This window comes from Felis catus, chromosome A2 (genome assembly GCF_018350175.1).
Source record: "Felis catus isolate Fca126 chromosome A2, F.catus_Fca126_mat1.0, whole genome shotgun sequence".
In the NCBI taxonomy this organism is placed as follows: Eukaryota; Metazoa; Chordata; class Mammalia; order Carnivora; family Felidae; genus Felis; species Felis catus.
Window position 1 is genome coordinate 164396615 of NC_058369.1, and position 144179 is coordinate 164540793.

Below are 144179 nucleotides of genomic sequence, written 5' to 3' on the forward strand. Positions count from 1 at the left end.
ACACGAGGAGCCGTTATAAGCCAGAGGGGCTCAGGTTCAAAGCCTGGCTGGACCCTTGACTCTGAGATTCTCTTGACTTCCTCAGTGAATTTCACTCTCAAGTGCTGTCACTTTCAGAGGACAGTTCCTGGCTGTATCACGCCTTCCCCAGAAATGAGCAGGAGGAAGACAGGGGCAGGCACCCAAACCAGGAAGTTGAAAGAAGTGACTGTTATTTAAGAGGTAAATAAATCCCTACATCCGACATCCCTCCCCGTCCTGTCCTCTCCCCCCCCACCCCACCTCCCCGCTCCCTGCCTGGTCTCACACAAAGGAACGTGAAGCGTCAGCATCATGGCCCCGTGATGGACATGACGAGAGCCCACTTTTAGTGCTGGCCGACCAGTCACCTGGCGAATGGCTCTTCCTGCAGACAGCTGTCAAGACGACAGGCCCTGGGTGACTGTGGGCGGTGAGGGAGCCATAGACAGACGAGGGGAGGTGTCTGCAGCCTTCACCCCAGCCCTGCCCACCCCCGCTCTTTTTCAGGGACTTTCTCTGCCCTCCTCCATGCCGCTCTTTATTCAGCAGGAACCCAAGGATCCCCCTCCGGAGAAAGTGGATTGTCGTGGGCTCGGCGTGCCAAGTTCGCTGCGGCCAAGGAACCCGGCACAAAGATCCTTTATGCCTCGCTGTGTGCTCTCCTTCCTGGCCCGCCTGCCCCGCGCACGGTTTTCCTCAGCCTTTCTTCACCATTTCTTTTCCAGTTGACTTAGTTATCACAGTACACGGATGGCCGGGCCTGGCACCAGAGGCTGCGTGCGAGTGGGGCTCCCAGGCCCTAACGTGATTTCCCAGGGGGAGGGGGGGGGTGGTCGGGCACTTGCCCACCAACAGGGCCGCGGACCCACCCACCGTCCTGGGCCTGCCTCCCGGTCACGGCTTCCCCGTCGCGGTCGGGGTCCCTGCCAGCCAGTGATGTCTTCGGGGCATCACTGAAGAGCACGGAGTATGGAGTGGGGGGTGAGGGAGGCCCTCGGTGCTCGGCTCCAGACGAGGTGTGAAGTTGACTGACGCGCTTAAAAAAGAAAAGCGCCCCAATTAAAGGCGAAGGATGGGCGTTGAGGGGTTCAGGGACTCGGGGCGCTTTGTCTGTGGACAAAATCTGGGTGCAGCTGGCCGTGCCTCTGCTGCCCTCGCCCTGAAGTCAGGCCAGCGGGGTGGGGGTGGGGGGGGGGCGTTCCTGCTCACAGATGTGACCTCCTCCTCCGGTCACAGTTTCAAGGGGTGACGAGGGCTTCCGAGACGCACACAACGCGGCACTGAGGCTCCATCCGCTTTGCATTAAAACACCTTTTTCTAAATTAAACTCTTCTAATTTGTAATCAGGTAACGGGAGGTTCGCTTTTGAGGTCACGCGTTTCGCGGGGGGGGGGGGGGGGGGAAGACGAAAGTTCACACGCAGCACGAAGCGCAGCCCGAGTCCCCGGCCACCTGGGCGTCCCCCCGCGTTTACACCAACCTCAGACAAGTGAACACTCGCCGGGTGCATCGGCGGCGTGGGGACCGGGAGTAGATGACCTACTCGCACTGCCGCCGGCGAGACGCAAAAGGGGTGGGGAGGAAGCGGGGCCGGCCTTTCGGGGGTGACTCCATTCCCGAACCCGTCCGGAGCGGTGGACGTGACTGCGCGTGACTGTAGGGCGACTCTGGTCTGGGTGAGGACGCAGCCGCGGCTGCTGTAGGCAGGGGCGAGCGAGGCACACGCCTTGCACGTTGAAACCCTCAAATACATCCCTACCAGTCGCGGAACGGATGCCGCTCCCCGTTTCCCCAGCCCCGCCCCCGAATCTGCTCCTCTGGCCCCCCTCTACTCCGGCACCTCCCGGGGCTTCTCAGAACCCAGCCGGTAAAGGGTTAAGTCCGGCCGAGCCGGAGGCCGGGACCCCGTTTCAGCGGTACAGCGAGTCTCCCTTGTCAAACATTTCGAGCATCACCCCCGGCTACACGGATGACTGTAATATGTGTTGGCAGAGTTATCTGGAAGAAGCTTTGCTGTGGCAATGCTTGAAGGTCTGATTCACTGCATCTGAGAGTGAGTTCTGGTACATGGGGGGGCCCGTGGCATTAAACCCGTTCCTAGACACCGAAATTTGATTTATTAACATTGGCAACAGTCACAGGCCATCTTGCCAACAAACTTTCTGAAATTGAAATCACATGAAACTTCCCTAGTTCCTGCGAGTGCCACATACGCCCTTTCCTTTCTAAAGCAGCAAATTCACTTAAAAATAATTAAGAAAAGATTGATGGGATTTTGGAATTGTAATGAAAAATATGATCTCATTAGTAAGTCATGAGTCAGGGCCAGGCACTCTGTCAGATGCATGCATTTCTGCATAATTAGAAGAAGCTGATACAAGGAGTGCTAATAGTGGCAGGAATTAAAAAATTAAAATGGTTTCCCGTTATACTTTTTGGCTGTGCTGAGACTCTTCCCCTTGCAAAAATTCAGAAAGAGATCCCTTTCAAAATGAACCCTATCGAATGGAACAGTTGGTGGAAAAGAAGACGGCAGTAAAAGAATTAAAAACACTAACTCAAAGGCTTTCTCCCCCACTGAATCTGCTACAAGTGTCATTTAGGTTATGGTCCAACATCAGAAATGCTCTCAGCCACTTATCTTCAAGAGGATAAATACGCCCCTGAGGTGCGTGTGTTTTGAAAAGAGCCGCTAGATTAATAATATAAACTCCACATAATCTCCGGCTCGAACCGTACGACACACGAAGCGATCCTCCTCCAGAAGAGACGGATAAGCTCTGGAAAGGCCACAAAGAGCTTGGAGGGAGACAAGAATGACAACGCAGCCTCATTTCTGCCACCTCCAGCTGGCGGACCCTGGACCCACTCGGTCGAAACCTTGATTTACTCGTTTATAAAATGGGGACAGGAAGACCGGCCTGTCCGTTTGACTGTGAGAGCCAAATGGCATAACACTCACAAAGCAGGCACTCATTCAAAATTATCCATCTCCCCTGTTTTCCTTCGCAACCTTTCTTAGTTGACATTCGGAAGTTAACAGCTTCCCTTTCCTAATCTTGTTGCACACCACTTACACACAGAGCAGAATGGGTTGGACGCTGCGGACGTTCAAGAACCCCGGAAGCTGCCAGAGGAGAATGATTGCGCGAGCGTGTACAAGGCACCGGTGCTCCGCTGGTATACCCTACTATGCCCATTGTTAAAATATTGAAACCCTTCTGCCCTGAGCCCCCCCCACTCCCATGCCTGGGCTCCCTCCTCTGCCTCCCCCAGTCCAGCAACAGCGGGTTGATGCCCATCATGGCAGGGACATAGAGGCCCCCCACTCTATCTATGGCCAGAGCTTTGTTGCGATTCGATGGGGCCTATGATGTGGTGGTGGTCGCATATTTTCAATATCACCCCTGGGTGTGTGAGGAATAAGGGTGAATGGGGTGACCCTGACAAGAAGAACGGGATTTTGGCCAGCAAATCGGAGACAGGGCATGCCAGGGAGGGCGAACAGCATGCATGGAACTAGGGAAGAAACAAGGTAAGACACTGCCTTGAAAACCAGGGGGTGGGAATCGGCAAGCTGGTAGGAGGCAAGGATAAAAACGTTATCAGGATATTGTAGAAGGTCTTGGCCTTTAAGTGAGGAGATTTAACTTTATTGAGTCGTGAGGCACTGAAGACTTCTGAGCAGGAAAGTGATGGAATATTACCTTTGAAGAAGTATATATAAAATCACTAGAAGGCAGGAAAAAAACCACTTTGAAGACTCTGTAGCCAGGAAAGAGGCATGGGAGCCCGAATCAGGATGTGCTTAATGGAAATTAAAGAAAAAAAATGCACATAAGAGGTAAATAGACACTCGAGAACCTATCAACCAACTAAACATACAGGTCCTCAAAAGCTCCTCAGAGAGACAAGATCTGACCCGGTGTCACTCTTCCAGACACGATTTCAGAAGTGTTTGAACCTTCTAGGAAGATAATTGCACAGTGCTTCACATCATCGACATCCTTACCTCCCAGAATGGATGCCTCCACCCAACTGTATTCTCGTTCTCCCACCGCTGAGGGCCTACCCGTCCTCCACGTTTGCAGTGTGACCCTCCTCCCTTTCCATATTGGGTCTTAGCGAACACTCACTGACCGTCTCCTGTGCCCCAGACAGTGGAGGGCGGCCTTTGTATACGTTATCTGGTGCAAAGCCTTTTACCTCCACATTCGGTGAAAGACTTCCTCTAGAGCTGTGGTAGGTGGATGCGGTCTGCTAATGCAAACCCCACGTAACAAGGACTTGAGACCAGTGTTCTCTTGATTCTTGGTTAACCAACAGCTTTTCCAACTTGTTACGCCTCTACCCTAGTATAAACCTCTCGGGCTTATCTGCAGATTTGCTGTCCGAATAGTATTATTTTTTTACCCCTCCTCCTCTATGGCATCTACTCAAAACCCTGGCCATGCTGCCATGGTCACTGAAGGCTAAGGCACAGGTTTGATCTCCCATCCCAACGCCCTGAGTGACAGAAGTGCCCGTTTGGACAGTGCAGGTTAAACTAGCCCAGGATTCCTTCACTCCCACACTCCCACAGTCTCCTTTCTCTTTCAGCCACCTGTTCCATCGGTGTGACCAAACCTCGCCATCTCTGGAACTACAGACCCTTGTCAGAAATATCACTCTCAAACTCTAACTTCTTGTCTTTCCAGTTTCCTTACATCACCATCCACCTCCAGTATAATGTTAAATACAAACAGCGATTAGGCGCATCTTTCTTCATTTTGAATTCCAAAGCGAAATCACTCAACATTTTTCTATTAAGTATATTTGCATACCTGAATTTTACCACACATTAAAAAATTTTTTTTTAATGTTTTTTTATTTTTGAGAGAGAGAGAGCATGGGCGCAAGTATGTGGGGGAGGGGCAGAGGGCGACAAAGAATCTGAAGCAGGTTCCAGGCTCTGAGCTGTCCAGGCTCACAGAGTCCCACCCTGGGCTCAAATTCAGGAATGGCAAGATCATGATCTGAGCTGAAGTCGGATGCTCAGCCAACTGAGCCATGCAGGGGCCTCTTTTATCAAACATTAAAAAAAAATTTTTTTTTCTAACGTTTATTTATTTTTGAGACAGAGAGAGACAGAGCATGATCGGGGGAGGGTCAGAGAGAAAGGGAGACACAGAATCCGAAACAGGCTCCAGGCTCTGAGCTGTCAGCACAGAGCCTGAAGCGGGGATTAAACTCACAGACTGTGAGATCATGACCTGAGCTGAAGTCGGACACTCAACCGACTGAGCCACCCAGGCGCCCCATACCAAACATTTTAATGCATCTATTAAAATGATTTTTCTCCTGGGACGCCTGGGTGACTCAGTTGGTTAGGTGTCTGACTCTTGATTTGGGCTCAGGTTATGATCTCATGGTTCATGGGATCAAGCCCCATGTCGGGCTCTGTGCTTACAGAGGAGACCCCGCTTGGGATTCTCTCTCTCCCTCTCTTTCTTCCCCTTTCCCCTCCGTGCTCTCTCTCTCTCTCTCTCTCTCTCTCTCTCTCTCTCAAAATAAGGTAATGAATTAAAATGATTTTTCTCCTTTATTTTGTTAGTGTGCTAAATTACATTCCATTTCATGTTATATACTCAAATTGGTCATGATGCCTTAGATTTTTTTATACATTTTCAGAATCAGTTTGGAAATATTTGACATTTTTGTATTTATATTTATAAATGATATTGGCCTGAAATTTTTTATTTTTTTTCATGTAATATCCTTGACAGGTTTTGATACAAAGTTATGATATCCCTGTATAATGAATTGAGGGAAGTCCTTTTTTCATATATCTGGGAAACTTTGTGTGAGGTTGGTTTTCTTTCTTTCTTACACATTGATAGAATGCACAGGAAAAGCCATCTGGGCTTGGCGTTTTCTTTGGGTAGCAGGGAAGTTTTAAAATTACAGGTTCAGCTTATTTTATAGTTATAGGACTATCCAGGCTTTCTATATCTTTTTGTGTCAGTTTTTTCATCAAACATTTTCGAATTTTTGCATAAAGTTATTTATAGTGTACTCTTATTATTTTTGAATGTCTGCAAGATCTATAGTGATATCTCTTTCTTCATTTCAAATTTACTTTGTGGTTCCTTCTCTCTTTTCTCCTTGAGCAGTCTCATCAGAGATTTATCTATCTATCTATCTATCTATCTATCTATTTATTTATTTTATTTTTAAAAATTTTAATGTTTATTTTATTTTGAGAGAGAGAGAGAGAGAGAGAGAGAGAGAGCGAGCATGAGTAGGGGAGGGGTGGAGAGAGGGAGACACAGAATCAGAATCAGGCTCCAGGCTGTCAATACACAGCCCCACCTGGGGCTCAAACTCACAAGCTGTGAGATCGTGACCTGAGCTGAAGTCAGAAGCTTAACCGACTGAGCCACCCAGGCGCCCCGAGATTTATCTATTTAACAAACCTCTTAGAAGAACCAATTTTTGGTTTTACTGATTTTTGTATTTTATGTTTGTTTACTATGCTATTCATGTACATTCTTATCTCTTTTATTTTCTTCCTTCTACTTTTAATTTGGTGTTTTCTGCTATGCCAGTTCTAACTTTTGAGATAGATGGTTAACTCATTAACTTTCAGCCTCCTCTGTGTTGTTGTTATTTTAGGATTCCTATATCTAAGTAATCTCTGCACCCAACGAAGGGCTCAAACTCACATTCCCAAGATCAAGAGTTGTGTGCTTTACTGACTGAGCCAGCCAGGTGCCCCTCAGCCTTCTTTGTTAAAACAGCATTTAAGGCTACAGATTTTCCCCCAAATAATGCTTTAGCCGCATCTCACTAGGTTTGTACAAAATATTTTTATTATCATTCAATTTGAAATATTTTATAATTTCTACTTTTTTCTTTTTGCTAATCCATGAGTTATTTTCTATTTGTTAATCCATGAGAGAGAGAGGGAAAGAGAGAATCCCAAGCAGGTTCCATGCTGTCAGCGCAGAGCCCGATGTGGGGCTCAAACTCACAAACTGTGAGATCATGACCTGAGCCGAAATCAAGAGTCTGATGCTTAACCGACTGAGCCACCCAGGTGCCCCTAACCCATGAGTTATTTAGAATTATGTTTCTTACTTTCCACCAATATAGAGATTTTAAACTTCTGTTAATGATTTCTAACATAATTACATTTTGGCCAGGGAAAGCATTGTTTATTTCAATCATCAGAAAGTTGTTAGGACCTCCTTCATGACATAGGATGTGATTAACTGTATGTAAATGTCTCCTATGCACTTGAAAAAAGTATGTATGCTGCAACTTTGGGGTGGACTGTTCTAATTATATACCCTAGGTCAGTTTCTTAACCTTGCTATTCAAATTACAGACATTCCTGCTGATTTTTTTTTATTCTAATAATTACTGAAGAGGGATATGTTAGAATGTCCTAGGATAATTCTGTCGCATTATTTACTTAATTATAGGACATGGGTCTATTTTATTAGTTTCACGTTTAGGATTCTTAGAACGTGTGCCTCTCACCTTTGAAATTTGCAGATATCTGGAACATAAGGACACTCTTCCAAACCTCTGTCCATCTTCTCTAACTGCTCCCACCAGGCTTTTTGTCTGATCAACTGCTGTTCATCCTTTAGAACTCAGTTTAACCTGCCTCATTCTCCAGGTTTGGGTTAGGTGATCCTCCTCTGCGTTACTAGAGTGTTGTGTGTGATCTTGAATCAAAACACTTACCATATTGCATTATAACTTCCTAATTTTTTAGTCTGAATCCTCCAGTGTTAAAGAGAATCCTCCAATCATCCAAGTCCTGTGATGACAGGAAAAATATAGATCTCAAACGGCACCTGCGTAGCTCAGTTGGTTAAGCGCTCAACTTTGGCTCAGGTCATGATCTCATGGCTTGTGAGTTTGAGCCCTGCGTCAGGCTCTGTGCTGACAGCTCAGAGCCTGGAGCCTGCTTCAGATTCTGTATTTCCCTCTCTCTCTGCACCACCCACACTTGCACTCTGTCTCTCTGTCTCTCAAAAATGAATAAATGTTAAAAAAAAATAAAAAAAAAAACAAAGAAATATAGGTCTCCTTCTCTTTAAATAAATAAATAAATAAATAAATAAATAAAAATAAAATCTATGTATGTATGTATGTATGTATGTGCCTGCCAGGCATATCTAGGTCTCTTTTGTCATTGGATTAATTATGCCTTGTATATAGAAGAGGCTCAGTAAATATTTATAGTATGAATAAATAAATTAATGCTCTTAAGCTTAGGTGTTCAAACTTTTTTCTTTTAAGTTTTATTTATTTAAGTAATCTCTATACCTCACGTGGGGCTCAAACTCACGACTCCAAGGTCAAGAGTCACACGCTCCTCCAACTGAGCCAGCAGGCACCCCTCAATTTCAACTTTTTTTTAAAATTTTTTTTCCAACGTTTATTTATTTTTGGGACAGAGAGAGACAGAGCATGAATGGGGGAGGGGCAGAGAGAGAGGGAGACACAGAATCCAAAACAGGCTCCAGGCTCTGAGCAGTCAGCACAGAGCCCGACGCGGGGCTCGAACTCACGGACCGTGAGATCATGACCTGAGCCGAAGTCGGATGCTTAACCGACCAAGCCACCCAGGCGCCCCTCAACTTTTATCTCTATAGCTTATTTTTTTTTTTAATTTTTTTTTCAACGTTTATTTATTTTTGGGACAGAGAGAGACAGAGCATGAACAGGGGAGGGGCAGAGAGAGAGGGAGACACAGAATCGGAAACAGGCTCCAGGCTCTGAGCTGTCAGCACAGAGCCCGACGCGGGGCTCGAACCCACGGAGTGTGAGATCATGACCTGAGCCGAAGTCAGACGCTTAACCAGCCAAGCCACCCAGGCGCCCCTCAACTTTTATCTCTATAGCTTCTAACCCACTTCTGGCTCTCGACTCTGTTTTCAGCTGGCATTCCTCTGGGCCTGTTGTTTTCCAACAGGCTGTTCAGCCTCTAGGTTCTTTTTGCTGTAGGGCTGCTCATTCCAAGTGATCTCACCAGATGTCTCACCCTTGATCTATGGAATGTTGAAGGTCTGCCCCAATTTTGCAGTCCACATACTTTCTACACCTAGATGCCATTGTGTTACTGCCTTTAATCATAGTCCTGAGGCTGGCTGAGACTTTAGATTGACCCTGACATGGCAGGAAGACTATAAGAATCATCTAGGTGGGCCTGCAATGTCCTTCGGAATCAAAATTTCTGTGGAGTTATTGTTTCTCTTTTGTTCCCACTTTAGCCTGCTTTGTTGATGGCTGACAATGCCTGTTTTCTTGTTTATCGGTTTTGCTCATACATGGCAATTCATCCTTCTGTATCTGCTACAATGTTCCTACGACTTCATGGATTTTGAGCCATCACCCAGTCAACCATAACTTCGGTCCTGGCTCTCTTTTGGCCACAGCCTCCAGGGTGCTACCTGGGTTTGACTCACTCCCATAATCTCCTTCCTAGAGGTGCACCTTGCCTTCCTACTGCTCACCTTGGTCCCTTGCCAAGTCTGTGATCCAGAGAAGCACTTGATGACTGAAGACCCCAACAAATCCATTCACCAGCACCGCTTACAACTTGTCAAAAGCCAAGGTGATAAGGAGCACCTGGCTGGCTCAGTCAGAAGAACTTATAACTTTTTTTTTTTTAGTTTATTTATTTTGAAGGAGAGAGAGAGAGAGAGAGAGAGAGAGAGAGAGAGAGAATGAACGAACTATCAGGGGAAGGGCAGAAAGAGGGAGAGAGAATCCCAAACAGGTTCTGCACTGTCAGCACAGAGCCCCAACGTATGGCTTGAACCCATGAACTGTGAGATCATGACCCAAGCCAAAATCAACAGTTGGATTCTCAACCGACTGAGCCACCCAGGTGTCCCAGAACATGTGACTCTTAATCTTGGGGTTGTGGGTTTGAGCCCTACATTGGGTATACAGATTACTTAAAAAAATAAATAAACTTAAAAGTCAACGTAATAAGTTCACGTACTGAAAAGTTAGTTACGAGTAATCTGTGTAAAGTCCTAGAAATCAAGTAGTAATTTACCATTCCAGATTTTGGTTTTTTCTTTTCTTTTTTTCCCTCCTGGTTTTTCTCTTAGAATTAAAAAAAAATTTTTTTTTTAGTGTTTATTTATTTTGGGGACAGAGAGAGACAGAGCGTGAGCGGGTGAGGGGCAGAGAGAGGGGGACACAGAATCTGAGGCAGGCTCCAGGCTCCAAGCTGTCAGCACAGAGGCCGACACGGGGTGCGAACTCACCAGCGGTGAGATCCTGACCTGAGCTGAAGTTGGACGCTTAACCGACTGGGCTACCCAGGTGCCCCCTTCTCTTAGAATTTATATTAAACTTCTCTAATCCATAAATTTTGGGTTTACCTTACCTCTATAGTCACAGATATAGTCAGTAATAATAGAAGCATAAAAAGCTTGACAAAGCATTCATGACAAGATAGTACAACTTTCTCATTTTATAGATGAAGAAACTGAGACTTAGAGAGGCCAAATAAGATTTGCCTGAGGCCGTTTACTTCTTTTCTTGTAGAAGAATGGGTTTATGGGCAACATTACAATACAAAATGCGAGGTTGTTTTTGAGTATAAGTACCTATTATATAAATGTTACCAGTGCTAGTGAAGGAAACAATCAACAAAACTGAAAGGTACCCTGTTGAACAGGATAAGATATTTGCAAATGATAAAGGGTCAGTATCTAAAACATATAAAGAACTTATACAACTCAACACCCCCAAAAACCCAAATAATCCAATTACAACATGAGAGGAAGAAATGAACAGACATTTCTCCAAAGAAGACATCCAGATGGCTGACAGACACATAAAAAGATGCTCGACATCACTCATCATCAGGAAAATGCAAATAAAAACTGCAACAAGATATCACCTCGCACCTGTCAGAATGGCTAAAATAAAAAGAACATAAGAAACAACGAGCATCGGCGAGGATGTAGAGACCATGGAACCCTCTTGCACTGTTGGTGGGAATGCAAAGTGGTGCAGCCACTGTGGAAAACAGTACGGAGGTTCATCAAAAAAATTAAAAACAGAACTACCTTATGACCCAGCAATTGCACTACTGGGTATATACCCAAAGAATACAAGAACACTGGTGTGCCGGAGTGGCTCAGTCTGGTAAGCATCTGACTTCGGCTCGGGTCATGATCTCACATTTCGTGGGTTCGAGCCCCGTGTTGGGCTCTGTGCTGACAGCTCGGAGCCTGGAGCCTGCCTCAGATTCTGTGTCTTCCTCTCTCTCTGCCCCTTCTGTGTTTGCACTGTCTCTCTCACTCTCTCTCTCTCAAAAATGAACATTAAAAAAAAAAAAAAGGAATACAAGAACACTAATTCAAAGGTATACATGTATCTCAACGTTTACTGCAGCATTATTTACAATAGCCAAGATACGGAAGCAGCCCAAGTGTCTTTCAATTGATGCATGAATACAGAATAGCTACATAATGGAATACTACTCAGCCATAAAAAAGAATGGAATCTTGCCATTTGCAACGACACGGATGGATCTAGAGAGTATAGTGCTAAGTGAAATAAGTCAGTCAGAGAAAGACAAACACCATATGAGTTCACTCATATGTGGAATTTAAGTAACAAAACAAACAAGCAAAAGGAAAAAAAGAGAGAGCGAGACAAATCAAGAAAGAGACTCTTAACTACAGAGAACAAACTGATGGTTACCAGAGGGAGGTGGGTGGGGGGATGGGTTAAATAGGTGGTGGGGATTAAGGAGTGCACTTGTGATGAGCACAGGGTGATATATGGAAGTGTTGAGTTACTATATTGCACACATGTGAAACTAACGTAACACTGCATTTTAACTAACTGGAATTAAAATAGGAACTTAAAACAAAAACAAAATAAATGTTACTGGGTGCTGCCTGGTGAAGCAGGACTTGCAAACTACTTAGACTAGTAAACAAAGTTGTTTTCGTTGTTGCTGTTTGTTGTCATTTTGTTTTGTTTACTTATTTAACTGTTACTTTTATTTGTTCCAACTACTGCTGGGCTGGATTCAGACTGCATCGTATGCTCACTTGTGGATGATAATGGTTTCCATTTGTAAGGATCTTCCGTAGAGGCGCTACTCTGAGCACTTTATATCTCATAAAATACCCCATGAAGTAGACCCTTTATCGTTCCTGTTTTGCAGATGAAGAAGCCAAGGCATGATGACACATAGTAATTTGTCTAAGGTCACACCGCGACTTAGTGTCACACCTGAGCAAGCCGGTGCCAGGGCATGGGTCTTCAGCATGGCTACCCAGCCTATTCTGAGGGCCCTTCTTCCCTCTCTTCCAATAATGACTCTCCTCTGTCTTCACTGGGACCAGCTTCTGATTCACCTAGATGCTCCCAGGAGTCATCTGTCTCCGCCAAGTGCTCAGGAAAAGACGGGACCTCTCTTCTTCCCTTTCGCTACACTTCTTTGCTCCTGTCCCCCTTACAGTGCGCACGCACCCTGTCACATTGCGGTGACTTGTTCGTGGATCGGTCTCATCCTTGGTGTGACCCTGTGAGGGCACAGTCACGGCTTGTTCGTTTGGTGTTCCCGGAAAGCAGCACGGTGCCTGGTATGCAGTCGACATAGTAAATGTGCTCTAGTCCCATTTAATCAATAGTAATTGAAAGAATCTGAAAGATAAGCAGTCTCTACAGGCATAAACTCGGTGCCATAGATCTATTGATTTTTGACGTTAATAACGGGTAATGGATTGTCTTCACTGACCCTTGATGGGCTCGAACGATTAGAAAATAGTCATATATCGAGGTAGCCCGAGCAGACCCTCAGCAAAATTGGAGGGTTGGTGACATCTGTCTTTCGTTCTTGAAATGTGTCTTGAGAACTTGCTACCCCTGCTCTCTGCGGCCCTCTCGCTAATCCTGGCACCCCGCACACCCTTTTACAGTTGAGTCTCACATTTTGACCAAGATCAAAAGATCTTGGTTCTCTGCTTGTCCTCGAGGTTGGCAAACATGAAAATGGGTGGAGTTGGGAGTTTTGAACGCTGTTTCTCTTTCTCCATTTGGCAAAAGAAGGTGACAGATAGGGACAATGATTCATATTACAGTCACTACTACTTACAGAGCCAGGCACACATGAATCATTTTACACGCATTTCTGTATTTGTAGGTCTTCACCATATTCATTTGAGATGGATACTGTCTCATTCCCGTTTCTTACAAGCTAGGAAATAAAGGCTCACATCATGTGTTTAGAGCTCTGCATCTAACAAATGGCAAAGCTGGAATACCAACTCTTTAAAAAAAAATGTTTTAACATTTTATTTATTTTCGAGAGACAGAGTGCGAGTGGGGGAGGGGCAGAGAGAGAGGGAGACCCAGAATCCGAAGCAGCTCCAGACCCCGAGCTGTCGGCACAGAGCCCGACGTGGGGCTCGAACCCATGGACATGAAATTGTGACCTGAGCTGAAGTTGGATGCTTAACCAACTGGGCCACCTGGGCGCCCCCCAACCCTTAACTGTCTAGTTCAAACCTTGTTCTGTTAATCGCTATTATAAACGTTCACACACCATGATATTCTGTGAACTGGAAGGTGTGGCCAAAACCTTCATCCAAATTATTAAAATCCTATTGTACAATTTAGTAACTGAGGGAAATAGTGAGGAAATATTTTTGGACATAACGGCCAATTTGTTGCTCCTAAAATTACATCACCTGGTCTCTTATTTATTTGGATTTGGCAAGTGTGAAGGCAAGAAAACTGGGATGGACAGGTTAGAGAGAGTCCCTTAGGCCTTCTGTAGACCAGCTCAATACTCCACTGGCCAAACCAATCATCCCGCTTCAGCTTTCACCAGGAAAAGGCCAGAAGTTTGTCAAGAATCATTCATCCTTCTGGTAGCAAAACAAACCTCCCACCATTCCCTGAAGAATAAGTACATTTCAGAAGGGAATAGATGTGAGTTCTTCTGAGCTTTCAAAGGATTTAAAGGGGAGTTAAAAAAAAAAAAAGCTTCTATAAAATGTAAGAAATATTGAAGGGAAAAACTCCCCGGATAATCTGATTATTACAGTGATTGTACCAAAGTTAAACATCTCTCAGATATTTGAACATTTCTGTTCTTGGAGCTAACAGTATTAAAAAAAATTTTTTTTACGTTTATTTATTTTGGAGAGAGAGAGAAAGAAAGAGAAAGACAGAGCATGAGGGGGAGGGGCAGAGAGAGAGAGAGGGAGACACAGAATCCGAAGCAGGCTCCAGGCTCTGAGCCATCAGCAGAGAGCCTGATGAGGGTCCTGAACTCACACTCCACAAGATCATGACCTGGGCGGAAGTCAGACGCTTAACTGAGTGAACCACCCAGGTGCCCCTTGGAGCTAATAATATTAAACGTATTTGTAACAGAATTGTTGGTATTTTCGCAGTAAGTTAACAATGGTGCCTGCATGTGGTATTTGCTTAATTGAAGAAGTTGGCTAAATATAAGGAGGATAGTATCAGCATATAGTCTAAAACAACCCAAGCTGGTTGGATTACTGGTGCAGCATTAGGTATGATTTTCAAAAGAGTAATCATAATGCACATTTATGACTATTTCAGTGTGTGATCTCGGACAAACCACTGAATTCTCTATTGGCCTCAGCTCCTTCAACTATAGATTAAGGGCTGGACGAGATGACTTCTAAGAATTCCTTGGAAGAACTCCTTTCTTAGGTGGGAGAGTCTCACACTAATGGTGATATTTATTTGTTAATTTATTCATCCTCGAAGCATTAATTACTTATTAATTCCCGCCAGCATTTATTAAGCGTGCCTACTAGGCACCGGGCACTCTGCTCCATGCTAGGAATAGATAAAAGGATGAAAAGACACAATCTCATCCCTCAAGGAGTTGACGCTCATGGAACCGAGGCAGCCTCAAAGCAGGGTTGGCTACGGGTACACGTAGTAAGGGTCACCTATCCAAAAATATATCTCCTCAATTCTAAATTTAATATTCCCGTACTACATATCCTTTGGTTTAAAGCAGCATCTCTCAGTGTGTTATTCTTTGGAAAATTCTGTTATTCATTTGACAGATGTTTACTGAGTGTCTACTCTGTACCTGGCTAAGTGCTGCCTTCACAAAAGGTTTCCCCATCGAGTAAGTTTGGGAAATACTGGATTAAACGAAGCTGAGGCTCCTTCACGTGTAAAACTTCTTGCCATGGGGAACTTATTCTGGGGGAAGAGCTCACAGGACCCGTGTTGTGCAGTTCACACTTTGACAAAGCACTGAAGGTCCCTCTGTCTCCCCAACAATGGTGTAAGCATTGGAGGGGGGGGGGTGCTCGTAAAATGGAAGGCTATCCATGCATATATCATTCAACACCTTAACTAGAATCAGAATGTGATAGCTCTATCAAAATATTCTTCCCAGAAACTCGATTTAAGGTAACCTCTTTCTTGAGATGGCATTCCTTTCAGGATAGAACCAGAATCTTAGATGAACCAAAGTTTGAAGGTCTTGGGAAAATGCAGCTGGAGCTCACCCTAAATAGCTGTGTCACCTGATTTATTAGAAATCAGGCTGTTATTTCTGTGGGTGATGTCTCTGTTCTCAGCCTGCTGGAAGAGAATGGGCCAAAATATACTAATTGGATGAAATGGAAATTACAGGAATTTGGAGATGGAGCGGATGAAAACACAACCAGCACTAATCAAAGGCTAATTATTCTCAACTGGCAAGATGGCCGCCTGGGGGTGTGAGTGACACAGGCCAGCAGAGGAGGAGCCCAGGCCCGGCCTGGATGCCACCGGCTGAGGGTGAAGTTTTCCGAGAGATTCTTGTCCTTGACTGTTTCTGGTTAGTCAAGAAACATTTCTGGGTTTGTATCCTCTTGTTTACGGAGGAAGGGCCGCCCTGGGGGGCTGGGGGCTCTGGGCTGTAGTGCTGATTGTGGTTAAGAGGATGACAATTTACATTTGTACGGTGCTCCCTGAGGACCCCGAGCTCTGGGAGGAGTGTTGTTTGCTTCGTCCCTTCCTAACTACATTTTACTGTTAGATGATCAGATTAAAATAAAGGAAAAAGAAACTTACAGAAGGGACTTGACAATATGAATGTGAAGTGGAGGAGGGGCTGCCTGGCCAGGACCTCGTGGTGGCTGTGTGTGGGAAGGTCATGAGGGCCAACGATTTTCCACCATTGCCTCCCCCACGGGCTCCTTTCCAATTCTGCATCCAGCCACCTCACCATCTGCCTCACTGTGGCTTCCAACCGAATCACCCCATTTCTTAAGCAGTTGGGATAAAAGGTCTTCCCAGGACTTGATTTTAAGGCAATTCATTCCTTGAGTTGGTGTCCATTCTTAGGGGTTTTATTTTTTACTTTATTTTTAAAGATTTATTTATTTTGTTTTAAAGTAATCTCTACACCCAACGTGGAGCTCGAACTCACAACGCTGAGATCAAGCAAGAGTCGATGGGGCGCCTGGGTGGCTCAGTCAGTTAAGCGTCCGACTTTGGGCTCAGGTCATGATCTCACAGTTTGTGGGTTCGAGCCCCATGTCGGGCTCTGTGCTGACAGCTCGGAGCCTGGAGCCTGCTTCGGATTCTGTGTCTCCCTCTCTCTCTCTGCCCCTCCCCTGCTTGCTCCCTGTCTCTCTCTCAATAAACAAACAAACAAACAAACAATTAAAAAAAAAGAGTTGCACACTCCACCAACTGAGCCAGCCAAGCGCCCCCATTTTTCGGGGTTACAGATAATTGAAGAAATAGCAAGCTACAGTTATCATGGTGTAGGCCCTGAAAGTCAGGGTGGGTTACAGTAGAACATGACCCCACCTGGAACTCACAATCGTGAGGTTTTAGGAGTGACTCCACATTTACTCTCAGGTTATCCTAATTCCACATACGTATAGAACACTATCTAGGGTCTGGGATTTCTATCAACACCTACATGGAATGTGACATGTGACCTACACAGAATGGAACTACTCCAATGAATCTTTCTGAACATTCCTGCAAATAAATTACTTGGCTTGTTATTTCTGGGCATTTTTTTTTTTTCAGGCAGATACTGAAATCACCGAGTTTCAACAGTGATAGGAAAGGAGCTCTTTGGGATAATGGGGAAAACTTTGACTTAGGGAGACCAGACTTGGATCAATGTGGCCAGGTACAAAGGGGTAAAGGAAAATCAGTGCTCCCCACTTCTCTTGGACACCCCCACTCCCTGGGAAGTTGGTGGGGAGTCTGGCAGTCTGGTGGAAAGGGGAGACCAGAGAGGGCTAATACAGCTTCTGAGCAGGCATTTAAGAGCCAGGAATATTGGTGCACAGATTGAATTGTGGGGGAAATAAGTCTTAAATTATGAGAAGACCTCTCGTTCATCTAATCCAGGCTTTTACCTCTGCTCTGTGTTCAATCTGTGCTTGAATTCATCTATTCAGGTGGATCACTGCCTCCCAGGCAGCCCATGTTGGTGGTTAAAAAGTTCTTTCTTAGATTAAGCCTAAACTTACATCCTGGTAACTTTTACCCTTTGGAATGGTAAAAGCAACTACAGTTGACCATGAACAACATGATTTTGAACTGCATGGGTCCACTTACATGCAGATTTTTTTCCTTATAAATACTATAAAATCCAGCACTATAACTGTACTTTCTCTTCCTCATGATTTTCTTACAAACATTTCTTCCTCTAGCTTACTTTCTAGTAAGAAGACAGTATATAATACAAATAACATGTAAGATATTTATGCATTATGTTATCAGTAAGACTTTTGGTCAACAGTAGGCTATTAGTAGTTGCATTCTGGTGGCCTCAAAAGCTCCACATGGATTTTCAACTGTGCGGGGTCGGGGGGTGGACCCAAACCCCCGCGTTCAGAGTCAACTTCCTTTTTCCTTCTGCACCATTGTTGAAGATAGATACCAGTCCCTGTAAGCGTCCTCTACTGTGATGAAGGAACATCATAGGAAAAGAGTAAGTGCTGTACTGAGTCTGCTTAGGGTCAGGAGCATCGCTCCCACCCCCAACTAGGAAAAAAATTCCAGATGTAAATCTTGAATTCTCCTGCCCAAATCCTTTAGGAGACACAAATATTAAACTAACAGTGATAACATTTGAAAAAAAAAAAAAGTGTCATTTTAAAGACCTTCTTCCCTATTCCCGTCTCAAAAAAAGACTTTATTATGAAAAATTCTAAAAAAAATGAAGGAAAAATATTTGCAAAGTATATCGTAAAGGTGTAGTATTGTTTTTTAATTTTTATTTTAAGTAGTCCCCATGCCCGATGTGGGGCTTGAACTCATGATCCTGAGATCGAGAGCCACTCAGGATTGGCTCAGCCAGGCACCCCAAAGGTATATTCTTTTTTATTTCTATTTTTAAAGTGTATTTATTTATTATGAGAGAGTAACAGAGAGAAGAGAGAGCGGGGGAGAGGCAGAGAGACGGGGAGAGAGAATGTCCCAAGCAGGCTCTGCACTGTTAGCCAGGAGCCCGATGCGGGGCTCAATGCGGAGCTTGAACTCACAAACTGCAAGATCGTGACGTGAGCCGAAGTCAAGAGTCTGACGCTTAACCCGCTGAGCCACCCGGGGGCCCCTCGTATATTACTCTTCTACATCTGTTTATTTCATGGGCAAACGAGAGCTAACAGAAGTGCTCATCATGAGCTGGGGGGATTTGCATTAAACTCACTGAATTCTTGCAGTGCCTCTCTGAGCTCCATGCTATCCCGTTTTGCGGACACAGAAACGGAGGTGCAGTTTCCTCGTTCGAGATCGGACAGCTGCTGAGTGAGACAGAAGTGGAGCCCAGGCGGTCCCTGACCGCTCCGTGGTGCCGCCTCTTGTGAGCAGTGATGTCGCAAAAGAAGAGAAACAGACAGAAACCGGCAGCGAGGGGAACGCAGAGCGAGGCACTGAGCTGCTATGTCTCCAGAACCTTCAAACTAAAACAGCTGGTGTTTGCGAAGTCGCAGAGAAATAACGCGTGTTCGTGCTGCTGGTGTTTGGCAGCCTTTCTGAAGACAAAGGGGAGTGTCAGGCACCCCCCAATGTGCATGTCTTTTGATTCAAAAGGGCTGTTTGTAAGAAATTATCCTGAAGAAATAAATAGGAATGTATACAAAGAGGGGCGCCTGGGTGGCTCAGTTGGTCATGCGGCCAACTCTTGGTTCCGGCTCAGGGAATGTGTGTTACGGTTCCGTAGGTTTGAGCCCCGCATGGGGTTCTGTGTGGAGCCTGCTTAGGGCTCTTTCTGCCCCTCCTGCACTTTCTCTCTCCTCTCTCTCTCTGTCTCTCAAAATAATAAATAAACTTAAAAAAAAAAAAGAATGTATACAAAGGTCTACTGACAAAGATATTCCAAGCGGTTACGGTGGAGTCACTGTGACGTAGAAAAGTTAGAAAAAAATATTAATTTTCAACCCTGGGAGATGGATTAAATGGGGCAGGACACCAAGCAACCAATAGAAAAATGTGCAGAAGCATTTTTAATACGTGGCAATCTATAGATAATGCGAGTGAAAAAAAAAAACAACCCTAGGTTTCAATAGGAGAATAAACCACTATTTTCTCCTTTTCTCCTTTACAAACAAATGTTTATAGACGCGGTGAGAAGTGAGAGTAAAAATACACCCCACGTTGTAAATAACGATTATCTCGTAAGTAATGGCAATTCTCATTCTCTTCGTGGTGTCTATTGTATTTACACTTCTTTCTAAGTTGAACACATAAAAGTCTAATCATAGAATGAAGTAACAGGCAAATAAAAGCTATTTTTAATTAAAAACGGGAAGGCAGGAGTAAGCAGAAAATTCCAACATGAAGAACCCACTGGGACTGCCCCATCCCCCGTGATTCCTTGTTGTCAGTGTCCACAGGGGTCTCTGGAAAATGAGGATTACGGTTTCGTCTCACCATTAAAACAAAAATCCCATCAGAACACAGTAATTTCCTTGTAAAGGAGAGAGGTGCTGGTGAGGGAATCACAAGTAGAATCAGTTTTTTATTTTCCTTAAATGTGTCCTTGAGGGTTTCATACCCGAGTATGAAATCCCTCGAGGGTGTGTCTAGTTTCTGTCTCGGCCAACATTTCTAAAGGGGTTAAGACACCTACCTGGAAGTTAACGTCCCTGTCGCCCCTCGGACAGCCCCCTGCAACGGCACTGAGGGTCTCCAGGCAAAGTCCACCTTGTAATGCGACGTGAGTTCCTTTATCCGATGTCCTCTATCCGATGTCCTTTATCCGATGTCCTTTGTGTGGAGGGTCCACACAAAGGCTGGGCTCCCCTCCGGCGCTCCACACCCTGGAGTGGGAGAAACGGTAAGTCAGGACTCTCCTCTTTGCCTAGGCATCCTCCTCTTTCCTCCCTGGGTCATTAACATTAGAGAGAGAGAGAGAGAGAGAGAGAGAGAGAGAGAGAGAGAGAAGGAGGGTGTTTTAAACCCAAATGTGGTAATTGAAAGGCATTCTTCAAATGGACCTGATCTTTTTACAAGTCTCAGGACTATCTCAAGTCACAATACTATCTGAATAGCCTAGAGGAGGAGAGTCCAGTCCACAGGGTATACAGTCTTCTTGGCAGATGATGTGAATGGTTCTCTTGTCTGGAGTCGCATGAGCAGAAAGGGACTTGGGGTTTGGGTTTCCCCATGGCTCCCCCAACCATCTGGTGCGGTCTCGCTTCCCTTGCTTATTCCCCCGTTTCCACCGTGGGTATCATCATCCGCACAGCCCCACAGACTAAAAACCTGGCCTCACTCCTCAACGACGCCAGCCTCCACCCCAGCGACCGAGCCTGCCGATTCTACTTCCAGCGTCCTTGGACACCTCACCTCTGACATTGCCCTGGTTCAGGCTTGCTTTCTGTCTTATCCACCCACAAAATACACATTTAAAGGCCAACTTAGAAAACAAAGAAACTGCTTCTAGTTCATCTTTGGTATGAGAGGGGGTCTGTCCTTCGAGTAGTGTGCGGGCAGAAGAGACTTCCTCTGATTACAAAGTAGCAGGGAGCAGATGGGTAACTGGGGATCAAGTAATCACTGGCGGACAGCAGTAAGAGATAAAGCAAAGCCTGGCCGCATCATTCAAAACGGACCAAACCGACGTGCTGTGTAACCCACAGGTATTTGTCTCACTGTGGCAGGGCACAGAGACAGAGACAGACACCGGGGGACCACCTGGAAAGAGTGGCTGGGGGAGGCCTTCACGAAGAGATGACATTTAAGCCAAGACCTAGAGTGTGAGGAGGGTCCCTGGTGTGAAGAGCTGGGTTGGCCAGGGTGGGAGTGGAGGCAGGGAAGTGTTCGTGTAGAGGAAGTGGTATATTTGAAGGAAAAGAGTCAGCCTTTGGGGGGGAATGAAACAAGAAGGGTAAGTGGCAGTCAGATGGTACGAGGCTTGAGAAAACTAGAGGAGCTTGGACTTTGCTTGGAAGGTCGTGGAACACAGTGAATACACGGGGAGGAATAAAACAGACATCGTTCCTTATTCCCACGGAGCTTACATTCTAGGATCCTCCAAGAATCTTCCAAGTTATAAAGGATCAAACTTGGAGCTTTGAGGCTGAGCTCCTGCAGGAATATGGGTATGTTCTTGGGAGTGTGAAAAAGCTCCATGAGAATTTTATAATTTTTTATTTTTGTTTGGAAAAACAATACATTTTCTTTTTCCTCTTTCCTTCTTTCCCCTCCCTCCCTCCCTCCCTCCCTCCCTTCCTTCCTTCCTTCCTCCCTTTCAGCATGGAGCCTGATGTGGGGCTCAAACTCAGAAACTGTGAGATCATCACCCGAGCCAAAATCTAGAGTCAGCTGCTTAGCTGACTGAACCACCCAGGTGCTCCGCCTCTGACATTTTCTAAGTCATCAGATGATCACTTTGAAACTGAGTGTCGTCACACAACATTCGGGCATACGTGTCATGCTATCAAATATCTTCTAGTTGCCCTTCTCCCTCCCTGGCACCCAGCGTCTGCTCCTTGCCCTGGAGACCTTGACCTGCATGGACTGTATCCAGAGGCTCCCTTGTCTCTTGAGTGTCTGGTCTGGTTCGGCCAACGGGGAGCCCTGGCAGAAGAGGAAGAGGACAGGGGCCGGGTTACCTCTCTCCCCTCAAGCTCTCTCCCCTCAAGCCTGTCCCTGGCCATCTGTGCCCGGAGACCAAAGGCCACATCTCCTCTCAAGGCGACTTCTCTACTTGACTCCCTCCTTCTGTCCTGGTCACTGTCCCCGTCCCTGGATTGAAATCCCTGCCCCCGCTTCTCTTGACCCCAGCAACTCCTCCGTCACTCTACCCACCACCCCCCAGGTCCCCAGGCGCCCTGCCCACACCTTTAAATAGCCTCCTTGTAATAAATCCTCCTCAGATTACCCAGGTTGAGTGTGCGCTCTACCTCCTACGGAGATCCTGACTATCAAGGCACAGAGGGGACTTGGACGTTTCCAGGCTAATTCAAAGAGAGAGGTGTACTGAACCTAGGAATGACTCATTCACAGTATGCGAAGGCTAACGTCAAGGGACCCTGTGCCTCGCCCTGTTCAAATAAAGACACTGAGCAGCTGGACCAGAGCAGCAGTGGGAGAACGACTCACAGCAGCGGCCAGGACGTGCCAGGCAGCGGCGATCTGTACCGTATTCTCCCGTGAAGAGTGATTTTGTTTCAGCAAAACAACATCAGCTATGACAATTAAAGCTGTTCGTCTGACTTACATGCTTTGTGATTGTGTTTGTGAATTATTCGCGATTTTCGTGTAGCATAAGATTTACGATCATCAGAGTTTGTGTTCGTGTTTGGCATTTTTAAGTAATACTACGATGAAATGATGCGCTTACATTGGTGATCTGTGAGACTCACAAAAGGCCAGTCTGGGCCTCCATTTCATCCACCGCAGAAATGCATCTGGGGTACAAGCAGCTCAATCTCCATTCGTCAAAAGGGTCTGACATCAAAGTGAAATTAAAAATTGTTCATCGCTCCTCCCAGTTTTACACTCTACGCGGACACTTGTGAAAAGTCCAAGCCCTTTTCTGTGTAAGCTTTTCATCCCCTCACTCCATCCGTGCTCCCCTTCAGGGCTCAGCACAAACACACTCCGCCATGAAGTCCGTCCCGGTGTCCCTTCCTGACCAAAGGTGGACTCTCCCTTTGAACCTCCCAAGCGCGTCACATCCTGCTGTGTATTCTCGTGGGCGTACGTCTCTCATCCTCCTGTTAGCTTTTGCTTTTTTTTTTTTTTTTAAATGTTTATTTATTTTTGAGACAGAGAGAGACAGAGCATGAACAGGGGAGGGGCAGAGAAAGAGGGAGACGCAGGATCTGAAACAGGCTCCAGGCTCTGAGCTGTCAGCACAGAGCCCGACATGGGGCTCGAACTCACGGACCCTGAGATCATGACCTGAGCCGAAGCTGGACGCTCAACCGACCAAGCCACCCAGGCACCCCTAGCTTTTGCTTTTTGAAAGCAGGATCTGTATTCCATTCTTTTGTATTCTCCTTAGCCTTTCCCAAGGTGTCTTAACGTGTTATAGATGTTTAATAAATATCTAGTGAATGAATCCATGAAAGATACGAGAGTGTATGAATTCTACGCATGTTGTATGATACGTGCATACATACACAGTAACACTGGAAAATAGAAAAGTTCTGTTTAATTGTGTAACACACACTTGCCTGGTGTTCTGAGTACTTGTTCCCTCTGCATCCGGGGCACAGTCCGGGCAGCCCTCCAGCAGCTCCATCAAACACTGTCTCTTAATCTGCAACCTTAAGCTTCTCCTGTGCCAAGGCTTCTGGCTTGAGATACCCTCCATTTGTATAACCCAGCATCCCCTGGGCCCCGGCCCCTTCTAGCACTTCTTCTCCTAATGGGTTCTGGCGTAATCAGCCTCTCTTTACTGAGTGTCAGTCGTCAGAGTGGCTCTGTCCTCGTGATCTTGGGGGAAGAGGGATGCAAAGAGTTCAAGCGCAGCCTGTGCCCTTCAGGACTTTGGATGATCGAGGGGAAAATGAAGTGTATCCATGCTAAGTCAAAGTGAAAACACAAGTAAGCTCACCGGCGCCTAGAATGCCTGAGAAAACATTTAAAAAGTGTGCCCACATACGACCACGTGACCAGAGTTTGCAGCCTTGCATTGCAGACTTGAAATCTGCTAATTAGCTTCACTGTGGTGACAGTTTCACAAGGTGCACATGAAATTGTCACGTTGTGCATCTTAAATCTATACAATTTTTCGTTGTCAATTATACACCAGTAAAGCGGGGGAAGTGTACCCATAAGCATAACTGGATATTCTATCAAGAAAACCGTGTAAAACTCAAAACTTCAAGGCAATACATAGGGAACCATGGATTACTCATTTAACAAAAGATTTTTTTTTTTTAACCCAGCTTCCTGAGTATATTGGAATTGTCACAGATTTTTTTTTTTTTTTTTTTTTTTTTAAAGCTGGAGGGACCCTGAAGGTTATCTATTTTCACACTTGCATTTTGCAAATGAAGAAATTAGGAACCATCTGTTTTTTTTTTTTTTTTTCCACTCTTATTCCAGGACCCCTGAGCCCTGTGAAAGAAAAATCACACAGCAGGGTGGGTGGATGTCATTGCCAAGTGGAGGGCCCAACTTCAGTTCCTTAGCACTACTGGATGGTTTAGCAACCTTTTAATTTTCCTTCGCTCACTGCCTACCTCGTTGCCCTCCAAATGCTACCCAATCCTTCTCGTGTTTCTTTCCTTTTCCACCCCTTTCCGACTCACTCAAAACAGATGATCTTGTCTTCATTCAACAAATACTGAGGAAGTACCTACTATGTCCCAGATTCAGTTCCAGATGCTGTGGTTACAGTGGTGCGTCAGGCTAAGGTTTCTGATCTTAATGAAGCTTCTATTCTTGTTGGATGCTCTTGCCAGACAACAAACAGGCAAAGAGACACACATCGAAAAAACTGACAGTGAAAAGTAATCAAGGAGAGTGATGGGCGGCCATTTTACATCGGGTGGTCTTAGAAGGCCTCTGGGAGAAGGTAACGTTTAATCTCAGCTCTGAACGCACAAAAGGTCCACTTCTTCACAGTTCAAGGGGAGGGCGTTCTAGGCGGAGGGGTGAGGGGAAAGTAGCAAGAATTAGGTCTGGAAAAGTAGGCAGGGGCTAGGTCATGTTGTTTTGTAACCCATGGTATGAAGTCTAGATTTTATTCCAAGTGGGACTGGGAGAAGCCCCTAGAATTTTTTTACAGATAGATTTTATTTACCTATTTATATTTTAAAATTTATTTTGAGGGGCGCCTGGGTGGCACAGTCGGTTAAGTGTCCGACTTCAGCCAGGTCACGATCTCGTGGTCCGTGAGTTCGAGCCCCGTGTCGGGCTCTGAGCGGATGGCTCGGAGCCTGGAGCCTGTTTCCGATTCTGTGTCTCCCTCTCTCTCTGCCCCTCCCCCGTTCATGCTCTGTCTCTCTCTGTCCCAAAAATAAATTTAAAAAAGTTGAAAAAAAAATAAAAATAAAATTTATTTTGAGAGAGAGAGAGAGGGGCAAAGAGAGAGAACCCCAAGCAGGCTCTGTGCAGTCAGCACAGAGCCCATGTGGGGCTCAAACCCACAAACTGTGACATCATGACCTGAGCCGAAATCAAGAGTTGGACCCTCAACCGACTGAGCCACTCAGGCGCCCTTGATTCATACTTCAAAAGGTAAGGTACTGCCATGTAGCCAGTGGGTTGCAGAAAGGACAGAGGAGTTAGGATGCTGCTGTAATAGTCTAGGCAAGAGATGGGGGCTTGGCCCAGGGACATATCAGAAGAGATGGAGAAGAGATCCATTAGGAATACATCCTCAAGTTGCACTGATAGGATATGTGGATGGACTGAATGTGGGAAAGACAGGAAGTGAGGGGTCATGGACAACTAGGTTGTGAGGGAACGGGAAATTGGGAATTCTGCCTTGGCTGTACTATGCTTGAACTATTCACTAGACATCCAGCAGCTAGATGTGTGAGTCTGGAGTAAGGGGGACAGTCAGGGCTCGAGCTGGATCTGACGGTCATGCACATCTGGGCTGCTTTAGCGCCGTGGCAATCCCACAGGAAGTGATCACAGGGCAGAGGGAAACAGCCGAGGGGGAGTCGACCTTGGCTGGGTGCAGGGGTGGCTCATTCAGCAGGAGGAAAGAACCAGCTTTGGAAGAGCTGGGCGTTTTGAAGGAGCAGGGAGAAGTGGTTGGGAGAGTTGGTGGGAAGCATGGAGGTCCGGCCTCTCCTCACAGAGGAGCCCGAGAGAGTGGGGTGTTGCTGCTCGGAGGTCCTCCCACCATCGACTCATGCGCATTAATTCTCCCGACTTCATCTCGGATGGAGAGCTGTCCCTTTCTCTTCCCAAAGCGAATTCCTAGACCTTCACTCACAGCTGCATCTCCACAACCTCCCGGGTGCCCTGCTCCATTATTCCTCATATCTCTTAGATCTTCACCCCACCTTCCCAGAAGCCTAGAAACATGCTCTAGCCCCTCCCTGCCCCCCCCCCCCCCCCCCCCAGAGCCCCGTCCTCTCCCTCTGGCCTTCTAGCTCCATCTCTCTTTTCTCTTCATATCCAGATGCTGGGAAGAGGATCTTCCCTTTGTTTTCTCTGGTTTCACCTTCCATTGCCTACTTAACTCACTGAAAGTCGGTTTTACTCCCCAAAATGCACTATGACTGCTTGTTAAGGGTGCCGATGGCTTGTAGCTACCCAACGCGATACTTCTTTTCAGTCCTTATCAGGCATGTTCTATCTGCATCGCTGATGTGTTGGTCACTCCCTCCTGAACCCCCTCCTTCCTTGAATTCTTCAGCGTCACATTCTGGTCTTTGAGCCAAGCCTTTCTGCCTTCTTCCTTGAATCCCCCACCGAGCGGTGGTGTGTGACCCGAGTTTGTCTCCTGTGTCCTCCTGTCACTACACATTCTCCCTGGTTGACTGACTCCATATTGAGGATTTCGATTATTATCTGTGTACCAGTGGTTCCTAAATTCCCCTCTGCCTCAGGCCCTTCTTCCCAACTGCCAGTTAGACCTTCACAGATGGGCATCCCGTAGGCACCTCAAACTCAACCTTGGTAAGTCGCAAACAGAGCTCAGCTCTCAACGTTGTTTTTCCTTCTGTTTTTTCTCAGAGAATGGCATCACCATTTGTCTTTCTGGCTGAGTCTGAAACCTGACATTTGTCATACGATCCCCCCTCCCCACTGCCTTCCCAACCAGGCTCCCAGTTTGGTTATTTGTAGAGTTTTTGGTCTGTTCAGTTTTGGGCTGTCTCTCCAGCCCCACAGGCACAGCCTTCATTCAGGCCACTGTCATTTTTTTACTTAGGCCACTGCCACAACTTCCCACTTTAGGACTTGGTGACTATCTCAAGTCCATCACCAATACCTACCAGCTGGACACTTTTCTACAAACACATAGCTGATGACTCCCTCCTCAGCTTGAAATCCTATGATGAAAAGACCCCCCCAAACCTTTGATGGACTTTGTTTCAAAAAGGTGGGGTGCACTCACACTGAAATCTCCCCTTCTTGCTTCAATACATAGAAATGATGGAAAAGATACAGATCATCAAGTATGTACACAGTCACTCTTGAAGAGAAGGGAGTATTGTGTGACAGAAAACGACGATGACCGCTGTGAAACTGAAGTGCCCACTGGCACAGGTGGTGGGGGGGGGGTGCTGCAGCCCGGAGGAACCCCTCCCATCACCAAACCCCTGAAAAACACCAACACTATGAAAGAGAAACAAGAAATAGAAGACAGAGAGCTCTGGGAAACAGAGTTAGCACGGTAAAAAGAGGACTTTAGAACAAGCACATTTAATATTGTCAGTATATGAAAGGGTGGGATCACATCCAATAAACAAAAACAGTAAGTTATTTTAAAAACTGTTATTAAAGGGGAGCCTGGGTGGCTCGGTCGGTTGAGCGTCCAACTTAGGCTCAGGTCACGATCTCATGGTTCGTGAGTTCGAGCCCCGCGTCGGGCTCCCTGCTGTCAGTGCAGAGCCCGCTTCAGATCCTCTGTCGCCCTCTCTCTGCCCCTCCCCTGCTTGCTCTCTCTCTCTGTCTCAAAAATAAACATTAAGAAAAATTTAAAAATCTGTTATTGAAAAGAGAACCAATTTTTAAAAATCTCTGAAGTAAAAAAATGCAAGTTTCATATGAAAAAGTCAGTAGTCAGGCTAAATATAAGATTGTGCAGGGCTGAAGAGGGAATTCAGGTCCTAGAAGATTTTACTGAAGCATCCTCTCACACAGCAGCCTAAGAGAAGAGCATAAGGGGACTCCATTACATGGAAGTTAAGAGTCACAGAGGAAGGATACAGAAGTTCTACCGTTCCCTTGACAGGATTTCCAGGAAGGAATGGAGAGGGGGAGATTACAGACATAAGACCAAAGAACGTCCCACCATCGGAATGTCCTACCAAAGAATGTCCACAGAACGTCCTACCGAAGCTTCCGGTCAGTCTCGAGAAGAATAAAACCAAACAAAAAACTCTAGACATGTCGTAGTTCAGATTAAAGAGAAACTCTGAAAGCCACCAAAGAAAAACAGACAGATCACCTACAAAGGAACGGGAATTGGGCTGATGGCTATCAGCCACCCTGGCCTGTGAGGAGATAATGCGATGACATCACCAAGGTGATGAAGAAATCCTCTTTGATCTCAGAAATTTATTTTCGGTCCACCTCCCATTTGATGTTAAGAGTAACATAGACATTTTGGGACTTGCCCAGCTACAACAGTTTATGACCCTACAAACTGTCCGAAAGAATGAAGGAAGGCCATCCAGGAAGAGGAGATATGGATCCTGAGAGAGGTCGGGGGCTGCAGGAAGCCAGTGTGTGCAAAGAAATCGGCGAAAGGGATTTTGTGTAATGGGCATCGCCTCTGAATTGTGCTGAGGTTTTAGAAACAGAATCTAACAAGAAGGAAAGGGGCTTAGCGAGGGAGGGTAGTCCACTCGGTGTCCAAGTTTCTAACCACTTCTCTGCAGACTCCGTTCCCCAGTGTCGCGCACGGGCCAGACACAAAAATGCTGAATGACTGCTTTGCCGCAGGAATGGGAGAAGGGATCGATGAACGGTTCCGTCCAGAATATCTGCATTTTCACAGAGCGAGACGTAGCGCCTCCCCGAGTCCGCTGAGGCCACCCCAGCCATGAGTCGGGGTCTGGGCAGCCAGGGAGGGGTTGCTGCCTGACTGTTCTAGAGACAAGCTTGGATTGTGCTCCTTCCAAGGGCTTCTGGGAAAAACGCCTCTGCTGGCAGCTCTGCCCTTAGGCCTGAGGCCAAGAACCTCTGAACAAATACTGTGCTGCTTTGCAAGCCTAGGAGAGTTGGGCAGGCTTCCTGTCTGCAGGGCGCCCGCCGGGAGGCTCCTTCCCCCTGATGCGGGATCCAGATCCCATCCAGATCCCATCCAGATCCCATCCAGAGCAGACCAGGCCTCTGTGCGGCCCTCACTTCCAGCCTCATGCAAAGAAAATGTAAGAAACGGGAAGTCTCCTGCAGGACCTCCTCACCTCCTGTGGTTCTGACACTCCGAGCCTGAGGCCTCGTAAAGAAATAATTACCCGGGACGTGGAAAGTCTGTCCCGAAACACCATCTATTTCAGGTGACCAGAAGCTTTTTGAGGCAAAAGGCACAACATGAGCAGTGGCTCACAGTCCTCGCTCTCGGGGTGCGGTAAGGCGGGGGCTCTTTCCCGGAAAGACACCGTCGTGATCGTTCAGAAGAGCGGAGAGAAGTCCTGAATATCTCCACCGACTTCTGAGACAGCTGCTGAGTTTCCCGGAGAGTTCCAATCCAAGGCAAGACAGATAAAAGCTGTGACCGGCTGGGTCGCTGGCAGTGTGGACGGGCCCCCGGCATCTTCCAAAGACTCTGTTTTTTTTTTTAAATTTTTTTTTTCAACGTTTATTTATTTTTGGGACAGAGAGAGACAGAGCATGAATGGGGGAGGGGCAGAGAGAGAGGGAGACACAGAATCGGAAACAGGCTCCAGGCTCTGAGCCATCAGCCCACAGCCCGACGCGGGGCTCGAACTCACGGACCGCGAGATGGTGACCTGGCTGAAGTCGGACGCTTAACCGACTGCGCCACCCAGGCGCCCCAAAGACTCTGTTTTTAATCCAGTTATTGAGACTGTTGCAGCTCCATCCTGAAGGTCTTTCCGATTCTAAAATGGTGTGGTTTGCCGTGTTTTGGCTGCAGTCTCTCCCTGGTTTCCCACCGCCGCTCCTGTTCGTTCACTCACTTTTAAGTACACAAGTGATACGAGAACGTCCCTTCTTGTAAGAATTCTGCACGCTCCACGGCTACTTTCCGAGTAGCTTGGACACGCGGTACAAAAAGGCCCTGGAGTGCTCCTGAAGAAAACCGTGGGATTATTCCCCACCTCGACCACATTCTCAGTTAGTACCAGCACTTCCGCTCTTGTCCCTGCTGACGACCTTCTTCCCGAAAGCCTCTTGTGCTGCCTCTTCCCTGCAGGTGCCCAGGCGGCGTCTATGGAGACAACAGAGGGAGCCACACCGCGTGGTCTCCCCTCATCTCTGGCCCCACGAGTTGTCCACATTTTCGTTCCCTATTCTGGGCTCAGAAGAAGCGGCTTAACTCCTCCTCCTCCTCCTCACTCTAGGACCCTTCCTGCCTTGGAGCTATGACATGTCCCCATCCCCTGCAGGTGTCACCACCCCCCTCCTCTGCAGGTGCCACCCTCCTCCCCCTGCAGGAGCCACCCCTCTCTCTTCTGTAGGTACCACCCTTCACTCCCTGCTTCCTTCACCTCATCTTAGGAACCTGCCCCAGTTTCTCCCAAATCAAGTCACCAACAACCACTTCCGGGGGCTGTGCCCTTCGAGCGAGCGCTCTTTCCTTCTCTCTGCACCAGCCCTCCTGAAAGCGGATCCGTCTCTCTCACCTCTCACTGGGGCTTGGTTGCATTTCTGAGGCCTTGCTTGCTATTGATCGGCAGCAACCGCCGAACAACTAGACCTGTGGGGCTCACTTCCGCTTCCGGTCTCGCCTCACTTCAGCCTTGACCAGTGAACCGCGACCCTGCGTGCATCTGGAGGCCCTGGAGCCCCTCGGGCTGTTGCCGCACAGCAGATCCTTCCCCTCCCTGGTGCGTCCGGGGTTCTGGCCCCGGTCCCTTGGTCCTCATTCCCCGGAGTCTCTGCAAGCCAGGGCTGCCCCACGGCTGAGACTTCAAAGCTGTCCACCTCCATCTCAGATCTCCGTCCCTGGCGCCCACTGTCCACCCGCTCACCCTTTCCATAAACATCGGCTGCCCGGTAGACCTCCTGACCTCCTGACCTAGACCTCCGGACGCTCAACCGACTGAGCCACCCAGGTGCCCCCAAGAAATTCCTAAATTTCTTAGCTGGAATATTAGATCCTTCACACGGCCCCTCTTTACTCTTTTAAGCTCGTCCCCCAACATTGTCCTCCAGCCTGCAACTGCCACCAACTGCGAATTCTTTGAAAATTGCCATGCTTCTTCTCTAGACTGGTCCCCTAATTTTCCAGGCCCAGTGTAGACCGAAAACGCAGAGCCTCTTGCTAAAACATCATTAAGGAGGTCAAGGCAGTGACAGCCAACCTTTAAACCGAGCGCAAGACCCTTCTGAGCACGGCACTCTGGGGGACGGCACAGGCCGTGTGTCCGCGAAGGCACGTGGCTTCTGCCCCGTGTTTGCATTTCTTGGTAAACGGCTTGCTCGGTCTGAAATGCTCTTCCTGGCAAACTTCTGGTTTTGCTACAGACAAGTGTAGGTGGTTCTTAACAATTGAGATGGTCAGTAATCCTTTTGAAACTATACTGAACACCGTGGACCCTCATCCTTCCAAACCTACATCTATCTGCGTACAACATGGAGTTTGGGATACAATTTTAGATGCTTCACACGCTCTCTGAGGCCTCTAACCTGAACTCCACCGAAGCCCATGCACTTGAGATTAAAAATCTTATTTGGCTCAGTCGGTTGAACGTCCGACTCTTGATCTCAGCTCAGGTCATGATCTCAAGGGTCATGGGTTTGAGCCCCGCATCAGGCTCCACGCTGCAGCACTGAGACTGCTTGGGATTCTCTCTCTCCTTCTTCTTCTGCCCCTCTCCTGCTTGGATGCTCTCTCTCTCTCTCTCTCTCAAAATAAATAACCAAACTTAAAAAAAAACAACAACAACAAAAAACAAAACCTTATTTGAGAGTCAGTTCAAAGGTCGCCTTCTCTACTAAGACTCTCTGGCCCCTGCAGGCACTCCTTCCCTATAAGGCCTCCTCCATTCCCTCTATCATAATAATCACTGTGAGTCATAAATTTATACCTATAATTTCTTGAAAGCCCACCGTATTCGAGACACATTTCAGAAGTCATTGTGACTTGGGGCGTCTGGGTGGCTCAGTCGGTTAAGCGTCTGACTTCAGCTCAGGTCATGATCTCGCGGTTGGTGAGTTCGAGCCCCGCGTGGGGCTCTGTGCTGGCAGCTCGGAGCCTGGAGCCTGCTTCGGGTTCTGTGTCTCCCTCTCTCTCTGTCCCACCCCTGCTTGTGCTCTCTCTCTCTGTGTCTCAAAAATAAATAAAACGTTGGGAAAAAAAAAAAACCTCACTGTGAGTTGGACAGTTAGGTATTTCAGTACCACTTTCACAGATGAGGAACCTGAAAGTTCAAAGAACTTCGCTACTGAACTTCAACAAAGAGGGGGAGGGGAGGAAATGGCTTCCGGTCTGTATCCCGAGACTGGTCCTGGAGCCTCTCCTGTCACTGACCCTCTGCTGTAGTTATTTCCCTTCCCCTTTACAGGCTGGCCTAGGACAGAGCACAGATGGTGACCTGTGCTCCCTCAGTGTCTGAGCCTCGCCCCCAGCAGGCCTCGCTGTGTAAATGGTGGCCGAGAGAACGCCTGGCCCCATCCTGCGGTTTCTGTTTGCAGGTACATCCCCCGGACGCCTAGCATCCACCAACGATAACCTGGGAGAGCCGGCACATTACTCCACAAAAAGGCCACATCCCCGTCTCCGAATGGACATGGGACCCCCCCCCCCGAATATCTGTGAAACCTACAATTTTATCCTTCTGCCCCAGGCGAAAACCAGGAGTCCCTGAGTTTTCTAGCCAGCGCGGCTGGCACACGGCTTCTCCTAGGGGGCGGGGGGCCGGGGCCTGGCCCCTGGTTTGGGACCCTGCTCTTCAGTAGGGGCTGCTCGGCCTCTGTCTCCATGTCTTCCAGGACACCCTTGCAGAGTCAGGAGGGCCGAGCCGTTGGCAGTAGAAGGTTCCATGCTTAACCCGAGGAAGCCATGTTAGCAGTAACCAGGGCTGGACAGGCACAACCTGTGCGAGTTTCTCTCTGACTGAGAGCTGATGGGAAAAAGTAGATTGGAGGCGGGTGCATTTGAGGGACATTTTTACTATTGTTACCAATATTAAGAGATCGTGGTCTCTATTAAGAGATCGAGGAGGTCTCATCTAATGTCACAAACGACACAGTAACAGTAACGGTAACGAAAAGCTCGGTTTATCGGAGGATGTGTGACATTTCAGGGACCGCACACCAGGCCCCTAGCGTGCTTACTGCCGTTCTCGCGGTGCGCCCCGGAGAGATTTGGGGGTTTCTCTGTGTTTATGAACGAGGAAGCCAAAGCACTAGGCTAAGTAATCTACTCAAGGTCACGTGATATTAGCAAAGGGAACAGCCTGGATTTGAACGAGGCTTTATTTGGTTTCCAAACCTGTCCTCCTCCTCACTCCAAGCTGTGGTCTGCTCAATCACCCTCACTCACGTGTGGCCTCTGGATCACACCTCCTGCTTCGGACGTTGCCTCTTCTCCCACTTAACCCATTCGACAGCCTGAGGAAGGTGACATCTTCCTGGGATACTGCTTCACCCGGTTCCCTGCCTACTCAAAACACTCCTGGTTGCCTGTAGGAGAGGGATAATGCTCAAACTCCTCTGACACTTGAGATTTCCTGTCAGTTATGTCCTCATTTCTACCCAGAACATCCCTTCTTCTGATCCTAACACCTGCAGACGAGGAACAGTACACTATGGAACAATAGGGAGAGGGGGCTGTAAACTTTGCAGGGACCTGCATAAAACCTGTGACCATTTTCTACCTTCATTAATATGAAACGCCAAAGGAAGCATTTTGTTTCTAGGGAGCATTTGTAAAAAAAAGAGAACATCATGACAAAGGAGACAAAAATATACAATGGGGGAAACGACAGTTTCTTCAACGAATGGTACTGGGAAAACTGGACCCCTACATGCAAAAGAATGAAATTGGACCACTTTCTTACACCACACACAAAAGTCAACTCAAAACGGATTACAGACCTAACTGTGAGACCTGAAAGCACAAAACTCCTCCAAGAAAACACGGGCAGTAATCTCTTTGAGATCAGCCTTGGCCACATTCTTCTGGATATGTCTCCTAAGGCAAGGAAAACAAAAGCAAAAACAAACTATTGGGACTACACCAACATAAAAAACTTCTGCACAGCGAAGGAAACCATCAACAAAATGAAAAGACAACGTACTGAATGGGGGAAGATATCTGCAAATGATACATCTGATAAGTTTTTTTAATGTTTATTTATTTTTGAGAGGGAGAGACAGAGTGTGAGCAGGCGAAGGGCAGAGAGAGAGGGAGACACAGGATCCAAAGCAGGCTCCAGGCTCTGAGCCGTCAGCACAGAGCCCGACGCGGAGCTCGATCCCATGAACCGTGAGATCATGACCTGAGCCGAAGTCGGACGCTTAACCAGCTGAGCCACCCAGGCGCCCCTGGTAAATTTTAACATCCAAAATATATAGAGAACTTACACAACTCAACACCAAAAAACCCACAAATAATCCAATTAAAAAGTGGTCAGAGACTAGACATTGTTCCAAAGACATCCAGATGGCCAAGAGACACATGAAAAGATGCTCAGCATCACTCGTCATCAGGAAAATGCAAATCAAAATCACAATGAGGTATCACCTCACACCTGTCAGAACGGCTAAGATAAAAAAACGCAAGAAACAAGTGTTGGTGAGGGTGTGGAAAGGGAACCCTGTGCACTGTTGGTGGAAATGTAAATTGGAGAAGCCACCGTAGAAAACAGTGTATTTACCCAAAGGAAACAAAAATACTAATTCAAAAAGATGCATGTTTATTGCAGCATTATTTACAACAGCCAAGATATGGAAGCAGCCTAAGTGTCCATCGATAGATGAATGGATGAAGAAGTACAATGAAATATTACCGAGCCATACAAAAGAATGAGATCTTGTATTTGCAACGACACGAATGGTCCTAGAGGGTGTTCTGCTAAGTGAAGTAAGTCAGACAGAGAAAGACAAATACCATGGGATTTCACGTATGCGTGGAATCTAAAAAAAAGCAGATGAACGAACAAACAGAAGCAAAACTAGACCCATGAGCACAGAGAACAAACTGGTGGCTGCCAGAGGGGAGGGGTGTGGAAGGGTGGGCCAAACGGGTGATGGGGAATGGGAAGCACGGGCTTCCAGTCTGGGAGTGGATGAGTCATGGGGATGTAGGGTACAGCACAGGGAGTATGTCAGTGGTACTGTAGTAGTGACGTGTGGTGACAGATGGGAGCTACATGTGTGGAGAGCATGGCACGAGACTTTGTCCGGTCGCTATGTTGCACACCTAAAACTAATGTAACATTGTGTTCAGCACCCCAACTATACTTCAATAAAAAAATATGAAATAAGGGCGCCTGGGTGGCTTAGTTGGTTGAGCGTCTGACTTCGGCTCAGGTCATGATCTCACAGTTCGTGAGTTCGAGCCCTGCATCAGGCCGGCTGCTGTCAGCGCAGAACCTGTTTTGGATCCCCCGCTCACGCTCTCTATCTCAAAAGAAACAAAACAAAACAAAACAAAACGAAATGAAATAAATTATAAAAGGAGAACTAAAAAAAAGAGAGACAGAGGGAGAGACAGAATATCAGTGACATTTTCCCCAACATCAATTACCAACAGAGGCTAATGTACAATTAAATTCTCCTTCCCATCTGTTGCTTGCTGAAAACTCTAGTGTCTCTGTCCAAGGAAATTTTAGTGAAGGGCTTATAAAAAAAAAAAAAAAAAACAAGTTTCCCTCCCAGACATGTATACTAAAATCTTTCCTGTTGGATTCTCCATCCAATTGTTTAGTGCTGCTTTGAAGTTACGTTTATCAGGACAGCCTCACCGTGCTATTTGCTTTAAGTTTCCTTCCTGCTGAACGAAGGTACGAGGAGGGAAGTTTGCATTTGCTGTGTTATGGCTCCACCAGTTTTCTCCGGTAGGAAATGCTCTTCCCAATAATCTATTGATTGGCTGGTGCTTACAAAGGGTCGTTTTTACGAAGCTACAGAAAAATTATGTTGAGAATAAATGCCAGGGCATATCTTAGGGTGTGGGGGTGGGAGTGGGGGTGAGAGTGTTAGTTTTTGCACTAAAAAAATTTTTTTTTAATGATTATTTAGTTTTGAGAGACAGAGAGAGAGACACACACACGGAGCATGAGTGGGGGAGGGGCAGAGAGAGAGGGAGACACAATCCCAAGCAGGCTCCAGGCTCTGAGCTGTCAGCACAGAGCCCGACATGGGGCTAGAACCCATGAACCGTGAGATCATGACCTGAGCCCAAGTTGGACGCTTAACTGACTCAGCCACCCAGATGCCCCTAGTTTTTGCATTTTTAAATTTTGCCTTAGAGTGACGTGAACATAATGGTTCCCCCTGATGGGATGCACCCGTATACACCTGCCTGGTGTCCTGGCTGTGACAGGTCAACGCTCACAACGAAAGCAGCCTGCTAGGTCCCTGCTGTGGCGGGGCATCCCTGCTTCGAGGGAAGAGGCCAATCTGAGGTTTCTCCTCACTCCGAGGTTCTGTGACTCTGGCCCTTGCCGGCCACTGTGGGCAAAAAGGACCTGGCCAGGCCACTCCCTTAGTCTCTTAGGCCTCAGTTTCCTCACCTGGAAGCTGAGGGTCAGGCCCCGGATATGCCAGGCTTTCCTAGATCTCAAAGCACACGGCTATGGAAAAACACTGAGATGCCGACACCAGCCAACTCTGGATGTGCAGAGGTCTCCTCTGTCCCTCAGGCATTCCTGCTTCAGGTGTCTTCCAGATTGGCCCTCACTTGCGCAGTGGAAAACAGCCGCGGGGCGTCCTGTTCCGCCAGGAATGACCTGGAACACTGGGGTATTCTACCCAGGGACAGCTGTGCTCAGAGTCCCTCAATCTTGGCTTTGTCCCCTCTCTGCAAACGTGCAGTGGGGTGGGTTTTGTCAGATTCCCAGAATACAGTGCGCACAGGTTCTCCCTCATTGCTTCTGTTACCCAGAGCGGCTCTCACTATTCAGAAAGCTTGTCTCCCGGCCCATCAAAAGTCTGTGCAATGCTGAACTGGGGTCTAGGCTTCCGTCCCTTGCTAACTAGCTTTGGGACCTGGGGCTAGCCCACCTCTGGGTCTCATTTCCCCCTCTGTGGAAAAAAAAAAAATCAAGAAAACAGAGGGTGACACTATCAGAGGATCTAAAATTCAGCGGTTACACGATTAACCTGAGGCCAAACAAAACCAGTCTAAGATACCTCCTCTCGGCCCTGACCCAAGGACCGTCCTTCAGACCCGGAGGCCCACCTCTGCCCTGGAGGGTTCAAACCCAGGCTCACTGGCTCTGGGGGCTTGACGGCTGAGCAGAGGCTGCCCCAAGTAAGTCTATCTTGTTCCAGACAATAGAGAGAGTAAATCCCTGCCCGCAGGTCCAGAGCAAGCCCCCTTCTGCAACCACAGAGAACCCCATAAATGTTTAATTCCTCACAATCACCTGACACAGCACCCCCCCCCCCCCGCATCTCCCTGCACAACTGCACTCTGGCAGGAACGGGGGTAAAACCACTTACTTTCAGCTGCAATTTACTCAGCAGAGTGATTAATCAATGAATTATTCCATCCACCAAGCTATTCAAAAGCAGCTCAGACTGTTTACCACGTACCTCCTCGACCGGAGGGGAGGCAGGAGGCCTACCACGAGGGGGGGCCCCCGATGCATCTGCAAGTGGCCTGGTGCCCCCCCTCGGCACGGAGGAGTCGTCTGGGGGTCCTGCCTCTCTTGCCCCCAAACACCCCGAAGCTAAACGGTCCTTGAGTCTCCGTCCCTGCTCCTCGACCAAGGACGGATGGGTCCCTCTGCCCATCATCAGGCCACCTCATTTCCTTCCGCCATCGACCAGGCGGCAGCCGGTTCATTTTTCTCGCCACTACACAGAGTGTCATTTTAATTAAAAAACATTTTTTTTTAATGTTTATTTTTGAGAGAGACAGAGAGAGCATGAGTGGGGGAGGGGCAGAGAGAGAGAGAGAGAGAGAGAGAGAGAGAAAGGGAGACACAGAGTCTGATGCATCAGAGCCCGACACGGGGCTCGAACCCACGAGCTGTGAGATCGTGACCTGAGCCCAAGTGGGACGCTTAACCTACTGAGCCACCCAGGCGCCCCCCGAGGGCCACTTTAAAGTGAAAATCTGTGTAAAGCCCTTCCTTGCTTAGTTCTCCAGGTTCCGCCCTCCCCCCCCCCCCCCCTTAGGAAAAAGCTTCTTCACAAGCACAGAAGGCCCCCACGAGCAGATCTTCCCTTCTGGAGTAAGACCCCTGCTAGCCGTTCTCTGGAACCGAAAGGCTGTTTCAGCTCTCGACCCCAGCTGCCCTTGCCAACACAGACTGAACCAACCACCGCCCCCCAACAACAAGGCCTTCCCTGTCTGGGTTGCCTGGACCTTCAGGAAGCTTGTCTGACCCCCCTGCCTCTTTACTCAGCCATGGTTTCGCAAGTCTTTGCTGACTCCTGTCTTCTCCAGTCCCTGAAAGCCCAGGGAGTGGTCCTTATCTGTAGGCCTGGTGCCTGGTTCCCGGTGTAGGGTCTGAAAGCCAGCCCTCCAGGCGTGTTGGCTAATACATTTGGGACTCGTGGATCACACCTCGGTGGTTATGTTGGCTTTCAGTTTGGAGAAGAGAGGGCAAAGTCTACACTTCTGTATCCAGGAGGTAAGCAGAGAGCAGATTTTAGAGCAGCGAGCAGCTCAAAAAGCTGAACCAGCCCAGCACCGATGGGCTTTGCATCTCACTGGGCTTTACTGTGTCAGGGTCTGAACATTTCCGTTTGCCTTTTTAAGCGCCTGCGACTTTCTCTCTCTCAAAAAGAAAAAAAAAAAGGAATATTATTGTATGTCCAGGCCAGGCTTTTCTCTGAGATCAGAGTTATAAAACCGATCCTAATCCTTCTTGTGTTTCTTGTTCTCCACGTAGAGGCCGAGCTGGAGACTCGCTTTCCGTTGATGACCACTCCACGGGGTGTTACTAGTAAAGAAAAGAATGCATTTGGAGCATTTAGCAAGCAGTGAGCGCTGAGTCAATGTGACCTTTTTGTTACTGTCCTTGTTCATCCACTGTCCTAGTAATTTTGTTGCGACTCTTCTCCAGGACAGTGCGGCTCTGAACTTGGGGATTTGCAGTTTTATAGGAAGGGACCCTGGTCATCACTGGGATATGAAGCCTGCCGGCCATGAGAGCCAGCTTGCCTGATCCCCAAAGTTCTCCATTTCTGGTGGGATCCCTGTCCTAATGGCTTCATGATGTGCCTGTATGTGCTGGGAAGCAGCTACATGAACTCAGACTGGCTTGCGGCTAATAAGAGGAAAGCGTTTCTTTGACAGTCGAATCCCCACTCTTTCTGGTGATGCCAGTTTTCAGTCTTTAAGTAACAACACTTTCTCTCTTCATTTTTACTGCATTTGGACGTTGACCTTTATCCTTGCAGATTTCTTTAAAATCTCAACTTAGACACTTGGATCTGTGTTTTCCGCGTTCTCCTGTTCATGAATGTTACAGACAAATGGAAGTGTGATTAGGCTGGTCTTTGCCTAACTTCCCAAATCCTGCATGGATGGGAGAGGGAAGAAACATAACTTCGGGGACAGATTGTGTGGTTATCCCATCATTTCCCATCTTTTCTTTTTTAAAAAATTGTTTTAATGTTTATTTATTTTTGAGAGAGAGAGAGAGAGCACAAACAGGGGAGGGGCAGAGAGAGAGAGGGAGACACAGAATCCGAAGCAGGCTCCAGGCTCTCAGCAGTCAGCACAGAGCCCGACGCGGGGCTTGAACTCACGGACCGCAAGATCGTGACCTGAGCCGAAGTCGGACGCTTAACCGACTGAGCCACCCAGGCGCCCTCCCATCTTTTCTTTTTAAAAAAATTGTTTTAATGTTTACTTATTTTTGAGAGAGAGAGAGAGAGAGCACAAGCAGGGGAGGGGCAGAGATAGAGAGGGAGACACAGAATCCGAAGCAGGCTCCAGGCTCCGAGCCATCAGCACAGAGCCCGATGCGGGGCTGGAACTCACAGACCCCGAGATCATGACCTGAGCCACAGTCAGACGCTCAACTGACTGAGCCACCCAGGCACCCTCCCATCTTTTCGTTAGAGGGAAACATGGTTAAAATGTACAAGAAAGGGGACATAATTTAAACGTGGAAAGGAAGTAGGGCTAGTGTTATCGTTTTATCTTGGTGACAGTGCAAATATAGGCTGATTTTGTATCAAAGAGGCTCAAGTTTAAGAAACAAAAATCCAGCTGAGCTCACTCTTCTGCTTTGCCAACTGGTAGCATTAGCCACCGCCTGACTTCCAAAAGCATGGGAAGGAAATAAGGAAAGTTTCGCAAGCTTGGGACCTGGGCCTCACCCCGATTCCCCACCCAAGCCCCTCTCTTCAACAATCTCCATTTGGACAACGGCGGTGGCTGCCTTGGGGAACTCTCTGGAATTAAATGATCTCCTTGGCTAGAAAAGTGTTCTCCTCTATCAGGGAAGATTGTTTTCTTCGGATGAATACTTATGAGAGTTACTGCCTGAGCAGCTAGAGTAGCTAAATATGCCTGGGGGAACAGGGTGGGAGCGGAGTTTGCGCTGAGACCATTCCTACACAGGAGCCAAAGAACTCGAGTTGTTCTGGATGATGACTCCAAGAATAGTTCATGCTTTGGGGTGGGTAGGGAGGGGGGAGTGCGACAGCATGAATCCAGTCTCAAAGGTAAGGAAATGGACATGGTGTTGGGATTTGGGGAATTTAATTCAGGTGAGAATTCCAAACTGCCATGGGTTGCAATGGTAACCTAAATGGCATGAAAAAGCAACAAAGCATTTCAAGGGTAGGTTTTATTTTAAAATAGCTTTATTAAAGTATCATCGACATACAAGAAACTATGCACGAAAGGGTACAATTTGATGTTCTGATATATACGTACACTCGTGAAACTGCCAACACAGTGAAGATAATGATCATATCCATCGCCCCGAAAGTGTTTTCACGTTCTTCCGTAACCATCCCTCTTGCCTCTCCACACCCCTCACCCCATAACACATTCCCAGTCATGTCCCAAGGTAACAACTGCTCCGTTCCTATAGATGTGTATTTTCTAGAAATTTATATAAATGTGATCATAACACTATGGATTCTCTTACATCTGGCTTCCTTCACTCAAAATAATTACTCTGAGATTCATCCATGATATTGCCTGGATTTCCTTGTACAAATGTACTAGTTTGTATCCATCCCTGTTGAAGGACATTTAGGTTATTTCTAAGTTTTTGCCATTTTGAAGAGAGTGGCTATGGCTATTGGCGTACAACTCTTCGTATGGGTAAATGCTTTCATTTCTCTTGAGTCAACGGGTAAGAGTGGAGTGGGCGGCACGGAGTCAGCATGTGTTTAACTGTTTAAAAAGCCACCCCACGAATTTCCGATGCAGTTGGAATTCCAATGCCATTCCAATGGAAATTCCAATGGAATTTCCAATGCCATTTTACCTCCTGCACAGTGTATGAGACCTCCAGCTCTTCCATATCCTCACCGGTACCTGGTATAGTCAGTCTGAAAATTTAAGCCGTTCTAATCAGTGTGCAGTCTATCTCATTGTGCTTTTACATGGCACGCCCCCAATGGCCAATGATTTGTCTTTTCACGCACTTATCTATCATCCATATACTGGTGCGGTATCTGTTCACACTTTTGCTTTTTTTTTTTTTAAGTTTATTTATTTCTTGAGAGAGAGACAGAGACAGAGAGAGAGGGAAAGAGAGAGAAGGCTCCAAGGAGGCTCTCTACTGTCAGTGTAGAGCCCGATGCATGGTTCGAGATCATGACCTGAGCAGAAATCAAGAGTCAGATGCTCAACTGACTGAACCACCCAGGTGCCCCTCTTTTTTTTTTAATTGGGTACTTTACTTTCTTATTATTGAATTTTGAGAGTTAAAATATATGTGTGTGTGTATATGTGTATATATGTGTGTGTACATATATACACACACACACATATACGTATACACACACACATATTTTCTAGATATAAGTCCTTTTTGAGATATATGCCTTACAAATATTTTCTCCCAGTCTGTGATTTGTCTTTTCATTCTCTTAATATGTCTTTTGAAGGGAAGAAATTCATCATTTTGATGAAGTCCAACTTATTCATTTTTCTTCATTTACGGATTGTGTCTTGTTTTTCCATCAAAGAAATCTTTAAGTCAAAGTTAATAGATTTTCTCCTATGTTTTCTTTTAGAAGCTTTATAGTTCCAGTATTACTTTTAGAGTTAATTTTTGTATGGTGTGAGATAAGGTTCTAAATCACAGTTTTTCCATGTGGATATCCAAATGTTCTAGCACCTGTTGGTTGAAGAGACTCTCCTTTCTTTAAATTGTCTTTGCATATTTGTTGAAAATCAATGGATGTCATTAATGTCTCTCTCTATATGTATGGGTCTATTTCCAGACTTTCATTCTGTTCTATTGATCTGTTTATCTTTTTTTTTATTAAAAATTTTTTTTAATGTTTATTTATTTTTGACAGAGAGAGACAGAGCATGAGTGGGGGAGGGGCAGAGAGAGAGGGAGACACAGAATCCGAAGCAGGCTCCAGGCTCTGAGCCATCAGCACAGAGCCTGATGAGGGGCTGGAACTCACAAACTGCAAGATCATGACTCGAGCCCAAGTCGGACGCTTAACCGACTGAGCCACCCAGGCGCCCGTTTATCTCTTTTTATACCAACATAACACTACCTTGATTTTTGTAGCTTCATAGTAAGTGTTGAAGTCAAGTAAGGCCATTCCTCAAACTTCTTCTTTAAAGTTGTCTCATGGGGCGCCTGGGTGGCGCAGTCGGTTAAGCGTCCGACTTCAGCCAGGTCACCATCTCGCGGTCCGTGAGTTCGAGCCCCGCGTCAGGCTCTGGGCTGATGGCTCCGAGCCTGGAGCCTGTTTCCGATTCTGTGTCTCCCTCTCTCTCTGCCCCTCCCCCGTTCATGCTCTGTCTCTCTCTGTCCCAAAAATAAATAAAAAACGTTGAAAAAAAATTAAAAAATAAAAAAATAAAGTTGTCTCAGCTATTCTGGGTCGTTTGCATTTACGTACGGATTTTAAAATGAGCTTGTCAATCTCCACGAAAAAGCCTGCAGTGATTCTGGTTGGGACTGTGTTGACTTTAACAATATTAAGTCTCCAGCTGACAAATACATTTCCTCATTTTTTAGTTTCTTTTTTTAAGGTTTTATTATTTTTTTAATATCTATATCCAACGTGGACCTCAAACTCAGGACCCCAAGATCAAGAGCCCCTCATTTTTTTACATCTTCTTTGATTTCTCTCAGCAGGGTTTTGTTATTTTAAACTGTGGAGTCTCTACATAACTTTCAGATATATCCCTAAGTGTTCCATCTGTTTTGATGCTTTGGTAAATATTTTTCACATTTCAAATCTCAATTGTTTATTGGTTGAACATAGAAATATGATTGATTTTCACATACTGATATTATATCCTACAATCTTGCTAAATTCTTATTAGTTCTATTAGCATTTTTGTAGATTCCATCAAATTTTCTACATAGACGATCATGTCATCTATAAATACAGTCTTATTTTTACTTTCCTTTACCACTTCCTTTCTTTTATTTATTTATTTTTTAGGCCTTGGCTGGAACATCTAGTACACTGCTGGATGGAAGTGACAAGAATAGGGGCGCCTGGGTGGCTCAGTCAGTTGAGTGTCCAACCCTTGATTTTGGCTCAGGTCATGATCCCAGGGACATGGGATCACACCCTGCATGCATTGGGCACCATGCTGAATGTGGAGCATGCTTAAGATTCTCTCTCTCTTCCTATGCCCCTCTTCCCCACTCACATTATTTCTCTCTCTCAAAAGAAGAAGAAGAAGAAGAAGAAGAAGAAGAAGAAGAAGAAGAAGAGGAGACAAGAGTAGACATCCTTGCCTTCTTCCTGATTTAGAGGGAAAGTGTTCCATCTTTCACCACAATATTAATAGTATGTTTTCATAGAAGTCTTCTTTCAGGTTAGAGAAGTATCCTTCTAATAGGTTGCTGAGAGTTTTTATTAAGAATGGGTGATGCATTTTGTCAACTGCTTTTTCTGCATCTATTGAGGAGATATTTTTTTCTTGAGTCTGCTAATATGGTAAATTACATTGATCGATTCTTGAATGTTAAGCCAGGCTTGTATTCATGGGATAAACCCCACTTGGTCATGATACATTATCTTTTTTTTATATATTGGTACATTCGATTAGTTAATATTTTTGCAATAATGTTCATGAGGAATACTGGTCAATAGTTTTTCTTCTGTAATGTCTTTGATTTTAGTTAAGAGTAATGCTGGCCTCATGGAATGAATTGGGAAGTATTCCTTTTTGATTCTCTAGAAGAGTTTGTATAGAATTACTATTGCTTATTCCTCAATATTTGGCAGTATTCAAGTGTGAATTCTTGCAAGTGTAGAGGAAAAGTTATGAAAGACTGAAATGGACCCAAAAGATTACTAGGTATATCCTGTGTCCGTCATGCTTCTAGGTTATCTACGCCTTTCTTTGTCTTTGAGCTGTCTACAACTCTGTAAACTGTAGGACACTGAAAAGAATGCATAAGATCCTTGTCCATAAAAACTCAAGTTACTTGTACCTGGTGGAATACAATTTATTATTGCGCTGAAAACAGACCTATTTTGCGTGTACTGTAAAATCATTTCGCATCATTGCCTATTCTTTGAATGGTCTTTTGAACCAGCTGTAACATCTAATGGTTCCCTCATTAGTTAATGAATTAAATAAAACCTTTGACATGTGTTCATCTTATACTTGCACAAGAAGAGCATTTTACCTTTAACATTATCTTTTATGCCAGGAACGATGAGAATTCATGGTATAGACTTTGTTCAATCCAAGTATTACCAGGTTGGTTACTTGCTAGGATGATGATATCCAGAGAAGAGCTGTTTTAAGATGAAAGAGAGGATTGGCATTTGTTTCCTCGTCTGTAAAAAAGAGGCTCTGGGATGGACAATTTCTCAAGTCCTTTCTCATTCCAACTGTCCAACTCGGACTTGGCGATTTCATGATAAACCTACTTCGATTTGCAGAGTTCGGTTTCATCAACTGTTCGAATGGAAGAGTGACACTTTCTGTACCCATCTTGGATCATCACACGAGAGAATAGATGTGAAATGTTGAAAGTGCAGTATAAATCTAGGGGGCTATTATCTGTGCCTCGGGAAAAGCAAAGATAAATGATCCCAAGTCTCATTCTCTCATTTTGGCTAATTCTTTAAAATTTGAAATCTTTGTAATCTTCTAGGAAACCTGAATGAGTTGAAATGAGTTGATCTGAACTTAACCTTTTTTTTTTCCTCACTGAAGAAGAGTCATCATCTTAAATTAATTTCATCATGGGCTTTAAATAATCTAGAATGATTAAATTCTAAAACTAGACATTCTGAAATAGATCAAATGCATCTAGGTTTGGTCTCAAATACTGGGGCAGTTGCCCAGACAGTGTTGAGAAGGGGTCAATTCTCATTTCTATGCTGTAATTAAAACGCTCCTAGAATTATTTTTAAAAAAGCTGTGAATCTCATTTCCTCGTGGCCAGTGCTGCCCATGAGCCACGGTGCTCCTCGTGAATGGTCTTCCCACACCCCGAAGCCCCGAAGCCCCTTCCGTATTCTAGTCATCTTCTAGTTGCCTCCTGTAGAGATCCTGGTGTTTCCAGTTTGGGAAGGCGCAGGATCCATGCAGAATTGTGTAGGGGCCCAGGTAGGTAGGCCCTGCACTTTTCTCCAGTGTAAAAACGCTGACTTGATGGTCTAGTTTATGTTCTGAGGTCGTGTATATATTCTCTTCACTTGTTTTCTTATCCTTAAAATGAAATTAACTTGGGTGATGCTAAGTTTCCTTCCAATCTAAGCTTAAAAGAAAAAAAACCAAAAAGCTTTCTAGGCTCAGTGGGTTGAGCATCCGACTCTTGATTTTTGGTTCAGGTCATGATCTCACAGTTTGTGGGTTTGAGCCCTGCATGGAGCTCTGCGCTGAGAGTGTACAGCCTGCTTGAGATTCTCTCTCTCTCTTCCCTTCCCTCTCTTGTGCTCTCTCTCTCAAAAACAGACATTAAAAAAAAAAAAAAGCTTTTATGATGAGAGAAAAACAAGAAAAATAGCCTATATTTTTATGTGTCTCTATCCATTCATCCATGCATCTGTCCATTTATTTGACAAGTAGTATGTGTGTACAAAGCACTATACCAAAAGAAATGTCTAGTATGTAACCCTGCTTTGAAGGAGGTTGTGAAAATCCTCCTCCCCCCTGGGGAGTGTGAGGGGAAAAGGGGAGAGCACCCTGAGGAGGTCTTTACTAGCCAGTGCTAGAGGAACTGCTATTTAATTAATTAATTAACAATCAGCAAACAGTGGGGAAGTGTGGGTCAGCTTCCAAATGCTAATTGTTGGTCCCTTTATGGTGCTGGGACGGGCGAGGGCATCCTCGCAGGATCCCAGATGAGCTCGCATACAGGCATCGCAAAGAGGCTACGATTCTGTTTCGTAGCAGCACGCGTGCCAGTTTTTACCCGGTGAGATTAATTACAACTTTTACAAGTGTAACTTAGAGCCATAAAATATTAACACCCATGTCACTGGTAATCTGCAAGTGTGCTGAAATAGCCCGGGGCCATTTTAGGGCATGTTGCTCCCACTGGTATTTGGAGGTGGACTTCTCCACCGCCTTCCGGTAAAGGGTCCTCAGTGTTGTGCTCAGTGACTCTGGACAGTCACCAACCTGACCTTTGCCCTTTAACTGGCCTTGCCTCTGCCTGCTCTGGCATTCATCTCCCCAACCCCCTTCGCGCTTCTCAGAAAACGTAATGTTACCTCGACTTGTTTGTCACACGCCTACAGCTCGAATTCTAGCTGTGACATCTCCAGGAAAACTTCTGGCTCAGTGTTCTAGGTTGTACCTCCACCACTAACGGGACCTAGGATGGCTGCTCCACTAACTGGAAAAAAACCAAGAATTTATTTCTCCTCAGCACGCAACCCCCAATCGCTACATGCTCCCTCAAGGTTATGGTGATGATGAACTGGTCGGTATCCTTGCGTCTCTACACGATGCATTCCCGACCGTTCCTGTCTAGTAATTACTGTCGATTCTTTCACACAAATTTCCAGAGAGAAAGGCCCATGTCTGCATTGAACAAACTGTGCGGTTTGGGGGACCGTGACAAGTGCCGATAAAGGCTTGATTTCCACCCCGGACACAATCACTGTATCACAGGTTTACATTAAGAGAAGTGTACGTTGTTAGAACTTGGGCTCCGTGGAGATGCTCTCATCCAGACTTACGTACCAACAGGCAGGTCATTACCTGCCTTAGAGTCCACTGTCCGTGAGAAGCAGGCCCCCGAGGCACCTGTCACCAGCACGCTGTCTTCTAAAGGACAACACGCCCCGGGCATAACGAGAGTCCAACAGTGCTGATCTGGCCTATCCTGGCTCTGTCCTGACACTGGACATTTGCCATATCTGGGGCTTCCTATCATTCTTTGTCTTTCTACAGTTGGATAAATTCCTACACTGTGAAATCTACCTCTCCCGCCCCAGCTAGAACTCGGAATCCCTAACCTCCAGGAGGGAAATACGGACCGACTTCCTAGGCTGCACCCACCAGATGCCCCTGCACTGGCCTTCGGCTGGACAGTGACCGTTTGACGGACGGGGCTCCGTGGGCCTTCCACTTTGCCGATGCAGGTGGCAGCCGTGGTTGGTGACAGTGAGTCCCAGACACCCAAGTGACCCAGTGCCAGCAGCAGTTATCCTGGGGAGGTCGAGTTGCCACCATTTGGTTCTCAGTGGAGGCTGTGGCTCTGGGCTAGCTTCAAGAGCTGCTTCTGGAAGCCCAGCGTCAAATCGGTTCCTGCGGCCCTCGCGGGAGTCTGCTACCCGACGTCTGCAGTAAACCCTCCTCTGCTTCAATTAGCCGTGGTGGATTCTGTTTTATTTTTGATTTTGGTCATTAGAACCCTGACCCTTACAGTATTGGTAGCAGGAGAGGTGCCAGGCCTTTAAGGAAATGGGGATCTTAGATTTGAGAGCATGGCTACTGTCACAGGGTGGTCACGGGGCCCCTGGCCCAGGGCCCGCCTCCGTAGTCTCCTTTGCCTGTCCCGTCTCCTCTGCACCTGCAGCTACACATGGGCATTCCTTGCTTCCTCGGCAGAAACGGGGTGTTTTCTAGGCTCCTGACACAGGGCTGCCTGCAAACACCTGGGAGGGGTTTACTTCTCTTCCCCCGAACACGCGAGTGTGTCCCTGCACCGTTTCCAGACCAGTCTGTGGAGACATCAGGGAAGGCAGACGAGAACCTCTCAACGCAGACATGAAGTCCGGGGGGCCGTGACCGTGATGGGGATGGGGACTCTCCCAGGCCCGTGGGGGCTGCCAGGCACAGGCTCAGAGACCCGCGGGTCTGCAGGATGCCCCCAGATCAGGGTCTGCTTTCAAAGCCGGCTTTCAAGATGTTTCTTGGTCTTTACTGTACATCTGAACGTTCACATAAATTCTTGCTTGAGTATTGTTTAAAATGGGAAAAATACTTGAAACCTAAATGTCGCCAACAGGAGACAGGCTGAATTTATTATGGTACATTCAGAGGAGGGGGTCCAGCTGTTAGGCAGATGGCAGAAACTCGGGGAACCGTCAGAACCAAACAGCTAAAAGACATCATTTTAAATGGTGCATAATGCTTGGTTGTAGGGATGTATTGTAACTTATTCATCCGATTTCTTATTCTTAAATTATAAAGTTGTTTTCAATTATATCTGCTATTACAAATAATAACCCATTGATCATTTTTTTAAGCTTTTACTTATTTGTTTATTTAGAGAAAGAGAGAGAGAGAGAGAGAGAGAGAGAGTGGGGAAGGGACAGAGAGAGAGGGAGAGAGCGACAATCCCAAGCAGGCTCCACACAGAGTCACACAAACTGTGAGATCATGACCTGAGCTGAAATCAAAAGGTGGACGCTTAACCCAGTGAGCCACCAGAACACCTCCATGGATTGTTTTTATATACGATTTTCTATAATTTAAAATACTTTCCTCAAAATAGACTCCTCAGAGAGGAATTTGCACATCAAAGGACACGGATGTTAAAAATCTTGACATGGATTTCCAGAGTGCTTTCCACACTGTTTGCACTGACTTCTCCTGGTCTATAGTATGTGCAAATTTAATTCCAGTCTTCCCAACATTGATTATTATCTCTCATTGGCCAAAAATGTTTCATGCTGTTTAAAAAAATTTTTTTTAATGTTTTTATTTTATTATTTTTGAGACAGAGACAGAGCATGAGCAAGGGAGGGGCAGAGAGAGAGGGAGGCACAGAATCCAAAGCAGGCTCCGGGCTCCGAGCTGTCCGCACAGAGCCCGACGTGGGGCTTGAACCCACGGACCATGAGATAGTGACCTGAGCCGAAGTCGAACGCTTAACTGACTGAGCCACCCAGGCGCCCCTATACTGTTTTAATTTGCATATCCAGATTACAGGTTAGGCTAACAATTTGTAATGATTTTCTAGGTTATTTATGTACTTTCTGAGAATTACCTATTTATATATCGGGCCCATTTTCCTACTGAGTTGTAGTGTTTTTCCTATTAAATCATATGAAGTTTTAACTAGGGCAATTTGTGCTATTGCACACTGCCCAGCTTGCCCATTTGGAAACCATTTCGTCCAATCCTAGCAAGTGATCTGCCTTATCCCAAAGAACTCTACTGCTAACCCCAAACTAAAGACCTCACACCTTGTACACGCACAAAGAACTCATGCAGACTGTGTGTAATGAGAATGTATTTTTCAAACGGTGTGAATGATCCAAATTATGACTCATGTAAAGTATGTCCCACTCGCATGGCTTGGTGTGTTGAGCCTAGAGGAATCAATAAAATAAATGCATTTTCTATGCACTGGTGTCACAAATCTGTTTTATTGACACCATGGAATTTTAAGTGATTTCTTGCTCTTGAAAAAGGAGAGTCCCAAAGCTACGGTACCTATAATTTTGTGAGATGTGACAAAACCAACAGGGCATTTTGGGGCTGTTTGTTTGTGATAAACCATCGAAAAGCAGGGCGAGAGCCGGGACTGAATATCACGGGTGATCACTGAATGGGAATGATGGCACTTCGACATAAATGGTAGGAGAGCTCTTTGACTATCTTAGCAGCTACTCCAAGGCCCTGGGATAGCACACGTTAATTATAAATGAAGGTGCTGACCTTCATGAAAAATCTTCATTACTAAGAGATGACTTTCAGAACGGAAAAAATAACGTGGCATTGTTGAGGTAAGGATTCGAAGATCTGTAGAAGGACCCATTTAAACAGGAGTTGAGGGAGGGGGATGGGCAAAATAAGTGAAGGGGATTAAGAGGTATAAACATCCAGTTATAAAATAAATTAGTCACACAGATGGAAAGCACGGCACAGGGAATCTAGTCAATAATATTGTAATTATGGGCAACGGAAACAAAAGCAAAAATGAACTACTGGGACCTCATTAAGATAAAAAGCTTCTGCACAGTGAAGGAAACAATCAACAAAACTAAGAGGCAACCCATGGAATGGGAGAAGATATTTGCAAATGACATTGCAGATAAAGTGTTAGTATCCAAAATCTATAAAGAACTTAGCAAACTCAGCACCCAGAAAACAAATAACCCAGTGAAGAAATGGGCAGGAGACATAAACAGACACTTTTCCAAAGAAGACATCCAGATGGCCAACAGACACATGAAAAGATGCTCAACATCACTCATCATCAGGGAAACACAAATCAAAACCACAATAAGACACCACCTCACACCAGTCACAATGGCTAAAATGAACGACCCAGGCAACAACAGATGTTGGTGAGGATGCAGAGAAAGAGGAACCCTTTTGCACCGCTAGTGGGAATGCAAACTGGTGCAGCCGCTGTGGAAAATAGTATGGAGTTTCCTCAAAAACGTAAAAATAGAACTGCCCTATGACTCATTAATTGCACTACTCGGTATTTATCCAAAGGATACAGGTGTGCTGTTTCGAAGGGGCACATGCACCCTAATGTTTATAGCAGCGTTATCGACAATTGCCAAAGTATGGAAAGAGGCCAAATGTCCTTTGACTGACAAATGGATAAAGAAAATGTGATATATAGATACAGATATAGGTATAGGTATAGGTATAGATATAGATATAGATATGTAGATAGTGGAATATTACTCAGTGATCAAAAGAATGAAATCTTGCCGTGTGCAACAACATGGCTAGAACTAGAGTATTATGCTAAGTGTAATAAGTCAGGGAAAGATAAGTATCATATGATTTTACTCATATGTGGAATTTCAGAAACAACAGATGAACATAGGGGAAGGGAAGGAAAAATAAGATTGAGAGTGAGGCAAACCATAGAGACTCTTAAGTACAGAGAACAAACTGAGGGTTGTTGAAGGGGAGGGAGGTGAGGGGATGAGCTAAATGGGTGATGGGCTTGTGTTGGGATGAGCACTGGGGGTTATATGTAAGTGATGAATCACCAAATTCTATTCCTGAATTCATTATTACACTATATGTTAACTAACTTGGATTTAAATAAAATTTTAAACACTAAAAAAATAATACTGAAAAAAATAATATTGTGAGGCACCTGTGTGGCTCAGTCTGGTTCTTGAGTTCAAACTCCACATTGGGCTCCCTGCTGTCAGCACAAAGCGTGCTTTGGATCCTCTGTCCCCTTCTCTCTTTGCCCTTCCCCCTCTCAAAAATAAACATTAAAAAAACTTTGAAGAATTTTTTATATGTTTATTTATTTTTGAGAGAGAGAAAGAGAGAGACAGATCATGAGTGGGGGAGGGACAGAGAGAGGGAGACAGAATCTGAAGCAGACTTCAGGCTCTGAGTTGTCAGCACACAGCCTGGCGTGGGGCTCGAACTCACACACCATGAGATCATGACCTGAGCCGAAGTCAGTCACTTAACCAACTGAGCCACCCAGGCGTCCCAACATTAAATTTTTTTTTTCAATCTTGTACTTATGTCGTTAATGTAATTATGTCGATGGCAACTACACTCATTGTGGTGAGCACCGAGTAATGCCTAGAATTGTCCAATCACTAGGTTGTGCACCTAAAACTAATATAACATTGTATGTCAACTATCCTTCAATAAAAACTTTTAGAACTAATAATTAAAAGTAAAAAGTAAAATGGAGTCAGGAGGCCAGAGGGGGAGCTGTCACGTGATACCACTAGGTGCAGCCCTTTGCAGACCCAGGAGGAGGAGGTGGACTTTGCACTCTCCAACAGGAAGAAGCTCCCTTCACTACCCTGGCAGGAGGAAGATTTTCTCCTGGCCCAGCAACAGCCCCAGCCAATGAGGAGCCGTCACTACTCAGCCAATGAGAGGCCGCCACTGTGGTCTCCGCCTACAGACTCTGGTCCAAAGCAGCCCTCCCAACTTCCCCTTTCCTCTGTATGAGCATGCTCCTCTCCTTTGTTCTTCACACTTGCCTGTGGTTCACCATAGTCTGTTTGCCCCACATTGCAGTTCCTCTGCTATTCCTGAATAAACCCATTTTGCTGGTAAAATAACCAGATGTGTTATTTCCAAGGTCTACAGAACTAAAACTGATCTTTAAGAGTCTAGGGGATAAACCACAAAGTTAGACTTGAGTAATGGCACCTCCTTTTACTGGTCAGCTCTCAGGAAGTACGAGTTGTCTGGGGTAGGTTCTCCAGTGTTCTCCACGTTTTCCTGAGTGAGCTTGCTTTTGCTGGTTGTGCACCTAACAGAAACGCAGAATACTTCTTGCTTCCTTTTCTGGATACTCTTTTCATCATCCTGTTTGGGCAGATGCATGCCATAATCATAAAAAGTTGGTTTTCATGCAGCCAACTTTTTCTTACCACTTCTTTTCCTAAGTAAACACCACCATCATTTTACTCAGGCCAAAAAGTTTGGAGTCATTTATGACTGATGTCTTCATTTTCTCCCACATTCTATATCCGGATGCTGTGCTTATGGGAACAACAGTGCAACTACCTGTTGGATCATATCACCTGTCATTTTCTGCCCTGCTGTCACCTGGCTAAGCCACCACCACTACTTATCTTGTCCATTGAATGTGCTTCCTAACTGCTCCTGTGTCCACGCATGCCTCCGGCAATCGATTATATGCAGGGAAGCTGGACCTGACCTTCTCAAATGTGAGTCACATAATGTCATTGCCCAGGACAAAACTCTCCAGTGACTTCTGATCAGAGCTAATATAAAACCCAACATCTATACCATGGCCTGCAAGACCTTCCATGCCCTAGCCCTGACTCCTCCCTGAATCCGCCTTTGACCGCCTTCCCTTCCGTTCACACAGTTCCTGCTGTAATTCTTTTTTTTTTTTAAATTATTTTTAATGTTTATTTATTTTTGAGAGAGAGCAAGAGACAGAGTGCGAGTGGGGGAGGGGCAGAGAGGGAAGGAGACACAGAATCTGAAGCAGGCTCCAGGCTCCGGGCTGTCAGCACAGAGCCTGACGCGGGGCTCAAACCCATGAACCGCAAGATCGTGACCTGAGCCAAAGTTGGACGCTCAGCTGACTGAGCCACCCAGGTACCTCCCTGCTGTAATTCTTCACATGCCAGTTCGCCTCCCACCGGAGGGCCTCTGCATTTGCCACTTCCTCTCCTTAGAATGTTCTTTCCTCAGATATTTGCAAGACCCGCCTCCACTGCATTTAGAACTCTGCCAAGACATCACCTCCTCAGAGATGCCTTCCCGCAGCACCTCTGCTAAAACAGCAACTTCTTCATTACCATCTCCTCTCCTTTACTTTTCCTCTTAGCACTTGTCACCGTCTGACATCCTATTATGTAATTATTTGTTTATGTATTTGCTATATCTGTGTACCAATCCCCCTCCCCATCTTGTTCACTGTTGTACCTACACTCCTACAACAGCATCTGGCCATATCATATGCTCAATAAGTTCAGTATTAGTTGAATGAATGCATTTTTTAAAAGTTTATTTATTTTGAGAAGGAGAGAGAGCGAGCGTGCGCGCAAGAGTGTGCATGAGTGGGGAAGGGCAGAGAGAGAAGGAGAGAGAGAATCTCAAGCAGGCTCCGTGCTGTCAGCGTAGAGCCCGGCTCGGGGTGGGGGAAGCGTGTGACGCTCGATCCCACAAACTGCAAGATCATGACCTGAGCCAAAATCAAGAGTTGGACGCTCAACCGACTGAGCCACCCAGGTGCCCCAGACGAATGCATCTTTGAAATTACTTGTGCTTATCAGTTTTAAGTCTGTGTGAATTGAGACTGTGTAAGCAGTGGAGTGACCTAGGTGATACGGTAGAAGACAGAGTTTCATTTCAAAGAGCAGCCTCCAAATGTGAAGCACCATGGGAAGTGTGTGGAAAGAGGCCTCAAGCGAGACACCAGAGTTCACGTGAGTGGGCAGAGAACCAGAAGGGGAAGGTCCATTTGAAGAACTTTAAAGTTATGAGCTTACTTTTTAATTCTACTTAGAAGATGCCAGAGAAGTGAAGCAGATTTAGAAGATTTGCATCATTTTGTTATTGTCATTGTCGCTATCATTTCGCTCAAGAGAGTTTGCCAAGCACTTACTGGTATACGATGTTTTCCGTTTCATGACAAAACACAAGCCAAAGCAGTGTTAAGTCGGTAGGACAGAAAAATGAAATGGAATTACTGAATCGGGGGGCAAGGGAATAAAGAAAATTAGATCAATGCAGCAACACGCAGGAGGGGGAAAAGCAAAACTATAAAAAGATAAATGGAAAACATGAAGATATTAAAAATTAGACCAGCCATATCAAGGATCATTAAAAATTTTAATAGATGAAATTCTATTAAAATACAGAGAATCTCAGATTGCACTTAAAAAGTTGTAAGTTTTTATAAGACGTACATCTAAATAGAAAACATGAAGATATTAAAAATCAGACCAGCCATATCAAGGATCATTAAAAATTTAAATAGACTAAGGAAAAAAATTAAATGGACTAAATCCTATTAAGATACAAAGAATCTTGCATTGCCTTTTAAAACGTTATACGCTTTATACAAGAAGTATATCCAAAACAAAATTCCACACGAGGGCTGAGAACACAGGGATGGATACAGACAAGGAAAAATAAAAAGCAAGACTTGGCAATAGTCAAGGAAAAAAGCATTACTGGGACTAAAATAGGTGTTTATATTAGTAAAAAAGACATGTGAAGAAGACACAATAATAATGATTCTTTGTGAATTGGGCAACATAGATTTAAAACTGTAAGGCAAAAATTGTTGGAAGTACTAAGATGTGAGGGGTGCCTGGCTGACTCAGTTGGTGGAATGTGTGACTCCTGGTCCAGGGTCATGAGTTCAAGCCCCACGTTGGGTGTAGAGATTACTTAAAAATAAAATCTTAAAAAAAAAAAAAAAAAGAAGAAGAAATACTAAAATTTGACAAGGCAATGATAAATAAATACTTTAAATATTTTTAAAAATTAAAAGATCAAGTAAATAAGGAAAGGAAATTTATTGCAACTTCGTCTCAATAAATTTGAAAACATAGACATGATTGGAAATGTCTTTTTAGAAAAACCTAAAACAGATTTTAGGAAAATCTGTTGCAGATAATAGGAAAAAAAAAAAAGAAAGAAAAAAAAAGGAAGAATTTCAATCTAGAAGGCTAGCATAACCTTGATCACAAGATTGGGCAGAACCAGAAAGGAAAACTATAAACATAGATGCAAAAATGCCAAATAAAACATGAGCAAATTGAATCCAGCAATCAATTAAAAGCTTAGTATACAAGGAGACATAAAATGGTGAAATCTATCACCAACGAAGTTCACAACACTAAGAGATGAACAGAAACACAGAAGTATTTCAACAGCAGCACCAGCGGGTCCTGAAACACAGCTGGTAACCTGAGAGCAAAGGTCCCCACACTGGGGGTCATGCTAAAACACTCATTCTTTTGAACTCAGGAACCAGACCAGAGCGAGGGCCTCATGACTGCTGGTCACTGTCCTGGGGGCCGTAGCCAGTGCAATGAACACGGGACAACAAATGACATCTATAAAAGGAAGTGGTAACTCACCATCATTTACAGATGGCATGACGGCTACTGACAAAATCTACAAGAAGGAACTGAAAAACTAAGACTTTTTGATAAAAAGAGCAGACTAGGATAACCAGTTATAAGTAAACACAAACATTAATAACACTAACAATAATGATACTAAATTAGAAAATTCAGGGGCGCCTGGGTAGTTCAGTCAGTTAAGCGTCTGACGTTGGCTTAGGTAATGACCACATGGGCAGTTTGTTCGAGCCCCACGTCAGGCTCTGTGCTGACAGCTCGGAGCCTGGAGCCTGCTTCAGATTCCGTGTCTTCCTCTCTCTCTGTCCCTCTCCTGCTCATTTTGTCTCTCTCAAAAAATAAACATAAAAAAAAAAAAAAAGAAGAAAATTTAATGGAAAAGAAGAATTCTGATTCAATAGCAAAAAAACTCCAAAAACACAAAAACTCAAAACACAAAGTATTTAGGAATAAACACAACAATAGATGTTATTTGTTATCTGTAAAGGAACTTTCCAAAACTTACTCAAGAACATGATGGATACTGAATAAATGGATATTGATGCTGGTTCCTGACAGAAGGACTCATTATTAAAATTCCAAATTGATCCAGAAACTCAATGATAAATAAAATCTTAAAGGGTCTTTAATTGTATATAGTATAAGCTGATTCTAAAGTTTATTTGGAACAGTGGAGTGTGGGAGAACAGCCAAATATATTTTAAAGAAGAAAAATGATGACAGGGGAAACCTGTCCTCTGAAATATCAACATTTACTAGAATAAAAGTACAGTAATTAGGGGCGCCTGGGTGGCGCAGTCGGTTAAGCGTCCGACTTCAGCCAGGTCACGATCTCGCGGTCCGTGAGTTCGAGCCCCGCGTCAGGCTCTGGGCTGATGGCTCGGAGCCTGGAGCCTGTTTCCGATTCTGTGTCTCCCTCTCTCTCTGCCCCTCCCCCGTTTATGCTCTGTCTCTCTCTGTCCCAAAAATAAATAAACATTGAAAAAAAAATAAAAAAAAAAAAGTACAGTAATTAAACTGGCATAGGAAGAAATAGAGTCAAACAGAAAAAATCAGAAACAAGTCAGCTCATAGTGCACTTGATAAGGATTAAGTTTCAAGTTAGTGGGGAAAAGAAGGCAAAACAAAGATTTTCTCCCACCTCTTTGTTTTGTTTTGTTTTGTTTTTTGTCAAGGTATAATTGACATATAATATTAGTTTCATGAAGTAAAGATTTAAATATGAAAAATAAAACTGTGGCCGCAGCAACTTCTTATTCAACACGTCTCTGGAGGCGAGGGAAACAAAAGCAAAAATGAACTACTGGGACCTCATCAAAATAAAAAGCTTCTGCACAGCAAAGGAAACCATCAGCAAAACTAAAAGGCAACTGATGGAATGAGAGAAGATATTTGCAAATGACATTGCAGATAAAGTGTTAGTATCCAAAATCTGTAAAGAACTTATCAAACTCAACACCCAAAAAACAAATAATCCAGTGAAGAAATGGGCAAAAGACATGAATAGACACTTCTCCAAAGAAGACACCCAGATGGCCAACCGACACATGAAAAAATGCTCAATATCACTCATCATCAGGGAAACACAAATCAAAACCACAATAAGACACCACCTCACACCTTTCAGAATGGCTAACATTAACAACTCAGGCAACAACAGATGTTGACAAGGATGCAGAAAGGGGGAACACTTTTGCACTGCTAGTGGGAATGCAAACTGGTGCAGCCACTCTGGAAAACAATATGGAGGTTCCTCAAAAAACTAAAAATAGAACTACCCTATGACCCAGCAATTGCACTATTAGATATTTATCCAAGGGATACAGGTGTGCTGTTTCAAAGGGGCACATGCACCCCCATGTTTATAGCAGCACTATCAACAATAGCCAAAGTATGGAAAGAGCCCAAATGTCCATCGACAGATGAATGGGTAAAGAAGATATGGTATATAGATACAATGGAGTATTACTCGGCAATCAAAAAGAATGAAATCTTGCCATTTGCAATGACGTGGATGGAACTGGAGGGTATCATGCTGAGTGAAATTAGTCAGAGAAAGACAAATATCATATGACTTCACTCATATGAGGACTTTAGATCAAAACAGATGAACATAAGGAAAAGGAAGCAAAAATAATATAAAAACAAGGAGGGAGACAAAACATAACAGACTCTTAAATATGGAGGACAAACAGAGGGTTACTAGACGGGTTGTGGGAGGCAGGACGGGCTAAATGGATAAAGGGCATTAAGGAATCTTCTCCTGAAATCACTGTTGCACTATATGCTAAGATATAAATTAAACAACAAATAAACTTAAAAAAAGGAAGAAAACTGAAAAACACCATAAGGAAATGTAAGAGGACATTTTTGTAATTTGGGTCTATGGAGAAGGCTCCTCTCAACACCATCCAGAAGCCATAAAAAGTTTCAGATTTGCCTACAGAAAAAAATTTACATTTCTGTTCAATAGGAGAGATCATAAATAAAGTTTAAAAGTGACCATCTAGAAAAAGCATAGAATGATAAAAATAACAGCCAACATAATATAGGCGTTATTATTTGCCAGGAATTATGCTAAGCATTTTACACAAATTATCTAATTACAAGTGATAGGTATTATTATTATTACTAATATTATGCCATTTTAGAGAAGGGAAAACTGAGGCTAAGCAAGGTCACATAAATACTAACTAGGTTAATATCCGTAATTGGCATTTGTTGCTTTGTGTTGTTCAAGTCTTCCCATTCTCTGGTCTCATTACTCCTTGGACATGTGAACAAAGCCAGCTAGAATCTTTTTGGCTTTGGTTTTAGAGGAGAATGGACCTTACCTTTGGGTTTAGAAAGCTTGAAGGATGTGAATTTGAAGTTTTCAGTGGCCATCGATGTTTCTAGCTACATAAAGAACATCTAACTCCAGAAGGATTGGATCACAAAAGAGATGAGCAGAGGTGAAAAGTGAATGGAAGAAAGTTTTGACCTAATTATTTGGGTCTCTCAATCCACCTGCGCCTGAATTATGGGAATCAGTAAACTCCCTCTGGAGCTAATCTGGATGGGTTATCTGACCCTTAGAGTGCAATATCCACAGTATATAAAGACTCCATCTACTACTTAAGGAGAAAAAGGACAAACAAGTTAATGGTACAATGTACAAAGGATATGATTAGAAACTCAATGAAGCAATAGCAGCAGGGGTTAATTCTGGAACTCTTATCTGGGGAATCCAAGCCTCTCTGCGGTGGAGGACCGCACACAATTTTTATCTGCGCCTCCCAGGGTCTCCCCAGTGCTAAAATTCCACATAGTTAATGTCCAGTTGGATGTGCAGACAGTTTATCTTAGGATCACTTCTGCCTTATTATATGGACCTCTTGTTTGGCTCTACGATTATAAGAAATACTATGCCTTGGATATGTAGTTAGAAAAGATGAGAAATCATTAATGGTTTATTGTTTCTGCAATATTTAAGAACTGAGAAAAGACTTCACCCATCCTGGCTTCTGTGAGCATCATGGAGGTGTGGGGCCTTAAGTGTGCTACGGAAGGGGTGTTGGTAATTAACTGGCTCTTTCTTGCAAGGTCTTTGACTGCCCTCCCCGGTGGCTTGCTACAGAGCCTATAATGAAGCTGATAGCGACTGGAGGCACGATGTTTCTCCCTTAATGCATGGCTTCTTTGGAATCAAATCAATTACAGAGTTTTATTTTATTGCATCTCTCCAAATTGGCTGTGGGATGATGCTTCTTTGGTGTTGGGAAAAAAAAAAAAAAGTCCCTGGATACGAGATTGATGTAGAGCAGAGAAAGGAATGTCACCAGCTGAGTACTGTGACACAAATTGGGCACTGTGACAACTGAATGCAAAAGTTTATTGAAAACCTACTCTGTGCACAGTGCGGAGGGCTCAAAATGAGTAGAGAACAATCTTGCTCTCAAAAAGCTTTCAGTCTAGTCTGGGAGAGAAGAAAGGGGACGGGGAAGAAACGGCAGTTGCTTCTGATTCATCAACAGAGAGGGTGAGGACAAAGCCGGAAGAGTGTGTGTGAGCAGGGAACCGAGAGAGCTCATTCTAGAAGGGGAGATATCGAAAGCCTATTTTTTTTTTTAATTAATTTATTTATTTTGAGAGAGACAGAGCACAAGCAGGGGAGGGGCAGAGAGAGGGAGAGGGAATCTATAGCAGGCTCAGCCCTGTCAGCACAGAGCCCGACTAGGGGCTTGATCCCATGAACTGTGGGATCTGGACCTGAGCCAAAGGCAAGACTTGGACGCTTAAGTGCCTGAGCCACCCAGGCGCCCCTAGGGTGACTTTTGTTTTTATCTTGATCTCATTTATATTGTAGGCTTTTTCTCAAATAGCTGCCGATTCCTGGTATCACTGCGATTTAAGAGTTAGTGCAAGAGCTTGCTATGAGACCTTGTCGTCGTTAATTAATGACAGGCTTTACTTCAGGGTGAAGCTGGTAATTCTGCTTCTGTGTTCTGACATTTAGGAGTCCACTGTTTTACCCCCAAGTGCCAGCCCCCATACTAGATCACTAGTCACTTCTCCCCAGCCCATGAAAAGACGTCTCCTTTTTTTAAGCAATAATATTCCTTTTGCTCGAAGTGTTTTCAACTGCTATTTAAATAATCTTGTATGAAAGGGAGATGAGTGTGTATAGCTGATCTGCTATTTGAACCAGAGATTTTTTTCTTTAGCTCTTAAACTGGACTAGACCAAAAACGAACAGGTATTCAGATACTTACTTATACAGTGCTTCAGAATGTGCTAGGTTGTAGAAGTATTCTAGGAGCTTGAAGTTGCATGCGAGGCTCTTTAGGAAAGAGAGTACCCACTGTGTGTGGGCTTTTTACAACATTTGGAGGATTAGGAAAGGTGTCACAAAAAACTCACGCATGTGATACACGCTGGTAAAAATACTCAGCTGCGGAGAGCATGACTTAAGTGAAAGGCCCCCTTCCCCTCTTCTTCAGCCCCATATTTCAGCGATAATTACTGGCAAGTCTCTTTTGTGTCCTCCTTGACTTCTGTGCAGATATGTTTCTCTTTGTCCATAATGTGCTCATGTTCAGTTTTACACAGTTGGATCATTCGGCGTGTATTGCTTTGTGATTTGCTTAGGTCACCGAACAGTGTAGTTTTGGACATTTTTCTGTTTTGGCATGTACACATCTCTCTCTCTCTCTCTCTCTCTCTCTCTCTCTCTCTCTCTTCAAAGGCTGCATAATATTCATCAGCCATTATGAATCAAGTGCTTGCTTTATTGCAAGGCATATTCTAGATTCTGGGGCTTCAGTAGTAAACAAGAGAGACCAAGCCCTGGCCTTCATGGACCAAAATTCAATGGTGAGAGATACAAAATAAATGCATTCCTTGTCATTAACTTCAGACAGTGGAAAAAGCTATAAAGAGAATACACTATAGTGATGGTATTGACAGTATCTGCTGATGTTGCTGGGAGAACATGAGGTGTGTTGCCGGGGGTAGTCAGGAAGGTCTCCCTGCAGTAAGGACACTGAAATAGACCCAAATGATATGGAGGCAGTTGGGCGAAAATTTAGGAAGAATAGGGTTCATTGTGAAGGCTCTTAGACGAGGAGAGTGCGTCATACTCAAGGGACCCTCCTGCCTCCTGAAGTAAAAGGCTGATGTTATGGGACAGTGAGAAGTGAACTTAGAGGAGATCACGTCTGATAGGTAAGCAGGGGTCTGGTCGTACGGTGCCCTGCATGCCGTGGTGAGGAGCAGGGTTTTGTTCTCAGTGCAGTGGAAGCCAGTGGGGGACTCTGAACGGGGGGACCAACAAGGCTGGAGCCCTACATCTGTGCTGACAGGGCGGAGCCTGCTTGGGGTTCTGTCTCCCTCCCTCTCTGCCCTTCCCCTGCCTGTGTTCTCTCTCTCTCTCTCTCTCTCTCTCAGAATAAATAAACTTAAAAAAAAGAGAGGCTTTGATATCTCCCCTTCTAGAACGAGCTCTCCCAGTTCCTGCTCACACACACTTTTTTTTTTTTTTAATGTTTATTTTTGAGACAGAGAGAGACAGAGCATGAGCAGGGAAGGGGCAGAGAGAGAGGGAGACACAGAATGTGAAGCAGGCTCCAGGCTCTGAGCTGTCAGCACAGAGCCCGACATGGGGCTCAAACTCACGAGCTGTGAGATCATGACCTGAGCCCAAGTCGGACGCCCAACCGACTGAGCCATCCAGGCACCCCTCACACACACTCTTTCATCTTTGTCCTCACCCTCTCTGTTGATGAATCAGAAGTGACCACCATACAGTTTTCCATCGAACCCACAAACTGCGAGATCATGACCTGAGCTGAAGTCAGGAGTCAGCCGCTTAACCGACTGAGCCACCCAGATGCCCCAAAAGCCTATTTTGGACATGTGTTTCTTTGGGACAGGAAGGAATAAGTTTAAGATAAGTACAGATGTATATACACCTATGTGATACTAACACCAAGCTGAATTTAATTCAGGTCCATTTTGTCTCTTTAAACATGATGCAATGGCCTGAAAGCAATGATGATCTATTAGCTTGGAATCCTATGATTCCTGGTTCTACTAAAAGGAACCTGAGCTCCTTGGAAAACCATTATTCCAGGCACGGGGCAGAAAAATTTCAAAGACTAATAAAGACAAGTCAAAATAGTATAGGACAGGGGCGCCTGGGTGGCGCAGTCGGTTAAGCGTCCGACTTCAGCCAGGTCACGATCTTGCGGTCTGTGAGTTCGAGCCCCGCGTCGGGCTCTGGGCTGATGGCTCAGAGCCTGGAGCCTGTTTCCGATTCTGTGTCTCCCTCTCTCTCTGCCCCTCGCCCGTTCATGCTCTGTCTCTCTCTGTCCCAAAAATAAATAAACGTTGAAAAAAAAAATTTAGTAACAAAATAGTATAGGACAAATCTGCAAAGGCATCACTGATTAAATCTGGGATAATTTTAGCGTCAAAAAAACCAGGAATGCAATGAATTAAAACACACCAAACATACAACAATCTACAAGTTCACACTCAGAACATTTTTTTTCACGGTTACAGTATGAGGTGGCTTAGGGGAGTCATTCATTAATCTGGTAGCAGGAAGGAATCAAGTATTTACCCTGCCTTTCCAAGCATGAGGGGAAATTCTTCTCTACGTAAGAATCGTGGCCTGGGTGGCTCAGTTGGTTGAGTGTCTGTCTGACTCTTGGGTTCGTCTCAGGTCACGGTCTCAGCATCGTGAGATTGAATCCCTATTGGGCCTCACTGGGTGTGGAGCCTGCTTGGGATTCTCTCTCTCTCTCTCTCTCTCTCTCTCTCTCTCTGTTCCTCCCCAGCTTGTACGCTCTCTATCTCTTTCTCTCTCTCTCTCTCTCAAATAAGTAAACATTAAAAAAAAAAAAAGAGGAATCATGTCACAGTAATGAAAACATTAAAATACCACCATTAGGAACCCCTAATGAAATAATCATTCTAGGCCATGATCATTCGTGTCTGCTGAAACCGTAAGGTGAAATGATGCCTGAGAGTTGGCCCAGTAAAATGTAGAGAACGCATCATGGATGTGTGGGGCCTCCTATACTCTTCTACTTTTGTGAATTGTTGAGAATTTCCGTAATAGAATTAAAAAAAAAAAAAATCCTGCTTCTGATTTCTCCTCTATGAAATATTTCCTGCCTACAGGGCAGGGTTATGCAGCTCACTATCTCCGAGGATCTTTGGAAATAAAGAGACCCACGCCTCTCAGCAGAGTTTTCCGAAATAGAGACGAGCCACCTATGCCACACGAGAAGGAATTCTGCTAGGTCGAGCATTTTCGTGGAGCCCGGGACACCGTGGGTTAACGGCTGGTCTCTGGCGGCTGGGGGGGGGGGGGGGGGCGGGGCACAGCTGCCAGCAATTAGGCTAGCTGGCAGTCCCCTTGGGAAACTCCTGCTGCCTGATTAGGACTAATTGCTAACCAGCATCTAAGTCCCCGATCGATAGAAAAGGAAATGCATTAGGGGGAGGCTGGGCAGGGAGGGCCTGCCCTCTGGTCAGTCTGCCTGTGCGCGGATATACAGTCGTGTTCGCGAGTCTTGCCCGCGTGCTCCAAATACACCCCACCCTACCAGTGTCACTGGAAAAATTACACTGTGAAACCCTCTCGGGGTGTCCTTTGGACCCTGATTTTGGTCTGCAGCCGGAAGATGCCTGTTTCTGTGGAGAACGGCATTGTGACCATTGTTTCTTGGAGATATGAACGTGTCACGGGAGTGTGGCCGAGGGCACGTCCGCCTGGGGAGCCCAGGAGAGGAAGGCTTCGTGCAGGTGTGGGCTGTTAGCCGAGTATCCGAGTTGGGGCGGTTTTTCTTTATTAAGTAGGCTCAGTTTAGACACTCCCCAGCAGCCACAGAAAAAACTTCGGATCCGTGCTGGTCTGAAATTTGTGACTGGACACCAGACAGGAGGGCGGTGTTCATGGGAACCATTTCAACCAACCGTGCCGGGTCCTGAGAGCACAAAGATGGAGAAGACCCGGTCCTTACCCTCAAGGAGCCTACGCCCTACTCCAAGTTCAAAACCAGAAGGCCCCCCGAAAGTGCTAATACAGCAGAACGAGGAGCACTTCTACTCCACCACCACCAAATTAAATGTTCTCATTTGATGAATTTCTCATTACAATGAAACACACACACACTTTTCAGTTTTAACCTATTTTGAAATTCAAGGTGTTTTTTTTTTTGATACTTTTTTTTTTTTTTTGAGAGAGAGAGAGAGAGAGAGAATACAAGCATACCTGTGCGTGGGGAGAGAGCTAGAGAATCCCAAGCAGGCCCCACACTAAGGGCAGAGCCTGATGCAGGGCTTGATCTCATGACCCTGAGATCATGACCTGAGCTGAAATCAAGGGTTGGACTCCACTGACTGAACCACCTAGACGCCCCAAATTCAAGGGTCTTATAATCAAGTATGGATTGTACTAGTTGAGAGAATACATCGTGAGCTAACTTTATTTTTTATTATTTTTTTTAAGATTTGATTTTTATGGGGTGCCTGGCTGCCTCACTCAGAAGAGTCCACAGCTCTTGATCTCAGGATTGTGAGTTCGAGCCCCACGTTACGTGTAGAGATTACTCAAATAAATAAATTAAAAAAAAAAAAGATTTTATTTTTAACTAATCTACACCCAATGTGGGGCGGCTGGGACTCACAATCCCGAGATCAAGAGTCACATGCTCTACTGAGCCAGCCAGGTGCTCCCATGAGCTTCCTTTAGGTAAGTTTCACAAATAAATCAGGAGTCCCATAAAGTAAAAGTACCTCCGTAGATTATACAAAGACTAAATTCAAGCTGTGAACTTGCTCCTCCAGAAATAACATGCCTTGGAAAACAAGACAAGGGAAGAACCATACCATTATTTGCAACTTTTTGCAGAGGCAAATTCTTGGTCCCTCTTGCACTAGAAGCATAAGAAGTCTGAAAGATATTAAAGTAAAACAATTGTAAAGAAAAAAAAAAACATGACAATATGTTCCTAACTTGTTATTTACCTCAAATGTAAGAGTTTTAAAATCAAGTTCATTACAAATAATTCATTTAATTAAAGAAAGCCAGCCATCAGCAACTTATTAAAGCCCCAGGGGACATAGGAAATAATTAAACTGCATTTCTGTCAAAATAGTCTAAGATTCAGATTTTCCCAAAGTTCCAGCGTATTGCTGTTCAGTTTAGACTTAAGATGATCGTGGATCGCGATCACGTTGCAGAGCGATCCTTCAACGCCCAAGAGGCTTTCTTTTCAGGCAAGTGCTGCAGAAAGGGATAGAAGGAAACTCAGCGGGGATGATCTGGGTTGTGTCACACAGTTTTGTCTGTAAGGTTATTGGTTATCAAATATTCAAAAGACTGTTGGGCAGAAGTAAATTCTTCCTCTTATTCTGTGTTGCTGAATTGGGACGAGGTCACGCAGGCACCCGAAAGTGGCAGATGAATTTCAGTGACTTGGCTCGGGAAACCGGCAAGAGAAGTGAACCTGTCGGTGAACAGCAAACTCACTTTAAATAAAAAAGTATCTATTTTGAGAGAGTGCGTGCATGTGTGTGCACATGTGCAGGGGAGGGGCAGAGGGAGAGGGAGAGACAGAATCCCAAGCAGGCTCCCTGCTGTCAGCCCAGAGCCCAGTGCGGAGCTCAATGTCACGAATCGTGAGATGACGGCCTAAGCTGAAATCAAGAGTCCTGACGCTTAACTGACGGAGCCAGGTGCCCCAAACTTACTTTTTTAAAGGTTTTTTTTTTTTTTTTCAGTGTTTCTTTAAAATTCCAATTATAGAGGAAGGACACTGGTTTTACAAACTACAAAGGAAAACAAACCTCGTTTTATGCTCACAACTCACTCTCTGTTATTTGATACCCCCCCCCACAAAACAAAAACAAAAACAAAAACAAAAACAAAAACAAAAACAAAAAAAACAAAACCAAAAACAAGTGTCTCTTGTTACATTGGCCAGTTCAGCAGGAGGCAGGGAAAGAACATGATTTGCCCAGGATCATATGACTTATTGGAGCAAAGCTGGGCCTGGAATCTGATTCTCTCGTTTCTAATCCAATGCTTGTGCCTTACTCTTCTTCTGACCTTGCTATTTTCCCCCCCAATGTGGTCTTTTTATTCTTCATTTCTTTTTCTTTTATTTCCTACTTAATTCCGTTTCTCAGAGGCTTTTGATTTTTTTTTCTTTTTTTTTTTTAACGTTTTATTTATTTTTGAGACAGAGAGAGACAGAGCATGAACGGGGGAGGGGCAGAGAGAGAGGGAGACACAGAATCGGAAGCAGGCTCCAGGCTCTGAGCCATCAGCCCAGAGCCCGACGCGGGGCTCGAACTCACGGACCGCGAGATCGTGACCTGAGCTGAAGTCGGACGCTTAACTGACTGAGCCACCCAGGCGCCCCAAGGCTTTTGATTTCTTCCCTCTACTGAGTTCTTCCCTTTCCAATTACATGAATTTCCTGTACTCTAGGAGTGGTTGAGCAGCCCAGAAATCTGGGTGTGAGAGGGCCCGGACAGAGCCTTCAACAAAGGTGTCAGGTATTAGAGATGGGCTATGTCACATCAGAAGGACAAACGTACTGTTTGGTAACTAGAATACCAAACTTTGTACGTGTGATCAGACACTTCAGTTGAGTGCAGTTATTAAGAACTCTAAAGTTGGTGCGCCTGGGTGGCGCAGTCGGTTAAGCGTCCGACTTCAGCCAGGTCACGATCTCGCGGTCCGTGGGTTTGAGCCCCGCGTCGGGCTCTGGGCTGATGGCTCGGAGCCTGGAGCCTGTTTCCGATTCTGTGGCTCCCTCTCTCTCTGCTCCTCCCCCGTTCATGCTCTGTCTCTCTGTCCCAAAAATAAATAAACGTTGAAAAAAAAAAAAAAAGAACTCTAAAGTAAAAATCCACATCCTCCAAGGTCTTGATTTTTCACATTCTGTTTTTACAAACTTTTAATTTTTTTAATGTTTATTTATTTTTGAAAGACAGCGAGCGAGCATGAGTGGGGGAGGGGAAGAGAGACAGGGAGACACAGAATCTGAAGCAGGCTCCAGGCTCCAAGCTGTCAGCATAGAGCCTGATATGGGGCTCGAATCCATGAACAGTGAGATCATGACCTGAGCCAAAGTCAGATGCTCAACCAAGTGAGCTCCCCAGGCACCCGTTTTTACAAACTTTTAAAGGAAGCACCGACGATCTCAGTTTCAAGTGGAGAATCTGGAGTACAGGTGATGTTTAAACTGCTCTCCCTCGGGGCGCCTGGGGAGCTCAGTAGGTTAAGCACATCCGACTTCAGCTCAGGTTTGATCTCACAGGTGGTGAGTTCGAGCCCCACGTCAGGCTCTGTGCTGACAGCTCAGAGCCTGGAGCTGCTTCGGATTCTGTGTCTCCCTCTCTCTCTGCCCCTCCCCTGCTCATGCTCTGTTTCTGTCTCAAAAATAAATAAAAACATTAAAAAAAATAAACTGCTCTCCCTCTCCGTTCACCTTCCTCAGTGGAGCAGGGCTTGCTGGCCACGTACTACTCTGCTTTGATTCCACTGTCCTTGTTCGAACTCCTGTCATTCTAAGAATCCCCAAATCTTCCTTCTGAAAGTGATGGTTTAGCTTCACGGTGCATAGATCGCTTACACATAGAAACATTCAACACACTGGATGAGGTTAAGTGACGGCAATAGATTCAAGAGTTAACGGAAAACAAGGGATTCAAGAAGGGGACTGAAGCAGCCAAGCAGAGACCTTGAGGAAGCCCCGAGGACTGGACTCTGGCCCAGGAAAGGAAGCTTCAAGATTCAAAGTCTGAAATCTTGGCAAAACACTCATATTCCACAGTTGGGTGAAGCAGAATACTGTCAAAAATTAGGTAACTACCTTCCCAATCTTCTAAAACATTCTCACGGGATATATGTATTTTATTTTAATTTTCTTTCTTTCGTAACAGCTTGATCGAGTGGCCTTATTCCTGATCTCAGAGGAAGAGCTTTCTTTCAGCCTTTCACCACTGGGGATGCTGGTCGCTGTGGGCTTGTCATGTGGCCTTGATTATGCTGAGGTATGTCCTCTCTAAAGCCATTTGTTGAGAGTTTGTTAGAAATGGACGTTGAATTGGGTCAAATGCTTTTTATGCATCTATTGAGATAACTGCACGATTTTATCCCCCATTCTGTAAATGTGGTTGTCACAGTGACTGATGTGCACACAGCCACCCCTGCACCCCTGGGATAAAACCCACTGGATCGTGGTATGTGATCCTTTTAGTGCACGGTACCTTCACTTAGCTCATACTTTGTTGAGGGTTCTTGCACCCATTTTCGTCAGGAACACTGACCTAGAATTTTCTTTTCTTGTGGTGTCCTCTTCTGGTTTTGATATCAGGTTTTGATATTTGCTGGCCTTGTAAAGTGAGTTTAGAAGGGTTCCCTCTTCTGGTTTTGTTTTTTTTATTTTGAAAGGATTGGTACTGGTTCTTCTTTAATTCCCCTTTAAAACTACTTGATTATTGTCTTAATTTGGTTATTATTATTATTATTATTATTTTTAATGATTTCTACTTCCTTGGGGTGCCTGGGTGGCTCAGTTGATTAGGTGTCTGACTTCAGCTCAGGTCATGATCTCACTGCTCATGAGTTCGAGCCTCACGTCGGGCTCTGTGCTGACAGCTCGGAGCCTGGAGCCTGCTTCGGATTCCGTGTCTGCCTCTCTCTCTCCGCCCCTAACCCACTCACGATCTGTCTCTTTCTCTCAAAAACAAACATTAAAAAAAAAAAAAGATTTCTACTTCCTTATCGATATTCTCCATTTGATTAGACAGTGTCATTATGACTTCCTTAATTCTTTAAGCGTTTTTTCAGTTCTTTGAATACATTTGTAGCTGACTTTTGCCTACTCGTGCAGCATCCGGCTCCTGTCATAGACAGTTTGCTACCTGCCCTTTCTCATGTGTATGGGCCACACTGTCCTGTTTCTTTGCAAAATTGGTCAATTTTCTTGGCATAAGTGATACTTCAGATAACATAGTAGCTCCAGTGCTGATCTCCCCTCCCCCACCCCTCAAGGCCTGTTATTTCTGCTTATTTTCTTAGTGGTTTGGCTGGACTGTCTTCCTAAAATCTATTATTCCCCTCTGCAGTGCGTGACCTCTGAAGGCGCCCATCAGAAGGCACAGCCCCAGGCGTGTGGTCACCTCTCCTGATGTCTCAGTTAAGCCTGCCTGTCACTTCTGGTATCACACCCAGCTGTTAGTTTTCACTAATTGCTGGCAAATCCTGGGCTGTTTTCAGTGAGATCCTGGGGCATACATTTCCCCACAATGGGATCCAATTAAATTCAGGCCCCTTTGCAGGAAGTGGAGTTTGAGGCCAGACTCGGAGTTTTGTTCTCATGCCAGTAGGGGCTCTTCTCAGCCGCCTCATTCCCTGGTTCCCTCTGGTAAACTTCTGGCTGATTCAGAATTTAGCTTTTCCCTCTGCCGAATCTACCAGTCTCCTCTTTTTTTTTGTTTTTTTTGTTTTTTGTTTTTAAAGTTCATTTATTTTGACAGACAGAGAGAGTGAACAGAAAGGGGCAGAGAGAGAGGGAGACAGAATCTCAAGCAGGCTCCACACTGTCAGCGCAGAGCCTAATGCAGGGCTCGAACTCACGGACTATGAGATCATGACCTGAGCCAAAGTCAGATGCTCAACCAACCGAGCCACGCGGGTGCCTCCTGGACAGCTGCTCTCTTCAAAGCAATGTTTACCAGTTACAGAGAGTTCACTCAGGAGGTCTGCACAGAGCCGTAAAACCACTATTCCAGAAGTCATCTCAATGGATTAGATTTTTTTTTTTAAGCCTCATATTCTATTTAAGACAAATTGTATCCTAAGGCTTGGAAGGGACCTCTAGTACCAGTAAGATCAACCCGTCAATTAATGAAGACATATCTAAACATTCTCGATATTCGTAGTCCCTTTATCTCTGCCTGGTGACAAGTTATTCATGACTTCCTACACAGGCAACTGGTTTGCTGCTGGACAGCTTAAATAAATAAGAAGTTCACTGTGACCTGAAATATGCCTGTAATTGATAATATTTGGAAAGCATATAAATTGTCTAATCCTTGTATTACACAATCCTTCATATATTTGAGGCCAAGCATCAAATTTTCCTTTACTCTTTTTTTTTGAAGTTTATTTTATTTATTTTTGAGAGAGAGAGGGAGAGAACATGGGGGGTGGTGTGGAGAAGAGGGAGAGAGAGAGAATCCCAAGCAGGCCCAGTGCTGTCAGCATGAAGCCTGATGCGGGGCTTGAACCCACGAACCATGAGATCACGACCTGACCCGAAATTAAGAGTCCGATGCTTAACCAACTGAGCCACCCAGGCACCCTACTCTTTTCTTAATTAAATACAAAAACCTAAACGAGATCGGAGTAATTCAGTGCATGAGACTATTATTTTCGATACAGACGGGTAGGAAGTAGATAGATACAGCATAGGTTAATATAGACAGATGATTAGAAGAAGGCCTTCCAAAAGACTTGCAGAATTGAAAGATTCCATTTAACCAGCTAACATTTGGGCACTTTGTTCCATAGTGCACTCCTACGCCTGGTGGTTCCCCAGTACCAGTGGAAACCAAAGGTGGGGGGGGCCAGGTGAGAGGTTTCCTAGGGGAGATTCCCAATCCTCATTCGGACGCATCACCCTTCCAGTCAGTGTAGGTGCCCTCACAGCCTTTTCTTTTCTCCCTCAATAAAGACAAAAAGAAAGACTGTGGTGCAAACTACTCATAACACTTTCTAGGTCTTAGGTGACCAGAGCCGCTCAAAAGGGGACATTAAATTAAGCCTGCATCTAAGCTAGAAAGTATTTAGCTGAAGACCTTGTGTTTTTCTTCACTATGTCACGTTAAAACATATTTGAAATTTACATTTGGAGCCAGAATTTTAAAGGGCGTCAGGAGGTTTTCCATTGGTACTGTGCCGTAGTAAGTTGGTATCCTCCTCCAAGTTCCATTTTTCCAAAGAATAAAACCTTATAACGGGATAGAATTTCAGCCTGGAGTTTCATCTCTATAACTACTATTGAGTTCCACTATGGGTTACAGGCAAATCCTTGTTTCTAACGTAAAAGAGCCAACATTTTTTGGTTTGAATACTCTCAAATGCAGTGGATTCACATGTGATACTTGACTTCCTAGTCTTGCCCCATTTTCCCATCACAAATAGCTTCTTATTGGGAAAAAAGGAGGCTGAGTCTTATTTTGTGTTGAAATAACAGGGATACCTGGTAGAGAGAAGGCACAATGGCTCTATGGGCTAGAAAATGGAGATAAAGAAAAAAAGTTTCAGGAATAGGGTAGATTTTAGGGTAGCACAGAGAAGTCTGAAAATCCCAAATTCTCTAAGGGCAATGATTATCAAAGTGCAATCCCAGACCAACATCAAAAGGACTACCTGGGGGCTTGTTAGAAATACAGAATCTCAGACCCTACCCCAGACTCAGAGAATTAAAACATATATTTAAAAAAAAATGGTAATTTGTATGCACATAAAAGCTTGAGAAACACTGGTAAAAACATCAAGAGTTTTATTTTTCTATGCCACATGGTCTTGCTTTATGTAGGACTCTTAAAAATATCTCTTATTTAATTTTTTTTAACGTTTATTATCAAGAGACAGAGACAGAGCATGAGCGGGTGAAGGGCACAGAGTGGGGAGACACAGAATCAGAAGCAGGCTCCAGGCTCTGAGCTGTCAGCACAGAGCCGGACGTGGGGCTCGAACTCACAAACCGCGAGATCATGACCTGAGCCAAAGTTGGCTGCTTAACTGACTGAGCCATCCACACGCCCCTATCTAGGACTCTCTGTCTCTCTTTTAAAAAAATGTTTTATTTATTTTTGAGAGAGAGAGAGAGAGAAAACCATTAGGGGAGGGTCAGAAAGAGAGGGAGACACAGAATCTGAAGCAGGCTCCAGGCTCTGAGCTGTCAGCACAGAGCCTGAAGCAGGGCTCAGACTCACAAATCAGGAGATCATGACCTCAGCCAAAGTCAACGCTTAACCAACTGAGCCACCCAGGTGCCCCTAGGGCTCTCTTAATAGACACCCTAAAGTGTAGTTGGACTTAGGAAGTATTTGGAAGAGGACTTATGATCACATAGGATAAGGTGGTGATATATGCTGTTCCTTTCTTAGTTTACAGCTTATCCTAATGACTCAGTCAAGGAATGTTTAATAAACTCCTATGAGCAAGATACCAAGACATGTGTTAGGTAAGATACGTGTATATTTTTACAAAACCTTAATTTTGCGATTGGGAGATAGGGTATTCTCAACATAGGAGGCAATCCCAACAGCATCCTGTTAGACTCTAATATTCTAAACATTTTTAGACTCCAACTAGCTGTCATGAAAAAGGGACATGTTGCTTTAATAAATGTTTCATTCAACCAAATGTAAAACACACGTTATTATATGGAATTAGATTTGTTCTTTCCCTGTGCACATCTTGCTCTTCATTAGATGAAGCAAATTTAAATGCCACATTGAAAATTCAAGAGTAATTTCAGAAGCTTTCTGTTACACAAATACTTTAAGTTTTAATCATCGTGTTGTATAAGGAAAACAATAATGGGTGTAGATAGCTGAAAACAGGCTGTACAGAAGCTGCAGTCACTACTTAGACGTCAATTCCATTATGTGCCAATGAAGCTGATTATCTTTTTTAAAAAGTCAGGCTATCCTACCTTTTTTTTTTTTTTTAATGTTTATTTATTTTTGAAAGAGAGAGAGAGACAGAGGTTGAGAGGGGAAGGGCCAGAGAGAGAGGGAGACACAGAATCTGAAACAGGCTCCAGGCTCGGAGCTGTCAGCACAGAGCCCGAAGTGGGGCTTGAACTCACGAACTGCGAGATCATGCCCTGAGCCGAAGTCAGACACTTAGCCGACTGAGCCACCCAGGCGCCCCTATATTAACTTTTCTACCGATACTGGCCAAGAGTAATCTGCTCCCCTATGAACCAACCAACAGTTACTGATTACTGAATAGCTACTATATAATAAACACTGAGATATAACAGTATAGGACACAAAACTTGTTCCCCAGGAATTAGAGTCCAGACCCAAAGAAAAAGAGACGCACGTAAAACTAATGGCCAAGATGGTAGAGAAGTCTCAACCGAGGGACACAGACGTGTGTGCAGAAGTTGACTTTGGCCTTAAAGGATCAGGGGAGCTTCACAGCGGGTAAGAGTTGAGCTGGATGTTGAAGCTCAAAATAAGTTGAACAAAATGATAGAATGAATTACCATCCTGAGTGAAAGACTCTCCCTCATCCAATGCTCTCATGGTGCTTTTCCCAAAAGAAACATTTGCGTGGGACTCTCGTATCAGAGATCCGATTCCAAGGTCCAGCTCCGTCAATCTCACTAGAGTAACCTTACTAACCATCCAGTCAAGCAAACATTCAGTTGTGGATGCTTACTTAGCTAAGCTGCAATGGAGTCTGTTCATCTGGCAAAATGCTAATGTATTAGCTTCATTTCATTATCCTTGTGAATTTCTTCCACCTTCTTGGGCCAAGCAGAGTTCCAGTTGAAAACAGTAACATGAAACCAGGCATCGACATCCCCCTTTTACTGTCTGCTCGCAGTGTCCCCCCAGGGCCATGTTCTTCACAAACAGGGCTGTAAAAATGTACTTGGCAGATGGATTAACGAAATGAACAATTCTCTCTAGCTCATCTTCTCTAGGTTACAAGCAGAGAAAAGTATCCAACAGTGCAAGAAAGAAGGGAGGCTGGGATTGGAGTCCCAGTTGCATTATTTTTATTACCAGCAATATATTTTTTTGTTTGCCAATCAACCTAATTTGCTTGGAGGCCAAAAGAGAAGGGGCCTCTAACACTATGCCAAAAACTAACTTTCAAAATATTAAAAACATGACCTCATACAAATATAAAATGAACATTCGGGTGCCTGGGTGGCTCAGGTTGGTTAAGCATCCAACTTTGGCTCAGGTCATGATCTCATAGTTCGTGGGTTTGAGCCCCATGTCGGGCTCACATGTAAGTATGTAAACGAACATGTGCCCAAAGATTTTATTCAGCTCATTAGTTAATGAGGGAAATGGCAAGAGTGGGTCCAAGTGAGAATGTGAGGAGTTAGGTATTTATAACAATTTAACAGAGGAGCGTTAGAATAAGAGTATTAGGTTATATTTAAAACTAGTTAATGTCCCACAGGGCCATAAGCCACAATCTCTGGAGTTATCTTTCCCACTAGACGGAAATTATTTGCAAAATTTCGGACAAGAATCTACAAGCTGACCTCTGGTCCTACACAGCTGTCAAACGACCCGGTCAATAGACAGTCAAAGGTGCAAGCTCGGTGGCACACCTGAAGAGCACCCAGTAACCTCTTGGGTCTGTTCCAAATTGAGTAATTCTTCTGATACTCAGAAGAGGCTCTCCAAAGGTAACGGCAGACGCCCAACATCAGAAGACAGTAGTATGCAGATCTTTTTAATGTAGATGACATTGGACCAATTATAAAAGAACATGGACGTGGGTGGTGCCTGGGTGGCTCAGTCGGTTGAGCCTCTGTCTCGGTTTCAGCTCAGGTCATGATCTCATGGTCCGTGGGTTCAAGTTCCTCGTCGGGCTCTGTGCCGACAGCTCAGAGCCCGGAGCCTGCTTTGGATTCTGTGTCTCCCTCTCTCTCTGCCCCTCCCCTGCTCGTGCTCTCTCAACAATAAATAAATATTTAAAAACATTTTTTTAAATGGGTACTATCAAATTGCTATGATATGCTTATTTCATTGCATATATTTCATAAATTTTTATTTTAAAATATTAATGTCAAAAATCAAACCTTTGGCCAATATTTTAAACTTATGAATTAAAGTTCTGAATGTCAATTCAAAAATCTCCAAATTTCATGCAGGGAGCACATGAGTGAGTTACAAAGAAGCCCAGTGATCCTAATTTGGTCGTTCTGTTTCATACATAAGCGATTAAATGATTTGCATACAGCCACAGACCCACTTGACTATAGGGCATCAGAAAGATTCTAAGACTCCTGATACCTAAGGGCTCCTTCCAATCACAGATTCCATTGTCTGTAACTTTTATACATTTTCTTCCATTTTAAACGCACTATTTGCATAATCCTTTGTATGAATATTCTTTTCTTTTTAAGTAGGCTTCATGCCCAGCATGGAGCCCAAGGTGGAGTTCGAACTCACAACCCTGAGACCAAGACCTGAGCTGAGAGCAAGAGTCAGATGCTTAACCAACTGAGCTACCTAGTTATGTGGCTTTTTAAAAAATGAATATTTATTTAAATGAATATTTAATTTAATCCAAATGAATATTCTTGTATAGTCAAGAATCCTCTGTAATAAAAAAAATACCTGGCTCTCTGGCATCATTTAGATTTTTCTACAATGAACTTGAATAGACAAACCTCTATTTGATAATGCAGTTCGAATTTTAAGTGAGACGAAGCATATCACCCTATAAATAATTCGTACACTAACATAGACTTATAGAGGTAGGAGAGACCTCAGAGGTCATCTGGTCAGAAAAAACACAAAAGAATAAACTAAGTCACGGAGAGGAAGACTTCAGGAAATTCTGGGCCATATTTGAAATGTAAAGATATGAATTATGTGACCATCTATAAGTATTTCTTAATCTTTTAAAAGAGATCCTTTAAGAAACTTTAAAATAAATGAATGGAATCTAATAATTTAAAGCTCAAGTGCTGTTATTTCTACAAGATCTTGGATTATATGTTCATTTGTTCACTGGAAGAAAAATCACATTTTCATTTCTTATATTTTATTTATATTAGAGAGAGCACTTCAATATTAATTCAAATATCTATCCATTAAATGCAAAAATATTAATGCAATATTAAAAATGAAATTTAAATGGAAGCAAGGGACTATCACATTAACGTTCCCATGGCAACTCTCACTACACTTTTCAGCTTCTGAATTGTAATATGGTCATTTATTATAGGCTCATATAAAATATAATTTTGCAAATACTTAAAGATGTATAGGTTAATTCATGTCAATTCAAGACTTTAGATACAATGGAATACAATACATCAGGCGAAGGACACTATAAATATTAACCCATATTCTTAATTTAGACATACCTACATCAAACAGATGCAAACTTCCTAATGTTGAATGATTTGTTACACTCACACAGAGGGCAGAGCATTTTGCTGTCCCCATCACAGTTGAAATTTTATCTCTATGTTACTTAACTACTCATATACGTGTGGTCAGTGCCTTCCTCTTTAGCTTAGCAAGAATTTGAAATTATAGATTACAAATTTTGCCATACTAAGGCAAAATGTTAATTCATTGGTGCACACACATTAGAAGTCCGGGAACTGAATTACGCAGGAGAGCAAGATACTGCCAAAGCCTCACCTTTGTCATCGGCTCTGCTGCTTTCCCCAGCCTTCGGCGTACATGTTAACATATTGAGAACTCAAAAAAGTAAACATCCTTTAACCGAGCAATATCTCTTTATTCATCTAAAGGAAAGAACTGGACTACTACAAAGCTGTATGTATAAGGACTTAGAAAAATATATAAACGATAAAAATGTCCCTCGATAGGAGTGGGTTCAGCAAACTATGATGCACAGGGCTTTGAAGGTGATTAGATCAATATACTGATGTGGAAAGGTGTCCACAGCACATTGTGACCAAGTATAAAACACTATGTACAGTGAGAAAACAAAACAAAACAAAAGCCAAAAACACTATCTCAAAAACAATGTGGATATATGTATAGAGAATGGTCCAGAATGATATGCTCCCAGATTCTGGATGGTGGGATTATGACCGATTTATTTCTTGTTCAAATGAATATAATTAGAAAATAAAGTATAAGATGTAAATAAGTTAAGTATCCTGTTGTTATGGAGGTGGAGATGCTAAGACCCTCTTCCACTGAAGGGATTAAATTAGTATAAACCTTCTTGAGAAATCTGATACCCTGAAAAAGTGGCAGCAAATGTATTTCTATGTTCTATTTTTGAAAAGTAATTGGGAAACTGGAAACCACTGAAACATGCAGGAATGATTAATAAACATCTATAAAAGGGAAGGCTGTATAGCCATTAATTCTCATACTGTAGACTATTTCTATGGGAAAATATTTTTTTTAATTATTTGAGATTTATTCATTTTTGAGAAAGAGAGAGAGAGAGAGAGAGAGAGAAACTCCGAGCCGGGGAGGGGCAGAGAGTGAGGGAGACACAGAATCTGAAGCAGGCTCCAGGCTCCAAGCTGTCAGCACAGAGCCCAATGCAAGGCTGGAACCCACGAACCATGAGATCATGATCTGAGCCAAAGTCAGAAGCTTAACTGACTGAGCACCCCCATGCACCCCTCTATGGGAAAGTATTATTGATAGCACGTCAGATCAGGATGGTCCTGGCTACAAGGAACAGGAAACCTCGACTCAGTTTAAAGTATAAAATTTCTGGATAACCCCAGCAGCTGAACATACCCATTTACCTCTTAATTCTCCTGAAATCTGACTCCACTGTCAGGAAAGGGGGCTGGGTTGATAAAAACCCATACAAAGGAAGGAGGAGAGAAGACAATAGCAACACAATTTTTGAGGCTAGAAAGCTGGTGGGAGGGGGTAGGTCTGTGCACCTAGTAAACAGGTGACGTGGAAGCCGAAGCAGGCAGCCCACAAACATGCCGATTTACCCACCGGAACCCAAAACACGCTCAAGAGCTGAACACATCTGAAAGTGTGAGCACAGTGGGAAGGGTTCACGTGAAAAACAAGAACCCAGGGCTCCCTAAGAAATCAAAACCTACTTGCAGATTTCAGAGGCCAGCGGCCCTCCCACATTCCATCATCCAACTTTTACAAAATGTGGAGGCCAAAGCACCTGTGTCTGTGTGTCTGTGTTACGATTACCGTCACGTATGTTAGGATTACCATAACACACAATAATGAGTTGAGCTATATTAGAAATGAACCTTCATGAACGGATTAGAACATCCCCAAATCTCATTCGGCCGTCTCCTGCCTTTCTTTCTATTTGTGGATTGACTGATTGATTTCATCCAAGTTAGTTAGCATGTAGTGCAATGATGATTTCAGTAGATTCCAGGGATTCATCCCCTATGTATAACATCCCGTACTCATCCCAAGTGTCTTTCTTAATGCCCCTTACCCATTTAGCCCATCCCTCCAGGAACCCACAACCCCTCCAGGAACGCTGTTTGTTCTCTGTTTAAGAGACTCCTATGTTTTGTCCCCCTCCTTATTTTTGTATTATTTTTGCTTCCCTTTCCTGCCTTTTCTAATTTTAGCACACAGTTTATGCTTATCTTTGAACCTTATTTTATTAAAAAAATTTTTTAATGTTTATTTTTTTCTGAAAGGAAGAGACAGAGTGCGAGAGGGGGAGGGGAAGAAAGTGGGGGGACACAGAATCCGAAGCAGGCTCCAGGCTCCGAGCTGTCCAGACAGAGCCCAACGCGAGGCCCGAACCCACAAACTGTGAGACCGTGACCTGAGCCAGAGTCGGACGCTTAACTGACTGAGCAGCTGCCCAGGCACCCTTGAACCTCATTCTAGAAAGGAAGTCCACGTTAAAACTTATGAGTGTCCACAGCAGCATCATTCATAATAGCCCCAAACTGGGAACAATCCAAATGTCCATAAATGATAAAGACTTTTTAAGTAGTATATTCTCACAATGGAATATTATACAGTAATACAAAGAGACTAAGTACTGACATGTTGCAACATGCATGAGTCTTGAAAACATGATGCTAAGTGAAAGAAGTCTCACAAAAGGCCACATATTGTGTGATTCCACTTATGTGAGACACCCAGAACAGGGAAATGTGTGGAGACACAAAGTAGATTGGTGGTCACTAGGGGCTGAGGAGAGAGGGGTATGGGGTTTTTTGGGGGGTGATGAAAATTTTCTAAAATTAAATAGCTGCACAACTCTGAACATACTAAAACCACAAAAATGTATACCTTAAATGGGTGAATTTTACGGTATGTGAATTATATTTCAAGCTATCAAAGAACAGGTATTATACTGAATGTATTCGCTGGCAATATTTTAAGAAAGTTCAACATTATGTTTAAAGATTTATCTCATGTTTGTGCACTCCACAGTAGTGCATTCAATTTGAACTATGCTGAGTGCTTTTTTTTTTTTTTAATTTTTAATGTTTATTTGCTTTGAGAGAGACAGAGTATGAGCAGGGGAGGGGCAGAGAGACAGAGAGGGAGACACAAACTCCAAAGCAGGCTCCAGGCTCTGAGCTGTCAGCACAGAGCCCAACGCGGGGCTCAAACTCACAAACTGTGAGATCATGACCTGAGCTGAAGTCAGATGCTTAACCGACTAAGCCACCCAGATGTCCCGCTGAGTGCTTCTTAGTAGGAATATTGTCTGTTTTATCCATGCTATGGTGAGTGGATGTTTTAGCGGGTTCTGACTTCTGCTGTTACGCACAATGCTAAGATATTTAGACATCTCTCCCGATGCACAGAAACCACAACTTCTCCAGGACATATACCAAAGCAATGGGGTGTGTGCGCTTAACTTGGTAAAAATAATGGTAAGTTGGTTCCCAAGGGCTGTACCACCAGGATTTCACATCTCCACCAGCACTGAACTGCAGCAAGCCATCACTGCGTGGGACTGTCTGCCTTTAAGTTTCTGCCCTCCAACTATGTACGAAATGACATCTCACTGAGTTAATTTGTTTCAAATTACCAAAGAGATTGAACCTCATTTTATGTTTTTTGGTCACTCCTGTTTCTTCTATGAAATGCCTCCAAAGTTTTGCCCATTTTCCTATTCGTTAATTTTTCCTCATTGCTTTGTGTATATATCATATGTTCACACAGCGTTATGTACATAAAATGAATGAGAAAAGTTAAATTATTGGGGCACCTGGGTGGCTCAGTCAGTTAAGTGTCTGACTCTTGATTTCAGCCTGAGTCATGGTTTCACAGTTCACGAGACCGGGCCCCACATCCAGCTCTGCTCTGAAAGCACAGAGCCTGCTTGGGATTCTCTCTCAAAAACAAAAACAAAAACTTAAAAAAAAAAAAAAAAAGCTAATGAAGAGAAAAAAACATATACATGTATATATGTATATTCATATGTGTGTGTATATAATTTGTTTGGGATATTGAGTGTGCTCACATGAACTGCAAATATACTGTTTGTAGCTTTTCGCTTTATCTTTTTTAGAGAAAAATTGAATTTATCTCCTTTACAATTAGTTTTTATGTGTGAAGTACTTCTGTACAATATCACAAATATATTCCCATATATAGTCTCCTCTGGCTTTTAATTTTTTGCCTTTACATCTACGTCTTTAATCATTGGAATGAATTTTTTTCAAATTTTATATAAGGATCCAGCTTTTTTTCCCATGTGTATCATCTATTCTTGCTACAACTTGACCAGTCTATTTTTTCCACAATGGTTTGCTACTTTTGACATTTATCAAACTCCACAGAGGGGTGGATTTGCTCCCGAGCGCTCTTTGGTTTACTTGTTTATCCTCGTACACAACTTTAATTACTTTAGCTACAGAAGCGCCTGAGTGGCTCAGTCAGTTGAGTGTCCAATTGTTGACTTCAGCTCAGGTCATGATCTCACAGTTCGGGAGTTCAAGCCCCACATCGGGCTCTGTGCTGACCGTGTGGAGCCTGCTTCAGACTCCCTCTGTCTCTCTCTCTCCTCTCTCTCTCAAAATAAATAAACTTTAAAGTATGATTACTTTGGCTGTTTAACATCTTTCCGTACAATAGGGTAAATCTTGCTACCTCTGTCTTCTTTGAGAACACAGTCTCAGAAGTGACCGCTCAGACCTCCCTTGGAGAGGGGATATGCCAGAGTGAGCTGACAGCCTCAGCTAACTCAGCTAAAGCACCTTCTGGGTCTGCAGCAGCATTTGAGCTGAGATCATGCTCTTCCAAGGCAAGTAGCCACGGCGGGGCCATTTTGGCCTGACGTGGGACTCTGCACCGGAGCTCCGCGTCGGTCGGGCCAAGACGTTCTCGGAGCTGTGCTGCCGGTCTGAGGTTCATTCTGCCCATCCTCTTCCTCTGCTCACCTGTGTCAGACCTGCATCTCCACCTGGAGGCCTCTCCTCTTCCACATTTTACACTTCCAACCACATCTCGGCCTCGTGTCTCCCGGAAGACCTGATCTGAGGGTCTTGGCTATTTTTGACGCCTTGCTGTGTTAAATTTAAGAATCAGATTGCCAAATTCCAAAATGAAAACAAAACCAAATACTTTGTTGGGGATTTTGACAGAAATAACGCTGGATGGATTTATCCATCGCAGAACTGACATCTGTAAATTACTGTCTCTCAATCTATGAACACACTCTCCCCACTTATTTAGGTTTTCTTTAAAGGTTCTTCTGGGGCACCTGGGTGGCTCAGTCGGTTGAGATTCCAACTCTTGGTTTCAGCTCCAGTCATGACCCCAGGGTTGTAGGATGGAGCCCCGTGTCAGGCAAGGAGTCTACTTAAGATCCTCTGTGCCCCCCACCCCTCCCCATAATGAGCACGTGTGCACTCTCTTAAATAAAAAATAAATAAATAATGTTGTTCAGTAGCAAAGAAAGAACCAATTTAAAAACAAAAAACACTTTTTTTAAAATTTATTTTTATTTTTTACTTTAGAGAGAGACAGAGAGAGTGTGTGAGCAGAAGAGAGGGGCAGAGAGACGGGAAGAGAACCTTAATCAGGCTCCATGGCCAGCAAGGAGCCTGATGTGAGACTCGATCCCACAACCCAGGGATCATGACCTAAGCTAAAATCAAGAGTTGGATGCTCGACGCAGCCACCCAGGCACCCACCAAAAATCTTTCAATACAGCATTATAATTTTACCCAGTGTCTTGCAGATTTTTGTGAGATTTCTAGGAATCTCATATTTCTAGTTATGGTTGAAATTGTATATTTTTTAAACTCTATTTTTCTAATTCTGCTGGTATTTAGAAAAATTTAAATGTTGATCCTTTAGCAAATTTGCTAATAGCTTTATAGACGATTTTAAGTTTCCATGTTGTACAATTGTACCATCTTGTGAGATTTGTTTCTTATGTCTTTTATTCATTTTCCTTGCCTTACTGTGCTGCTGACACTTTCAGTGCAATGTTGAATACATGTGACAGATTTTAAACATTTTTTAATGTTTATTTTTGACGGAGAGACAGCATGCAAGTGTGAGCGGGGGGGGGGGGGGGGGGGGGGGGGGGGCCGAGAGACGATAGAGAGAAAATCCCAAGCAGGCTTTATGCTGTCAGCACAGAGCCTGACTTGGGGCTCGAACTCAGGAACCCCGTGAGATCGTGACCTGAGCCGTAATCAAGCTGACTGAGCCCCTTGTTTTGTTGATTTTAAAGGGAATGCTTTTATTTCACTATTAGTAATGTTTACTATGGGATTTTTTGTAGACACCTTTATCAGCTCAAGGAAAATTATCTTCTATGGTATCAATATGATGAAAAGATACGTTAAAAGCTTCTGTGTCTACTGATATACTATTTTTTATATCTGTGTGAAATTGACATTGATTTATCATGAAGATACTGAATCCTATCAAATACTTCTTCTACATTGTTTGATATGATCTTATTTTTTCCCATTAATCCAGTTTATATGGTGAATTATACTGATTTTCAAATGCTAAACCCATCTTGTGTTCTTGGGATAAATCCAACTTGGTCATGTAGTATCCTATTTATATCTCATTGGATTGTTGATTGTGTTCAGTATTTTTGCATATATGTCCATCAGTAAGAAGGGCTTGTAATTTCCCTCTCATACGTCTCTGTCCAGTTTTGCATCAAAGTGTTGGTAGCCTGATTAAATGAACTGGAATCTGACCCTCTTTTTTCTATTATTCTCTGTAAGAGTTCAAATAAAATTGACACCATTCTTCCTTCAAATGCTTGATAAAACTCATTGGAGAAACTATCAAAGCCTGGAGTTTCCTTACATCTTAAATTTCTGATCCAATGGTTTAATAGTGATAGACTCTTGAGGCTTTTAAAATGTCTCCTTATGCAGACTTTAATAAGCTGTATTTTTCTACTAATTTGCCCATTTTACCACTTTTCAAAAAGCTTGAGCATGAAATAATTCCTAATAACTTATCTTTTGAAGGTCAGTAGAATCTGCAGCAGTGTCCCGTTTTCATAAAAGGTAATTAGTTGAGGGACACAATGTGAATTTAACTTAAGTTGAAAAAAAAATCCCTTAGGGGCTCCTGGGTGGCTCAGTCCGTTGAGTGCGAAACTCTTAGTTTCAGCTCAGGTCATGATCTCACGGTGCAAATGAACCTTGCATGGAGCTCCACACTGGGCCTGGAGACTGCTTGGGATTCTCTCCCTGTGCCCCTCCCCTGCTCAAGCTCTCACCCTTGAAAAAAAAGAAAAAGAAAAAGAAAAAAAAAATCCTCAAAACATAAAATAATACCAGGTATTTAGACTGATACAATTTCAATTACCTACTTTACATGCATTACACTAAACAGGATACCCCGACATTTGACTTTACATAGTTCCCTTCCCCCACAAATGACATTGTTCACACTATCAGTATTTATTTAGATTTGCTCAAGTGCTTGCTATTTTCTCTGCTGTTACTCTTTACATCTCAGACCTGTGATAATATTTCCCTTCCTTAAAGTTTGTCTTTTAGAAATTCCTTTAGGGGGCAGGTGGGTGACTAAGTTGGTAAAGCGCCCGACTTTGGTTCAAGTCATGATCTCGTGGTTCGTGAATTCGAGCCCCAAGTCAGGCTCCGTGCTGACAGCTCAGAGCCTGGAGCCTGCTTTAGATTCTGTGTCTCCCTCTGTCTCTGTCCCTCCCCTGCTCACATTCTGTCTCTCTCAGTCTCTCAAAAATAAATAAATGTTAAAAAAATATTTTTTTAATTCCTTTAGTGAATTCCTTTAGTGTAGTGGTAAATTCTCAGTTTTTGTTTTACATCTGAAAGTGTCTATTTCACTTCATTCTTGGATAATCCATACAGCAGAGAAGTCTGCCTAAAATGTTTTGGAATGGTATTAATAACACAACATTTAGGGGCGCCTGGGTGGCTCAGTCGGTTGAGCATCAGGTTCAGCTCAGGTCACGATCTCACGGTCCGTGAGTTCGAGCCCCGTGTCGGGCTCTGGGCTGATGGCTCAGAGCCTGGAGCCTGCTTCCGGTTCTGTGACTCCCTCTCTCTCTGCCCCTCCCCCGTTCATGCTGTCTGTCTCAAAAATAAACGTTAAAAAAAAAAAAATACAACATTTAATACCTAAACGCTGAAAACCTTACACAAGGGAAGCGTGAAGGTAAACACTACCTTAATTTTGTGTAGCATTTATCAGATGAAAGTCTGCAATACCTTTCATATGCAGTTTTCTTTTACTAGAGTCTCACAAAGATCCTGAGAAGTTCACCCTTGTTTTTACCGGCAAATGGAATAAATACTCTAGGATTTGTTATCCTTCACTACCATTATTCTTTTGGTTCTGACCAGCATCCCAGTATCTGCTATCTGTGTAACTTCTTCCCCTGTCAGCCTCATTCTTTTTATAAGTATTAAATTTTCTGTACTGTTCAAGAAATCCCATTGGTATAACTTTTAGTTTAAAAGAATTTTTTATTAACCAGGGTTCTTAATTCCTTCCAACATGTCAGATAACAAATCTTTTTAAGATAACTAAGTCTTTGGTCTGACACATTAATATATAATTGATAATTTAAGTTAATATAAAAGTTCATTATTTTTTAATCATGTTCCCGAAGAATAAGTTATAAATCTGTGAATAACAGTCCATTAAGTTAATACTTCATTTATATAGAGGAGAAATGGAAACTATCATATTCTAAGGATAGAATTCTGCTAAGAATTGCTAAGTTTTTTTGTATACGCATGTAACGCATACACCCAGAGCTTGACAGGGAAGGTAACAGAATTTTCCTATCTTTTCCTAACAGCTAAAAAGAGAAGTACTGTAGAGCAAGAGATCTTCAATCCTACTGATCACACACTTATCTAAGGGAAAAGTAAGCATATTCCTCCAACATACAAATATTTATAAATTACTTATGTGTAACGTGTATTGCATGTAATAAAAAACACAAAAATATGAAGTGAAAAAGGATGAAACTAGGGATCAAATATGTCATATTTTAAAACGTTTGGAAGTTCACTAGTAGTCAAATAAAATTTATTGCAGGCGTATGGGTGTGGGGGTGTGAATGGCAGGAATGGGGACCAGTGTAATTAACCAGATTACCAATTAGACTGCCATCGTTTTAAATTTCACCATGTGGCTGGAGAGCAAATACTGGGCCTAGACGTGCTGTTGGTCTGACAACTTTTTATTGTCTGCTGATGGCTTGGTTTCCCCTCGACCCACAATAGAAGTAGCTCCCGGACCAGGATTTGTCGTTGATTAGGGAGACCATCCCAGGAGGCCCCATGAGAGTGCAGTGCCAGGGAAGCACGCACGGATGGCTGCTGTAGGCAACTGGGAACCAATCCTGCTGGGGCCACTCTCAGAAGCCTTCGTGTGCTCTCAGCTGAAGGCCAAGGAAGTTGGGCGTTCACTGGTTCAGGACTGCCCGGCCCAGCCCGCACGCAGCCCAACAGGCTCTGGTAGCCAGGAGACACCTCCAGAGTCCCTTGGGTTCCGGAAAGTGCAGGGACACCAGCGGAAGCCCAGGCACATGGGCAGGGCTCAGGCAGCGTATGCTAATGTCTGCCACCCCTGTGTTAGGAAGAATGTGCGCTCTAATCTGCTTCTTTGCAAGGTTCTTTTTAAACCCTTAAAAAGAATCTTTGTTAGGTAAGTTAATTCACACTTAGTTTCTAACTAAGGAGGTAACACCTAAATGAACACACACACAAAAACACCACGTCAATTCTTTCCACTCTTCCCACAGGATACCTCAGAGACGTATATGACAGACACCCTGACATACAGACTGATGAGTCTGAGTATCAACTACTGACATAATTTAATCTTTTCTTAGCTTAAACTGCAGAAGTAGAGGTTCTAAGATTTTCTTCCTCTCCACAATACACTGTGTACCCCTGAGACACAGGCCCCCCATTCTGGCCCCATTCTGGCCATTCCTTGATCAAAGTATAGACAGCCCTGTCCAGCTCTCCGCTGGAAATAGCTAGACTATCCTAAATGGGTAAGAACATACTCGTAACACACAGTGCTAAAATCGTCTTAGCATTTGTCAATCTCTTAACAAGGAGGAGATGAAAATTTCAAAACCACCTTTACACAGAATTCCTTGAATGGGTAGATTATTTCCCTGTAGTTAAAAAACTAGACAGGGGCGCCTACGTGGCTCAGTCAGTCATCTGCGCATCTGACTCTTGATTTCGGCTCAGGTCATGGTCTCACCGTTCCTGGGGTGGAGCCCCGAGTCAGACTCTGCGCTGACAGGGTGGAGCCTGCTTGGGACACACTCTCGCTCTCTCTCAAAATAAATAAATAAAACTTAGGGAATAAAATTTTTTAAAATTATATAAAAACCCAAGCAGAATGCCACTCCATCTTGGACTCAGTCTAAGTCAGATGAAAACGCTCTGACTTTCCAGTTGTTGGTGTGACGGGCAGGTGTGCAGGCTCCTGTGGCTCCTTGCCCCATCCCCTTTGCAGAAATAGCAGCTCTACAGAAACATTTTCCAAAGTCACAGCTTCCTAAAGGAGTTATGTAGGAGAAATCAGAAATGCAGTTAAACCTTCCTAAACAAATTAAGTACTTAACTAAGTTCCAGAAAGTGTGACACAAAGGTATGGAAGTTCATTTTATTTAGGCTGCAATGTGTAGACTACTTATTTAGTTTTAAAACAAGTTTAATATACACTTTTAATTATTACCAGCACTTGATTTTTCTTCAACAACCTAAGAACGGAATAGTGTAAGGTTTTACTGTACTAGTGTAAGAAATCCATTCTGGGGGCACCTGGGTGGCTCAGTAGGTTGAGCATCCGACTTTTGGTTTTGTCTCAGGTCATGATCTCACGGTCGTGGGACCGAGCCCTGCGTAGGGCTCCATGCTGATGGTGCAGAGCCTGCTTGGGATTCTCCCTCTCCTCTCTCTCTCTCTCTCTCTCTCTCTCTCAAAATAAGTAAATAAAGCATTAAAAAAAGAAAAGAAAGAAATCTATTCTGGAACAAAAAAATCCATTCTGTATAGAAACATTTATATTAATTCTCCCAGAGTTTTATACCTTATAATCAAATCATTTTAGCCCATTAAGACTTTTTCAATTTTGTATATCCCGGAAAACACCATTTTGTGATACGTATCAACAAAACTCAATGCCACTTTCTCCAATAATAAAAACATGCTTTTTAAAACTGTTACTTTTTAAATTATGTGAAACTAAAGAAAACCGGTTGCTGGTTTTCAAATCCTCTGGTCTGGAGAAAAACAGTCTGTGCTTTACCACCCGCTGCCACGCCTTACAGAGATAGGGCCTGTAGTCCGCTTCGGCCGAGGAAGGCCCTTCGGTCCAGGCGGAGGCTTTCTGCATTAGGCTTTGTGTGGTTGCAAAAACAACTAAGCGATACTCGTGTGCAAGTTTCTCTAAGAACTGAGAACACTTCTTCAGAGCGGACTCCTGGGAGTTAACGCTCTCCCCTCCGTTGGCGCGGTCTATCCAGTAAAAGGCGGACAGGCTATCCAAGATCAGAAGGCAGAGGGAAGGGTGGCCACAGACGGTGCTTTCTAGGGAGTGCAGGGTGAGGAGCAGGTGCGTGCTGCTGCCACAGCTGACCACAAAGAGCCTTCCGAGGCACCGCTTCACCGCGTCTTCAGACCCGCCGGACCCGCCGGACAGTCTGCGCTCCAGAATCGTAACGAGCCGGAGCATGTCAAAGCGATAATCTGTATCAATAAACAAGACTTCTACTTCCAGCCCGCCTTCCGATTTTGGAAGCACACACCGCGCTGTCAAGTGATAAAGCATTTCTGTTTTTCCGGTTCCCTCTGGACCATGAAATTCAAGAATGTCACCTGTGTAAAATTTAAAAACGCCAGTCAAAAAAAAGGCAGCAGCACAAAAGGCTACAAGATCAAAATCTGCACCAATGTTTAAAAAGACGTTTATCGGAATGTGAAAGAAAATCTAAATCCACGTGCCCAAATGGATCCATATGAGCAAACACGCATCAGTAAGGAAATTAATCATTACATTTCGCCTCTGAGAAAGCAGCTGGCTACTAATTAGCATCAAGGAAACGTGAAAACCAGAAAGACAAGGCTGACAGGCGCCGAAGGAGACCTCCTGGGCATGGGTCCCCATTCACGCGAGGGTCTTTCAAAAATCTATCGAATACTACAGCACACGCCATTTCCGGTAGCTGATTACCCAATATCCGTGGGCTCCTCTCCCGTAAGCATAAAACCTCGGTTTACGGGGCGGAGAAAGGCAGCATGCCCAATTTAGAAACGACTTTTCTCAGCATCGCCGGCAAAGGGGTCAGCAGGTATCGCGGTTGTGGCCGCTGAGACCCGAGTAGATTTCTGTTGGGTTCCTAAGCTCCGCTTGGCTCATGCAGGTGCCTGCCACCTCTGTCCTGCTGCTCCCTCCGCTGGAGGCGAGGCAGTGAGGGTGAAGGGGGTACCCCGAGCTTGGCAGGCAGGAGGACAGGAGGTGCCCAAGGCCCTGAGGACAATACGGAGCCCACGCCAGCTACGCCGGGCCTGCCTCCATACCACTTGTGATGTGAGGACACAGAGTCTCCATCAGGTCACGTGCAGCTGGAACAGTCCCGGCGTCACGGGAGAACAGTTCCCGCGTGCGGTTCTGTGCATGTGGAGCTAGAAGGGTCCACGGCCCTCAGGCCTAAATGCCAATAGCCTCCCCCAACTGAAAACGCCCCTCCACATTCCCAAATGCCATCAGTTATTCTTTGCTACATGAATTTCTTGAAACGGTATCGGCTGGCATGACATCTGCACTGTAAATTATTTTCCTAGCATTCTGAATTAAGTAAACTACTCTGGACTTTAAAGACTCCAAATCTTTTTCTACATAGGTTCCAATAACTCTCTTTCAGTGAGGAAATTAAACACTCAGGGAAACGGTCCTGCCCTCCAGAGCTTTTCGAAATCCACTCTGAACAATGGCCTTCCAATTCTGGCTAGTTTGTTTCCGTGTAATTTACGGTTGAACCACATAATTGGAAACACTGTGTTAAAAATGTAGATTCCTGGGGCATCTGGGTGGCTCAGTCGGTTGAGCGACCGACTTGGGCTTCGGTCATGATCTCGCGGTTTGTGAGTTCCAGCCCCGCATCGGGCTCTGTGCTGATGGCTCAGAGCCTGGAGCCTGCTTTGGATTCTGTGTCTCCCTCTCTCTCTGCCCCTCCCCTGCTCATGCTCTGTCTCTTTCTGTCAAAAATAAACAAACATTAAAAAAAAAAAAAAAGCTTAAAGTGTAGTCAGAGGTGCCTGGGTGGCTCAACCTTTAAGCAGAATCTGGAGCCTGCTTTGGATTCTGGTCTCCCTCGCTCTCTGCCCCTCACCCGCTCATGCTCTATCTCTGTCTCTCACAGACGAATAAACATTAAAAAAAATAAAAAGTAGATTCTTAAGCCCCAAGCAAACTACACAGTCTGAGAATCTGGTTACTTTATTTCCTATTGTTACTACCAACTATTGTAAATTGGAACATTCACAAAAAGTGTGTAAAAAAATCTAGCATGTTACCAGTATGCCATATTTAAGGTAGCATAAAACTTCAGCCAGTTTGTACTATAAACTTACATGCAACTTGCAATTCAAAATTTAAATTAAAAAGATTCCCCCTCACCCATCCACCCTGCCAAGATTCCAGACTCAAGGAACACAACTATTTTCACAACAACAATCGTTCACCAATGCTCTCGCTGAACGTTAACACAGTGACTAAAATCCTATTCAATACTCTCTCCTACTATGACTTAGGAGCTAAGCTGAAATCCTGCCCTTACTCCCAAATAAAGCTTTTTACTGCCCTACATTACAGACAGAGAACAGACTACAGCCACTAGACGAAACATTAACACGGAATAGATCTCAACGGTAGTGAAGGAACGTCGAGAACACAGTTAAGCAAGATTCACCCGAAACGGCTTGTAGGATACAACGAACCACAGAGAAACACGGTGGGGAAACCAAGCACCAGACTGCGCTGAACCTTCCCTTGTCCTTTCCCCAGAAGAGAAGGTGGAAGAGGCCGCCCGACGGCCACCAACCTTTCTGCCGCACTTCACAGATTAAAAAGGGACAATTCGTGATATTTCGTTTGATCCTAACAGCAATTCTGTGAGGTAAGAAAGCGAACTTTATAACCCTCCATCACCACGGTTATCACGCTATCCAAGTTTTGACTATTTACGTCACCGTATTTCCTGTACGCTACTTTAAGGTTGGGACTTGTCTATTCTATCTCCGGCACAAAACACAGTACCTTTTAAATGCATTTCATCAGATTACTTTCTTTTGGAGAACTTCTTGAGAGACACCTAAAAAATGAAAATGGAAGTCCCGATCTGGTGAGGGTTAAAGGCCCAAATGTCAACCTTGGAAGATGGCATTTGGAAAGGAAGCAAGTCTGGTAGGGAGACACTGGTCACCAGAACCCGGCAGGTGTAAAGGCCCAGGCCCAAGGCTTGACACAAGAGACGAACACAGGAGACAAGCAAGAACAGGAACAGAGCGTCCAGTGCTAGTCCAGCCTCCTGCCGACTGTCCCTGGCCCAGGCACGGCTGCCACTCAGCCTCCTTCACTTACTCAGAAGGCAAGAGCAAGGCTAAGGTAGCGATTTACAGGTTCTTCTCAGAGACAGGCCTGGAAGCACCCACACAAGCAAAGCAGGGTTTTTAATTCACGCAATCACATAAATATCCTAACAGAATTCAGCTTTCAAAATGCTACGTTCACTAGGTGTCACAAAATAAAAAGGTCTTACAACCACTAGGATTTAAGATTTAAGACAGTAATAAGAGGCTGACATACCAATCTGAGTAAGCCACAGAGACATAGAGAACAAAAAGCTCTCTCTCCTTGTAGATGAGAGTGAACCAAAAGAAAAGAGGCCAAAAACCCAATTACTGGGATACATCCACGGTTAGAGGAGTTGGCATGAAGACATATAAAACAGAAAGTTAATAGAAAAATTAGGAGGAGAATGACACAGAGCACAAAAGGTTTCAAGAAAATGAAACAGTACTAAATCCTAGTAAATGCAGCACAAAAGTTCTAAAAGTAAAAAAGTAGCAGAGGGGAGTTCAGAACAGGTCGCTGAATTGGTCCTGGACAATTACCTGACAGCAGTAAAGGTGTAGTTTGCAAAAGCACGTTTAATATAAATATTACATTATGAACCCAACTTCAAAACCAGACAGTTGCAAGACAGACAGCAGGGTGCTCCAGGCTGCAGGAAGGCAGGGACCGGCGAGGAATTAGGGGAAAAATACGACAGTTTACATTCATTTAAAAAGTAAAAATATTTGGGGCACCTGGGTGGCTCAGTCGGTGAAGTGTCCGACTTCAGCACAGGTCGTGATCTCACAATCTGTGGGTTCGAGCCCCAAGTCAGGCTCTGTGCTGGCAGCTCAGAGCCTGGAGCCGGCTTTGGATTCTGTGTCTCCCTCTCTCTCTCTGCCCCTCCCCTGCTCACGCTGTGTCTCTCAAAAATGAATAAACATTAAAAAAAATTTTTTTTTTTCTTTAAAAAGTAAAAATATTCAGCAGCAGTTTCATGAGACCGGAGAGTCAAATGAAAACAACGGAAGTTAAGAGAGAAAGGCAACATATTCCAAAGCAAAAGGAAAGAGACCCCGGGGCGCTCAGTCAGCTAAGCATCCCCGACTTTGGCTCAGGTCTGATCTCACTGTTTGTGAGCTCGAGCCCTGCGTCGGGCTCAGAGCCTGGAGTCTGCTTCAGATTCTGTGTCTCCCTCTCTCTACCCCTCCCCTACTCATACTGTGTGTGTGTGTGTCTCTCTCTCTCAAAAATAAATAAACATTTTTTAAAAATTTTTTTAAAAGGTGGGGGAAAGAGACCCCACAGGGGACAGGAATACAGGACACTGGCAGAGAGTAACTGTGAACTGTCTCTGCATAGTTCTGGAATTCTCAGAATAGAAAACCTTGCCAAATATTTTCTTGGACAGCAGCTGGTGCTCAGAAACCTCTTTCAGCATAACTCAAAGGAGTAAGTCTTTGAGGACACTTACTTACACGGTTTAACAAGGTTTGCTAAATGCACACATTACTAGGAAATACAAGACGTGGAATACGGACTCCTTAGATCCTTGGTTCGGCATGACTGAAATGAGACAAAGCTTAAGGTGAAATCCTTGCTTAGGAGATTATTAACTGGTATATAAAAACACTCTCCTCCTTTTACAGATTAATAGCAAAGCAAATAAAAAGGTCATTTATAACAACTAAGGAAATAAAACTTGCACACTTGCAAATTACACATAAATATTATCATTAAGGCTGTAGATTCCCTACAAATATATTTAATGATCAACTGATGTCAATTTCCCTGGTTTTATAAACATTTACTGTCTAATCACATCAAAAATAATATTCAAGCATTATCTTTTTTTTTTTAACAATGCCAAACTTTTTTTGAAAATTCATTTTTATTTTTGAGAGGGAAAGACGGAGAGATGGAGAGGGAGGGAGGGAGGGAGGGAGGGAGGGAGGGAGGGAGCACACAAGTGGCGGAGAGGCAAAGAGAGAGGAGGACAGAGGATCCAAAGTGGGCTCTGTACTGACAGCCGAGAGCCCGAGGTGGGGTTTGAACTCATAAACCATGAGATCGTGACCTGAGCCGAAGTAAGATTCTTAACCAACTGCGCCACGCAGGCACCCCTCATCATCCCCAGGTGCTCCCCAAAATTATGTTCTACACAGGGGACATAGTCCTTTTAGCTATATTTGAAGTCACTATCTCAAATATTCCTGAGAGCTGTTACAAAAGAAATCATAACCTTGTCCACTCCCAGTATTGGGAATGACAACTTGCAGTAAAACACCAAAAAACCAAAACCCCCCAAAACACATACACACACCAAAAAACATCTCTACCATTTGGCACTTGACAAATTAAACGAAATCAGAAAATCTGGATGGTTTGGCCTTGATAGTTGCTCTCACAAATAGAACGCTGTAAAGGATCTCGGTAACAGATTGTCGGAGTGAGTTTATGAATCTAAAGATCCTTCAAAATAAGGATAAAAAAGAAAAGCCAAAAAAATACATCGTCTTGGTACCAATCTACTAATTGTATAACAAATATGTTGAATTTGCAGATTACAATCATTACAGTACTGAAGAGGTAATGAGTTGGTATATAGCACTAAGTTACTACAAAAAAACATTTAAAAATGTTTCCAACAGCATTGGAGATTTCTATAATCCCTAAATCTCTTACTGCTTCGACTTGAGCTTCCCTGTACAGTTTCTGATAAACTACTGTTATTGATAAATGACCCTTATGATACCAGGCCTGAGTGTGCCAATGCTCCAGGGAGTGTTCATCTAACTAGTTTACAGCTATCACATCCATGGCGGTTTTAAGTAAGCTCTTCTGTCAGTGACTGAACATGACAGTGTTTCTAAAGTTTCTACAAACCTAGGGGCGCCTGCGTGGCTCAACTGGTTGAGCATCTGACTCTTAGTTGCAGCTCAGGTCATGATTCCAGGGTCATGGGATCGAGCCCCACATCGGGCTCTGCACCGGGTACGGAGCCTGCTTAAGATTCTACCTTCTCTCTCTCTGCCCTTCTCCCCTGCTCACGCTCTCTAAAATAAAACAAAAATTTTTTTTAATTTAAAAATTGAAAAACAAAAAAAAGTTTCTACAAATGTAATATTCAAATGCCTAAGTGGTGCTGAGAACCCATGTTTTAATGTCAATTTCGTGAGGTCCAACTTAATAACATCTTTCCTGATAGAAGAGAAAGTCCCATTTTCTAACATGTTTGATCAAAATTTGTCTTTTAATATTGATAGTTTAGAAAATTGTTTGCTAACAGATCTGTTCTACAAGGAACAGTAAAGGGAGCCTTCTAGTCTGAACGAAAGGACAGTAGACAACTTGAATCCAAATGGATTAATTCAAAACAGGTCAATGCACCTACATAGGTAAATATGAAAGACTGTATAAATATGTTTTAGAATTGTAACTTATTTTCTCTTATCTAAGAAACAATTACATTAAGTAATAAATTTACTTATTTATTTGTTATAATGCATTTTAATTTCTTTGCTGTAATGGTTTTTTAATTTATTGCAATAAGTAATAATTTTAATTAAATAAGTTTAGATGTGTTTATGGACATACAATGTATAAATATGTAATTTGTAACAGCACAAAGGAAGGGGAGGAAATGGAGCTACACATCAAAGTATTTATAAAATACTGAAATTAAGGTGGTATTAATTTAAATTAAATTATTTTAAATTAAGATATTAAGGATTAATGGTAATCCTCAGAGCAGCCATTAGGAAAATAACTCAAAAAAATAAAAGTAATGACTGGGAATAACAATGGTATGCTAGAAAATATTTTATTTTTAATTTTTTTAACGTTTATTTATTTTTGAGAGAGAGAGAGAGAGAAAGACAGAGAGCGAGCAGGGGAGGGGCAGAAAAAGAAGGAGACACAGAATCCGAAGCAGGGTCCAGGCTCCGAGCTATCGGCACAGAACGGGACGCGGGGCTTGAACTCACAAACCGTGAGAGCATGACCTGAGCTGAAGTCGGACGCTTAACTGACTGAGCCACCCAGGTGCCCCTAGAAAATATTTAACACAAAAGAAGACAGGAAAGGTCGAAGAGAAGCAAAAAAGACACACTTTACCAAGTCACAAATAGACAATTAAAGGATAGAAAAAGATATACCATATAAAGTTAACTAGTAGCTAATGTGGCTACACTATTATCAGACAAAACACACTTTAATAATTGTTATTAGAGACAAGCAGCATTTTTGTTTTCCATTGTGTTAAAAGACAGCATAAAATTTACTCTCTTAACCATTTTTTTAACGTTTATTTTTTACAGAGAGAAAGAGAGAGAGATCGAGTGGGGTAAGGACAGAGAGAGAGGGAGACACAGAATCCGAAGTAGGTTCCAGGCTCTGAGCTGTCCGCACAGAGCCTGATGCTGGGCTCGAACCCACAAACCATGAGATCATGACCTGAACCAAAGTCAGATGCTTAACCGACTGAGTCACCCAGGCGACCGGAGCATCTCAACAGTTTTTAAGTGTTTCACATTGTTGTGAAACATCTCCAGAACTTTTCCATGGTGCAAAACTGAAACTATGTACCCGTTAAACAACTCCATATTTCCTCCTTTCTCCCCAGCCCCCCGGTAACTACCATTCTACTTTTTGTTTCTATGGATTTGCCTGCTTTAGATACCTCATATACGTGATGTCACGCAGCGTTTTTCTTTTTGTGATTGGTTTATTTGACTTGGCACGTCCTCCTGGTTTCTCCATGCAGCAGCATGTGACAGGACGTCCCTCCTTTTTCAGGCTGAATAATATTCTGTGATTTGCGCAGACTACATTGTGCTTATCCGTTCACCTGTCAGTGAGCACCTGGGTCTCTTCTACCTCTTAGCCACTGGGAACGGTATTGCTATGAACACAGGTATGCAAATATCTTCGACACTCGGCTTTCAATTCTCTTGGAGATATACCCACAAGTGGAATTGGTGGATCGTATGGCAGTTCTATTTTTGATCTTTTGAGCAAACTCCATACTGTTTTCCACAGTGGTTGCACCATTTTACAATTTCATCAATGGTGCACAAGGGTTCTAATTTCTCCACATCCTCATCAACACTTATTTATTTATTTATTTATTTATTTATTTATTTTATTTATTTACGTACTTACTTATTTACTTATTTATTTTTTACAGTAGCCACCCTAACGGGGGTGAGGTGACAAAGAACATTTTATAATGATAAATGAATCAATCCATCAATAGGGTATAATAACAAACATACAAGTGCCCAAGAGTACATGAAGCCCCCGAATATATGAAGCAACACTGAGAAATAAAGGCAGAAATAAACAGGTCAACAGTAATAGTTCGAAACGTCAATACACACTTTCAATAATGGATAGAAAATTAGGCAGAAGATCAGCAAGGAAACAGAAGACTTAAACAGCACTAAAAACCAACCAGCACTCCAAAACATCATGAAAACAATCCAACCACAGCAGAATATACACAAGTGCACATCTAACATTCTTCAAGATAAACCAAATTTCTTCTGCAATAAAACAAATCTCAAATCAATTAAAAAACTGAATCACAGACGCATGTTCTCCGATCAGAAAAGAATGAAAACAGAAATAAGTAACAAAAAAGCTGTAAATCTTCTTGACCTTGGATTAGCCAATGACTTCCTAGCTACGGTACCAAAAGCATGAGCAAGAAAAGATAAAATAAATAAACTGGACTTCACCAAAATTAATAACTTTGTGCTTCAATGGACAACATCAAGATCAACTTTTTATATAAGTCAATAATAAAAACACAACCCATTGTTTTAATGGGCAAAAGATATGACATTTCTCCAAATTACACATACAAATTGCCAATTAGCACATGCAAAGAGGCTTAATGTCACTAGCTGTCAGGGAATGTAAATCAAAACCACAACGAGATATCATTTCATACTCACTAGGAAGGTTATAACTAAAAACACAGAGAATAATAACCTTTGTTTGCAGGATGTGGGAAAACTTCACCACCGGTGGCAGCTGCTTTGGGAGACAGCCTGGCAGTTCCACAAAAAGTTGCCACATGAACCTAACAGTCCCTCCAGTAGGTATTATCCATGAGAACTGAAAACATATCTACAGAAAAACCTGTACACAAATAATCACAGCAGCATTATGCATAAGAGCAAAAAGCAGAAACGACCCAAATGTCCATCAGCTGATGAACGGATACACAAAACGGGGCATACCCCACACAACAGGATATTACTCAACAGTAAACAGAACTGCTGACACATGCCACACTATGACACAACCTGGAAAGATGATGCCAAGTGACAGAGCCATTCACAAAAGAACACATACTGTATAATTCCATTATATGAAATATACAGAAAGGGCCAACCTAGAGTCCAAAAGGAGTCCAAAAATGTTGCCTAGGGCTGAGGGACGTGGGAGGAGGTGGGCAGTGACTGCTCAATAGGCATGGGTTTCTTTCTGGGGTGATGAAAATAATCTAAAATCAAGTGTGGTCACAGGTACATAATTGAATACTAGACTACAACAAATCATTAAGTTCTACACTTAAACGGGTGAATTATAGCTCTACAAAGCTCGTACATTAAAAGAGAAAAACGACCCAAGCACAGAACCTCTTTTCTAAGTGTCCCTAGTGTAGACGTGCTGTGGGAACAGTGGGTACGTCTTTTCCCTCCTGTAGAAATATCACCAGACATTGGGGTACCGAAGGACTTTCCTGTGATTCTCAAAGTTCTAAAGAATTAAAAAATACAATAATAACAAAACTCCCACAAATAATGTGTGTCGGGATAAGAGAGCTCAATACTGATTCTCAAGATTTACCAAAGATGAGTCAAACTCTATCTCTGACACAGAAAACAAAGACTTGAAAGTGTTCTGTCGTGATCTAATTCTCACTTTTTAATTTTACGGTTTAATCCATATATCCACTTGCTAGGGGTATGTATGCACAAATGAACATATGTGGGGAAAATACACGTTTTAGAAGACAATTTATGCCACTATTTTGGTTTGAGATTGTTTTTACCATGGACAGATGAATCTTCATCAGCAAATAGATACGGTTCTATTTCTTTCAAGGAACTTCTACCTTCAAGTCGGGCAAGGAGCTTGCAAAAGAAAAAAAAGAGAAAGAAAACTCATTATCTAAAAATATAAAATCCTAGAAATCTACATTATATAATTTTCCAAAAGTCTATAAAAAAACTCACTTAATTTTGAGGATTTAAAGGAAATTATGAAATAGCAAATACAGGGGCGCCTGGGTGGCTCAGTCGGTTAAGTGGCCGACTTCAGCTCAGGTCATGATCTCGCGGTCCGTGAGTTCGAGCCCCGCGCCGGGCTCTGTGCTGACAGCTCAGAGCCTGGAGCCTGTTTCGGATTCTGTGTCTCCCTCTCTCTGACCCTCCCCCCGTTCATGCTCTGTCTCTCTCTGTCTCAAAAATAAATAAACGTTAAAAACAAAAATTAAAAAAAAAAAAAAAGAAATAGCAAATACAATTTAGGAGAAAAATTGTGTCATTTACTCAGAAAATAATTCATTTTTTAACTTTATTTATTTATTTTGGGAAAGAGAGAGAGAGCAAGCGTGCGTGCACAAGTAAGGGGCAGGGGTGGTGCGTGCGTGCACCAGTAAGGGAGAGATGGGGGAGACAGAAAATCCCAAGGAGGCTCAGGGCTCCATCCCAGGAACCGTGAGATCATGACCTGGGCCGAAATCAAGAGCTGGACACTTAACTGACTGGGCCACTCAGGTGCTCCGAGAACACTTCATTTTTTATGTACCAAATATCGGATGGTATAAAACGAGGCCCTGTCTTCAAAGGAGCCGCCAGTATAATTTGGGATATAGGACCAACTGCTAACTGCCAAGTATTTACCTTTTTTACGTGTCATGATTTCCTTTCTCAGTGAACTTACCACACGCGTTAGACAGATACCAGCTTTTAATGTGTCTGCCCAAGATACTACCAATTCCTCGTCTAGTGGAGGAGGGGGCAAAGGCGAAAGTGAGAAAAAACGCACTTGAGGAGCTCCCGCCTGAATTCATTAGGTGAAGAGAGCTCGGGCAGGTACGGAGCGCAAGTGCATCAGCCAGGGTGCAGAGGCGCGGAGGCGATAAGGAACACTCTGCTGGTAGGTGAACTGTACACAGATGTGGGACCGCTACAGCTTGTAGCTGGTAACATGAAACAGACAGGAGATTAATAAAGTCCTAAAGGAGCAAAAGTCAGATCACAGAAGGCCGCAGATGCCATGTTTAGGAGCCTGTTCTCTGGTTTTGAGACAAGAGCAAGAGATTTTAAGCTGCGAAGTGAGAAGCATTCTAGAACAGTTGGGACTTCAGAACCAGACCTGTTGGCCCCTTTCTCTGGGCCGGGGCCTTCTCATCAGGAAAGTGGTAACAGCTATCTCCCAGCCAAGGTTGTTGAGGAGTCAGGGTGTTACCAAAAAAAAAAAAAAAAAAAAGTGCTTGGCACAGAGGAAGCACCGTGTGGGTCCCAGCTATCATCATCTGCTTATCATATCATCAGATTATCCTGGTGGCTCCAAAGGATGGATTTGAGAGTAAAAGCAGCTCTGGAGAAGGCTGGAGTCTGTCACACTCATCTGGAGGAGGTGTGTCCACACCAAGTAGTGAGGAAGACGGCAAGCGGAACTGTGACTGGGTTACATGCCAAAGAGGGAAATGTAATCAAAGTGGATTCTCAAGTTTCTAAGGAATCAGCACAGATTTGACGAATCTTCCATACAACAAAAGACAAAAAAGAGCAGATCACAAATGGGAACAAAAGCATTCACTCTTCACCAAGCAAAGGGTTCTCTATGTTAATTTGGCAGCCACTTCCTGAGTTTCTCTTACATACCCTGCACCACAGCAGGTAAGATGCAGACTACAGGGATGGAGAAGACAGCCTGGCCGCTGAGACTCTGCTGTCCAACCACTCACAGGAAAAACCCTCAAAACAAGCAACACTAGTTTTACATGAGAATGCCTTTGATGAGGCGGCAAGAAGTGTTAGTTCCATTAAATCATGACCCCTGGGTACTTTAAAAATTGTGATGACAGGGGCGGCACACTAGCAGTAAAGAACTTAACCTTGACCAAAGAGAGGTCTGGCCTTTGCCCTTGGCTCCTGGGAGGTCATCCCTAAGCCTCTAGGAATATCCTTCCAGATAGAAGCGTCTTTACCTCAGGCCTTATGCCCCATCAGATAGTCTCAAAGTGTGACTTAGGGTGGGGCTTTGGGTCAACTTGACTCTGGTATCAGCGGGGCTGGAGAGTGAGGTCAGCTGCTCGCCTGCATCTAGGGAGAGAGCCCCAGACCGTCACACATGTTGCTGGGAGGACTAGGCACTGGCCGCAAGCGCACGAGGAGAGGACAACCGGGAGGGTGTGCATCAGGAATTCCCCTAGACTTTGATCCGTGACATCTCCCTGGGCTGCTTTCAAATCTGCATCCTTTCCCTGCAGTAATCCATAACCATGAATGTAACAGCTCTCAGTGAGTTCTGAGTCCTTCCAGCGAGCTGCTACACCTAAAGGTGGTCTTGGGGAACCCCAAACCTGCAAGTCATGTCAGGGCGGGCGCAGTCTCAGGGGCCCGAGACTTTGTGGTTTGTGTCTGCAGCAAAGGCCCAGCTTCACACACAGATAAAGGACTTCTGCTCCAAACTGAAATACAATCGTTTTTTTCTCTAGAAAAATCACTTACTTGTGTGGATTATTTGAGTTGGATGCTTTTTTCATAGACTACCCTTGTATTTGAAAGGAAGAAAAGACAAACTATGATTATACAGACTTCGGTACTTGGCAGACATTAGAAAGGAAGCCAGTCGCCTTAAGAAAGCTGACAGTATTTGTTGCCAATGATAAAATTTAAATTTTGGAAAACTTATCCACCACCATGACCGTGACAGCTGGCTTCCCAACACTTATGGTCCTTTTTGAAGTCACCAGTGTTTCAATGTGGTTTTTAAAACAATCATTCAACACATCAGTCCTTGAAAGGTCCGTGTAGGGGCGCCTGGGTGGCGCAGTCGGTTAAGCGTCCGACTTCACCCAGGTCACGATCTCGCGGTCCGTGAGTTCGAGCCCCGCGTCGGGCTCTGGGCTGATGGCTCAGAGCCTGGAGCCTGTTTCGGATTCTGTGTCTCCCTCTCTCTGCCCCTCCCCCGTTCATGCTCTGTCTCTCTCTGTCCCAAAAATAAATAAACGTTGAAAAAAAAAATTAAAAAAAAAAAAAAAAAAAAAAAAAAAAAAAAAAAAAGAAAGGTCCGTGTAATCCACTGAAGCGGTTATTTCCAAATGGCCAAGACATGATGTCAAATCATTTCAGGGTAAAAGATTCACTCTGAGTATAAGGCCAATCAATGGTTTTAATGTATGAAGAATTCCCTAATACACATTTTATATTCTATGTTGCAGTGAACTTTTAGGAAACTACTACTGGTCAAGTTTTGGTACTTTGGCATCAAAGAAGAAAATCCATAATTATCTGGAAAGACTTTCAAATACTCCTCCTTTTTCCAACTATGAACCTGTGAGAGCCCAGTCATCATGTACTTTAACCGAACACACAGTAATAGACTGGATGCAGAAGAGATGAAAATCCGTTTAACTTTCATTAAGCCGGACATTAAAGAGATTTACAGACACATAAAATACCATCACTCCTCACCACATTTCAGGCTCCTTGCTGACAGCAGAGACAGACTCAGGACTTGAACTCATGAACCGTGAGATCATGACCTGGGTGGAAGTCAGACATGTTAACTGAGCAACCCAGGGACCCCAATCCTTGGTGATTTTTAAATGTGCAGTGCACTCCTAAAACCAAAAAGTACGAGAACCACTGAGTTAGAAAACTGAGAGTCCTGCCTGAAGAGTAAGACAGAAATGGGGCAACTGGGTGGCTCAGTGGGTTAAGCATCCGACTTCGGCTCAGATCATGATCTCGCAGTTCTTGAGTTGGAGCCCTGCATAAGGCTCTGTGCTCACAGCTCAGAGCCTGGAACCTGCTTGGGTTTCTGTGTCTCCCTCTGTCTCTCTGTCCCTGCCCTGCTCACGCTTTCTCTCAAGAATAAACATTAAAAAAAAAATAGAATAAGAGAAACTTTCATGGACAATATGGAACACATAAAACAACTGTATGTATACAAATGACTAACATGCTCATCAGAACGATTAACTTAGGAAGTTATGCAGAGAATATTTACTTATTATCATTGCTTAAAATATTTCAGAGTTCTCCCCTCTGAGAATTCCTTGTAAGAAAGTATTCAAGAAAGCTTTATATTGGCATGACTCATGGGCAAAGATGGTATTACCCCTCTTACCAAATTGGCTACATTAGCCAGTTTGCATCTGATTTCCACTGTTATTAAAAAATAAAATTCATTTTTTCGGGGCGCCTGGGTGGCTCAGTCGGTTAAGTGGCTGACTCCAGCTCAGGTCATGATCTCACCGGTTTGAGTTCAAGCCCCGCCTCGGGCTCTTTGCTGCTCAATTGGGAGCCCGAAGCCTGCTTCTGATTCTGTGTCTCCCTTTCTCTCTGCCTCTCTGCCTCTCTCTCTCTCTCTCTCTCTCCCTCTCTCTCTCTCTCAAAAATAAATAGACATTAAAAATTTTTTAAAAATCAAATTCATGTTCAAAGATGAAAACTTTCCACTATCGAAAATATTCAAAATAATGTTTTACAATGCCAAAGCAGAGTATAGGGAAATTACCGCTCAGAACTTGGAAATAGATTTACCCTTATAAATGCAATACAAATACAAATAATATTAACAATTTATAGAAGCCATTTTATGGGACGAGACATCATCCAAACCTAGGCAGAAAACACCCTACAAACTGACATAAATCCATTATAAAATCAAAATTAACGATGTCCGGAGTTAAGGAGTTAGAAAAAGGTATTCAGAAGGGCAAAAAAGAGTGTAAGTGTCCAGGGTAAAGGGAACGCAAGTAAGTCCTGCTAGAAATGACACTTCAATCCTTTCAGGGAAGATTAACACACTGGGCAATCAGAGCGTGGTGATAGGAGCCATGAAGGTAATTCAACTATTTCTCTTGATTCCCTCAGCAACCTTACCGAGGCCTAATTTCCTATTTGGGAAAGAATGCACGGTGGACACAACAATTTGAGTCTATCTGGCAGTTTGACTAATATTGTTAATTGACAGATTTGACATTTGGTTTGTAAATCAATATACGCCAGGTTTTATTATCGTAACAACAGTTAACCAATAATAGCTACTATCTGTGCTTACTGTGGTATCAGTACATAATTTATGTACATTATCTCTTTTGTTACATTACCTCTGTTTGTTATCATTCTATTTTTCAGATGAGAAAACTAGTATTTGCCAGAGCCAAGATTTAAGAGACTTTTTGGCTCCCAAAGCCTGGAATTGTGTGCTACAGCGCCTCAGAGTCAGTATCGCAGAGTCTAATAAAATCTGAGTACAGAGATGAAATACTTTTTGGACCTACTAGGCAGATCAAACCAGTCGGAGACCCCGTCTAGGCAATCACCTGGCCTCTTTAAGCCATCTCCGTCCATACTCCCTCCGACGCTAACAAGGAGCCCTAAACGCTTTCAACAGCAGCATTATTACCATAAGAAGTACAGAGCCTGCAAGGGGCACAGTACTCAATTGTACCCATTAGTAAACATCTCAGCCAAGTCAAGTGTGTCCCAGGAACTGAGTAAGGTGTTGGGGACACAAAGCCGTAGCAGACACAGTTCCTGTCTTCAAAGAACTTAATAGGAGAAAGTCAAAAGGTTACAAAAGTGCCATAAAGTACTGTAGGTGCTACAAGAGAAATTCAGGGCGCCGCGAAGGTGTTTGACCCAGACTAACCAGCCATCCTGGAGAAATCACCCTGAGGACCAGTCAGCGACCTGGAACCTCCCCTCCCGGAGCACAGCACCCTCCCAACATTCTTTCCTTTTGCTTAACCACACCCTTAAGTACACCCTTGGGGCATAACTTCCTCCATCTGCCCTGGAGATCTATAACACATACATTAAACATTCTCCTCTTGGGTGGTCCCTCAGCAGGACTCCCAACCTCTAGGGCTAGAAAAGCAAGTCTTAAGGGAGGTGACTTTGCCGGAGAGTCACTCCTCTTGTGCCCGAGAAGGGCGTTGAGAAGGGCGTCGTCAGTAAGTCCCCTAAACAAGCCATTTCACAACAAGCTGGACTTGTCAGCCTTTTTCTTCAGTCTTCTGGCCGGTTTTCTTGTGTGGGAGGCAACTTTAATGTTGAATGAGAGATTTATTTATAGTTCTCTTAAATGCAAAATGTACATTGATACAGAAATGGTTTGGTTTTTTTTTTTTGTCTTTCTGCATGGAATGTCCTTGCCCTATTCTCCCAATTAAATTTCTAAAGCCTAGACTACTGAACAGGCGAAAATAATACACATTCTTCAAGGCCGCTTCCTTCTATGAAACATTACCAGCCTGTCTCCCTTATCTGGATATAAAAGCTCAAGAGGAAAAGAATCTATTTCGGCTCACCACGTAGTCCAAATGCTTTATGTTCGGCAGAAACTCAGTAGTTGCCTATTAAATTAAAGGTGAAAAAGGTATAGGTAGGCAGGCTTGGGAAGGATGGAGTGTAAATAACCTCAAACTATTTTTTTTTAATTGTTTAATGTTTATTTTTAAAGACACAGAACACGAGAGCACATGCTGGAAGGCTGAAGAGAGAGAGGGAGAGAGAATCCTAAGCCCAGTGAAGCCCTACGTGGGGCTTCTGAGATCATGACCTGAGCCAAAGAAATCTAGAGTCAGATGCTTAACTGACTGAGACACCCAAGGCGCCCGTAAGCCTCATAAACTATTTCCATTTTTGTATTAGGACTATCTATAAACTTCTACCAAAGTCCATGAGTATTCTATGCCTATCATCAAAGCTCTTCATACTAACCAAAGTCCATTTCAGACACACTCATCGGAACCTAGAATCTTCAATACCTGATAAGCAGAATACCTACCATATAGATGTTTTTATTTTATTTCTTTAAAGTTTTTATTTATTTTAGACAGAGAGAGAGAGCGCGCGAGAGAGCGAGCAGGGAGGAGCAGAGAGGGAGGGACAGTGAGAGAATCCCAAGCAGGCTCTGCACTGTCAGGGCAGGGCCCAATGCGGGGCTCAAACTCACGAGCCGTGAGATCATGATCTGAGCTGAAACTAAGAGCTGGATGCTTAACCGAGTCACCCAGGTGCCCCCCATACAGATGTGTTTAAAGAGCAGAAAGAATTGGGGTGCCTGGGTGCCTCAGTTGGCTGAGTGGGTTTGGCTCCTTCAGGTCATGACCTCACAGTTCCCGACTTTGAGCCCAGCATCAGGCTCTGTGCTAACAGCTCAGAGCCTGGAACCTGCTTGGAATTGTCTCTCTCTCTGACTGTTCCTTGCTTGCACTCTTATCTCTCTCTTTAAAATAAACAAACATTAAAAAAATAATAAAGAGCTGAAAGAACTCAAGCTCAAAGTAACCAGAAATGAATGACGTGAAGGTAAATCCATACATGTAAGAAGCATTTAGATAAAGGCTCATTTCCCCTGACCTTTTCTAATTAAATGTCTGCAGTAGGGTTTCAAACCAGTTAAGTATAAAAGGCTACTGAAAGGGCGCCTGGGTGGCTCAGTCAGTTAAGCGTCCTTGGCAGGTCATGATCTCACAGTTCCTGGATTCGAGCCCTGCGCTGACAGCTCGGAGCCCGGAGCCTGCTTCAGATTCTGTCTCCCTCTCTCTGCCCCTCCCCCACTCATGTTCCGTGTCTCTCTCTCTCTCTCTCTCTCTCTCTCTCAAAATGAATAAACATCAGAAAAATTTTTTTAAAAAGGCTACCTAAAGAAGTAATCATTCTAAACCAAATATTCCAAATATTTGGTTCCAAATATTCCCACCCGTGCTCCATAACAGGCCTAGACTTCTACCTAAAAACTGAATACAATCCTTAGTTTTACTACTTACACGTAGAGGAAATTCAGGCAAAAATGTTTATAACATAGCGAAAGTAAGAGAGGAGTTGGAATAAGGAAGCAACGGAAAGCAGCAACGTGAACATGCATGTGATGGATGCAAAACTGGGCCATTACGCCATCCCACAAATTAGAGGACCAATTTCTTCTCCCAGGTGAAACGAGACTCCGTCGCCACTTTGAAAATTCAACGGTCCTTCAGGGCAGAGTACGAGGCCTGGCTCTTTAATCAAGCTTTTGTCTAAATTATACGGCAAAGACAACTGCTGAATAATTTACTATATTGTTAAGTCCCATCGTTTCTAAGTATATTCCATGAAGAGCTGGTGCTGTTCTAATTGATATTTTTTAAAAGCAATTATCCTATAAGAAAAGGAAAACTAAAGTCAAGCAAAATTTTCTACATATACGCCTGAGAATTTAAGCTTTTTTTTTCTTTTTAAATATATATTTTTTTAATGTTTCTTTTGGGGCGGAGCAGAGAGTGCAGGGACAGAGGATCCGAAAGGGGCTCTATGCTGACAGCTCAAACTCATGAACCACAAGATCATGACCTGAGCCAGAGTCAAACGCTTAACCGACTGAGCCACCCAAGCGCCCTCTTTTTTCTTCCTAAGTTTTTAATTCCAGTTAGTTAACACACAGCATCATACTAGTTTCAGGTGTACAATATAGTAATTCAACACTTCTATACATCACCCTGTGCTCACCAGGACAAGTGCACTCCCTGATCCCCCCATCACCTGTGTCACACCCCCCCCCCCCTCTGGTAACCGGAAATTTGTTGTCTGCAGTTAAGAGTCTGTTTCTTGGTTTGTCTCTAGTTTTCCTTTGTTCATTTGTTTTGCTTCTTAAATTGCACATGTGAGTGAAATCACACAGTATTTCTTTCTCTTATTTAGCTTAGCGTTATACTCTCAAGCTCCATCCAAGTTGTTGCAAATGGCAAGATTCCGTTCTTTATGGCTGAATAACATGCCATTATGTGCACACACATTCTTTATCCACTCCTCAGTCAGTGCACACCTGGGGTGCTTCGGTCTTGGGCATCGTAAACAATGCTGCTGTAAACATAGGGGTGCATGTATCTCTTTGAATTAGCGTTCTTGTATTCTTTGGGAAAATACCCAGTAGTGCTACTGCTAGATCATAAGGTAGTTACATTTTTAAGTTTTTGAGGAACCTCCATACTGTTTCCCACAGTTCGCATTCCCCATCCACAGTGCACGAGGGTCCCCCTTTCTCCACACCCTCGCCAGCCCCCTTTATTTCCTGTGTTGTTGACTTTAGCCATTCTGACAGTTGTGTAAGCAGCATTAACCTCTAGCTGATTTGTAAGAACTAAATTTTAAATTTATGACATTCCACAAATTAGTAATTCCATTAAGTGCATTCTTCAGACCTCATCAGGAAGTTATGCCAAACTGCTTCAAATTGTCATTTAGATAAAAAAAAACAAATATATGCAAGGTCCCAGAAAGAAAACAGAATCAAAATTATGGCAGCTTAATGTTGGCAGAATACTATCCTCCCCTTGCATGTGAGGAACTCTGCTGGAGAAACGCTTCTGGCATATTCTCCCACCTCCTCGTTCTCTTCCCCAAGGAAGGAGAGATTTCCTAATGGGTTAAGAGCAGGTACTAGAAAGGCATGGATCATCTCCTTCATCCCTCCCGACAGTTTGTCGATTGGTAGTACCCATTCTGCTGTGTTCCTATACTTTAGTCTAAAAGGAGAGAGCACTCAGAAATGAGCATTTGCCAAAACAGTTGGCCTGATAACCTTCAGTGGTACACTGGGAGACAGAAGCCTGATCGGTGGGCTAAAGAGTGAATGGGAGATAAGGAAGTACAGACACAGAGCACAAACTCTTTGCTGTGCTGAGGGGGCTGGGGCGGGATGGGGCTGGCTGGGGCTGGATGGGGCATGAACATCTAGGGAGGTTTTCTGCTTTGTTGTTAATGTTTTATGTTAGGATGCTGATGGAAATGATTGGTGGAGAAGAAGATTAAAAATCCAGAAGACAGAAAAACCACCACAAGAGTGGGAACCTCTGCAGCAGTGAGGTCCCTGAGGAGGAATGGGATGGAGGGAATCTGTAACCTAAGTGCAGAAGTTGCACTTTCTTAGAAGCAGAAATATTTTTTATTTTAAGGAGGGAATTCAGAGAAATAGTACATAGATTATCAAGACAGACTTCATGAATAAGCAGGGATTGCTACATTAATAACTGATAAATAGACTTCAGAATGAAGAAAATTATTAGAGATAGAGGTAAATTGCAGGATGAATAGAAGGCTTGATCGCCCAGGAAGACATATGATCCTAAATGTGTACATGTCTACCAGAATCTCAAAATACACGAAACAAAGCTAATGCAGATGAAAAGAGAAACTGACAAACCCACAATTACAGTTGGGGCTTCAACAGTCCCCTCTCAGCAACTGATAAACTTAGAAAATCAGCACGGATAGAAGATCTGAACAATACAAGATCTAACTCATATAAATAGAACGTTCCACCCAACAACAGCAGAACATACATTTTTTTTTCAAGGGCCCATGGAACATTCACCAAGACAGATCACAGCCTGGACCATAAAACAAACCTCAACCAATTTAAAAGAACTGAAATCATACAGAGTATGTCCGCTGACAATGATGGAAGGAAACTAGAAATCAGTAACGAAAAGACAACAGGAAAGAATAAGGGAGCTCCTGTGAAATTTTTTTTCTCAATGACACATGAAGAAACAAGGCAGAAAGACGGGAGAGGGAAGAGGAGAAAGATAGGAAATTTATCCACCGAAGCAACAACTGCTGAGTGCCTACTCTGGGCTAAATATGGTTTCAAACACTGTGACTAAAGGAGTAAACTCAACAGACAACAAAGTCTGTTCTCATGACCCTTAAATCAATATAAAATGTCAGGTGTGTAAGTGTTAAGAAGAATAAACAGGGTAGGGGGCGCCTGGGTGGCTCAGTCGGTTGACCCTTGATTGAGTTGGTTGAGACTCTTGATTCTGGCTCAGGTCATGACTTCAAGGTTGCTCGCTCACATATGCGCACTCTTTCTCTCCAAAAAAAAAAACAAAACAAACAAAAAAAAACCAACCATTAAAAAAAAAAAAGAATAAACAGGGTAAAAGAATAAAGACTAACAGTAGGCAAGGTAAAAAATGAATTATTTTCTTTTACATTGTAGTCAAATGCTTTGTCCTTAAATCAAGGGTTCAGTGGGGCGCCTGGTTGGCTCATTCAGAAGAGCATGCAACTGTTGAACTCAGGTGCTTGAATATGAGCCCCACGTTAGGTGCAGAGATTACTTAAATAAATAAAACCGAACAAAAAATAAATCAAGGGTTCATTATAAGTTTTCCATTCACACCATCTGGCCCACTAGTAATTCCATCTCTAGAATCTGTTAAAATATTTTTTGCAACTTTATTTTCTTGGAAGACCCTGTATGAAACGTCTTTTCCCTACTACTCACAAAATGTGGGAATGGTTGGCTATTTTTTAAAGTTGTAATTGTAGTGAATTAAAATTTTAAAGTATGGGACGCCCGGTGGCTCAGTCTGACTCTTGATTTTGGCTCAGGTCATGATTTCACAGTTTGAGATCAAGCCCCACGTTGGGTTCTGTGCTGACAACGTGGAGCCTGCTTGGGATTCTCTCTCTCTCTCTCTCTCTCTCTCTCTCTCTCTCTGTCCTTCCCCCACTTGTGTGCGCGCTCTCTCAAAGTAAATCAATAAACATCTTAAGCAAAAAAATAAATGAATAAATAAATAAATAAAATTTTAAAGTAGTGCTTCAGTTTCTTGGGATGGCTTGTGACTTCAGAGATCTTCCTCAACGCAATGCCTGTGAGTAGAATCCATAAAGTACTGCAGACTAAAGTGCAAAGGGAGAAAACAGTGCTCAAATAAATTAAGCACTGGCCACAGAGTGCCCAAAAATGCTTAAAGGAAAAGAGACTCACTTAGCTGGTGTTGTGAACAAAAAGGAAAAAGAATCAAGTAGCACCTGCTGCCTAGCTCCCCACTCTCCCCTCTACCCCTTCCTACTCCACAAAGTAACAGGTGCCAGGCAACCTGGCTCACGACCTCCATACAGACATGGCAGGCCTCCCATTTTTTGGATACTAGGCTTGTTCTCATGGCAAAAGTCATCTGAGTTCAACCCTGGTTTCAAATGGATCATTTAAAATAAGTAAGGTTTGGGGGCACCTGGGTGGCTCGGTCAGTTAAGCGTCTGACTCTTGATTTCGGGTCAGGTCATGATCTCAGTTCCTGAGATGGAACCCCATTTCGGGCTTCGTGCTGGCAGCACGGAGTCTGCTTGGGAGTCTCTCTCTTCCTGCCCCTCCTCTGCTCAGGCTTGCTGTCTCTCTCTCTCTATCTCTCTCTCTCTCTCTCTCTCTCAAACAGATAACATTTTTTTTAAATTTCTTTTTTTTAACGTTTATTTATTTTTGAGACAGGGGGAGACAGCATGAACGGGGGAGGGTCAGAGAGAGAGGGAGACACAGAATCCGAAACAGGCTCCGGGCTCTGAGCTGTCAGCACGGAGCCCGACGCGGGGCTCGAACTCACGGACCGCGAGATCATGACCTGAGCCACCCAGGCGCCCCAACATTTTTAAAAAATAGGCTCTAACGGTAGTGGTTCTTATACAAGCAGCGGCTCCACTCTTTCGCAGCGGGGATCAGCAAAGTAGGGCCCAGCAGGCCAATCCGAAAGTTTACAAGTAAGTTTTATTGGAACACAGCCAAGCAAATGTGTGTACGTCTCCATGGAAACCTTCACATGACAACTGCAGGGCGGAGTAGTTGCAACAGCGAACCCCCACTGGCCTGAAAAGCCTAAATACTATGGGGCCCTTCACCTGAGGGTACTGCTTCTCTCCCTAACCTGTGATCCACCTGTCTCCGTCTCAGGGCTTACTTTCCAACCCTGTTCTCCCGCAGCAGCGATACAACTACACGCCACTACCCGCAGTCCCCCCAGATGAGCCGTGCGCTTGCTTAACTTAACGCACAACCCACGTCACAGCTAGTCTCTGCTCTGAATGCCACCCCCTCTTGCCAAACCGACTTCACATGGTTCATAAAACCCCAGTCATCTCCTCCTCCTGGACTGGTCTTCCGCGATGCCTGCCCTTCTATTAGCACGCTTTACTGCACATACTGCAATTGTTTTTTTTTTTAAGCCGGCCTCTCTCGCTAGTTCAACGGCAGAAGTGGTTTCTTTTGTTTCTTACTCGGATGCCCTGACCAGCGGTTGACACACAGTAAGCACCTGATACTTTTCGGTGCAATTCCTGAGGCCATTCTTGCAGGGCATCAAATGGCTGGCGCGGGTGCGGAGGTACTCAGGCTGGAACTGCAAAATGGGGCAGCGAGGGATGGAAGCCAGAGGCAGAGACTAGGGGGCGAGGTGAAGCAACCTCCAGAAAAAGCCGCCTGTCCTAGAGAAACTTCCATAAATGCTCCAGGCGCCAAGCCCTCCTAGCCTCCCCCGCCCGGCTCGCCACCTCCCAGAGCAGCGAACGTGCGACAGGTGCGGACCGTCAAGCTGCCGGGCGGAGACCAAGCATTCACACCTATCCGTGCACGCGGGGCGGGGGTGCCCTCCTCCGGGTCCGCTCGCGGGACTCCCAGGCCCTGGGGCCCGGCTCCAAGGGCAAGGGTGGGCGGGGGCGGCCCCAGGGCCAGAGTGTAGCGCGGCTCTCCCTCCCCGCCACCCCCACCCCGGGCCAGGACGCCCGCGCCGCCTCCCTCGCCCGCCCGCGGCCCTGGTTCACGGCTCTCTCGTTTCCCATCCCGGTGCCTCTCACCTGCGTCCCAGACTCAGCCCTGTGGAAGTCGCTACACATCGCCCCGAAAGCTCTGCGCACCCGACACTCAACTTTCGCGCCACCAGCGCCATTTACCGCGAGTCCCCGCGGCCCCGCAGCCAGTCAGACGCGCTGACCCGCTGACCCGGACGCGGGCATGCGCACTGCACCCGCCCTCCACCGGGAAGGCGGTGGGCATGCGCAGTAAGGCTTACGGGCGTCCCCCGCTCAGGTGGTTTCAGACCGCGTCTCCAAGGAGACCGGGAGGCGGCTGGCGGTTTTTTCTTCTCATCAACTTCAGTTCCTCTTTAGTGGGTAAAACTGGCAGCATGTTCTTTCTTTGTCTTTCTTTTCTTTCTTTCTTTCTTTCTTTCTTTCTTTCTTTCTTTCTTTCTTTCTTTCTTTCTTTCTTTCTTTCTTTCTTTCTTTCTTTCTTTCCTTTCTTTCTTTCTCCTTTCTTTCTTTCCTTTTTTCTTTCTCTTTACTTTCTTCTTCCTTCTCTCTCGCTCTCTCTTTCCCATAAACAAAGCAGTAACTGAGCAGGCAGGGCTTTTTGTCCATTTGTGGGTTAAAAGCCTCTGGCTGGCTGTACATGTGATTCATGGTTAATTCTGAAAAAAAAGTACACTAACTTTGAGAGAATCTTTGTAATTAAATAATTATAATAATAGTAATTACAGTTAACAGTTAACAATGCTTAGTATGTGTCCTAAGTGCTTTATATTTAATAATTAGTTAAATCCACACAGTCCAATGAGGTAGTTACTATTATCCCCGTGTAATACAGATGAGGAAACTGAGGCACAATTTTGGCCCACATTACTTTGGTGAACAGATTGTGCTGAGTCAACAAATTAATGAGGACTAGGAAAGGAAGAGCATGAATGCAAACTGTTCTTCAAAGAAACTTGGTTGCGGGGCACCTGGGTGGCTCAGGTGGTTAAGCGTTTGACTTCCGCTCAGGTCGTGATCTCCTAGTCCATGAGTTCCAGCCCTAGTCAGGTTCCGTGCTGACAGCTCAGAGCCTGGAGCCCACTTCGGATTCTGTGTCTCCCTCTCTCTCCGCCCCTCCCCTGCTTGCACTCTGTCTCTCAAAAATAAAATAAAAACATTAAAAAAAATTTTTTTAATAAATAAGACTGGGGCACCTGGGTGGCTCAGTCGACTGGGCGTCCGACTTCGGCTCAGTCCATGATCTCACGGTCTGTGAGTTCGAGACTCTGCATCAGGCTCTGTGCTGACAACTTGGAGCCTGGAGCCTGCTTCGGATTCTCTCTCTCTCTCTCTCTCTCTCTCTCTCTCTCTCCGCCCCTCCCCTGCTTATGCTCTGTTTCTGACTCTATCTCAAAAATAAATAAAAATTTTAAAAAATAATAAATAAAAAAACGTGGTTGTGAAGGAAGGAGATACATAGTAACAAGAAGAAATCGAGGAAGAGTCGTTAGGAAGGCAAAGCCTGGGGCACATTTAAATGGTGACAGGAAATGGGGTGTCTGCGTGGCTCACTTGGTTAAGTGCCGGACTCTAGACTCCAGCTCAGGTCATTATCCCAGGGTGGTGGGATTGACCCCCACATCAGGCTCTGTGCTAAGCAAGGAGCCTGCTTGGGATTCTCTCCTTCTCTCTCTCTCTCTCTCTCTCTCTCTGCCCCTCTTCCACTCTCTCTCTAAAATAAAAATTAAAAATTAAAAAAAAATTTATGTGATAGGAAAGAGCTGTAGAAACATACTGGTTAAAGACGCCATCGGAGAAAGAATGCTCTTTCACTGTGAGCAGAGACTGGACTCAGAAATGGGTGCAGATGCAGCTATATTCTGGGGTAGGAAGCTCAAAGAGGTTGAGGAAGGTCAAGGCTCAGGGGTTTTGTTTTTCTCTGAAGTAGAAAGCAAGGTAGTACGAATCCAGCCTCCAGTTGAATTCCTCTTGTGAAAAGCAAAGCGTGCACCTAAGTTGACTGCCTGAATTAATGTTACCATCTACAGGCTCTCCCAAAAGCCTTCCTCCAAAACCCATTCTCAGTTCATGCCGAACACGGAGCACTGGTGATTGACCAAAGTACTGTACCACCGTGGACTATGGTGGTAATTACCTTAACCGGGAGAATTTTCCACTGACACTTACTGTCTATAGTCACATTTAATGCACGACCTATATTAGTATGATTCTTTTGTTGCACAGAGCTCTTCTCCCTGAGTTACAATTGTCTTGGATTCCAAGATAAATTTTCTAAAATCATCATGGATTTTGATATCAGATACACCTAGAATTTTAAATCTGGTTTTGTCACTCATTACCATGATACACACTCCTTATCACTCTGGACCGTAGTTATCGCTGTGTTGTGATGATGAAAAACTGTACCGAAAACGGCTAGTACAGCATCTAACACAAAACAGCGATTCCCTCCCTACCTCCCTATCTTTCTTAGATCCTCACTTAACACAGTGCCAAAGGTACGATACTCAATATGCATCCCTTGTTTACCGTGATGGTGGTGATTAGGGCCAGACTAAGAGATGAGCCTGTCCGGCGGACGTCCAGAGTGGCACATCGTGAAGGCTGCTGAACCTTCTCTATGTACTAAAATATCACAAGAATACGAGACGGAAGAAAAACCATTTTTAACTGCAATCTTTTCAACTGGGATCCTGTATGTGGTTGGGAAGAAAAAACACTTGGAAAGACAGTGAAACAGGCTCCATAAAAGACACGCTTGGGTAACAGAACAGTTACCATGTGTAGGTTTAGTTAATGTGATAACTGCCTTCTCCCCACCCACTCCCACACAAAGAAACAAGATAGTGAATTTCTAAAAATATGTAGACATATATTGAAAACGCATCCTTTTAGAAGATGTGCCGACTTATTTGCTCCCCAGGGCAAGTCCGCAAATCTTAATACAATTCCGATCATATTGATGATAGTGATGCCTTAAGCTATAATCCCTTTTGAATTGGGGTCCTGGATTTCCTGTTTTAGAAAGGCAAAGTCTAATTTTTCTAAGTCTGCAAGAAATCCAAGGCATCCGTGTAATGAACAGCTACAGAAGATAGATACAATGTCTCCCTCAAGAGCAAAGTGCTGCTTCCTGCCCATTATAAAATATTTGGGTTCCCTGAGCTGAAATTTCCTCTCCTATAATGCAACCTACTCCATGTGTACACGTTACCCTACCCTCTGCACAATTCCTGTGCTTTACTGGGGCTTCTGTAACCAGTGTAAGGAGATGCTGGTGTTCTGGCTGCTGGCTTGGACTCTTTCGTCTTTTATCGGCATCCATGAAATTGTGGTAAGCTAACTCATGAGCTTGCTGGAAAAGTAAAATCTCAGGCTCTTGCAGTTCTCGGGACCCACACTAAACAATCTGTAACAGGATATATGAAAGGTTTTGAGCGATAAAGCAAAAGCTCAGAAAAGCAGGAATATAATTGTAATCGAGAAAGGCAGGAAGACGGTAATTCAAAATAGAGGCATGATTCAGCCAAAATAGATGAACATGGCTTTCATTCTGACCTACAAGATTTTATGCCTTGTTAAACTTTCTTGATACAGTTTTTTTTTTAATTTTTTTTTTTAACGTTTATTTATTTTTGAGACAGAGAATGAACAGGGGAGGGGCAGAGAGCGAGGGAGACACAGAATCGGAAACAGGCTCCAGGCTCTGAGCGGTCAACACAGAGGCCGACGCGGGGCTCGAACTCACGGACCGCGAGATCATGACCTGAGCCGAAGTCGGACGCTTAACCGACCGAGCCACCCAGGCGCCCCTTTCTTGATAAAGTTTTGGACCTAACCTCTAGGACGTGAGGAACTAGAAATTTAGTCCTGATAATAGTAATGCCCACTTTTGCATTCTAAGAGGCAAAAATCTAGACCTAGTAACATTGGGCATTAACATCAAGATGAAAAACTGTTTCCTGGAATGAAAAAGTGTCATGCAAAGATATTTTTTTTCACCCATCTCTTATTTGAAAAGCCTAGGGAATATATTCTTATGAGATATTTCTTGGGATAATAATAATAAAGTTGCTCGTGGTATAAATTAGAATGTTTTTGGTTGCAAGTCACAGAACACCCAACTCTTAATTGATTTAAATAATGAATGAGATCTCTTGGGTCACACAGACCATGAAATTTCCTCAGTTTTTGTTTTTGTTTTTATTTTGGAGATCGAGCGCATGCACACACACAAGCTGGGGAGGGGCAGAGGGACAGAAGGAGAGAATCCCAAGCAGGCTCCACACTCCACACTCCTGATGCAGGGCTCAATCCCACGACCGTGACATCCTGACGTGAGCCAAAAGCAGGAGTCAGACGCCCAAACCAACTAAGCCACCCAGGTGCCCAAAATTACCTCAGTTCTAATGTTCTAGAGATATCACTTCGCTTTTAAAAGAATGTTCAAGATGCTCTCATAACTTACTGTTAGAAATGCAAATATGTACAGCCTTTTTGGAGGGGAATTTTCCAGTATGTAACAAAACTTTTTATTAACTTTTTGACACAGCAATCCTTCTTCTAGGAATTTTTCCTAAAGTCATAACTCCAGTTCCACTCCTAGGTATATACCCCTTATATCCATTCGAATAGATTTTAAATATGGAGATTCAAGATCCATAATCAACTCTGTCCTGTGTCTGTGATTCTGGGGTATGCCTCTAACTTCGATGAGATGGTACCCTCCACTTCTTTCCCTGGAAGGTGAGGGATTTGGATCAGATGATAGCTCCCACTTATCAAAAGTCGACTCTGTTGCAGACACTATGTTTATTATTCCGTTGTATGATTCCCAATCCTTTCTTGCAAGGTACGTATGTATGTATGTGTTTAATTTTTGAGGTAGGGTTCACACCCAGCACGGAGCCCAAGGCAGAGCTTGAACTCATGGCCCTGAGATCAAGACCTGAGCTGAGATCAAGAGTCGGATGCTTAACTGAGCCACCCCGGCACCCCACAAGGTATTTATTATACCCCCATTTCATAGGCAAGGACGTTGAGGCTCAGAGAAGTTTAATCATCATACAGTCCTCCGGTCAGTAAGCCCAGGTTTATCTGACTATAAAGCCTACAGTCTTCCTAACGCATTAAGTTGCTTCAGAAGATGCAAAGGATTTAAGGCCTTTCACAACTCCATGTTCTGTGATTCTCTACAATTAAGGGAATCAACATGTCCACCAAAGTGCTAATAGTCCATAACCTAAGCATTCATTCCTTTCTCCACGGGAATTAACCAGCAGTCAACCGAGTATCATGTTCACTTACCCTAAAGTCATCGTCACCTCAACCTCTTCTTGCCTTGTGTACCTCAAGGTAGTTCATTGTCCTTGCCTCTTCCTCTTTATCTCACCCCTGCCTAGGCAGTTACTCCGTGCTCTATCTGTGTACTTGAGTTTGTAGGCTCCTTACCAGATAAGTGGTTTTGTTGGAGCGTGGATGTACTTGTAATTCACATAGATAACTGTGCTCATTCTTTGTCCTGGCTGGGATCTGAGATTCTCAAATCCATCTCTGTTCTTTCCCCGCTCTGTTTTGCAAAGTAAAAGCACCGGGGGGAGATAGGAGGATGGAAGAGAGGAGAAGGGAGAAGCTGGTGTGTGCGCCTTCTCTGTCTTTTTTAGGATCTCCTACAGCAAGTGTGTCTTCTCCAGAGCTCCAGTCTCCGCTGAACAACCCTGCCGTAGTTCCAGCTTATGCAGAGTGACCTCAGCCCCTGGACTTAGGTCACATCACTTTCTCCCCTTGTCCCTCTCACCTCCCTGGGTGGAGAAGACTTCCTGTCATTAAAAAGCCTGAGCCTCACCTATCCCGTTTGTTTTCTTAACTGTTTCATCACCTGTGCAACGAATTCCTCATATTAAATTCTCTCGGGGTGCCTGGGTGGCCCAGCTGGTAAAGCATCCAACTCTTGGCTTTGGCTCAGGTCATGATCCCAGGGTCATGGGATTGAGCCCGGAGCTGGGCTGTGCTCTAACAGCGTGGAGCCTGCTTAAGACTCTCTCTCCCTCTGCCTCTCTCCCCCATTCGTGCTCTTTCTCTCTAAAATAAATTTTTAAAAAATCTCCCTGTTTTAAACTACTTAACGTGTTATCTCTTTTCCTAGTTAATTCTCAGCGGATACACTCAGTTTTTCCCTTTTTTAAAGGTCTGTCTCTATTCCTATTTGTCTGTGATACTGTCTAACTGCTGCAAGGTGGTCTACACTGTGTACCCAACACCTTGTGCTTGTCCGTGTCCTCCATAAGTGTCTCCAATTCTTGCCCCCACACACAGCACTTTGACGAATATTCTCTGTGTATGTCCCCTCATAGATCTTTTATGAGAGTTTTTCTGCAATATATCCTTGGAATGGGGTGACTGGGTCACGAACACATTAACTCGCCTAAATTCTGTTAGGTTGGCGGACGAAATTTCTTTCTCCATTTCCTCCACTCCTGACATCATTCAACTTTCCAAGTTTTGCCTTACCTTATTAAATTTCACAATAGTATCATTCAACAGAAGGACTGACTAACAATTGTTGAATGTTCTACGGTATGCCAGCCACTTTACATAGTTTCTCCTTTAGTCCTCACTCCAGTTCTATGGGTAAGTGCCAGGTGAAGGAACAAAGGATCAGAGAGGTTAAGCAACTTGCCCAAGGCCACGTAGCTAAGAAATTGCAGGACTGTATCCCAATCCAGGCCGATCTGCTCTAAAGCTTGTGTCTCTGACCCTTACGGCATATTGCTTTTACATCAATGGGGACGTCCCTGCTTTATACTTGAACAACTGAGACTGGAGAGATGACATCAATTACATAATAGTGTTTGCATAGCTGGGAAGAATTGGGGATCATCTTGGCCTTGGGTCTCACCTAAAGCCGGTGCTCTTGACTTTGCACAGCACCGCCCACCAGACACCACGTCTGGGACAACAGAGAGCCCAGGGCGGTGACCTTGTGACTGCCAGTGACGTCTGTGAATTCTCTAAGCCACGCTGACAGATAGTCGGGTTCACCAGAAGACCTACGGAGATAAAATTGCCCCAAATTTAATTTAATTGCTTTAGGAGGTGAAAAGATTGGGGTCAGCATCCACGTTAGAATAAGCACTTTGAGGGGCGCCTGGGTGGCGCAGTCGGTTAAGCGTCCGACTTCAGCCAGGTCACGATCTCGCGGTCCGTGAGTTCGAGCCCCGCATCAGGCTCTGGGCTGATGGCTCGGAGCCTGGAGCCTGTTTCCGATTCTGTGTCTCCCTCTCTCTCTGCCCCTCCCCCGTTCATACTCTGTCTCTCTCTGTCCCAAAAGTAAAATAAAAAAAAACGTTGAAAAAAAAATTAAAAAAAAAAAAAAAAGAATAAGCACTTTGAGGAGTCTGGCCATCTAAAGCCCAAGGTACTAGAACTCACCAGTTGACAACATTCATTTCCCAATTAAAAGACTTCCCGCAAATCAAACCATAATGAGATGCCACTTCACACCCACCAGGATGGCTAGAAAAATATAAACAAATAAATAAATAACAAGCGTTGGTAAAGACATAGAGAAATTGGATTATTCGTGTATAGCTGAGGGAATGTAAAATGTCTCAGCCCCCGTGGAAAACATTCTGGCCATCCTCAAAATCTTTTTTTTTTTAATTTTTAATTTTTTTTTTTTAACGTTTATTTTTGGGACAGAGAGACACAGAGCATGAAGGGGGGAGGGGCAGAGAGAGAAGGAGACACAGAATCGGAAACAGGCTCCAGGCTCCGAGCCATCAGCCCAGAGCCCGACGCGGGGCTCGAACTCACGGACCGCGAGATCGTGACCTGGCTGAAGTCGGACGCTTAACCGACTGCGCCACCCAGGCGCCCCCATCCTCAAAATCTTAAATGGAGAGTTACCCTATGACCCAGCACACCCACTCCTGGGTCTATACCCCCGAGAAGCAAAAACCATCGTACACACAAACGCTTGTACGTACATGTTCATAGCAACATTTTTCATGATAGCCATGAAAGAGAAACCACCCAAATACCCATCGACTGATGGATGAATAACTAAAATGTGGTCTACCCACATAACGAAACGTTACTTGGCAAGAAAAAGAAATGAAGTGCTGACTTGTGCTATGACCTGTACGAACCTCAAAAACATGATGTTAAGTGGAAGGAGCCAGTCACAAAGGACACATACTGCATGATTCCACGTGCATGAAACGTCCAGGATAGGAGAACGTAGAGACAGAAAGCAGATTCGTGGTCGCCTAGGACTGGAGGGTGTGTGTGTGGGGGGGGTGTTGGCTGGGGAGGGCTAATGGGTACAGGGTTTCTTTCAGGAACAATGAAAATGCTCTAAAACCGATGGTGTGATGGACGCACAACTCGTGAATAAGCTAAAAGCTGTTTAACGACCCACTTTAATAGGTGACCTGTATGCATGTGGAGTTTTTCAGGAAAGCTGTAGAAAAAGGCTATGAGGTTAAGACTTTTGGAGAAATGGATGCTGGGAATGGACAAGGATGACATTAGCTTCTTTATTTTATTATTTTTACACACAGTTATAATTGTGTAATTATACACAATTACACTCAGCTTGTGCCAGAAGAAATTTTTACTTCTCAGAGACTGCTTTTTTTTTTTAGCCATCTGTATGTTTCTTTTGGGTCTTAAGAGATAGGGTTTCCAATTCCTTTTTTCTTTTTCCTTTTTATTTATATTTATAGACATATATGAGGAGAGTTGTTAGAATAAAAACCTGCTATATAGTTGAGGATGGAAATAGTAGATAGAATTCTCCCACCGTTTCAGGTAAAAAAAAAAAAATTCAAAGGAAGTTCCAAGAAAACTATGCAGACTGAATTTAAATAATCATTTTTGAACAACTCTCAGAATTTTGGGACTCAGGAGCACTTTCCACTCTTAAAAATTACTAAGGACCCCAAAGAACTTTTGTTTATGTAGGTTATATCGAATATTATTTACTATGTTACAAATTAAATTGAGGAATTAAAAACATATATCTTTATTCAATCTATTACATGTCAACATATTTTAAAAAGGATTTTCTAAAATAAAAAATGGGTGGGGTGCCTGGGTGGTGCAGTCAGTGAAGTGTCTGACTCTTGATCTCAGCTCAGGTCATAATCTCACATTATGTTTGAGCCCTACATCAGGCTCTATGCTGATGGTGTGAACCTACTTGGGACTCTGTCTCTTCTTCTCGCTGCCTCTTCCCTGCTTGTGCTCTCTCTCAAAATAAATGAATAAACTTAAAATATAAAAAAGATGGAACTGGAGGGTATTATGCTAAGTGAAATTAGTCAGTCAGAGAAAGACAATTATCATATGACTTCACTCATATGAGGACATTAAGAGACAAAACAGATGAGCATAAGGGAAGGGAAACAAAAATAATATAAAAACAGGGAGGGGGACAAAGCATAAGAGACTCGTAAATATGGAGAACAAACAGAGGGTTTCTGGAGGGGTTGTGGGGGGGATGGGCTAAAGGGGTAAGGGGCATTAAGGAATCTACATCGTTGCACTATTTGCTAACTAATTTGGATGTAAATTGAAAATAACATTTAAGAAAACTAAAATAAATAAAGAAAAAAGGAATAAAAGAAATAAAAGAAATAAAAAATTGGTGAGGGGCTCCTGGCTGGCTCAGTTGGTAGAGCATGAGACTCTTAGCTTCAGAGTTCTAAGTTCAAACCCCAAGTTGGGTGTGGAGATTACCGAAAAAAATAAAATCTTTAATTAAATTAAAACTTGGTGAAAGGAATAGCATTGTTTTACTTTTTTTTCACAAATTTCTTTTATGGTTGACTTAATCAAACGACTGCTAGGATCTCCTATCCACTTCTGAATTTAATCTGCTGTAATGTGAGCACGGTGTGAATACCAACATAAAGAGAAAGGAAAATAACATCTTAGTATTTTTTATGAACATAGTTTTGATTTCATGAACCCCCTGAAAGGTCTTGGCCATCCCCAGGAGTCTTAGATCGCGGTGTGCCAACCACTGGTTTAGTGTTTGCTAAAATTCCTGATAAGAGTTCCGTTGACTACATTTCACATTTCATTTTAATTCAATCATTATTTAATAATTACATTTCAAAATATGTGCATGTGGGGCACCTGGGTGGCTCAGTCGGTTAAGCAACTCTTAGTTGCGGCTTGGGTCATGAGCTCACGCTTCCGGAGTTGAGCCCCCCTGTCAGAGGCGCCTGCTTCGGATTCTCTCTCTCTCTGAAAATAAATAAATAAAGACTTTAAACAACAACAACACAATATGTGCACAGATGTCTAGGTATATGTACAAAAATTACATAATAAATTATTGAGTGTGCCTCAACAACTAAACATTTACTTTTGCTCCATGAAAACATGGAAACCATCTTAATACCGGAAGAGGAATGGTGAGCAGTAAAAGGAAATCCCTCACAGTGAAGTAATGGGGCCACGGTTGACGATGTCAAACGCAGAGTGTGTTGCTCTTCTCCTCAACTTTAGGTGCACTTTTTGGTAATCACAATTACTGGAAAGCCCAAAAGGAAGCTAAGGAGGTATCACCAGTGGTTTTGAAGCCTTGTGTGAGGAACTGACAGGACAGCAGAAAAGAAGCAAGTTTCAGGCCCGCCCAGCTCAGATGTCGATAATACAGGAGCAACAACAGCGGTAACAGGGGTCCCAGTAATCGTGGGGGTGATACAACAGGGTCTCAACAAATCCGTTTTGCTACAATAGTTCCCATGACCCCGAACAGAGCCTGGACACTAAACAAAGTGAACTCTGAAATGGGGGACATGGAGGTTGACCTTATTATAAAAGCCACTGAGAATCAGGGAAATAAAACTTGGGGTACGAATAAGGAAATACAGGCATACGCTCTGCTTCAAGGACCCACATACAGTAAAACCTTGGTTTGGAAGCATAAATCATCCCCGAAACATGTTTGTAATCCAAAGCACTTGTATATCAAAGCTCGAATTTCCCCATAAGAAATAATGGAAATTCAGACGATTTGTTCCACAACCCCAAACATTCATATAAGAATGATCACAATCCTGTAATATAATATAAAAGAAAAAGCAAATACAAAATATAAAGAACAATAAACAAATTAACCTGCACTTACCTTTGAAAGCCTTCGTGGCTGGTGTGAGAGAGACGAGAGAGGGGAGGGTTATTGTGTAGGACGACTTTCAGCATCACTAAAAGATGTTGACTACCGTGCAGTGTTAAACTCTTGTCAGAGATCGTATTTAATGTAAGTGGCAATAAGGCAGCAGAGGAATGGGTCTCTATCTGCAGGCGGCCTGACCTAGAATGAAGCAAAGGACCGTCCATAGGTGCTTGGAAGTGACAAAAAATACTTTAGTGCCAGTTGTGGGCACCTTCCAACATTCTGAGAAATCACTGATTTCTGCCAAACACCACGGCCTGAGACTGAGCATCCGAGCATGGGAGACGATCACCCACAATCCTGCAGGGAGCGAGAATGAGAGCGAGAGCAAGAGAGAGAGAGGGAGGGAGGGAGGGAGAGAAGAACCATTGGTTCAGTTGTGATCATGTGGCTTTTGGAATCACGTACTACTCGTATTGCAAGACATCGCTCGTTTTATCAAGCTAAAATTTATTAGCAATGCTTGCTCGTCTTGCGGAACACTCGCAGAACAAGTCACTTGCAATCCAAGGGTGTACTGCCTAAAAACAGAGAAGTGAACTGGAACTCTCTCCAAAACGTGCACGCCTACTGTGGAAATACCCACAGCAGCGGGGGAAGACAGCGGGAAGCATTCGGCAAAGCAGAAACGGGGGAAGGGCGATGGAGGTTTGTTGGAGGGACGGCAGACCACAGACCGCCAGGCCACACTGAGAAAATGAGTCATGTTTTCCCAAAACGAGATGCAAACCCGCACAGGAAACATAGAGAGGTTTGGACTGTCTGTTCGCTGATGGAAGCCTCCTTCTGTTGAAAGCAGAGCTTCAGATATGTCCTTTACCTCCTCTGGTGGAGATTAAAGTGCTCAAATTTAGATATTTAATGAGAGGAACTGCTGCATAAAATTTAACTCTGACCATGTGAAAAGGCAGTAGCAGAAAATGACCGCGTTATCTTAGAGGAAACATGGGTGCAGTCAGATATGTCTTAGACCTAAGAATAGTAGAATTTCAGAGCAGGAAAAAAAAAAAAGATATAACCCTGTGGGTAGACAATTTAAAAGTGAATAGGGCTGAAGGAGGGTGTCTATAAAAATGAGTAAGTCTCTTAAAGCATGGAATTATCATAAATATGATACATATTTTTAAAAATTTGTTTAATGTTTATTTATATTTGAGAGAGAGAGAGAGAGAGAGAAAGCGGGGGAGGGCCAGAAAGAGAGGGAAACAGACGATCTGCACAGAGCCCAACATGGGGCTCAAACTCACAAACCGCGAGATCATGACCTGAGCTGAAGTTGGATGCTTAACCGGCTGAGCCCCCCGGGCGCCCCATAAATATGATATCTTTTGATTAAGCCAAGCGTTTAATAGTTTGTGAATAAGATGGGAAAACGAGTGGACCGATAAAACACTCACTACTGTGAAATCCTGATTTCTAAAAGGTCTAAAAGGGCACAGCCCATACCCTTGGACCCACCGATTCCCCTCTGAGGATCCATCCCTCGGAAATACCAGCCCAGGTACAGAAAGAAATACGTGGCAAGATTAAGTACTGCAGCTTTGTTTGGAGAATAATACAAATGACTGGGATTGGCTTAATAATTACGGTACTCCACGTCATGGGATATCTCACAGCACTCCTCGCAGGAGGGAGCTGCCTACAGGGTTATGGAGGAGACGGGAGCCCAGCGTTGTTTGGGTGAAAAGCAAGAGGTGTGGTCAGAGGCTCCGGCAAGCACAGAGTGCCACGGGGAGGGCCACGGGTGTGGAGCCCGAGGCAGAACCCGGCACCACGGAAGGCAGAGAGAGGAGGGTAAGAAAGCAAATGACAAATGGAAAACAAACAAGAGGCGAGTGATAACATTGGCTAGTTAAGTGTAACAAATACACCATAGCAATGGAAGATGCTAATCGTTGCTAAACCCGGGGCCAGGTACCTTTAGCTTGTCAATTTTCCTGTAACTGTGACAGCATTTTCAAAAAAATAAAGCCTATTTAAAACTCTACGCGCACAAGGATGAGACGTTTCCGGACAAAAAGATGGCAATTTAGTGTGTGTGTTTTTTTTTAAATCACCTTTTGTAGTAAAACCAAAATGAAGGGTAAAGGGTGACAAATATCACAATATGTTTACTAGTTACATCAGAAAAATCCCAGTAACTCGAAGACTGCAACATTTCGTGTAAATTACAAGTTCCTCAGAATTTACGAATTAATTTTTAACTACTGGCAACAAAGGAATATTCTTTGCCTTGTTGTAGACAAAGTATAACTGAATCGGGAAACTCATTTTTACCCACTGTGGACTCAAAAGTGTTTTGTCCCTGCCGGTCTCCCAAAACCTCCTGTCAAGCTTGGGTACATAGCTTTTCTTCATATTTGATCTTAGCATTTGTAAGGGATAAATAATTGATCAGCACAGGAATTCTGGGAATATATTCAGCTTACGCTCAGCACTAAACTCTTTCTAAATGTCCTTAGGCGGCAGCCCAAAATGTGCATCACCGAGATGTCAGTCGGAACGGGAAGCGCAGTGACACCATGGATTAGAGTCAAGAAATGTGAAATGCAAACAGGGGACTAGGAGACGTCAGTTTCACTGCTGGTTAAGTAGTCGGTGTACCTGGCTACTTAAAAAAAAAAAAACAAAAACCCTTTAATGTCTCTCGAGTAAGACTATAACCTCTTTGAGGTTAGAATCTCCGCCCTTCTAATTTTAATAAAACATGGTTGCAAGTAGAAACTTCAAAATGCGCCGAAGAAAAAGTATAATTTAAACGTTTTTTTATTGTATTACGATAACACAACATGAGGTCTACTCTCTGAAATGGCTAAGTGTACAATGTTGTACAGCCTAGCTCTAGAATTTACCCATCTTGCATAACTGACCCCTGATACCATTAACAACTCACCTTTCCCCCCTCCCTCTAGCCTCTGGCAACCCCCGTTCTCTCTGTTTTTATGAGTTTGGCTATTTTAGGTACCTCCTATAAATGGAATCATGCAGTATTTGCTTTTCTGTGACTGGCTTTTTTCACTCAGCATAATATGTCCTCAAGTTTCACCCATGTCGTCACGTAGGCAGAATTTCCTTCTTTTTTAAGGCGGAATAATAAAAATCCCGTTGTGTGGCGGCGCCTGGCTGGCTCAGTCAGTAGAGCATGCGACTCTTTTATTTTTTTAAGTTTATTTTTTTAGTAATCTCTATACCCAACATGGGGCTCGAACTCACAACCTCAAGACCAAGAGTCACATGCATGCAGCTCTTGATCTCACAGTTGTGAATTTGAGCCCCACTTGGATGTAGAAATTACTTAAAAATAAAGTCCTAAAAAAAATATTCCACCGTGTGTACGTACCACATCTCTTTATCCATTCACCCATCTCTGGGCATTTAGGTTGTTTCCACATCTTGACTATTGTGAATAATGCTTCAGTGAACATTGGAGGCCTAATACCTGTTTGAACTCCTGATTTCATTTCTTTCATATAAATACCCAGAAGTGGGGGCACCTGGTGGCTCAGTCGGTTAAGCATCTGACTTGGGCTCAAGTCAGGATCTTGCAGTTCGTGAGTTCGCGCCCCGCATTGGGCTCTGTTGACAGGTCAAAGCCTGGAGCCTGCTTTGGATTCTGTGTCTCCTTCTCTCTCTGCCCCTCCTCTGCTCATGCTCTGTCTGTCTCTTTCAAAAATAAATAAACATTAAAAACCATTAGATACCCAGAAGTGGGATTGCCGGATCAGATGGTGGTTCCATTTCTAATTTTTTTGAGGAAACTTCACGCTGTTTTCCATAGTGGCTGCGCTGTTTTGCATTCCCACCACCAATGTATAAGAGTTCCCTTTCCCCCCATCCCTGCCAACATTTATTATCTTTTGGGTTTGGTTGTTGCTGTGGTGTTTTTTTTTTTTTTAAGTTTATTTATTTATTTTGAGAGAGAGCTTGAGCATGGGGGTGGGGAGGAGCAGAGAGAGCAGAGAGAGAGAGAGAATCCTAAGCTGACTCTGTGCTGTGAGTGCAGAGCCTGATGCCGGGGCTCAATCTCATGAACCGTGAGATCATGACCTGAGTGGAAATCAAGAGTGGGACACTTAACCAACTGAGCCACCAAGGCACCCCTATTTTTTTTTTTTTTGATAATAGATGCTCTGACAGGTGTGGAGTAATGTCTCATTGTGATTTTGATTTGCATTTCCCTGATGATTAGTGATGCTGATCTTTTTGTGAACCTATTGGCCTTTTGTGTGTCTTTGAAGAAATGTCTATTCAAGTCTTTAGCCCATTGTTTTATTTATTTTATTTATTTATTTTTCAATATATGAAATTTATTGTCAAATTGGTTTCCATACAACACCCAGTGCTCATCCCAAAAGGTGCCCTCCTCAATACCCATCACCCACCCTCCCCTCCCTCCCACCCCCCAACAACCCTGTTTGTTCTCAGTTTAGCCCATTGTTTTAAAAGCTTCATGACATTGGTCTTGGCAGTGATTTCTTGGATATGACACCAAAAACATAGGAAACAAAACCAAAAATAGACAAGTGATGGGGCGCCTGGGTGGCGCAGTCGGTTAAGCGTCCGACTTCAGCCAGGTCACGATCTCGCGGTCCGTGAGTTCGAGCCCCGCGTCAGGCTCTGGGCTGATGGCTCGGAGCCTGGAGCCTGTTTCCGATTCTGTGTCTCCCTCTCTCTCTGCCCCTCCCCCGTTCATGCTCTGTCTCTCTCTGTCCCAAAAATAAATAAACGTTGAAAAAAAAATTAAAAAAAAAAATAGACAAGTGGGATTACCTCTAACTAAAAATTTTCTGCACAACAAAGAAAGCAATGAAATGAAAAGTCAACCTAAAGAATGGAAGAAAATATTTGCAAACCATCAAGCAACTGGTAAATTTCCCAAATGCATTTTAAAAACTCATAAAATCAAGAGCAAAAAAGTTAATAACCCAATTAAAAGGGGTACTTTTTTTACACTTGATGTTGTATATGTGTGTAAAAGAGTAACCTTTGTCTGAAACATTTTCATTCCAAAAAATTATTATTTTTAATGTCGTGCCAAAGTTCCCAGGCTCCACTCAGGGTGTAACTGAGGAACACTATGAATGCCATAATAGGATGAGCTTCCATTTTCACATGCTCAGAAAATCCCTGCCCCCCTTTTTCCCCTCCTCCCCACCGTTTTTCCCCAAGGCATTTCTGGGATCCACTAGTGTGTGTCATATCGTCAGAAATGGGTCCAGTTAGGCTCTTCCCGCCCAGATTTCTCGTGGAGGATCTTGCCCTGGCCTGCTACTTGTGTCCTCATTGCACGACAACGTGACTGGATCCACCTGTCCTCTGCAGGGGGCCACACCAAACCCTCGCAGGGCAAAAGTGCAGACTGGTGGATGGACCTCTCACCAGTATTGTGTTGTAGTCTCTCACCTGGCCCTCAGAGCCCCATAGCTGTCAGCCAGACTTCCACCAGCCAGAGCCTTTGGGGAGTACATCTCTGCCACATTGAGACCTTACCCCTCAGTCAACAGCGGCTGGGAACGTATGCCTGGCCATCCTCCTTTTGTATCTTATTTCACCCATTCTCTCCAGGTATCTGTGCACGTTGCACCGTATCCCCCTACCAGCCCCAAGACCTCTGTTCATACCAACTCATGCCTATAGGGCATCTGGAGGAATTCTCCAGACGACCAGCCCCTATACTTTAAATTCTAGTTTGAGCTTATCAGAGGTCTGTTATGTACTCCTAAAGCAAAGTCTTACTTTCCAGATGTGCTGGGGAAAGGGAAGCTTGACTAGCTCATATCATTGACCTGCATTCATCCATTACTAAGAATATGCTAAGCCTACCATAGGCAGGATTTAATTGAAGGCATAGGAAAGAACATGAAAAAGACTATATTATTATTTTTATCCAATCATGTTTCTATTACCTGGCTTCATCTCTTGCCCCAAATGAATCATGTCATACATGAGTGTCTGTCTCAATCAGGACTTTTAGAAGTGGCATCTGTAAGACTGTCACTTAGTCCCTGTGTATGGCTGGACCACAAACCATACATTCAGGAACTAAGGGGCAGCCACAGTTGGACTTGTTATTGGAAAAAAGAAATCCAGGTTTTAGAAGGATAGCTGAAAGAATGAGGAATGTAGAGAGAAAAGAGGAGAGATAGTGAGTAATTTTGTGAGTTTCTAATAATTTTCTTCACTCCATTTGGGTCCTTTGCTGTGGTCTTATTGTCCTTAAGTTCCTTGATACATGCCTGTGTCTTTATAAAAATCCCGACTTTTTTTTGCTTAATTGACATAAATTTGGGTTCTGGCCCTTTTAATCAAATAGCCAACATTTATTAGACAGTTACTCAATATGCCAACCACTGTATGGTACTAAATGTTTTCCATATATTCCCTTTATCTTTACAGCAAGATTGTGAGACAGAGAGGGGTTATACAGTCTGATTTCAGAGATCACACTCCCTCTATTCTGCCTCCCAAAGAATATTAAACCATAAACACTGTATTGTAATTACTGATTTCTCTTGGCTGTCTCTCCCATTGACTACAAGCATCTTGAGGTCAAAAAATAGAGGACTTACTTATCTTTGCACTCATAGCACGACATTAAACAAATGGGTAAGTTGATTGATTATGGCTTTACTATATTACAGTGCAGATGTTTGCACCTTGTCTCCAATGCATCAGTAATTCTTGAGCCCTTCGGGGGATTAGGGGAGGGAGTATATCGTTTGGAAGCTTCTTTTAAAATGACACAACCTTCAAGTTCTGATGTGTACCCTTGAATCCCACCTTCTTCAGGTTACTCCATAAGGAAACCACTCTTACTGATGGGAGCATGTCATACAGCTTGAGTCAGGTAGGCCTTTGAGTAAAGGGTTGAGTACCATTACTGATTTTCTTGAGGCAACCACTGTACCTTTACATTGCTGTACGCCCACGGTCTAACAGTGCCTGGCACACAATCCAGGCACAATACGTACCTGCTGAGTGAATTAATAAATGTTGATTTTTATCAGGTGGTTTCTAATTCTTTTTTTTTTTTTTTTTTTTTTACCACTTCAAAGGTCTTTCATGTCTTCTGGATTCCATTGTTTCTGTTGAGAATTCTGCTGCCAGTCTTAGTGCTGTCCTTTCGAAAGTTTTTTTCCTCTGACTGCGCTTAATATTTTTCCCTTTGGTTTTGGTTTCCAGATGTTCTACTGTGATGGACCTAAGCGGGAAGGTTTCTTTGTATTCATCTTGCTTGGGGCTCACGGGGATGGTTCTATCTGTAGCTTGATATCTTTTATCAGTTTTGGGAAATTCTCTACCATTATCTCTTCAAACATTGCTTCATCTTCATTCCCATTCTCTATTTTCTCTCCCTCATCCTCCAAATAACATATATTCTAGTCCTTCTGCCTCTACCTCTTACTTTCTCTTCTATGGTTTCTATCCTTTTGTCCTTCAGTGCTTCACGCTAGACATTTTTTCCTGACCTAACTTCTGATTTATTAATTCATTAGCTGTGTCTAATATGAGGTTACACCTATATATTGAGTTATTAACTTTGGTTACTGATTTTTAAATGTTTATTTATTTATTTTGAGAGAGAGAGAGAGAGAGAGAGAGAGAGGAGAGTGAGAGAAAGCAGGGGGAGGGCAGAGAGAGAGAGAGAATCCCAAGCAGACTCCGTGTTCTCCATGAAGAACCCGATGCAGGACTTGATCTCACAAACCGTGAGATTATGACCTGATCCGAAACCAAGAGTCAGATGCTCAACCAACTGAACCACCCAGGTGCCCCAGTTACTATTTTTTTAATTCTATGATTTTCAGTTGGTTCAGACTTACAGTTTCCAATTATCTTCTGAGCTGTCTTTTAATCAGAACGCATTCAGCATAGTTATGTTAACACCTTAGAGTAAGAAGAACTCCATTGTTTTGATCCCTTATGGGTATCTTTCTATTGCCTTTTGTTTCTTTAGGTTTCAACTGACCTCACTCCTCCTAAACCTATTTACTTTTTATTGTGTGCAAGACACTGTATATTAATTATCACAGAAATAATTTGAATCTAATCTAACATTATCTTTTTTTAAAAAAAAATTTTTTTTCAATGTTTTTTATTTATTTTTGGGACAGAGAGAGACAGAGCATGAACGGGGGAGGGGCAGAGAGAGAGGGAGACACAGAATCGGAAACAGGCTCCAGGCTCCGAGCCATCAGCCCAGAGCCCGACGCGGGGCTTGAACTCACGGACGGTGAGACCGTGACCTGAGCTGAAGTTGGATGCTCAACCGACTGAGCCACCCAGGCGCCCCAGGAATTCTTTTTTAAAGCATTCTTGTCAACTGGTTGACAAGATTCTGCTCAGGCTCTATCGAGATCAGAAAAATGACTAAGGCGTTTCCCTTATTTTCATTGTGGTGTATATGAAAACACAGGCAGAACAAAAAAAGTATGCTGAGCGGGTTAATTCTCCATCCATTCAGTGCCCCTCCCTGTGACAACGGTTACAAAGTTTCTAGGTATTGTACCTGGAGGGTTTTGTATACATGTATATTTTTTAAGTTCATGCATTTATTTTGAGAGAAAGGGAGAGAGAGAGTGGGGGGGGGGGGCAGAGGGAGAGGCAGGGAGAGGATCCCAAGCAGGCTCAGCACTGTCAGCACAGAGCCCAACACGGTGCTCGAACCCACAAACCGTGAGACGTGATGAAACCAAGAGTCAGACGCTTCACCGCCGGAGCCACCGAAGGCGCCCCACGTACACATATTCATACGATTGTAGTACCCTTCCTTCAACCAGGACCACACACATGCTTTTTATTTAATACAAATGACAACATAATTTCATATCAAATCCATTTTGAGCACTCTAATTGACAGAAAGTTGTACCTAAAATTGAACTGGAATTTCTGTCATTTCAGAAGTGGTTAAGTCTTGGTTTCGGCTTCTAGAACTTCACAGAATGCGCGAAACTCTTCCCTGCAGGGACGGTTGTGTGAAGGTTTGTAACAGCGGTCTTTCTACTTATTTTCTTCCACCCTCTCTGTCCCCCACCACCCACCCCTCTGCCCAAGGTGCATTCCCAGACAACATGTTTTGAGTTTCTTTATTCCTCCTGTGGTGTTGTAGAACCAAAAGAATTATACGTATTTCTTGCCAAAGAAAAATATTCAGAGTCGTAAGCTTGCTTTGAGTTAAATAAAACAAGTTCATCACTGCTGGTGGAAGGTTGGTTGGTTTGCTCTTGCCCTCCTAGCATTATTATGCCATTATATAGCATGTATTATTGCCATCATAGCATTGGCTTATACATGGTTAGCTCCTGAAGACTTTATGTAACTCGATTATCTGAATTTCACTTGCGTAAATAAGATCTTCGTGTGATTTTTTTTGTAGCTGCCAAAGTAAACTTTAAAAATCAAGATAGCTTTAAATATATATATATATACATATATATGTGCATATATATATGTGCATATATACATATATATATATGCACATATATATATATGTATATATATATAGACTGTGTCTCCCAAAGTGGAAAAAAATTTAAATACATTTTATTGTGTTGCATATGTACAGATACTATCAAATTTACTTATTGAAAAGAAAATAATGGGTTCAACTGAAAGGCAGTTGAAATCCCAGCTAAATAAAACCTTTTTAAAAAATTTTATTATAATTGTTTTAATGTTTATTCATTTTGAGAGAGAGAGAGAGAGAGGCAGGGGCAGAGGGAGAGAAGGAGAGAGAGAATCCCAAGCAGGCAGCATTCTGTCAGCGGGGAGCCTGACGCAGGGCTCCGTCCCAGGAACCATGAGATCACGACCTGAGCCGCAACCAAGAGTCAGTCACTTAGCCGCCTGAGCCACTCAGGTGCCCCTAAAATCTTTATTATTTGGAAATTGGTTAACTATTTTCATGACTCTGAAAACGGAGTTACTGTATTTCCGAACGAACTCGTGCTTTAACATAAAGTTCAAAATACAAAGATTGCAGGAAATATTTTAGGACTTCAAATGTTTACAGGGTATGCGCAAGAGGGAAGAACCCCAGGTCGGAGCCAGGAGACCAGGCGGCTCATTCAGATTGGCCCCTGGTTGGTTTTTGATCTGCGTGGGCTACCACTTCTTCACAACGCCCTCGCCTTCACCAGTGACTGGTAAGTAGTTCGGCCCCCGTACAAGTGCCTTCTAGAGATGATCTGTGTAATCTGTATATTAACCCTGCGTTACAGATGAACAACAGGCTCCCCAGGGTTAACTAGCTGGTCCAAGGTCACACAGCCCAGAGCGAGGGAGGGGGAATTCACAGGCAGACCGCGCTTCGTCTTCTGTATTTCTGGGCTACTTTCTCCCAAAGTGCTTCCTTGCTTCTGTTTTGTTAATTCTCTTCTACAGACCTTCCCACAAGACACTTCTCAGTTCTTTTAGAAACATCGTGACTGGCTTGCCACCTGGCACGTTAACCTCCACATCTCGTAACCCACTCATCTTTCTAGACGCATCCTCTAGACACGTACCCACTGCTCTTGAGCCCGAACTGCACTTTTCTCTCCCTGTTCTGAGAAAGGCCTCTCCCAAGTGCCACCCTTTTGTGAAGCCAGATTGCCCCTGTCTGAAGGCATCTCTCCCTGCCCCAGCTGGAAAGCCTTTGTCGTGGACTGTCCTGTGCATATCATTTCCTCGAATACAGCATCACACGTAGTTATTTCTGCATAGGAGTTATCTTCTTCAAGAGCCTATAAGAAGAGAGAAACTAACATAGAGCTCTAAGCCCATCCTGGGGACTCAATGAGCATTTCTAGAAGATTTGGACTGTGGGCTTCTTCTGGAAGTAGGATTGGAGGGATCTGTGGCCTTGGAGAGGGTGGAATCGTCCAAGGCCTGTGTCAAGTGTCTGTGAACCGCTGGGCCATTGCATAGCTTCTGTGGTATCGCTTGGACTTTGTTTTGCCAACCAAGGAAAGCTGGTGAGCCTCAGGCCGTAGGAATCAAATGGAAAATTCCCTCTGGCCAAACCCAGTGCCTGGGGCTTTACTGCATAGCAAGCTTACCTGGAGAAAAACATCCGAGCTCCTCTCTAGTTCCAGGACGGTTATTCACCGTCATCTCTTTCAGATTCTCTCTCTTTCAGATTCTCGAAACCAGAATTTGACCCGGTGGGTTGACATTGAACGGTTTCTGTAATCCAGGTAAAAAACGGCACCCTGCTGTGAAAACAACCTTTACTTTTTTTCTTTTGCGGTCCCCCTCCCCCCCAAAACTAATACATTTCAATTGCTGTGAAGTGTACAATTAAGGGCGTCCCTTCACTTCTGGAAGATAAAAGTTCAAAGTCCTCCGGCAAGTGAACTGAGATAGGGGGAAAAAAAAAAAAAAAAAAGTCCTCGTATTGTGGTCTCACGAACAGCCAACTAGACAACGCCGCCTCCTAGTGGCGAGTATAGACACTGCCCAGCGTGTGGACACGGGGTCGGTCATGGTCAGTTTGGAGAGGTGGCTTTCTGAGTAGGGGTGTGTGTTTACTGTTCAGCATAAACACTGTGGATGTAAAAGCTTAGTCACAAAATGGATCCCGAGCAGGGGACTTTGGGCTTTTCACGATCAGGATTCAAACCAAGTCCACAAACTCACGCGCCGTCCTGAGCCCGGCAGGTAAGACTCGTGATCACAGCAGCCGTGGCCAAGGCACGTCCCTTATAAAGGAATTCTCTGTCCTCGATTTTTAACACGTCGTGGGAGCCCCCGGACACTCCTGAGGACCCCTTCAGGCTCCAAGCCACCAGTTTGCATTTCCAGGATCCCAACCGGGGCGTCCCTGGGACGTTGCCAGAGCTGTGAACTGAGCCGCAAAGTCTGCAAATACAGGCCGCTTGTTTTCCCAGGGTGAGGGTACCAGGGTGCGACGGTGCTAACCCGGCTGGCTCCACCGGTGGGTGACCTGGGCAAACAGGGCCCCGTGACGACGGTGGGCCCACTCTCGGAGCGTCACTGCTGACACCCGCTCGGCATTCTTCATACATTTCCATTCTGCACGGGGACCTGCAAATTCTGTTAGCTGGTCCTGCCTTTGAGAGAACGGACTGCCTTTGCCTCTTTTTCTCTTCCCCCCATTTCCTGCCCATGCTGTGCTCCTGGGGCCAGGCGGTGCCCCATAGCTTGCCCGAGAAACGGGGAAGGGTCTCTGGACCCATCTTTTGTCTCCCAGCCCCAGCCTCCGAGGCCAGGAGCCTGCGTCTTCTGAGGAGGGTCTGTAGTGGTCACGAGGGCCCAGGACCCGGATGGCAAGGCTCATGCATCACCGGGGTTCGTTTGATCACCACACGCTGGATCCCGTCCAGCCACTATGTTTATTCTCGCTCCTCGGCCGTCTCTTGAGACAGTTACCCCGCTGGCAAAGCGAGGCACCAGGTACAAAAGCACCTGTTTGCTGGTCACTCTTCGGACTGGGGAACTACTCTGCCCCATCTCCTTTGGATCCCAACTTTCCTCGTGCTCCTTGTCATTTCTTCTCTCCCTGCCCACGCCTGGCAGGTTTCTGCTCGCCCACGTGACCGCCTATCCGCCTGCCTGTCATCCTACTGACCCACCGTCCAGTCTTCTTCCTACGGACCCGACTGCGGGATCCTACACCGAACACCAGCTACGAGCCAGACGCTCTTAGGAGACTCGGTACACACACGCCCTTTACTCTCCCAGATAAGCAGTTTTTTCCTTCATTTTCCACTGGAGAAAACTGAAGCTTTCAGAGATGCTAGGGGATGTGACTGAGCTGGAAACTGGTCTCATGTCTTTTTTTTTTTTTTAATCTTTTTTTTTTAACGTTTATTTATTTTTGAGACAGAGAGACAGAGCATGAACAGGGGAGGGGCAGAGAGAGAGGGAGACACAGAATCGGAAACAGGCTCCAGGCTCTGAGCTGTCAGCACAGAGCCCGACGCAGGGCTCGAACTCACGGACCGTGAGATCATGACCTGAGCCAAAGTCGGACGCTTAACCGACTAAGCCACCCAGGCGCCCCCTTTTTTTTTTTTTAATGTTTATTCATTTTTGAGAGACAGAGTGTGTGTGCATGTGTGAGTGGTGGAGGGGCAGAGAGAGAGAGAGAGAGGGACAGAGGATCCGAAGTCGGCTCTGTGCTGACAGCAGTGAGTCCGACGTGGGGTTGGAACCCATGAGCTGTGAGATCACGACCTGAGCCGAAACTGGACTCTCAACCAACTGAGCCACCCAGGCAACCCCGGTCTCGTGTCTTTCTGGATCCAAAACCTACGCTGCCTTCTATACACCAGTGGTTTTCAAAGTGTGGGCCCCAGGCCGGCACCTTAGAACCGATTAGAAGTGCAACTTTTAGGCCCGGGTCCAGACCCACGGAATCAGAGATTCTGAGGCGGAGCCCAGTCCTCTCTGCGGATCAGCCCTTCCTGGGACATGCTCCTGCTTGGGTGAGACCTGCTGTTCCATACCGCCGTCACCCCATCCCGGGCCACCTTCCCTGCTCTCTACATCCTGAAATTGGCAACCCAGACTTGGGACCCTTCCACGGTCCCTTGTTGAATCATGGGCTCTTTACTCCTCCCCCGTCGGGATGTGCCCAGTGGTCCAGGTCACGGTCCCTGCCTTTTCGTCTTCTCTCTACCTGGGAACTGTGCCACTTCAGGGGGGCACATCCCAAACCCCAGTCATCTTTTCCCACCTCAGACATGCCCTTCTCCTCACTCCTTCATTTGGGCGAATTATTTCCCTTCTCTCCTGCACACTCAAACTGGGAGCCAAAGTTTTAAGTCCCTTTGCTGTGCAGAAGCTCTCTTTCACCCATCCCTGCTCTCCCGGCTCCAACACCAGCCTTCTCAGATTCTCACCACTTCCAGCCCTCAACCCCCTTCCCTTCGAGCTGCCCTCCAAGTAGCTGGAAGAATCATCTTTCCAAAGGGCGGTTCCTTGAGCCCACCAATCAGGTATACGAAATGTCCTTTCGTCTTCCCCTCCCCCACAGCCCTTTATGCTCCTTTTATGGTCCCTTCTTTGAATTGTAATAATTCGTGTGCTTGTCTGACGTGATGGCCCAGTTAAGAGAAGGAGACTGGTTTCCAGAAGCCATTCAATATAATCAGCTTTAGTTTAGTTTTTTTTTTTTTTTTTTTTTTATAGTCACATCAACCGGCCGAGCAGACACTTGCCATTGGAAGAGAATTTGATGGGCATTACCATCATGTTTGCAGACCAATAATGAACATTCCCAATGACCCAGAACACACTCTCAGTAACCCAGAAACCACTTTTCAGTGACTGCTATAAGAAGAGCTCTACAAGTTGAAAGCTGAAAGCCTTTTAATGACCATAGGATCACCTTTGGAAAAGTTGCCTTCGGGCCAACATAAGAAGTAGACAGATTCTCAGTATTAAGGCCTTAATGACACAATTACCACCGCCCTCCTTGTTTAGTCTGATTCATTAAGCCTTTGGTTTCCATTAACTAAACCCAGTCCTTTTGTTTCTGGTTGAGGTCATAAATAGTGAATGGCACCTTTCTGCAGCCACCCATTTGATTACTTACAATGACCTCATACTAGTTTTACATACCAGCATGACTCAGACTGATGTCATATAATCCCGCTAAATGACTGTTGATTCCCCACGGCAATCAGCACCTTCCCAAAAGCTTCCATGGAGAAGATTCTTAAAAGCCTGCTGTTCCAACTTTTTTTTTTTTGGATGTCGTACAATAGGCTTTAGCCTTGAGTTGATTGTCTCTGTTGACATATTAAGTCTTCAATTTATGGTGTCTTACGTGCAAACAACTTGTTGAGAATGAGCCACCCCTCCACCTCCAGTTTTAGTAAAAACTATGGCCGCATACGAATAAATGGCATAAAAACAAATTCCAAGCACCAATTTGCTCTCTGGTTAGGGAGTCTATAAGTCAGCGTTCCAGTTCGTGAATTATTAATAATAACACCTGCTGTTTCTATCGCTGTGCTCAATTCACCAGAGCACTTGCACGTCTATTATCTCACCTGCCCTTCCAATAATCCTTTTAGGTGGAGAAGAGAGGCATTGCTAGCTAGCTACTCCTGTTGGCAGCGAGGATGTGTGAGTTGATCAGGGTCCATCAGCTAATGAGTGGCAGAAAAGTTCCAGTCTTCGGGTCTGCTTGACAAAGAAGTGGACGCTGAGAAGTCTTGCTGATTATCAGTATGTTTTAACACGTTAAAACCTTCTGTAAGTGGACTGGTGACTGCAGGAAACAGAAGAGGTGAGAGGACGATGGGTGAGGGAAGGAGAGAAAGGAAAGGGAGAGAACAATTTCTATTAACGGGCATCAAATATCAGCTGTGCAAACCTGTGCAAAGCGAAATATATTAGTTTTACAAAAGCAATGGGCATCCGTGTTTCAAATTTATACCCTCCTCTTGTGATAGTCAGCTTCTAGATTTTTTTGAATTTTATTAAAACATCTTTTTTCAGATATATTTATTTTGAGAGCGAGTGTGTGAGTGGGAGAGAGGGGCAGAGAGAGAGACAGAAAATCTTTTTTTTTTTTGAGAGAGAGAGAGAGAGGGCACAAGTGAGCGATGGGTGGAGAGAGAGGGAGAGAGGGAGAGAGAAGAGAAGCAGGCTCAAGCAAGGCTCAAGTTCACCCCTTTGGGGCTCAAATTCATGAACCTTGAGATCATGACCTGAGCTGTCCAGTGTTTAACCAACTGAGCCACCCAGGTGCCCGAGAGAGAGAGAGAGAGAGAGAGAGAGAGAATCTTAAGCAGACTCCATGCTCAGTGGAGGTCAGCGTGGATTCTGATGCAGGGCTAGATCCCGTGGTCCTGGGATCATGTCCTCAGTTGAAATCAAGAGTCGGAAGCTTAACTGACTGAGCCACCCAGGTGCCCCTAAGATTTTTTAATTTTTTTTTTAATTTTTTTTAACGTTTATTTATTTTCGAGACAGAGAGAGACAGAGCATGAATGGGGGAGGGTCAGAGAGAGAGAGGGAGACACAGAATCTGAAACAGGCTCCAGGCTCTGAGCTGTCAGCACAGAGCCCGACGCGGGGCTCAAACTCACAGACCGCGAGATCATGACCTGAGCCGAAGTCGACCGCTTAACCGACTGGGCCACCCAGGCGCCCCAGATTTTTTAATTTTTAAGTAATCTCTGCACCCAACATGGGGCTTGAACTCACAACCCTGAAATCAAGAGTTGCATGCTCTTTCTTCACAGAGCTAGTACAGACAATCCTAAAATGTGTATGGAACCAGAAAAGACCCCAAATAGCCAAAGCAATCCTGAAAAAGAAAACCAAAGCTGGAGGCATCACAATTCCAGATTTCAAGCTGTATTACAAAGCTGTCATCATCAACAATATGGTATGGCACAAAAACAGACAGATAGATCAATGGAACAGAATAGAGAATCCAGAAGTGGACACACAAATGTATGGCCAACGAATCTTTGACAAAGCGGAAAAGAATATCCAGTGGAATAAAGACAGTCTCTTCAGCAAATGGTGTTGGGAAAACTGGACAGCAACATGCAGAAGAATGAACCTGGACCACTTTCTTACACCATACACAAAAATAAAGTCAAATGGATGAAAGACCTAAACATAAGACAGGAAGCCATCAAAATCCTAGAGGAGAAAGCAGGCAAAAACCTCTTTGACCTCTGCCGCAGCAACTTCTTACTCAACACGTCTCCGGAGGCAAGGGACACAAAAGCAAAAATGAACTACTGGGGCCTCATTAAGATAAAAATCTTCTGCACGGCGAAGGAAACATCAGCAAAACTAAAAGGCAACAGACAGAATGGGAGAAGATATTTGCAAATGACATATCAGATAAAGGGTTAGGATCCAGAATCTATAGAGAACTTATCAGACTCAACACCTCCCCCCACAACACCCCAAATAATCCAGTGAAGAAATGGGCAAAAGACACTTTCCAAAGAAGACACCCAGATGGTGAACAGACACATGAGAAAATGCTCAACATCACTCATCATCAGGGAAATACAAATTAAAACCACAATGTGATACCACCTCACATCCTTCAGAATGGCTAACATTAACAACTCAGGCAACAGATGTTGGCGAGGATGCAGAAAGGGGAACCCTCTTGCACTGCTGGTGGGAATGCAAACAGGAGCAACCGCTCTGGAAAACAGTGTGGAGGTTCCTCAAAAAACTAAAAATAGAACTACCCTACGACCCAGCAACTGCACTACTAGGTATTTATCCAAGGGATACAGGTGTGCTGTTTCAAAGGGGCACCCGCATCCCAATGTTAATAGCAGTGCTATAGACAATAGCCAAAGTATGGAAAGAGCCCAAATGTCCATTGACTGATGAATGGATAAAGAAGATGTGGATTACATAGATAGATGTGTTACACACACACACACACACACACACACACACACACACACACACACAATGGAATATTACTTGGCAATCAAAAAGAATGAAATCTTGCCATTTGCAACAACATGGGTGGAACTAGAGGGTATTATGCTAAGAGAAATTAGTCAGAGAGAGACAAATATCATATGACTTCACTCATATGTGGGATTTAAGATACAAAACAAATGAACATAGGGAAGGGAAGCAAAAATAATATAAAAACAAGGAGGGAGACAAACCATAAGAGACTCTTAAATACAGAGAATGACTTGAGGGTTACCAGAGGGGTTTGGCGTGGGGAGATTGGCTAATTGGGCAAGGGGCATTAAGGAGGACCCTTGTTGGGATGAGCACTGGGTGTTACACGTAGGGGATGAATCACTGGAGTCTACTCCTGAGATCATTACTGCACTATATGCTAAATTCAAAAAAAATTAATGAAAGAGTTGCATGCTCTTCCAACTGAGCCAGCTAGGTGCCCCTCAACCTCTAGATTTTTTAATATTACCATAGAGAACAACTAGAATTTCAATGGTGGGGGTATTTTTGACATTAAGAACTGTGACCTCAAAGAGACAAAAGCATGCACGTGGGAAAAGAGTATCTCTGTGCAGCAGCCAAAGTTGAGCCAACTTTAAGGGAGAGGACCCATCTACTCTATGAGGCTCATCAGAGCCCTCTGCGGTACCCCCGGGGGCTTCCATTTTCTCCTCCAGGCTATCAACCTGCTGTGAGGCGGTGAGAATTGCCTTCCACCCACACCCACATAACTGCTCAGTTATTTCTCTGACTTCACCCTGCCCACCCCGGCCCATTACCCACTTGAATAGATCAGTCGTGTGTTCGACTCTCATGTGAAAACTCTTTCTAAGGTTGATTTGGAAACATAGCAAGATGGACAATATGGTACTGGTGTTGACAATGAAATGTTTTAAAATAATTTGCTGTCGCTATGTGTCTTTATGGGGATTTCTGAAGCTTCCTGGCTGGCTGGTGAATTCAACTATGTAGTGAGTTTTATTTTGTGCCCTAGACTCTGGTAGACTCTAATAGACTTACATGAGGCAAGCGCATCACTGGTTTCTAAAGCAGGTTCTTAATCATTTCTCACTTCATTGCATGACCCCTGAGATGGGCCGACGTCATGGTTATTATATTCTCTCCTTTTGGCACATGAGGACGAAGGGACTTGGCTAAAGCCTCCATTTGTTAGTTAATGACCAAGATGTGCCAAGATGTGACCATTTCTATTGACTTCCACTGTCTGGGTCCTTCATCTAGAAAGGTTGTTTTGGTTTTGGTTTTGATTTGTTCGTCATGGACTCTCTACCCAAGCAGGGTAGGGAGGAGACTGCAGACTTATTTAGAGTAAAAGATAAGGCAAAATGTAACCAAACTTTAACCCAAGTTGCAGACAAATCTGTAGGGTAAATATGATATGCTAATAAAGAAATGAGTAAGAATACCTTAGCGTGGTAAGAATTGGAAATGTGTTTATCATTAAAAAATTTTTTTTTTAATGTTTATTTTTGAGACAGAGAGAGAGAGAGAGAGAGAGAGAGCACAAGACGGGGAGGGGCAGAGAGAGAGGGAGACACAGAATCCGAAGCGGGCTCCAGGCTCTGTGCTGACAGCTCAGAGCCCGACACGAGGCTCGAACTCACGAACCACGAGATCATGACCTGAGCCGAAGTCGGACGCTTCACCGACTGAAACCTAGCAACCTAAGCAACCTAGCAACCTAGACTGAAACCCAGGTGCCCCTAAGTCATTTTTTTATTTATAACTTTCTTATTGGGGCATAACATACTTTCAGTATATGCGTTTCAATGAATTTGTGCGTACGTACAGCGACATAATCGCCACTCAGAACGAGATCTTGACTATTTCCAGCACTTGAGAATGTTCTCCTGTGTTCCTCCCCTGTCCATACCCACCCTCCCCCAGCCAGAGCTAGGAGCTATTCTGAATTCTATAACCGTTGGTTCTGCCTACGGAAGCCCACAGTTTGTACTTCTGTGTTGGGCTTCTTTTGCTCAGCAAGTCTGTGAGATTCATCTACGTTCTTGTGCGGTAATTAGTGAGTTGAATAAAATATTTGACAGGCATTCGTGTTACAGTTACACACCAGTCGCGATTTCATCTTTTGGAAAATCGCACTTTAGTCGACTTACACGCGTGACTGGGTAAGTGGCTCCGGTGACGAGGTAGAGAGTGATACTTTCCCACAGAGAAAAGACTACGTTTGTTGGTGAAGACAGTGATTCATCTCTTTGTATGTGCTGGAACTGGAGGTGCCCCTGGGACATCCAGACAGGAGAGGAGGGAACTTAGGGAGTGAGGCTGCGACAGTTTTGGAAACTTGGGGGCTCTAAACAAGCCACTGAGCAGGGTTGGCTATACATCGAGGCAGGACGAAACTACGCCAATTGCTAATTGAAAATTTTTCCCCACCCTGGAGTGGATTGCCCCTCAGGCTTCACACACCTGAGATGGAGAGTCTTCCAGGTAATTTTAAAATCAAATTACGCAGCAGAATAATTGCTTTCCACCTACAGATATTTGGGGGGTTGCACTTAACCAAATGAATACAACTTCTCTGCTGCAACCGTGTAATCATCAGACTAAAGGGGCTTTGCTTCTTATCCAAAAATAACCTGCAGGGGTTGTCTTCACAAGGGCAGGGAGACCATCTAAAAAATTATTCCAAACTTGGAAATAGCGTCAAAAAGTGAGTGGTATGGCCTTGCAAAGGTGCAGAGGGGTGAGAGTTCACCCAGGGTCTATCGGGGGAAATGCAGTCGGGCTCAGGCTTCTCTACTGGGTACGCTCAAGGGTAAGGCACTAGACTCATGCTGGCACT

The 144179-nt window shown here is 44.1% G+C and overlaps 1 protein-coding gene and 1 long non-coding RNA gene across 3 annotated transcripts; one reads left to right on the forward strand and one right to left on the reverse strand.

Moving 5' to 3' along the window:
* Positions 1 to 66138: 66138 nt before the first annotated feature.
* LOC123378902 (X-ray repair cross complementing 2) lies at positions 66139 to 112984 on the reverse strand. 2 transcript variants are annotated; one of them, XM_045053061.1, is made up of 4 exons: positions 112788 to 112984; positions 98975 to 99056; positions 88623 to 89171; positions 66139 to 66593 (listed from the first exon to the last, which is right to left on the reverse strand). In XM_045053061.1, exons 1-4 carry the CDS (start codon positions 112824 to 112826, stop codon positions 66523 to 66525), a joined length of 741 nt encoding a protein of 246 aa, XP_044908996.1. In that variant the 5' UTR covers positions 112827 to 112984; the 3' UTR covers positions 66139 to 66522. The 2 variants fall into 2 exon arrangements, with proteins under 2 accessions (XP_044908996.1, XP_011278924.1); XM_011280622.4 differs by lacking the exon at positions 66139 to 66593 and having other exon boundaries at positions 88335 to 89171; positions 112788 to 112980.
* A 3472-nt stretch (positions 112985 to 116456) lies between these two features.
* LOC111557307 lies at positions 116457 to 118590 on the forward strand. The gene is made up of 2 exons (XR_002737292.2): positions 116457 to 117745; positions 118406 to 118590. It is a non-coding gene; the product is annotated as an uncharacterized LOC111557307 (long non-coding RNA).
* Positions 118591 to 144179: the final 25589 nt, after the last annotated feature.

Bases quoted from the DNA above. Each gene is read 5' to 3' on its own strand.
- LOC123378902 (XM_011280622.4), bottom strand. From the start codon at position 112,826: ATGTGTAGCGACTTCCACAGGGCTGAGTCTGGGACGCAG. The intron at 99,057-112,787 runs GTGAGAGGCACC...TTCTTTTGCAAG, and splicing joins GGGCTGAGTCTGGGACGCAG to CTCCTTGCCCGACTTGAAGG. The intron at 89,172-98,974 runs GTAAAAACAATC...AATTTTACACAG, and splicing joins TGAAGATTCATCTGTCCATG to GTGACATTCTTGAATTTCAT.